This window comes from Epinephelus fuscoguttatus, linkage group LG20 (genome assembly GCF_011397635.1).
Source record: "Epinephelus fuscoguttatus linkage group LG20, E.fuscoguttatus.final_Chr_v1".
In the NCBI taxonomy this organism is placed as follows: Eukaryota; Metazoa; Chordata; class Actinopteri; order Perciformes; family Serranidae; genus Epinephelus; species Epinephelus fuscoguttatus.
The window spans coordinates 30,375,406-30,519,584 of record NC_064771.1 but is presented as its reverse complement, the minus strand read 5'-3'; the positions used below and the strand labels follow the sequence as shown (position 1 = coordinate 30,519,584).

The following is a 144,179-nucleotide window of genomic DNA, read 5'->3' as shown; positions in this document are numbered from 1 at the left end:
ACAAGGCCAATATTGGGTGATACCGATGTTCAGCCAATATGATATTAAACACTAGCTTTAGACTTTGTACTGCTGGTTGGACAAAACATACTGTTTGAAGATGTCATCCTGGGCTCTGTGAAGTTACAAAAGCATGTTTCACTATTTTCTGACTTGTAATTGACAAAACTATTATTCAGTTAATCAAGAAAACAGCTCTTTACTACTATAACGTCTGTTAGTAGCAGCCCTGATTTCCACAAAATCTCACCTCAATGTTGCACATCTCACACACGGCTTTACTTTTGTTTAGCTCCTCTCCGTCTATATAGTTTTTAAATCCAAAATGCAGCCAGACATCTGCCTCTAAGACTGGTGGTGATTCATCTGAGATTCACTAGTGGCCACGTCTCTTTACGTGAAGAACCAAAGGCTGGCAACACACGACTAACTGTGTTTAAGGTCACGCATCCATGGGAACAAAGGCTGGCCATGCGAGACTAACCACGATAAGCTTCAAGCATCCACAGGAAAGATCCATCTCAGGATTTTATGAATCAATATCGGATCTTTCAAACACAGGTCTCAAGAGCACAGTACTACAGTGTCTCTCTAAGCTTTTGTCAGCATCTCACGACATTTATCAGCAAATGGAGCTGGCTCAGGTGTCATCATGTCATTAAAGTTCTACAGTTATGTCACGTGATGGCATCTTGCTAACATGAGGTCATAAATTGGTGTATTTTCATTCGTTTGCAGCAAAATACTTAGTGTTAGAGTGGAGAGTATGATGCTCAAACTTTGGTTTAAATTAGATTAGAGGAGCAGAGCAGCAGAACTTTTTTTGTCATTATGGCAGCTCCATTCTTCACCATCGTCGTCCTCCCCCTCTATTACTCTCCCTCGCTCTGTATGCCTCCCTATCTCTTTTTTCTCCACATACAATCCAAGCGTCCCTGTTTCCCCTCTGTCGTTCCACAGCACCTTTTTTCACCAGCCTTTCCCTCTCTCTGTCTTTCTGTCTATCAGTGGAACATCAACACTTTCCATCTTCAGAGTGGTAGCTCTGTGATAGGGGTTAATGGATCAGGCAGGATGAAGCATTGTGTCCCGCTGTCGGAGATTGCCATTTGTTTTGTGTGGGATCAATGAGGAGATCCAGCGCTGGTGCCTGCTGGAGATGATGGACTAATGTCTCACCACAAAACCATTAGAAAACTGTCAGTGGGAAAACACATCACATCACAGCATCGGCTCTGCCTTAATTTGACATTTTCTTGAGCAAAATATTTACATCCTTTGTGCCCAAAGCGGGCCCTTTGGAATTTTACGACACTTTTATGTATATGGCAAATTGAAGTAAAACAACAACAGATGTTAATTTGATTCTTGGTGGATTTGATGATGGCATGAGTGGGATGGAATCCATATTTCTTAATGGCGTTTGCACCCTTGGGGTTTTAATAAAGAATATTTCTCACAAAAACAGTGCCTATAAGCAGACAACATTCATTTATGGTGGATCTGATGCACTCGATAGCTGCAGTCATCCTGAATTTAATACCCTGGCCTGGAGGTTAGACAGCTGTATGACACAAAACACACTAATTAATTGCTTTTGTTCAAATGTTATATCCGGTCGTTAACATTTCCCTTCAGGGTGCTGGTCTGAATGTTTCACCCAGCTTAAGAGACATTTAGCTTTAAAGAGAAATTCTGGTTTTGTCAGCGTGATGTCCTCGAGGGGAACTGTGGTGTTGGGTGATGATTCTCTGTGGATTTTTCTTGTCCCGCTCGCCGGGCGTTTTTCAACTCAGGCTGCCCCCTAATACTCGACCAAATGTTAGTCAACCAGAAACGTCATTAGTCGGCAAGATTTCATTGGTCGCTTAGTCGCAGAAGAGAAAAAAAAAAACCCGTGAAACTCTATTAGGAGCTGCGCCTTGTCAAAATAAATCAAAACCTTAATTTGAAAGGACAGACACAGGAAGTGTCCACGCTCAGCAGTCAGACAGGAGTCAGGTTAATTTCCAGGGCTGGTACCTGCAGTTATTCCACAGGCTAGTTAATAACATGTCAGGCAGGAAATCCAAAGTGTGGGATCATTTTGAGAAGGTGAAGGACGAACCCAAGGTGATATGTAAACTCATCTTCATTGGTCGACTACAAACATGACGTATCATCTGAAACATGGAAGTAGCTGCATGCCCATTAGCCCACAGCGTCATTAACAGGCGGCTCGCTCAGTGTGTGACGTGCCCTTGTAGATAAAATAGGGAACTGCCCATTGGTTCAACATCCCATTGTTCCGACCATATTAAACTCAAGTCCGTTCCGAAATCATCATGATGCCCTGTGGTTGAGGTGTGGTTAGGTTTAGGCACAAAAACCACTTGGTTAGGGTCAGAAAAGCTCATAGTGTGGGTTAAAATGAAAAAGAAAGTGACAAACACATAAGCCGTGAGCCTGCTCCGCCTCAAGCCGGTCGCGGCGCACCATACGCCCGCCACGAGCCGTTCAGCACCGCGGACAGTCGGACTAATGGGCTGTCGAACCAATGACATGGACCCGATAAAATATTGGCCTATATTAATGAAGGTTCATTAGTACGGTTTTGTATTTCTCTGTAATGTAGCACAGTGTTAACAATGTTACTGATACTATTCTTTCTCACACCTTCAACTCAAACCATTGTGTTGCCACACCCAAAATTCATGATTTAATAACTAAATTAATATCATAAACATGCGACTAATGGCCCTAAACGACGACTTCTGGTCAACTAGGAAAATTCTTAGTCGTGGGCAGCCCTATTTTTCAACACATCTGATTCCACCTCTATTCAAACTGAATTTTGACTCGCTGGCATGCATGAAGAAAAAGAGGGAACATCAACATACAAGATGGTTAACAAAACTTCACACAGCTTCAAAAAATAGAGTTGCTGTTGCGTAACATTACACGAAAGATTATCCATGTAGGATTTCTGTAACAATTTCATTACACACAACAAAATTCCATGACTTTTCCAAATCTTTCAATGTTTTTTTTTTTTTACTAATTTAATGACTTTCTCAGGCCTGGAAAATGTGATTGTGAAATTCCCGGACTTTTCCAGGTTTTCCATGCCTGTGTGAACCCTGAATGGGAAACTAAACAGAAAGTGAAACGTAACCATGCTCCTTTCAAAGCCAGACTCCATTGACAAAAACAGCAATTTTACCTTACTGAACACAGGAGCTGCTGCTCCCCACTGCCTTGATAAGTTAGTTTGTTTGTGTTTCTGTGTGAGTATGGTAAATCCAAACTAACCCTTTAAAACACCAAAGTCACACGATAACACAAACTAACTGACTGATCGAGACAGCAGTAAACCAGCAGCTCCTGTGTTCAGCAATGTAAAATTACTGTTTTTGTCAATGGAGTCTGGCTTCGAAGAGAGTATAGGTAAGTTTCACTTTCTGTTCAGTTCCCCGTCGGAAAGGGCGTCTGTTTGAGAAGTACTGCATACATGAGACTTGGATTATACTGCATGAGCTGTGTGAGAGTTTGTAAACTGATGCTTTCATACATAGTTTTGCTGTTGGTAAATGCAGACTCCAATCAAAAATCGTTTGGATTCTTTGGTCACCAAAAGCATACAATTCTTCACAAATTCAATGTAACACAGGGTGAGTAACTGATATACAAATGGTTGCTTTAGGAGTGAAGTACTCCTTTGATATAATATAGAAAAACCAATTAGTGCAGCTTTACAGACAACAGTTTGAAATGTTTGTATTGAATTTAAATGGTAGTAAAAGAGCACGTTTCTCGACAGCAGAGGTGGGGAGTAAAATCGTCATTCCCATAATGTTAAATTGGTTCCATCCATACAGATGCTCCCTTAATCCCAAGTGTAAATTAAACGATTGGCTCCCCAGCTCTCAAATTTGCCCTGTGCTGCCAACATGTGAACGGCTCCTCTCCAGACCTCCCCACAGATAGCTACTGGATCCAGACCTCTTCCAATGAGGTGGCCTCCTCCCACCTGTTCCCTCCTCTAGATGGCCCAGGCCTGGCCCAGCTGTCTGACAGAGGGTGCAAAGTTATCAGGTCATGCGAGAACCGTGTCATACGGAGCAAAAATCAAAGAAACTGGGCCTGTGCTCTTCACTCCTCCGGGGTCCTCTGTGTGGGATTTGACACACCCTGGGACAGCCGGATTTCCTAAAGCTGCCGTGCAGAATCAGGATCCGCGTGGGGCATTCAAGTGGGGGATCTGAGCTCCTTCACTTTGTTTATTTTATTTAGTCTCGCATCATTATCTCATGGATGGAAGAGGCTCGAGTTTAATTTGACATTCAGTGATGAGTTGCTGCTTGTCTTCCCTCGCACGCAATCAGCTGTCCATACGATATGACACAAAACATCAGATTTGAACGCCTGGGTGCTCATCTCTGCAGAATTTCAACCTCTGCTGTGCTCCTCACCGCCCATTTCCCATCTAGGGCTTATACAATTAGTCACATTTATCAATTTAGAGCACTTCATACTAGTCATGAAGTTGGGCATGCTGCCATCACCTTGTAGAGCTCTGATTGAGTATAACTGTTCTCTCACCTCAGCCTGCCCCTTGTTAGGTAAAGTGAATTTTACTAATGCCTGGCGTGGGCTAATGCCTTCTTTTACAAGCCTAATAAGAATAATGGCTCGACATAAATTCTGAGTCATCCTGATCTTATGAGACAGGCTGTAAATGAGTTATGAATTATATCTCTGCTTCCTGTGCACTTACTGTATGATGGTGGGAGCACACTTTGCAAAGAAGTAAAGACAGCTACAGGGTTTGAATTTCTCAGCAAAATAGTTTTCCTTTTGTTGCCCACAGTAACACTATCTTGGACACAAATGACACTGGGTTTGATTCAGGCTTGGGGACCACAACCTGATGGCTCCTATATGACTAGTACTAACATGACTGAATCAAAACACAGATTTTGGTGCTTCATTTTGGTGCCAGATTGTGTCTATTTTTTGTGTGTGTGTAGTCAGCAGACCCTCAATGATGAAAAACACAAATATTTTTAATGTGATACTACTTTATTAAGTGTTTTACTGGGTTAAATGACTGGATCCATTTGATTTGGAGAGTAAGAGACCTCTGTGGATAATTCAGTCCCCAGTAAAAAACTTCTGAACATTTGGCATTTAAGTTATCAGAGAAAAAAGGTGAGCTAACATTAGCATCAGAGAAACACTGGCTTGTAAAGTGAAACTGGTTCATTTTTACCAATTTAAATCACTTGGTCTTTTTAATTTGGGGGGTAAGAGACCTCTGACAACAATTTGGCTCATTGTAAAAAAAAAAAAAACCCTGAAGGTCTGGATCAGAAATAAGGTCAGGTTATCAGGGAAAATTGGTGAGCACAGATTGGCAGGTGCGGGGCCAACGACCCATCTGCGACGTGTCAAACAGCATTGGAGACTCAATTGTAACATGAAACTGCTTTATTCAGTGTTTTTACTGGTTTAAATCAGCTGGTCCGTTTGTTTTGGAGAGGAAGAAACGTCTGTGGATAATTTGGCTCCTGGTAAAAACCACCTGATCAATAAACACTTAAGGAATTCTAACCAGGAGAAGCTTCAGCTGGTTGCAATCTACAATCTTCACCACTAGATGCCACTAAATCTCCCTAAACCTTACACACTGTTGCTTTATATTATTGTAGTTTGGTTAGGTTTCGATTATTATGTACATTTTTATGTAAATTGATAGTTTTGTATTTATTATGTATTTTGTAAAGTATAATTTAAATTGTTACTAGTTAATATAATGCTTAATTTCAGCTTTAAGTTGTTAGGTGCTTTATTTTTTTAAAGTATTGGTTCAGGCACCAGTACAATTTTAAAAGTATATTCAAGCACCAGTATCAGAAAAATCCCAAACAGTACCCAACCTTAGTTTGAGTGAAACACACTGCCACACACATACACACACATACACACACATCCTCTACTAACGCTATGTGATGGATAAATTCTGCCAGGCCAAAATGAGAGGAATTGAAGAAAATAAATATTTTTGGGATTGTGAAGGCGTGCTTGCATTCAGCACAGAGAAATGCCAGGGTAACATGAATTGAGTTTGACTGTGGCTTGGTCAGCGGACCAAAGCCAAGTGGATTAAGGGCTCAGAGAGAACAGATGAATTATCTGATTGTACAGAAGTCACTGAACACAACCCAAGGAGGACATCAATTTCTTTTCAATTAGCTGGCTTGTGCTGATCTATACAATGTGTCTGAATACGAGGGCTGTTTGTTTATCTGAACGCAGCTCGTTGGGTTAAAGTGAGTATAAATGAGGAGTTGTTACAGTAATCGAGAAGTCATCTGATTTTTAAACCAAAAACCTTGGAATAATTTGTAACTGCACAGGAGAGAAGGCGTTGTTTGACATTTTCAGTAGTGGCAATTGCAGTGTGGCTAATGCTGAGTGTAGTTTTGTTGTTTGACTTGGCTGTCACTGTCTCCACAGAATGGCAATAGTCCTAGACTTGGGATATTAGGGCTCAACACCTACTCTTTTATTCATTGCCTGGGTGGATTGCTATGCCATCTGTGGCTGGCCAGGGGTGGGATTTGTCAGCGTTGCTTAAAAGGTCTTGGTCTCACGGAGGGCACAACAGTCCAATTCAAATATTACAACCAGCCTGGGTTCACCATTTTCTTTATGTCTGTCACCCGCAATTTAACGTTGGCCCGTGAGTTTAAATGTCGGGCATGAAGATTTCACAGTGAGTACAACATCCCAAAATAATTCCACTGTAATTCCTCCTCTCATCCCCCATTTTGCTGAGAAAACAGGTACATGAGTGATATTCGGAAAGAATAGCAGTGTGGAGCTGTGGGCTTGAAGCTAATGGAGAATGTTGTGTTTGGTGGGCAACAAGACATATTGGCAGAGCAGAGTGCTGATGATCGACCATGGCACCGCACTCTGGGCAACGGGAGGCGATAATGATTTCCTTGACATTCTCCCCATTCTGAGCTCATTTGAGCAAATCCTGCACTACACAGCCTAATCACTGCCAATGTACGCTGAGTCTCCTTAGTGCACTTCAAAGTAGATACAGTCATTAAAGAGGCTGGGTTATCCAAATTACAAAAGATCATATTTTTTTCACTTACAACTAGTGATGTTTCGCCATGCAGATATCATTTTGACTTTTTTTGGCTGTGTTCTGAGATTTCTGCCTGTGAGATTTATGCTGTGTAATGGTGGTGAACAGAGTTGTGTCACTGGTGCTCACAGCAGTCAAAAATTACATTAGAAAAATTCAATTGCAGGATCTCTGCCCAAAGTCACTGATGATCCACAGACCAAGATGTCAGCTGTCTGATGTCAGCGGACTACCTTTGTCCAAACAAATACATAAACTTTACAGCATTTTCCATAAGCGACAGCCGTTGGGCAGATGGACGGACATTAAAATATTACCAGTCGACCAGAGATGCATGATAATTTTGACAGTTTCGGCTTTAAAATGTCTCAAAAATGTCTAGAATTAGCCAACATGCAATGTCTTATGACAGAAGAGACTTGATGATCACTAAAACTAGGTGGGGGAAAAAGGGAATATATCGACACTGGTATAAATTATTTGTCAAATAAGTTGTTAGATATCAGTATATCGGATATCGGCAAAAAATCCAATATCATGCATCCCTACAGTCGACTACGTTCTTACTGTTTCAGGTCATGTCACCGTCACATTTGCGATCTTAGTCATTTTAACTAGCCTATATCTTTTAATGCTAACTGCCCTTTTCAGTGTTTTACTAGTTTAAAACATCGGGTCAGTTTGTTCTGGAGAGGAGGAGACCTCTGTGGGTAACTTGGCTCCCGCTAAAAGCTCCTGAACGATGAACACCTAGATCTAGAAATAAGATGAGCTAACGTTACCTCAGCTAGCAGCTCCTCCTGAGTCCTGGCCGCTGACGAGCACTGGAAAAACACTGATTTTGTAGCGTGAAACTGCTTTATTATGGTTTTACGTGTTTTAATTATCAGCTCAGATTGGAGGAGGAGATCTCTGTGGATAATTCGGCTCCTGAGGTCTGTATTACGAAGCATGACTTGGGGTTAGCGAGGTAACCGAATACATTACTGTGGTAACTTACGCTGAACAGCCAATCTGCTCCAGAGATGGTTAACCTCAGAGCAGCGAATCACAACTTGTCAACACCCTGACCACTGTCGAATCTGATAACTGGAAAAATATGCAGACATGGACAAAAGTCCTGAGTGACACATAAAAAGAGAATATATTTTTATTGGTCGGTAGAATCATCCTATTGTCCAAGGCTTTTTATTTTCACTGTGGTTATTAAACCAAGCTTCTACCAAATGGAGAGATCGTAGCTGTATTTTAACTGTGCAAAGTTTATTTTATCATCACAGTGATAGCTGACAGTGTGGTTGAGACTAACAGCACAGAATAACGTGAAAAAAACAGTGTGATAACTGGAAATAATAACGAAATATTGTCTTTTATTAGAAAAATAACTCACACACTGTTAATAGGCTCCTGTGATTATACAGGCAACACTTGGGTCAGATAGACCTCATCAACATTAACTACTTTTCCCCTCTTTGGTAGAAGGAGAAGTCTGGCATTACTGTTTTTCCGTGACATGTTCAGAGTAGTTTCTTCATCATCAAACTAAACGCTAACTAACCACAGATTAACAAGTATAACAGGGAGACAGAAATGCTGCTGTTGATTATTTTTTAAGCACTTTAATTCCATTTCTTCTCTTTAATTGAAAACTATTTTAAAAACACAACACTTTGGAATATCCCTTGACCAAAAGATGCAGACTTTATCACTGCAAGTGTAAAGTCTTAAGAGGAAAATGTTGGAAAAATATAACTGCAAATAAAGTAAAAATAATAAAGCGGGGGATGCATATTCATTTAAAAGTGAAACCACTTGTGAAAACACATCTCACTCTTGGGCAATAACCAAACCTCAGCCAATTTAATACTTTCCCTATCATAATTTCAACTCAAAATCCCCAAATTAGCATGGCACTCTAATATTCCATTGCAGATGAAATTCCACTCACCTCAATTGTATTAGAGTGCTGAACATCTCAGAGACATATATCTCAAATCCTGAGTGTGTAAAACCAAACCTTTCTGCATGGTTACACCACTCGAGGTTAGTGAGAAAATATATATTTGTGTAATTTGGGTGTATTGACCCCTTGACAACTGGTTTTTCCATCTAATCTGATGAAAAGCATATGTTTGTCAGAGCAGCTTTCAGATATGAGTCTGCACAACATCCAACAAATTAATCCGTCTAAAAACAAGTATGGTGCATAGTTCCTTTGCTGTTGGAGGGGAATTCCCACACAGGAAACAACAGGGACAGCGAGACAACAAAGGCCAACTCCTAACAGGCATGTAATGAAATCACGGATCTCCTGGGCCCGTCCAGCTCCAGTGCTACCCGTCCCTGGAGGTCTCGATAAGAGGCTAAGCTACCCTTCCATCCGTCCTCACAGTTCAGAGGGTAAACTAGCAGAGAAATCGGACACTGGCTCGCTGCAAGTTTCCAGTCTGCTACAGGCTCTTGAGAGGAGAACAGACGAGGGTTAAATTCAGGCCAATCTCCCCTAATGTTGAAGAGTGGCCTTTGATTGCCCCCATCCATGTGTAGTGTGCTGCTGAAGGGGAACCTGACACTGACGTTGTTATTGAAGTGCTGCAGGAGGGGCTGATAACTGGTCTCATCGGCACAGATCCAGTGTACGAGCTGCCTCCCAGCCCCTATAAAAGACAGTGGCAGGTGTGTGACAGATCTGGGCGTTAAAGGACGTTTGGGACCCCCCAGAGATGACAGCCTCTTGGCCCGTCTCAAGAACTGATTAGGGGCCTGGCTGTTGGGGATGGCCGACCACGTCTAAGCCTCTGTCTTCCGCCAGTTTTCCCATATGGCACTGGTGCTCTTGTCAACCTGCGGGAAGAGTTTACAGAGGTTTTCCATTTGCACTTTTGGCCACGCCAACTCACATTATGCCATGTTGATTTGCGTTTTCATTAAGTTTAAACACGGCGAATTGTGCCAAATCACGCCCAAGATTCAACATCTCCAAAGTTGGGTCAAAATGCACCCAACCGCCTCAAAGCAGGTTGCGGTGACATTAGATAGACTTCAACATCACAATTCAGCGATGGCGACTCAGTGCCAACATTCAGTGAATCTCATTCCTTCCTTCTCCTAGATTCATTCTGTCATCCTGTCTCCATTTTACAGACAACAGATGGTAGATGCCACGCAAATTGTAAAAACAGCCTTAAAATCTATGACAGTTAAAGACACAAGCAAGTCACACAGAATCAAACCAAGACAGCACATGTGTATGGAAAAGGGCTATAAGATCCTCTGATTTCCCATCAGTTGGTAAAGGAAAACTAAGATGGGCATGTGGCAAATTAAAACTACGTAAATCAGCTCCATTAGAGTCTATATGTAGTGTGTGATCCCCAGGCAGAAGTCCTTCATCTGTTCCAGAGAGAAGTCATGTGAACGATCTTAAAACAAAATCCTTAACTTTGGATATCAAATCCTAAATATCACTGATCAGACCAAAGGCGCTTAGAATAATGGACTGCTTTGGGATTGGGATCCTGCTGGTCCATGGGACCCAACACAATCCTCACAGGAGCAGGTGGTTTTAACTTTGCTGCGGGTGGCAGCAGGCTGTCAAAAATAAACTGCTTGTCCCGTGATTCGTTGGACTACATGTCTCTTTACCTGCCCTCTTTCTGTGGCTGTCATTCGGGATGCACATGGCTCACTGGCAATCACAAACAAGTTAGTTGAACTTGTCCTTACGTCACTGCCTCCGCTGTAGTCTCCTCTGTCATACTGCTGCTAATTTACAGTTGAAAAAAGGTAATAAATCGCAATATATTTGATCACAATACTTGCAATAATATTGTTATCGTGGATCCTCTGGTGATTCCCACCCCCCTAATCATACTGGAGTGTAACTGACTTAAAAACATGACTCAGAATGCGATAAACACTTACATTTGTGCAGGTTAGTGTTGCAATAAATACATATGTTATTACATTAAACAGCAGCCAACCGTAACTGACTGTCATATGCTGTACATATGTAATCAGCCCTTACCGAGCACCCCAGGCTGTGGATGTGGGCAGGAGCAGACATACAAACTGCGGGAGTAGATGGTAATGGTCAGAAGTCCAACAGGAGTGGGTTTAATAAAACAGTCCCTCACTGGGCTCTACACATGAGCTTCCCCTCAGTGGTGACTAGGGCTGCCCCCAACTAAGAATATTCCTAGTCGACCAATAGTCGTCATTTAGGTCCATTAGTGCTCTAGTCGCCCGCATGTTTACGATATTAATTTAATTATTAAATGATATATTTTGGTGGTTTGAGTTGAAGGTGTGAGAAAGAATAGTATCAGTAACATTGTTAACACTGTGCTACATTACAGAGAAATACAAAACCGTACTAATGAACCTTCATTAATATAGGCCTATATTTTATCTCCAAGTGCACGTCACACACTGAGCGAGCCACCTGTTAATGACGCTGTCTCCAAAGCAGTAATGACTGTACTTAAGTGGCTAATGGGTGACTAAGCCACCGATGAAATCTTGACAACTAATGACCTTCCTGGTCGACTAATGTTTGGTCGACTATTAGGGGACAACACTACTGATAACTGAAAGTTCACTGTCGGTTTAGCTGTGATACAAGAGTAAACTGCTGGTTTCTTAAGTTAGATTTTCTTTTATCATACTTCATTTTAATCTGCTCCTTTTTAATGTGTTTTATTTGCCTACACATTTCACCACCTGCTGTTATGAGTGTTATGATTGCCTTGTTTGAAGCACTTGGTTTTTGATTATTATTATTACCAGTAATGTCAAGGAGCGCCAAGGGGAGGCTAAAGAGGGACGGCGAAGATTGGAGGGAGGAAGGGGGGGGTGAAATATGAGGGGAATGGATCTTTAAGTCTCCAACTCGACCACAAGTGGCATCATTGTCATCACCTTGTTCTGATTTCATTTCATCTCTCGGCGCCACCACTGCAGGCAATATCTGGGTATTGAGTTACAAGAGGCCCACCTCTTTATTATTTTCATGGGAACTCAAGGACAGGCAGTCTTGTGCGGAGACGGGAGGATATTTATATGAATGCATATAATGTTGTGTTCTCAGTACTCAGGGACATTTAGCGCCTATCTCCGAATAGCATCAGAGGCTTTCTGCTCGACAGAGTCATTAATATCAGAAGGGTTTATGTGTTTCATATTGCCTCCATGCCAGCTGGGACCGCATGCCTGATGAGCTGGCTAGTGTTGTGGAGGATGCACCATTCTTTCTCATGGCCTCATTCACAGTGTGAACTCAGCACGTCCAGAGATCACTTTGTCTCCACAGAGGTCGAGTCAGTGGCCAAAAGCAGCCTTGGTTTGATATTGGGACTCAGATGTTGAGCATAATGAGACAGATGCACTTTATTTTTGAGGAAAACAACTCTTGTTTTTTTTGCCATTTCATTTTATTCCATCTGAATCTGCATTTCTCTCTGGCAGGGCGAAGTGCCTGAAATGTGTCTGATCGATTTAATAGCACTGTGTTGTGAATTGCCATGTCTAGCCATGGAGGATTAAGACAGGGCTCAGAACAGAGAGGGAACATTGTTGGAGCAAGTAGTGAAATGTTGGCAGGTTAGCAGGATTTATAAGCAGAAGACGACGCGGCTAATTTCACCAGCCGAGGCAAGAAAACCTCGTAAAACCCAGGAAAGGCGCCGGAAACAAAAAACTGGCAGCCATGTCAATTAGATATACTAATCAACCTGCTAAATGTAAACCATCAACCTTATGAGCAAATCTGTGTTGACACTCTGCTTCAAACACATCTCTCCGTGTGTAACGCAACACCTTTCCCCATCATTCCCACAAGTCATTTCACCGATTCTTGGGAAAGCGGAGACATGAGATTGTGTTTGATCCAAATGTTTCTTCATCCTGGAGGGTGAGTGATGTGACAAGCTCAGCATCTGTAATCCTTGGCTGTTTTTGTTTGAAAATCCACACGTAGCATGTCCATCACAGAGAAGGGCTGAAATCCCCAAGTTTCAAAGTCAAACTGATATTTGAATTCTCCTCACTTTCTGTGCAAGGGAACATAAACTATAGTAATACTGCAGCTATTGTGTATGGTGTTTAGTTTTTTGACATGTTTTTGGAAACTGTGTCTAAATATGGAGCCTCTGAGCTGTGCGTTTCCCATTACATCGTTTGACTGGAGAACGCACTGTACAGAGATACAAGAAGGTTTTACCTTTCTATAAATGGTCCAAGCAGCATTAGCAATTAGCCGTTAGATATCTAAACTGTCCTTGTCTTTACAATATATAATATTTGGGTGGACCCATCGTGCTCTATAGACCCTTTTAGGGTGGACGTCACAATTTTATTAGCTGGAGGCAAAACCTGCCTCTCCACCACAGGGCTGTAGGCTCCATAGGAGTCTTAAAATGTCGTCTTGTTGTGTTATTGGGAGCCAGAATAGGAGGAGTTGTGGCTCAAAACCAGCCGCCACTGCCCATCAACAAAAACAAAGACAACTATGGTTAAATGTGATAAGACCAAAGATATGGATAGAGGTGATCATCAGAAACTGGGGAAGTATTAAGAGGAATACTGGATTTCTCTGTAACGCTAACTCTTTAGCGCTTTAGCTATTGTTAGCTTTGATAGCAAAACAAAATGGAGGAAACTGTTCAAGAGTCGTCCTCCTTTGTAAGGATTGGCATAGTAATCAACCACAAAGCTTCCTGTGACATCATCAATCCACTGAGTGAGAGCATACGGGTCGCCAGTCTGGTCCCATTGGTTATTACTTGTGGTCTCGGAGTTTGAGTGAGCTGACATGGTGCGTTCATAAAATCAGTCACTCCACACTAAAGTAAGAGCCCTGTTGGTCAAAGAAACGGAGCGTTATATTTCTATATGAATTTACGAACTGTTAAGTTAATCACACGTTCACTCTGCTCGGCGCTCTGCTGCTCCAAGAGTGCGGTGCTCTGGATAACTGTACAGACAGGGCTCCGACTTTACAAACAGTCCAGTTTGTGCACTCCAGCACTCAGAATGAGTATTTCTGAACGCACCACTCACATCATCCTCCACCACTGTCTAAAACAAGCCAACAGAACTTGCTAGCTAGCACTGGCTAATGCCTGTGGAGAACTGTTTTAGCTCGAACTAAGCCCCACCTACCAAAAAACACCATACTGTTTACTAATAGTAAAAGGGTCTACAGCTGATGTTACTGTGACCTGCTAACATGCTAACAAAGTGGCTAATTGTCACATTATTTTCGGTGCGCTGACTGAAAACTGGTGTTAAAAAAAAAGCACGACGTATTTCCTCATCCCTCATTAACCTTTCTTAAATAATTAGAACATTTTATATTCCAAAGTCTGTAATTATTTAAGAATGAAACATCTGAATGCTCTTTGAAAGGTGTATTTGCATTATAATACCATTATATTATCATTATATCAGTGGCATAAAATGGTCTCAAAATGACAATAATGTCATTTATTGAAATTGTTTCTGGGACAATCTATCTTTCAGTGGAGGCAATTATCATGGCAGCCATAATTATGAACAACATGAGCGATATAAACAAACAGTTAAAAAAAAAAACCATGTCCCTTGTAAAGCACCAATAAAGGGGCTGCTATCACCTGAGAACAGGACATAGAATCAACTTTTCCTATTTGGCAGTTACATTTCTGCCATAAATACACGTTAAGACAAAGACTAAGGAGCAAATATGGATTTAACTTTTAGTTTGACTTTAGAGTTTAAATTCTGAGAGATAAATGACACATTTTACCCTTGGACAGTCCTCCATTTGAATACAGATGAAGAATTAAAATGCAGGTGCTGAATAACATCCTACGGGGGTCTGACCAGAACTAATGCCCCATAGGTCGGTTACCACGCAGCGCTGAAGCAGCTGCCAGCGTGCCCTAGCAACTAGTACCGTCAACCCTCCGCCGACGGGAGAGTGACTCACAGTCCATGTATCCCAGCATGCTTTGCCACTGTGGTGCCCTTCACCCCCTGCCCTACCATAATGGCAGCATGGAGAGATGAAAAGAGCCATGTGACATGAGCGGACACAGCCTCTCCGGCCTCATGCTGCTCGCTGCCTTTTCAAACACAGCTCACATGGAGAGAGCGAAGACACAGGGCAGCTTGGGCAACAAGAGTCAACACAATCGGCCAGAACAGAAGTCGTGTTCTTTTTTCATCTCCACAGAGGGTTTGTGCATGTCGACGACATACCTGCATTTTTTATACAAGCTCTGTAATGTATTAATTTCAATGCCTGTTTTCATTTTCCACTTCAGTGGTGCAGAATATTGCAGCTTTATTTCTGATTTCAGAAACAACTCATCAAAACAGATTCTTGGAGAAGTTTACTGACCAGAAGGAGAGTAAATGAGAAAAGCAGAAACACCAATCTGTTGTGGCGCACACTTTAACCTTTATTGTCCAACAGTCTCGGCGCAGTTTACCCAGTAACATTTACTGTGTGAAAAAGCACCATCTGTGCTCGGAGCCAGCAAACCGCCGCACCTCAGCCATCATTCCTACAGTCCCTCTGCATTGTGACGGTAATGGGACTTTAAATCAGTGCCTTGCACCCTCAGGGTTCATTACAAGGTGACAGCCCATTGTGGCTGCTCTGTGATGACAACAAGTGGCAGTGGAAGGGGGGCTGGAGAAAGTAAGGCAGATGGTTCGGAGAGATGACAATGGCGCCATTTCACAGCGTATCCTCCACCTGTGGTGTGACGGAGGCGGCTGTCGGGGGCTTTTGATGCCTGCTGAGATGAATGCAATGGATGAACATATCTCTTACTGACAGCCTCCGTATCATTGCTGATTGAGATGTCTAGACACTCACAACAGAGAGCTTTGAAAACAAACTTTGGCAGGCATTGCTCAACTTTGGGTGAAATATAGAAAAAGTTGTGGTAAGAGATAAAATGAATGTGGGCTGGCATTAAAAATTAAAGTTGGAAAAAAGACTTTCCTAATGTAGGCTGATAACTGTAGGGGATATTTTATTCCTGGTTCTTTCCTTACACAAAAATACCTCAACAATTCTCCCTTAAATACACTTAAGAACACTTAGTGATAGCAATGACTGCAACACTTCCTGTCACTTGCTTCCCAAAGCGACATTCAAATAAAATGCAACTGCCCTAGATTATCTCGTAAGCACAGAATATACGATGGCACATTTCACATGTCGTAACATCAACAAAATGAAATCCTTTAATGTGGAGCTTCAACGTGGGGGAATAATACGGCATGAAGAAAACATCCACAAAATTCCTCTGTGCAACACATGAAACATTTCCCCATGTGAGCATGTGTTTTAGTGGTGAGCAGAAAAATAATAAAAAGCCAGACAAGTTGTTTTAAGAGAGAGCAGGTGGTTCCTAGTTCAAAGAGTGCAGGGATGAGGTTGTGTTTTCTTTTCTCCAGCAGAGCACTTTTTTTCCTCCTCCCTCCGCTCTTTCTTCCCAAAGGGTCTCGAGTCCTCCTCCCCAGTCTGCCAACTTCAGAGTTGCATTATTATCAGCAAAGTGCTTTTAAATCCGCTCCTGCTCAACACCAGGATGTCTTCTGCATGCTAATCCTTGGGGATACGGATCCGTCACTTCTCCGTCGTTCTCTCATGCCTGGCGTGCCTGAGACAGCTGGGAAAACAGTCTCTGCTCGACGATCTGCACATACAATGGGGATCTCAGGCCACCATAGCGCTGCTCAGCCGCAGAGCACTTTACAGTAGTGCGCTGTCTGTGAGCTGCAAAGGAACAACATGGGCTTTTCTGTGAAGGCTAGGGGGACGCATGCTTGTGCAAAGGGAGGCATCATGGGAGTAAATGTTATTGTTTAGACCACAGTGACTGCCTGGAATAAGAAAAGATGTATGCTTAACTTATGTAGCTCAAGTAAAATAACATCAGGGCCTGAATTTCAGTGTGGGATGGTGGGTACCGCATATAATTTCACCAATTTCTGCAAATCTAGCACTTACGATGTGGGAAATTCCTGCACACACTTACAGCAATGTCTAATAATGTTCAACTAGTCGAAACGCTGCATCAGACAGACTCTTAGAATCATATAATTTCAGTGATGTCAACTTGAAGCCGTGCAAACATGCCAGCTATATTGCACATTTATGCTCAGAAAAAGGCACCAGAACCTGAAAGGACTGGTGAAATGGCAGTGAAGTGATGTCACCGTTAACAGCATTAATCCTCAGGGTCCTCAGGCAGGTAACAGTAACACTACTAAGAATAAGCAGCAGTCCAAAGACATGTTTCAGGCTAACTGGCTCAGAATATAGCTCAAACTTAGCCTTTTACCAGCCAGTGTCACAAGACGTCAACTTTAAGTCCCCACTCAAGCAAGAGAAAGAACAGAGCGTGGAGACAAGTGACAAGAGGGAGCAACCAAAATAAAGACTTAGGACCAGTGGTGAAAGATGTGTTTCGATCTTTAGCTAATGTAAAAGTAGAGTTGTACCGATACCGATACCAGTATCGGAAATAGCTCCGATACTGCCTAAAATGCGGTATCGGGTATCGGGTATCAGGTATCGGCGAGTACAGCCTATGGCCAATCCGATACCACGTAATGCCTCACGTCATTACGCCTACGCACGCTACAGGCAAACGAAATGGAAACGGGTTTAAAAAGCATTCTACTGTAGCCTTTAAAATGTCTTTTTTTTTTTTACCAAATTGTGTGGCTGCACTTTAACCTGTGTCCTGATCTGTGTCAACACTGGAAAATTATAATTAAAAAAAAGTTTTATGGCATTCATTCTACTATTATGTATTTATTTCTTAATATTTTACATAGAGTTTTAGGAGTTGAGACATACAACAATTCATATCCCATCCATTTTTATTTTACGCGGTATCGGATCGGTACTCGGTATCGGCAGATACATGAGGTTCAGGTATCGGAATCGCTATCAGGAAGGAAAAAGAGGTATCGGTTCATCTCTCTCTATTCCATACAAGTACAACCCCTGCATTTAAAATCTAACTTAAAGGCACAGCATGTAAGAATGTGGCCAAAACGGTTACTGCACTCAAATTCAAAATACTGCCGCGAGTTGTGTCCGCCCCCCCTCCCCCCAATTCATGGTTGCTGGACAGCGGCACGCTGGAGACTGATTAGTTTGCCCACGGGCAGCTGCCGTGGCAGGGCCGTGTCGCCGCGTCCTTGATCTTCGGTTTTCCAGCGAACCGTTCAAGCAAGTCCAGCTTCTCTGCTGCTAACGCTGCTGCCGGGATACAGCTGAGGAGACTGCTAATGCTATGTACTGGGACACTGCTAATGCTGCTTGCCGTGCTGCTGTAGCTCAGTCGTAACTGTGACTGATGCTGAGACTCTACTGACTGTGTGACTGGTAGACAGCGGTGGGTGGCGCAACAGGCCAAAACACAAATTCAAAACATAAACATGATTTGCAGACCGTAATTTTTTTTTTTAAATGCGAATATTCTGGCTGTACTATTGTTGTCGGTGAGGTCAGTATGTTATATGAACATTATTCCTTAGTCTCTGTGACATATTAGGATGATTTTACGACTGTTTGCTTTATATTTCTTACATATAGCTCCTTTAAGTAAAAGTATAAAACACCAAAAATACTCAAAGAACAATAAAAAGTACACATTATGCAAAACAGCATATTTCAGAATATAATATAGGGTATTTCATCGTAATTATTGACGAGTTAATGTGGACATCACTCATTTTGCAGATAATAAAAGTGGAGTTATTTTTTTTTACTGTATATATTACTGGGTAGCTTGTGAATTTCACCAAGTGAAGTTCTATCTTTATTCATGTGATACTTCATAATTTATTTGTTGATTACACTTATATTAATAATCTTATCTACAATATATAATAATCTGCAAAGTGACTAGAAATTAACATTGTGTAATAAATGCAGTTGAGTAAAAACTACAATATTGGCTTCCAAAATGAAATGAAGTAGAAGTTAAAATTAGCAAAATACTGAAATATTCAAAGTACAAGTAACTCAAAATTGTATTCAAGTGCAACAATAACTATTAAATTTATCGCCAACCAATTTGTTATTCAATAAATTGTTTGACTGTTTTTTTTTTCTTAAAGAAAAAAAAAAGTCAATTTTTTTTTTTTTATTCCAGCTTCTTAAATGTGAATATATTGTGTGTTTTTCCTTCCTTTGTAACAGTAAACTGAATATATTTGGGTTATGGACAAAACATGATATCTGAAGACATCATCTTAGGCTTTGGGAAACACTGACCGACATTTTCCACCATTTTCTGTCATTTTACAGACCAAACAACTAACCAGTTAATCGAGAAAATACTCAACAGATACATCGACAGGAAAAATAATTGTAAGTTGCAGCCATACTGCTAATTACAGCAATGTTATAGAATCCTGAGGTCAGTGACAAAATGCAATCAGAGGCAATAAGTCCCTCCAAAAATACACAGACATCCCAATGTTAAAGCACTTCAGGGGGAATTCGTCCCCATTTTGAAAAATGAACCTCACAGTGTCTGAACAGTAACCTTTGCCCATTGTAAGGAGGACCTGTGTTGAGCTGCTCACCTTAAGAGAGCGCTGATTTCAGTCTGCAGGTACTTCTCTATTGTATTGTCCTTAATTTTTTGGCACCTATCCCACTGAGGTTTTGTGGATGCGTACTGTTCTAGCCTATTAAAAATGAACCATTGCTGTCTAGACAAATGGAGAGAACCCCACGCCATCCTGTTGAGCAGCTTTTTGTTCCAGGCCTGGATTTTTAGTCATTTGAATAATTACTAAATGTCAATGTGATGTTGAATCACACTGAATAAATGGCTCTCTTTAGCAGCTCACACACACAAGTTTCCCCGCTTGCTGAAGCAAAACTTTTCATGTCATCTGATGTACTTTACCTTTAAAAGTTAAGAAAGTTTAAAGCGAAGCCACGTGAGTTCAAAGTGCTAATCTCTTCAGGACTTTTGAGAAGTGAACAGCATCAGTGAGACTGAGGCTTATTTTCCTGAGTACAGAGAGGATGAGAGAGAGGCAGAGGAGCTACAAGCTGCAGAGAGGAAGAGAGTGGGGGGGATAAATATAGAGAACAGTGATAAAGAGGTAATCATCTCCACTCAAAGCATATTTTATCCAGTGGGGTTATTAGGAGGATGGAGATGAGTCAAATCCGCACAGACGTCTCTCCTCTCCCTCTCCCTCTCCCTCTGTATTTACCCACTCTTGATCCTCTCTCCTCCTCATCTCCACGTCCGACCTGCCTTGGCACGCTGCCCGGCTCGCTCGTTCTCAACCATTCACGGCAATTTCAATGTTTCACTGATTCACACTAATAGCTGATGAATGGCCCAGTGCAGTATGCAATACATACAAAATGAAGCAATGGTTTTTAATTAAAAGTTTCACTTAAGCTTCCCCCTCTCCTCTGTCATCTATCATATTTGTTCTGGAGCAGCACAGCTCTTTGAGGCCTGTGCACAGCAGTGACGGAGGTGCTGTATACTTGTCAAAGATAGGGGGCAGTGTTCTCAAAGGTAAGCGTGCCGTCAGAAACAGCTGAAATACATTACAAGTTGACGTGACACTGTGAACTAAAGATGACTGTTGAAATGAAGGCGGCAGGACTGACATTTCTGCGTGCAATATAAATAACAATGACATTACATTTCATTATAAATACTAATGGGCGGATTATGAGACAAAGGGCCCCTGGGCACAGATACACACAGGGCCCTACCACCTCTACTACACTGGAGCAACACACACACTGGGGTGGGTTTGTGTCTTTTATGGTCATTTTGTCTCTCTTTGCAGTCATTTGGGTCTCTCTGAGGTAATTTTGTTTCTTACTGAGGTAGTTTTGCGTCTCTGAAGGAAATTTGTTTCTTAATGAGGTAATTTTCTGTCTTTCTGAGGTAATTTTCTGTCTCTTTAACATAATTTTGTGTCTCTTTGATGCAATTTTGTTTCTTTTATGGGTGTTTTATGGTCACTTTGCAGTCTATTTGTGTCTCCTTGTTGTTGTTTTCCAAGTCTTTGTAGTGTTTTTGTGGTTGTTTCTCCTATTAGTGTAGTTACGTTGTGTCTCTTTGCAGCTCATTTGCATCTCCTTGTGGTTTTTATGTCTTTTTGTCGTCATTTTATATTGCTTTGCAGTCAATTTGTGTCCCCTTGTGTCATTTAGGTCTCTCTGGGGTAATTTTCTGTCTTTCAAAGGTAATTTTGTATCTCTTTGATGTAATTTTGTATCTTTTGTGGTCATTTTGTTTCACTTTGCAGTCTATTTTGTGTCTCTTTGCAGTTCCTTTGCATTTCTTTGTGGTTTTGTGACTTTTTGTGGTCATTTTCTGTCTCTTTGGAGATGAGTTTTGTCTGTTCAGAAATTTGTGTGTTTTTGGTCCTTTTGTGTCACTTTATAGTCATTTTATATCTCTTTGTGGTTATTTTCTGTATTTTTGTAGCCTTTTTTTGTAGTCTTTTGTGTCTCAATTAGGTTTGTGTCTATTTGGGTTATTTTTGGTCATTTTGTTTCCTAGTGGTTGTCCGTGTCTCTTTGTAGTCTTTTTGTGTCTTCTTATGGTTATATTGTGTATTTTTTAGGTAATGTTGTGTCTCCTTTTGGTTGTTTGAGGTCTTTCTGAAGTCATTTGGGTCTCATTTGGTCTCTTGGTGGCTGTTTTGTCCATTGATGTAGTTAATTTATGTCTCTTTGAGGTCATTTACTGTTGTTTTTGGTTATTTTGTGTCTCTTTGTCATTTTGGTTCTCCTCGTGGTTGTTTTCTGTCTTTTTGTAAACATTTGTTTCTCTTTCAGGTCATTTTGTGTCTCTTTGTGGTCTTTTTGTGGGTATTTGTGGTCATTTTGTGTCTTGCTTTGGTTTTTTGTGTCTCTTTTAAGTAATTTTGTGTTTCATTGTGGCTGTTTGTACCTCTTTGTAGTCATTTTATATCTCCTTGTGGTAATTTTGTACCTCTTTATAGTCATTTTGTGTCTTCTTATGGATGTTTTGTTTCTTTTTGAAGTTGTTTGGGTCTCTTTCAAGTAATTTTGTGTGTTACGGAGGTAATTTGTGTATTTTTGTGTCCCTGAGTCATTTTTAGTCATTTTATGTAGCTTTGAAGTCATTCTTTATCTCCTTGTGGTTGTTTTGCCCAATTTTGTAGTTATTTTTGAGTCTTTTTGCAGTTCCCTTGCATCCCTTTGTGGTCTTTTTGTGTCTCTTTATGGTTATTTTGTGTCTCTTCCTGGTCAGTACATGTTAATTTAAAAGACATTGTGTTGATAAAGACCAGGGGGGTTCCTGACATGTTAGGCCCCACGGTATAGCCCCCAACAGCCCACACAGTAATTTATTCATGTAAATACTATGGGCTCAGTGTCAAATATTTAAATATTTTCTTTTTAATCTGTTGCTACCTCTCAGTCTCCAGTATGATTTGCATTATTTCTGAGACCACATCGATGTCTGATTGTGCTGGTATATTAGCATTTATGGGAACATACTGACTAAAGCAGCACATTTAATCTACATAAAATTCCACTGCCCACTGTGATCTTAATGATCTGCTTGCAAACCTCCTCCACTAATTCTTATTTCAATTTAGCTATGCCACTTAACACTCATCCACTTTTGTTTTTTCCTTGTTTTCTTCCTGTTTCGTTAGCGGACAGACCAGTGTCTCCCTCCTAATTCAGCGCCATCCTGAAGATGAATCTGTTTGCCTGCTGCATCAAGACAGAAATAGCTCTTAATAATGAAAGATTGATGCGAAGTAAGCTTGTCATTACATGCTGCAGTAGACAATTAGGTGCCTCCCCAACATACAGCCCTCTCTGATTTTCTCCTCTTTCTCTCTCTCTCCTCTTCCTACTCCCGAGTTTCTCTCTTTTTCTTCCACACTGGCAAAAGTTGCTGAAGTCATTTGCTTAAATTTGTTTTGTTTGAGTCTAAAGGGACAATGCAAGAAGCCCGCGACTCATTCACTGAGCTGATGACAAATAGCTGATGGCCCCTCTGCAGCGGGTTTCAAATTTTCTTTTCTGCAGGGACCAAAGCTCATTAAAATAAATTACATTTCTGGTCATGTGGGGACACACACAGGCGTAAGCCCAGCTCATAGTTTAATAAACACTTTCAAGTAAAACTTTTACAATAGGGATCCTTAGACAAGCAGCTGAAGGAATAGACTGACATTCTGGGAAATACATTTGCTTTCTTATAGAGAGTTAGATGAGAAGTTTGATACCACTGTTACGTCTGTCAGTTAAATGTGGAGCCACAGCTAGGACACTGTTACCTTAGCATAAAGACTAAAAGAAAGGGAAACAGCTACCCTGGCTTTGTCTAAAGGTATAACATCAACCTACCAGAATATCTATATCTTATTTGTTTAATCCAATCTTCCACCACCACCACACCAAATTACGAGGAAGGATGCCGGCAGCAATGGCAGGTTTATGGTAACAATCTACAGCCAGTGAGTCAGACTATCGCTAGCCTACCGACGTTATCTTCACATCATCTGTTCAGCTAACTTTAGCAGATTAGATAACAGACACTCATCTGTCCTGCTGTTATTACAGACTAATCAGCCGCACTCACTTACCACGTTCACAGACTCACGGCAGTGCGCACAGCTGCAGTTCATGGCACACGGTGTGCCATTGCATAATGAATAGAGGGAAACACTGGATTGGATATTTGGCTCATTTATGGCATTTAATAAAATTTACCTGGTCTGACGGGAGTTCCCATTGCGTCTGCGCACAATTATAGGGGGAACTCTAAAAGCGAATAAGTGCATATCCCAAAATGTCAAACTATTCCTTTTAAATTGAAAGCATAAACATAGTTTCTCTGAAATCCAGAAATCTGCAAGATATGATTCCTAACAGACACCAGCTGTAACATTGTTCCCCTCCATCTCACACACACTGACAAACCTTTCACTGTTTAACCCAGTCCACTCCTCCAGGTGTTCCTATTGAAATCACAGTTACCTCCCCTCACTCTATCAACCCTCGTGCTGTCGAGGCCGTACCCGTGACAGTGCCTGAATGCATTCATAAACACTGGGAGGACTGACATCTCAATGGGCTGCCTATTCCCCCACTATCAGCTTACAGCCTATAATTACGGCCAATCATCTTGGATCAAGCATGTCTGCGTGAGCAGGCCAACGTAACATCTGCTGCCTCGACCAGCAGGCCAAGAAGGACTTCTATACTGAAAGGTGAGCTAATTGTGGCTGAGGACGGGAGAGGGGAGTGTAACGTTAACAGGTACCAAAGGCTATTCAGAAACATACACACAGGGGAGTTTTTTTTTCTCTGGGAGCAGGTGCCCAAAGGTATTTCTTATCTTCCTTATGCCAGCGCAGAATTCTTATCTGCATTAGGGAATGCTCAAGGGCATGACAATAAATCTCCAAGGAGTTGTATTTAGAGTGCAATAAAGAAAATACTGGAACTGTGCTGTTTTAAAATCCTCATGGAGATGTAAGTTCACCATTAAGATCTCTATAAATAACATTGTAAGTGAGGCTGTTTGGAAGTTGTTAAAGTGACGGCGCTAATGTCAACAGAGTGTGCTATAATTTTGAGGGATTTGGTTTTACAAAAGACAAGGATACTTGACGTCTTCTGTAACTGGAGATCATGTTCCCCTCAGCATGGCAGCGGCTGTATGAGAACGTCAACCAGGGTCTGCTGCTAGCCCTGTTTTAATAAGTTTACTTTGGTTTGCAAATGTTTGAGTTTTTTAATTTTATGTTTAGTTACTCACTGGGGCAATTAATCCTCTAAAAGACACAAGAAGACGAGCTGCGTCACACTGACTGGAAAAGTGTGATTGGCAGCTGCGGTGCCTGTTTTGTGGGCTGTGATGCAGACTTCGGTTTATCTCATTTGCAAACCCCAGACCACAAGGGAACGCTCTGTAAAGAAAGCTTCGGTGTCGGCGCACAAGCACCTAACAACAAAAGCTGAACGTCGTCGTTAGAGCTTCATGTTTGACCTCATCTCTCCTCTTCATTGTTTACTTAATTTTGCAGATCCGTCATGGGAGCGGTACTTTGAAAATCCTAGATGCTCCCATGGTCAAAGAAACATGATTTTCCTGCTTTCTTTTCCAACATGTGCTCTGTTACTGTCTCAAAAGGGAGGAGTGATGATTGAGATCCGCACTAATAAAGACACTTTCTGTTCATTTTCTCCTCCATCCAAACTCCATGTCTCTACATCCGCCGACACCCATTCCCACTCTCTGTCTGCGTAAACAAGTTAATCAGACTCAGAAGCCTGTGGGCTGTGAAACAAGCCCCGACCCTACGTTGGGTCTTCGCAGGCATCAATCATTTCATTTGGACTTCTGTGGAAAACCAAGCAAACACATACAAAAAAAAAAATCACACCCAATTCTGAGCCACGCTAGCTCGTCTCCCTGCTGAACTCAGCACCACAGAGCTGGCAGCGATACACCCAGCAGCCATAGAGACCAGACGCAAGACATGAATTGACACTATTGGAGACTGAGTTAGACAGCGGCAACCAAATACATGCCTTCCCACCGCAGGCAACAAGACAGCAGGAGCAACATGAGCACTCATGTCTAGAGTTTATACGGATAATTATTGAGCTCCTAATTGTAGGAGGGCTGATCCAGCGTAAGCGCCCCGGTCACCCTGTCCATCACATTTATCATGATACGAAAGGCAGCACAACATCTTAGTTCAGTTGTCCTTAGAATCACTGAGGATTAATAAATGTTGAAGGCTGGCATTTTCCCCACAGCCATCATTTTTTATTTTTGTTTTTTTTTTCACTGGATTTCGTTACATGGCTATCACTCTGAATTCAGACAGTAAGCACTAAACAGTCTCTACAGGAATTCATGAATAAACATTAATTCAGTGATCCTCACGATATCGGAGAGATCTTGCATTTTCTTCGTATCGCAGTGACTTGTGCACAAAGAAATGTTCAAGCTAGAACAATGCACGCTGTTCACCGCAGCTTTGCACATAAAAATAATCCAATACAAAAAAACACTTTGTGCCAAAAGTCACAATCAAGTCTCAGTCACAAACAATCTCACAAATAAAATGGAAACTTTGGCAGGGGGACCTTTTGGCTACACATTGGTTGAAATTCAGATGCTTTTATTTCTCACTACTATCATCAGATTCATTCCTATACAAATGCTGTATCAAAATGATGCTTTAAGTGTTCATTTTGGGCCTTTATAAACATGACAACATATGGACAAACATTTTATAAATGAACCACTGCGTTAGTTCATGCAGGACACAGAAGTCATACACCCCAGCTGTGATCAGCTGACAGCCCGCTGATTGAATCGTCGTTTCTAATCAGTCACACACCAATCACAGCTCATTTTCACAACAAGACGTCCATTTAAATACGACTTCCTACTCACTGATCCCTGTCTCACCAACCAAGCCTCCACCTTTCTAATTAAGAGTCCTAACATGGCTCAAAGTTAATGCTCGCTGTTTTGGCTTTGCATGTTGCTTGTCTAATCTAGGGAGCATCTTGAGAGCAGAGCCATCAGCATAACTGTGTTTCCATCTGTTGCAATAAATGGATAAATCTATGACAAGAGTGTCCCTGACTGAACTACAGCAATTCTATTTTTTTTTCCACCTAACTCCTTACTCCCATGATGCTTTATTTCGCAGTTACTCGTCTGCTTCCAGCTGGCTACCTGAGGTTGGTGCTCTGTGCACATTGAAATCATGACAGGAAAAAGAAAGTAATTTTCTCTCGCTTAAACACACAGTTGCGTCAAAGCTTATGACGAACTGCCAAAAATGAGCCAATGAGATGCAGCAGTGAAACTTGGTGTTCCTCAGGCGACCGTATGCAGTCGACTCCAACAACAGAAAACAGTCATGGCTGCTGGTGATGGAGACAGAGAACAAATGTGCGCAGGGAGAGCACTTGTTGGCCCTCATTACTTCATATTCAGAAGTCATATTCATTCAACAAATATACAAATGTCAACTAGATGGTTAACTGCATGAGAAATACAGAAAAAATGGTTATAATAGTCATCTGCTTAAAGTGATAAATTTAACCTCTACGGATGTGATCGTAATAAGCAACATGGTCTCACTTTCAATTCGTCAAATACCGACACAAAGTCAGTGGCCCGTTGGTGTCAGACACTGACTAACCAACACACTGTCACTCTGACCTCGTCACATATCCACATTTGTTCCCAGACTTTCCACGTCCTCATACAACGTGAAAGGTACCCTGGGTGCGTTGTTTGTTGACGTTCTGGGATACCGTTGTGTCCCAAGTTCTGCCTGTTACATACATTGTCTTCTTTCAAAATACACTTCTGTTTCCACGGGAAATTCACCCTTTACAAAAAGTCTTTTTCAAAATAAACGCACTGTGTTGGTACAACACTGCGAATTGACATTTTCTTTCCTTCAACAAAAGTACATGGTTAGGTTTACGAAAAAAGAACAGGGTTTGGTTTTAGAATCTTACGGGACATGAACACTGCTCTCCTGGGTGAAAATCCGTGTTTGTTGGACCCATCCACCACCCTGCCTCTTAATGACGTTAACCTAAAACTGAAGTTTTTAAGTTTATTTTAAAAAAGACTGCATGAATTTAACAAGCGGAGAGTGTCCATTTTCTTGTTCATGTCGAGAAGAGACAATGCATGTAACAAGCGTAAATGGACACACTGTCCCTGAGCGTCCAAAACTGATGCAGGACGGGTACCCAGCACGTGATATTTTGACGGGCTGAACGAGCATCAGTATTTTTGACGAGTTGGAAGTGAGAATGTGTTGCAATGAAAGGTTTCCACTGTACAAAAAGAAAGTCTGTGACAGACTAACATTAACACATTGAAGTTATCTTTTCTTTGTCTCAGAACCAAATGTAATTTGCAAGAATATCAGACTTGTGCTGCTTTTTTTCTGCAGAGAAACTCATCATGTTCAACAGCAGTTACCTGGAGTGGCGGCTGGTAACAGTGAGTGTAAGTGGTACCAAATATGGGTGTTTAGTCTCTTTAGCGCTCGTGTTATTCATTCTTTTACAGAGCTGTAAGTGAAACAACTTTGGAAGCCTTACAGACAGGGAGAAGCTGTTTATTGTTGAAGGAGGAGGGGTAGGGAGCCTTTCATTTACACAAAAATTCAAATATAAAATTCAAATATGACCAGTTCAGATACCATATTACTTTAAAAGGAGACATTTATTTAATTTCTCTGCAGCGTGGCAGAATTTGATATCAAACTAATTTCATTAGAGGCGCAGAGGCGTAAAGACGGGGACTATGAATCAGATCACTTGTCGCCTCTCCTGCTTTTTGTCCAGGCAACACCCTGTTTGACCTCATGTTTAGTCTTAGAAGGGGGTCATTAAGGGCTTAAGCTGCAATGTAATGAAAATGTTGTGACAACAGCAAAGGGGTGAAGTAAAAACAGGCTTTAGGAGACAGCTGAGCCTCCACTCTGGGGAGCAGCAGGAGGGTTTAGAGGGAGGAAAATGATGGTTATCTGCACACCCTTGAGACATTGATATTAGCCTTGAGACTGGTGGATGGACTTGATGATAACCCTGAGCGCTGCTGAAAGCCTGTCATAGTCCTGGGTGTTGGCTCTGTCACAGGGAGGAGGTCAAGAGAAGAAGCTGCCTCAAAAGGTCAGCATTCTTAACAGTGGCTTATTAAATATTTGTGTAAAAGTGTAAAATCAAGCATGACGTGCTATCAAAATTGATACTGTCTCACAGACATAAACACGGTAAGAGCAGCGCGAGGAAATCTCAGAGGAAATTTGATTAATTTGGCAGCAGCGGTAATTTAATCTAATACGAGATGCTCCGCTCCCCCGAATGAAACTAAATTTAAGGATCGTATGCATGCAGCTTGTTACGTGTTAGCAGCCGCTTTCCCCTTTTGACTGCATTCATCATAATTCTGCAGCTGGTTGTTTTTCCACCGTATGGTTGCTGGCAAGTTGGATGTGACAAAAATGAAGAGTAATGTGCTTTGTCCCGGCCCCTTTATCCCGTGTGCAGAGGCTGCTTTTGCCACCGTTTGTTTCATTTTCTTTTTTACTGCGAGATCTCCTCCAAGCCAAAAGCACTTCCACATGCTGTACTAGAAATCCAAAGCTTGGTGCCAGAGTGAGAGTTAGCCTCAGTGTTGGACTCCAGCCTGCTCTAACCTCTCTGTTTTGGAGCAGCTGCACCACCCTGTACTTTTCAGTGAGAAGAAACACCACAGGTATGCTGTACGCTGGCCACTCTGCAGCACTACACACACCCAGAGCAAACTTGCGTCAGTGCTAAAGAACATGACTGAAACTTAACTGCTGGAGGGAAACTTACTTAAGTCACCTTGAATAGGTTACAGTTGTATTTAAGTCTTTAATGACGAATTGATTGTATGCTATTAAACTGCAATATAAAGATGATGCATGGGGATAAGTGGTGCCTTTGGTGGTGACACACCAACTTGTCTAACTTGTGATCCCCAGGCACAGACTACAACATAGTGATGTCAATGGTTAACCATTAATCGGTTAAATGCTCAGAATATTTTTGGCCGGTTACAGATATCAGTCTATAATTTTGCTGCTCTTCAGTTTACTGCACTTCGCACCACCCATGTTGGGTGAGAGCTACGTAGTAGTGCCCTAAGCCAGTGACTGGTGCTAGGAAAATCGTCCCGACCCAATAGCGTTGCTGTGGAAACTTCATGCCCGCCCTCCGGTCTCCCCCCCAGGTCGCTGCGATGAGTAAGCAGTTCAAGATGAGCCACAAACCACCTGTGTTATTGTGCAGTATAGTATAGTTAAAGAAGGTTAGGGATAGAATGTGGTTTTGGTGCTAACATAGTTTACCATGCTAAAGGGAATTTTGCGGCTCAAAGTAAAGACGCTTACTTAGCACTGCTACTGGAGGGAGGACCAGAAGGGTGGCCACCATGTTTCCGCAGCAAAGTCACGCTCCCGGGACGGTGTTACCTGCGCTAACAGCGAACAAGCAGCACTGCTAGCCAGATTCCTCCCAACCCCCATTGTGCAGTGCAGAGCGGCCAAGGCTTACCACTGGAGACTGGAGGTTGGACAGTGGGCACTATGATTCTTCATGTTAACACTGCTCGCCAGCTGTCTGTCAGCAAAGCCAGCAGAAAATAAAATAAAAGCCAAAGGCACCCTTAGCAGTGTCACCATAGCTAGTATGGTTAACATAGGGGTGGCCAGGATGTTTCTGCAACAACACTAGCTGTGTCTCAATTCAGGGCCTGCAGCCTTCAAAGGCTGAATTTGTAGACCAATTGCATCACATTGGCGCAAACTCTTTCAAATGCCGCCAAGGAATGCAGCCTTCTTTCCCAGATTTTGGAGGATGCAACTAAATGAATCCCTCAAGGCCCAGCCTATCCCAAAGATGCATTGTGCACCGTTAGGATTATATATCAAGTTAAGTGAACTAACAGTTAGTTGTTCCTACCTGATCCGGGTGGTGCACACTGCAGAGCAACCCAGGCTAATGTTAGCTAACCAGTGGAGACTGAAAGGTGGGCAGTGAGGATTATGTTTCTACATGTGCTAGCCAGCTTTCTGTCAGCAAAGAGAATAGAAAAATAAAAGGCAAGACATTTGCGTCACAAAAAAATTTAATTTCTACACTGAAATGTGGCGTGGTTTTTTAATTAACCAGTTAGTTACAGGTTAATGGGTATTGGGCTGTCAAAAGCAAAATTCACCCAAACTGACATTCCTATTACAAAGTGGAAAACTCTGTGGGCACTGTTGCTAATTTTGCCCCCATAATTTCTGTTTACAGTCTGTTTTCATCAAATGTCTGTCTAATTATCCCAGCAATGTTCCATCAAGTCATCCCGGTGCATTTTTCCCACACTGAATTACATTAAATCAATATCCCCTAGCCTTATTTATTATCTTAACTACTGAGGTGCAACCACAAGGACGTGAGACTGACAGGCCGAGACGCGAGCCGTGATGAGACAGACATGTTGGTTCATAATTACTACATCCTATAGTAACCTAGACCACTAAGTTGGCAACCGCAGATGCACACATGCATGCACATGAGCAACATACAGGTTGATACAACTTCGACTAGCACCACCACAAAACAAGGCATGAAATACTGCCTCCCAGCTGCCAGCACATGAATCATGGCGGTATGACATTGTTCAGTGCCCGAGGCCAGATTCTCAGCACCCTCTCTCCAATCTTTTCATCCATCCCTCCACCTCGTCAGTCCCCCCCTTCCCACTTTCCTCCTGTCTCATAAATGGGCCAGTCTGCTTTACCAGAAGCAGACAGGGAGCCTGGAGGAGGGACAAAACTATTATCTCTCTCGCAGCAGCAGCTCATGCAGGAGCTCCAACAGCAGATAGGATTCTCAAACAAGCTGCTGTCCTCGCTCAGATTGCTACCCAGCCTGTCCTTGCTTCGCCACTCTCTAACATGTCACACTACGGTGGTAGCTTTCAGACTTTTCCCTCCAGGGCACTAGCATACCCAAACTGATTTTCAAGGCTCCTGTGTGAGCATGTCTGACAAAATATATCCTGTTTCAGGCAAACACAGTGTTTGTTTTCTCCAAAATGCAAAATAGTCATTTAATTTATAACAGATCTGCGCATGTGTTTCAGCATCACGCCTTCATACACATTTATGGACTGGAGGAACTTCTTCATACTTCCTAGAACATAGCTCTAAGAACCCCACAAGAAATAGAAATGATTTTAGTTTGTAGAACACTGTTTTGAGTGACTTTTTTTTAGCTCCTATTTCATGGTAGGTATTCTCAAAACACAAGAGGAACCTGGAGAGACGTAAGCGTTTGTGTAAGTGCACATTAATTGGTCAAACACATAGGCTAATGCAGCACCGGCAACAGGCATCTTATAAAAAGCAGACACAACACAACACGAACAGCTTGTTACGTAAAAAGTGGAAGAACACACAGATAAGTCCAGTTTTACTTAGCTTATATGCAACGAGGAAAATACAACATGATTTTGACTCATCAAAATGAAAGTGACATTGCAAACCAACAGCTGGATTACATCACTTGAGCATTCTTATTGGTGATGCGAATCAAACAAAAAAAAGAGCTGCCCCCTAATAGTCAACCAAACGTGACCAGAAAGGTCATTAGTCTGTAAAATTTCATTGGTCACTTAGTTGCAGGAAAAAAAAACAACTTAAAATACAAATGTGAAACTCTATTAGGAGCTGCATCTTGTCAATATAAATCTAAATCTACATGACTGGACCATGTGTGAATTTAATTTGAAAGGACAGACACAGGAAGTGTCCGCGCTCAGCAGTCAGACAGGAGTCAGGTTAATTTCCAGGGCTGGTACCTGCGGTTATTCCACAGGCTAGTTAATAACATGTCAGGCAGGAAATCCGAAGTGTGGGATCATTTTGAGAAGGTGAAGGACGAACCCAAGGTGATATGTAAACTCATCTTCATTGGTCGACTACAAACATGACGTATCATCTGAAACATGAAGTAGCTACATGCCCATTAGCCCAGTGTCAACAGGCGGCTCGCTCAGTGTGTGACGTGCACTTGGAGATAAAATATAGGCCTATATTAATGAAGGTTCATTAGTATGGTTTTGTATTTCTCTGTAATGTAGCACAGTGTTAACAATGTTACTGATACTATTCTTTCTCACACCTTCAACTCAACCACCAAAATATATCATTTAATAATTACATTAATATCATAAACATGCGGGCGACTAGTGACTAATGGCTCTAAATGATGACTATTGGTCGACTAGGAAAATTCTTAGTCGGGGGGCAGCCCTACCTCAGGGGTAGTAGAAGTGCCTACATTATCCACAATGCAACCTGAGCACCATCAGTAACAGCACTTGACGCAATTTATCAGATTTTACGCAGCTCTTTCTGGAACCACAAAGACTTCATACAACATTTTTCACATAAGCAGTAGTACCCCTAAGGCCTGTAAACAGGCTCTGACATGTGAAATCACTATTTGAATATAAACAGGTAGCACTTATATGTGATAAGATATGTAAACCATCACTCCCAGCAGCAGCAGCAGTTTGTACTGTATTGTTGGCACTGGGCAGAATGGCCTCAAGGATTCATTCTGTTTATGCCAACTTGTGACCCTGCCATCAGCAAACTGCAACACAAACTGTGATGTGCTCAGTCGTTTTCCTTCTCTCCAGCCATCCAGTTTTGGTGCTCACACTGTAGCTTCATCCTCTTACTGTTCTCTGACAGATGGCATGGATTCCTGCTGCAGTCGCTTGTCTGCTTCAAGATTTGATGAGTTGTGTGTTCGGAGAAGCACACCTACACATCAGTTTTGCACTGAATTGTATTTTGCATGGTCTATATTTAGCCAGCCAAATTTAATTTGATGTCAAGTATTCATACGGTCTTTTAGCTCTGAGGACTGGAGGAGTTTAATCCAGAGTTTAACTACTGTAGTGGCTTAAATCGTACTACACTACTATCAGATGTATGCTTTCTTTATGTGATTCACTTGCTGTGGTTACATGGACAATATTTCTTTAATCTGACTGATGGTATTCTGATGAGAGATTCCAAATCAATTGTTTATGAATGCTAAATAAAGTAATCTGATAACATGTGCCTTTATTTGCCCAAAACATTTAATCAAAACATAACTTTTTAATTTCCCAGCTTAACTGAAAAAATTCTTTTCATTCAATACATAAAGTATAGAAGGAAAATTGCTTCCACGTGGTAATAACATAAAGAAACAGCTGTTAAAGATAATGAGCTGGCCGACACAGGTGTTTTCATGTAGCTGTTTATTTTGTTGATATTTATTCCCCCTTTTGTTCGAGAGAAACAAAGAAATCAACATTATAAAAACATAACTGAACTGTTTTAAAGTAATGACGCCCTTCAGTACACTACCTTTTAATCTATGAATCAATCATAAACACGCATAAAACAGCCTTTAATATGAAAAACTTTCTTTTCTACTGCTTCAAAAGCCTTTTTTAACTTTATAAAATATATCAGAATTCCCTCTGTAATATGTTTTATACTGCTGTGAAAACATATCTCCTTATACAACTGCATTTATTCATGCTTTTAACTATACATCTACACCTTAGCATGTTTCTCACCCTGTATTTCTACTTTAGCAATCATTTGTTGCTGTTGTTGTTTGTTGTTTTGTATGTTTTCATTTCTGTTTTAACTCATATGCATGATGGTTCTTTGTTTGCTTATGTCTACGCTCATGCTCGGCATCACTGACAAGGAGGGCCTCCTTAAATTGACTTCCCGAGTCTTAAAGAAAGGTTTGAATGACTGAATGAATGAAAAAGTTTCTCACCAAAAACTTCATGATTTACCTTCGCCTAATGCGCATTTTTACTAAACAGAGCTTAAACGCATCATAATGTAACTCAATGCAATCTCTGTGAGCTGTTAGTTGCTGGCACTGGGTGCTAACAGCTAACATTAACCAGCTCTCCTCCTGCTGATTTTTACACAGATATGTTGTTCACAATGTCGTATTATCAGGTAAACAATAGGGTGCATCCTTTGATGCAACGATAGTAAGTTTACTGCGTCCCAAGGAAGATCACTGGTCCCAAACATGTTTTTCCCTGGACACCTGCTGCTAGTAGCCAGACACTCATCAGATATCAGTGAGATCGCAGAGGCCATTTGCCAAACAGTTACTGTATTCTTGCCTGCACATTAATTTCATTTAATCTAAGTTTGTGATTGAGCCCTGCTTTTAAGCCTGCACAAAACTGATGTGACACAACAGAAAAACATTGGCCACTGCCGTGAATGTGCATGTTATCTTACATACTGATAGGCCAATGACAGATATGACCGATACCGATGTTCAGCCAATAAATCGGTGCATCCCTTATGTGAACAAACTTACTGTCTGGAGGAGTAATCTGTATATAAGTAGTCTGCTGATGGCTTCACTTGTCTCTATGGATCAGCAACAGACCGTTCAGAGTCTCCTATAACGACAAGCTTTTGAGTGTGGCCATTGCGACAGGTATTAACACATTTGCATGTGGACGTGATTGGATGCAGCTGCATTGATGTGTTGTGATTGCATCTGCAGCCGCCCTGTTGTTACTTCTACCTGACAGACTCTCAGTTTCTGCCCCATTACCCCCCATTAATGGCCTACAGCCAGCCGCGATGGGGGAGTCAAGGCATGAGGTTGATTCAGGCTTGCTGGGGTCCTCTACAGGGTGTGAGGATTAAACTGGATCAACAACAGCAAACTGCAGAAGGAAAAGTGCTACAGAAGTTAATTTAGTCTGTTTTGTCTTTTTTAATGGATGAGGTTTTAATATGAAACAGATCAACACTGTCTCATTTGTGGAAGCACAGGTGGCGAATGTGCAACACATCCATCATCTGTCCGCTCTCAGGCCGCACATATCTCCAAAAGAAAAAAAAAAGTTCTCCGCAAGGCGCTATCACATAAATAGGATGGCTTTTCCAGCAAGCTCCTAAGAATTGTAAACTAGATGTCTGGATTGTAATTTTCTTTTCACCGGAGAATCAATAGATTCTGCAGCGCTCCTGACTGAACCTGCTGAAGCGTGCCTCTCAGCCTAATGGACCCACAAGTTCCCATCTGTTAGTGAAAGAGATCTCAGCGGGTCCTCTCCCCTTGCCGTGTCCAAACACAGGATAGCGAGCACAGACAAAAATGCGATGACTTTTATTTGAATTCCAAGAGTCGGCTGGAAAACAAGTGCAGGACAAGCGCGTGGCCGTTAACCTTCGGCAGCGAGGAGAAGAAAAACACTTTCACAAGCAAAATGTTACAAGATGTTTTGTCGCTATGTTGGTTTGTTTTCTCTGTTGTGACCTTGCTGTGTCCAATTCAAATACCACGCCTGTCATCACAACAGTTTGAGCATTAGGGTGCCGTCCCTTTCCTCTGTCACATCTTTCTCTTCCGCTGGCAACAAGACACCAGGCCCTTTATCAAGACGCAAGACCAGTGGGTAAGCTGGCCACAGTCGGGCATGACTCAGGTTTCCCAGGACTGAGTCACAGGCTCACTTTTAACCCTGATAGATCAGGGTAACTGTGCTGCACAGCTGACCTGGTCCAAAGAAAATAAGCTCACATCAGTCAAAGCCTACCAGCTGACCAATCAGATCACAGGAGTCATCACACCTACAGGATCCTGACATGGACGAAAGTATCTCAAGGGCAATTGAGACATCACTTTTCTGACCTTGATAATTACGTCAGAGATAGAAGAAACGTTTTTACTTCAGGTTTGAAGCAGGACTTCTGATACACAGAGCTAGTTTACCACACTGACAGTGAGGCCAAAGAGACTGACTAAGTTGAACTAGCATTGTGATACAGCCTTGTTTGTTTGTGTATTTGTTCTGACATCTTTTTAGGCTCCATCAAACATTTAGGGGAATTACCCCAGAGAAACCTGGGTAATAGAGCACTGCTGTGACAGTATAATTCGACCTATTACAACCTGTGATGCAACTGTGACATAATTCAATCCTGTCACATTCACAGAGTCCCTGTCAAGGTTTGATTATTTACACAGGAGGCGCAAAACTGAACCTGTCCATCAGCAGAGAGGAGCTGCTTTACTTCAGGTGGGTCTCCTTCATACAATCCATAAATTATTATGGTAACTCTGGCTGCCAGAGGTTTAGTAGAAATTCTTTGATGGTCTGCAGCATTTATTTCCCCTTCACCTTTGTCCATCATGGCCCGCCCAACATGTAAACCATTCCCGATACATTTTCCTCTGAGCTGCATTAAAACATCCCACGATGGCGCATTATGAAACACTCCTCTCAAGGAGATGGAATATCCCTCTGTGATCAGGCTAATGTGTTGTTGTCTGCAGCTCCCTCTCTCCTCTCCGTCTCCTCCCAAGTCTCTTCTCTCTGTAAATTATGAATGCCTCCCTTCTCCCGGAGAGCAACGGCTTTAACCAGAGTACGGGTATTTAACTGAACATTTAAAACATTAGCCAGATACTTGGAGCGTTATGCCATCAGTGACAGAGGAGGATAGATTGGAGAAGGGAAACAGGAAAAAGGAGGCAGAGATGAGAGACATGGGAAATACGTTGCGGTCGCTCATAAAATGGTGAAAGCAGGAAAGAAAACATGCTCCCCCTGACCGCACAAGGCTTTGATGGCACTTGATGAACTCTTGTGTGTGGGCGTGGGATGGAGACAGAAACAGGGAGGGAGAGAGAGGTAGGCACCACAAGGACTTTGGCGAAAATTCATCACCCACATGGTTGAATTCAGTGTGTTGTTTGGCAGCAGCTTTCATTCAACAGTCTGCTCATAGCTATGCTGACTAACACCACCCATCAACAGCAGCAGTCAGCGGGGAAATAATCTCTGCACTAATTAGTTGAAATTTTCTTTTCACTCTTTTTCAGATTTCATTAGCGATCATTCACTGTCAGAGCTGTCTTACAGTATTAGTGCTCATTTATTGCAATATATTTAACGGTGAAATGGCAGTTAAAGCTTCCCTAACATGGCATATTTTGATCAAAAGTGATAACACATCAAGCATCGAGTCCCTGGAGAGCCAAAGTGATGTGGAGCCATAGAAGGCCCACATCTCTCACCTGTATTATTAGATGAGGAGATGGAGGACAAACCGGAAATGAGCATATTAGCCCAAAACAAGGTACGTTTTTGCCAACTCAAAGCACACACCTTCGAGATACTGCTCTGCTACCTATTGGCATAAAAGGCAGAAAAATACATTGTGTAAGATTTAGGGGGATGTACTGGCATAAACTGATCATCATAATATAATTAATGGGAATCCTGTAGTGTATAATCACCCGAACTTAAGAATCATGTTCTGGTTACCTTAAAATGACCAGTATTTATCTACACAGGGAGCAAGTCCTCATCGACAGAGATCGCCATGTTTCTACAGTAGCCAGGAACATTCAAACTAAACATTGGCTCTAGACAGGGCCATTTCTGAGAGTAGTTAGCAGCCTGTCTGTGGCGAGAGCATTGGAAAAACGCAGATTTTTTAAGATGAAACTGCTTTATTCTGTGTTTTTGCCAGTTGAAATAACCAGGTCAGTTGTTAAGGAGAGAAAGACAGCTCTGCAGATAATTCCTCTCCCAGTAAAAACCTCCTGAACATCTGAATCTTTAGATATCAGAGAAAAAAAGGTGAGAACGCATTAGCAGGTGCTACGCCAGCAGCCTGTCTCCGACATGCCAAACACTGTTGGAAAACACTGATTTGTAACATAAAACTGTGTTTATTTAGTGTTTATACCAGATTATATCACCGGATCTGTTTGTTTTGGAGAGGAAGAGACCTCTGCAGATAATCTGGCTCCTGAAGTCCCTTCTTAAAATATACTTTTATCAGAGAGCCTTTCCTGATTTTACTTGAGTTTTAAGTTCATTTGGACTTTCTTTTATTTTCTGTTTTATATAAGCCACTAAAGTGTTTTTATTATTATTATTATTATTATTATTATTATAAAATAGCATGGTTCCAATTAGCAGGTGATAAGCCAGCAGCTCATCTCCAACATGTCAAACAGCATTGGAGAAACACTGATTTGTAATGTGCAATGCCTTTATTCAATGCCTTTACCTGTTTTAATCACCTGGTCTGTTTGTTTTGGAGAGGAAAAGACCTCTGTGGATAAGTCGGTACAAACCTCCTTAACAATTAACACTGAAGGAATTCTAACCGGGAGAAGCTTTAGCTGGTTGCAATCTGCAATCCTCACCGCTAGATGCCACTAAATCCCCCCGAGCCATGCACAATGGATGAAAAAATGGATAAGCCTAGGTTTTGTTTTTCAAAATCTACAAATCTACATAAACTTAAATACATTTCTTTTACTTAGCATTATTACTACTAGATTATGAGCACAGGCTTGACTTGCCTTGACATAGTAGTCTAATCAAACGTGCACTTGACAACTGTGATAAGCTCACAGGAAAACAGCTGAAAGGTAATGTTACAGTCCTGAACAACAAAGCCAAAGAAACCAGACCTAAACAAACTATACACAAAAAAATGTCCTTGTACAACCAGAAAATTATTAACTTAACCGCTCTCAATGCAAAGCCAACACTGATATCTCAAGTCCCCTGTGCACCATAAGTGACCGCATCGCATTCATTCAAGGTATATAACCATACAGTCTTTTAAAAGCCACAGCGGGCACTAACGTAGCATATTAGCTTACCGTTGGTGGTTGTTCACATCTAGGTGCAGGCGGCGTAGCTTCGTGTTGAACATGGAGATGATGTCATCATAATCCAAAACAGTTACATCTTCTGTCGTTGACGTGCTGACGTAAATCAGAGTTTGAGTGACTTGTTGTGGGCGGTCAAATCGGCTGCTAGCTTAATTTAAGCTAACGTTAGCTAGTTAGCCAAATACTCACTTGTTCCCTGTTCTTCCTCCTCCAGCCGTGGTTTCTTTAAATATCTTGCTAGAGATATTTGTTTTGACATGTTAATTATAAAACTAAGTAGCTGCCACTTTTTATGTCACCGCAAAGTCGAAATATTTTCTAACCGTTGCTAACTGGTGTTCTTGAAGCAGTTGACGACAGCAAGTGCAGAGTGCAAAGAAACTAACGCAACTGTCAAAGTTAGCCCCGCCCACACCCCCATTCCAGACTCTTGATTGGTCAGAATATTTGAATGACATCTCCTGAAACAAATTAACAATGATTACATTTACAGGGAAGGTTTGGACCAATCAGAGGTGAGAGAGAAATAAAAGGGACCATTTTTATTAATTCAACATATTTATATTGACTCTAATGATATATGCAGAGATGGGGACTCGAGTCATTGTGACTTGGACTCGAGTCGACTCGAGTCGCCGTTTTGATTACTTGTGACTTGACAAAAAATAAAAGACTTGAGACTTGACTCGGACTTGGAAGTTAAAGACCCGGGACTTGACTTGAGACACGATGACTTGAATAACTTGAGTGTTATTCACATCATGTTTTCGGTTAGAATATAAAATAAATTAATTTTAAAAATAATGTCGATTACCCGGTAGGAGCGCAGGCTGAGAATGGCGTTGTCATGATTGGATCACTACCCTGTCAATCAGTCATGCCCTCTCTACGTACCTTACGTGTTTATTGGAGAAATACGCCCTCTTATATCAGATAGGCGTGAACATGTCAGCGGGAGGGGTACCGAGAGTCATCGTCTTCATCTTTCGGAATTACCATTATTACGGCAAAAGACGAACAGCACAGTGCAAGACATGCGACATAAACATCTCGGACAGCCAGGCGACAACTTCAAACTTTGTTCATCATCTGAAGAGCCATTCTGCCCAGTAAGTGCTTGTCAATTAGCTAATATTATCTGGTTAGTCGGTAGTTAGCTAACGTTAGCTTGACACGATACGGGGGTGGGGTGGGGTGGTGGGTCGGTTTGGTGGAACTTGATTTTTAATTTATTTGCTAACATTAACCCCAGAAAACATGAGCGAACATTCCGACCGGTTCATCACAAGACCGGCTGTACATTTAATGAACGAGCAACACAGAGTTAAATGAGCTAAATGGGTGATTTTGGCCGCTGCCTTGGTTAGTGTGTGTGTGTGTGTGTGTGTGTGTGTGTGTGTGTGTGCGCGCGCACGCGCGGGCGCATGCACGCATGGGGGTCGTCCCTGCAAAGTAAACATTGCAGCGATGAAGTTAATGTTTACTGACAGTTACTTATATCTTGTCTTTTCCCTTTATTAAGATCAGATTGTGCAGGTAAAGGGACTTGGACTTGACTTGACGTATTACAGGACTTGACTTGACTTGACTTGACGTATTACAGGACTTGACTTGACTTGACATAACCTGTGACTTGACTTGACTTGCCCAAGAAAAAATGACTAGGAACTTACTTGAGACTTGAAGGTTAAGACTTGAGACTTACTTGAGACTTGCACATGTGTGACTTGGTCCCATCTCTGGATATATGATGATATATATAATGTCAGATAGGTGGGTACAGGTGTGGTGTAAATATATATTACACAATTATAGTTTTCACCAAAATAGTTTTTCATCAGTGTACTCTTAAATATAAAAACAACTCCAAAACATGCATGTTTTTTATCAGAAAATATTTTGGTGAAAACTATAATTGTGGTTTTAGCAGCCTAATTTAGGAGGAAGACAGTTGACCATCGAATCTGGCAGACTAGCAGATAACTGCGCGATTAAGGATGACCCTTGAGGTCAGAGGTTAAAGGTGCAGCACAAATAATTATGGGAGCTAGCATTTTCAATCAGTAATGTAAGGCTGTTGATCAAGTGGCTTAATGTAAAAGGAAATCAACTGATGTCCCAAGCGAGGGAGTACAAGTATGTCGAGGTCTTGTTCAGGGTAGAATGTATGGATTGGACGTATGGCACAGTGTCTGCAGTGATGCGTGCCCTGTGCCGGACCATCATGGTGAAGAGAGAACTGAGCTCAAAGGCAACGCTTTTAATTTACTGGTCCATCTACATCCCAACCCTCACCTATGGTCATGAGCTCTGGCTAATGAGGGAAAGAATGAGGTTGTGGACACAAGCGGCCGAAATTAGTTTCCTAAGAAGGGTGGCTGGGCTCAGCCTTAGAGATAGGGTAAGGAGCTCAGGCATCTGGAGGGAGCTCAGAGTAGAGCTGCTGCTCCTTCATGCCATGTCAATTGAGGTGGTTCGGGCATCTGATCAGGATCCTCCTGGGCGCCTGCTGTTAGAGGTGTTCCAGGCACGTCCCACTAGTAGGAGGCCCCGGGGCAGACCCAGAACACGCTGCGGGATTACATATCTCGTCTGGCCTGGGAACGCCTCAGAGTTTCCTAGGAGGAGGTGGAAAGCGTTGCTAGGGAGAGGGACGTCTGGAATGCTTTGCTCAGTCTGCTGCCCCCATGACCTGACTTCAGTTAAGCAGTTGAAAATGGATGGATGGATGAAAAAATAAAGATATGTCCACCTTAGAGTCAGAAGAAAGACAAGTTGTACGAGGACGGAACGTAATCACAATAAAAGTCCAAGCCAGCATTAGCCCTGGCACTGTCATAAGTTCATGGACGACAACTTTAGACTCCAGATGATCTTGGAAATGAGAAAAAAAATCTCACTCAGTATTGAGAAATGTCATCATTGCACTATCAGTGCACGGCCCTATCAAGAGCCAATGTTTGGTTCATCCATTCAGGGTAACTGCAGAAACATGGCGGTGAAACATCGCGATCTGTGTTGAAGAAGACCTGCTTCCAATGTAGATATAAACGGCTCAACATAACACTTCTTATTTTCAGGTGATTATACACTAAAAAAAATGTAATACCAAATTAACTCCTGCATACTGGAACTTTAAAACTTGGACATATATTTTTTACTTCACTGTATCTTTTTGGCCACATGGGGGCAGCATAGCAAGCTGTGAACACAGAACTGTCATATTATCACCATGTGAGTTGATATGGAGAATGTGTTAGCAAACAGTTGCCTTTTCACAAATCCAGCAGACACAGAGCACCATAGGCATTTATCTGGAGACGTCTCCGTCCACCTGAATCTTAAGTACTATAATCACTCTTGTTTAGGCTTTAGTTTGATCTGTACTAACTGTGTATTGGTCAGTGCAGCTTTAAAAGAAGACACTTAAACATAATTACTTGACTTTGTGTGCTGCTTCCACTCGAGGCCTCGGGCACGACAGACCCCTCACCTCTGCTCTGTGTTGTAATGAGACACAAACCCCCAGTTTATTTGAACAAAGCTCTGCAAACAGGAAGAGCTATGAATCAGCAAATAAGATAACTTGTCACAGATGTGCTGGTGGGCAGGTTTGATGGTCAATTAATTAGAGGACATAAAAAGCCACTTCCTGCAGGTTTCAGGGAGGAGGGGGGGCATCATTGTTGTAATGGGATCAACCTCTCCATAGAGTTGGTCGAATTACTTGAATTTGGCTCGTTAATCTGATTTGGGTGTGTCTGGCTGTAGCATGAGTCTCCCAGACAACCTCCGCACTTATCACAACTACTGTAAAGAGCCTGCATAACTTTTCATTTGCTCTGAATCTCCTGTATCTACAGTAGGTAACTGATATTCTATTATTCCTCCTTGACCTTTAAATTTGGGACTGCTCCTCAAGTAAACACAGTAATCAGGTTTCCCGGCCCTCAGCTGAGCCTAATTGAAGATACTCGACTGAGAACTCAATTGTGTAAGTGTGATTTAGTTAGTGCCTGGCCTAATTAAAGTCCTGGAAATGACCTCCAAAGTTCTGCGTGGTATTAATCAGCTAAGACACCTCATCAGCCACCAGAGGAAGGTCTGCAAGAGCCTGCACCCACATGGCATTAAGTCGCTGTGTGTGTGTGTGTGTGTGTGTGTGTGTGTGTGTGCTGTGAGACTGATTTCCTGGTCTTTAACCTCCGGCACAGCTCTGACAGGATCAGCCACACTGTGCTCTATTGACAGCCCTAATCCTACCTCCGTGTTCAAACCTCCATCGCCTGCCACCATTCTGATACTGCACACGTTCCTCATTTCCCCCCGACATGTGGTCCACGCACAGGGACCCCAAGTTGTTTTTAGAGTCACACCCCCATCGTCCGCCTCGCTCCAGAGGCCAAACTGGCTTTGCGCTCACCTCCTGCCCACCCTCTGCAAACGTTTGCCTGGATCTGCCGAGGTAATGCATGCAAGTTTTGATTAAAGCGCTCCCTTATGTTTTTTGGCTCAGAGCTGCTCAACCATTAACGCCTGTGCCATGAACAAATGGATTGTGCGGCGCTGCCAGGGCCTGCCTCTCAGCCTGCTCCGACTCTCCTCCGTCCAGACACACATTCAAAACTGCACCTTTTTAATGTCTCTTAATGTTGTTCTTGCCTTCGCCTGACCTCTGCGTCCATATGTTCACTTGGACAACTTTTGAGATATTTAGCAGTTCTTCGGCCATTAGCTGATACTCTGAGATAACTTCAGGAAGAGTCTCACTCTGAAATGAGTCCTCCATTTGAAAAAGTTCCAGCACAAATGGATTCAGATGCCTTTTTAAGGATATTGGTGGAAAGTTGGTTGACTAAGAGTACAACATTTATAAGAGACCATCCTCACACGAAGAATAACAGCATGGACAAACAATGTACTCTGTTGTTTAATTTGGCGGACATGTTGTTTCTGGAACAGATCTGGAGTGCTCAGGAGGAGGGTTATGTTTTATTTCTTCTTACTGAAGGGATTTTTAATTTAATTTAATTTTCCATGCCCCAGATCAGCTCAGTCGCCAGAGGAAAACGTTGACAATCTACATTTCTGCAAACTACAAATACATTGCATTTTCATACGTATTATACCAACATTTCTAAAGTGACGTAGTATATGAGCTAATTTTGTCATCAGGAGGTGGAGGGGATGGCAGATGGCATGTCACCAAGGCGGGACACCCACTAAGCTACAAACCACCGTTCAAGACGAACAAACAACAAAACAGGTTGTGATATAGCGAGTCACTGCTGTGTTTCCAGCGGCTCTTTAGGCACCCAATGTGACTGTTTTTGGTGACCTGTCACTGTTTTTTCCAGCAGCTTTTGTTGCCGAGACTTTGAGGCATTTCCTGCTGGGACAGTGTCACAAAAAGCAGTTGTTTTTACAGAGACGTTGCTGCTTTACCTGCCATGATAGTGGCACAAAAAGCAGTTCAGTCAGGACCACTTTAGTCAAAGAAAACTTAATTCCCATTTGCAGTATTATATTTGGCAGTATGGCTCTGTGCTGGGGCCCCTCTACCTTTCCTTGGCCTACTCAAAAGTCTCTTCCACACGCCTATGTGGAAAGCCTGAAGTCAGAGAGAGCACACCTCTGCCCTTCCACGTGCAAACAAGAAAAGCCTGAGGCAGAAAGAGCACACATCTCTGCCCTTCCATGCGCCTATGTGGAAAGCCTTAAGTCAGAGAGAGCACACCTCTGCCCTTCCACGTGCAAACAAGGAAAGCCTGTGGCAGAAAGAGCACACATCTCTGCCCTTCCATGCGCCTATGTGAAAAACCTAAAGCAGGGAGAGCAGCAGCAAAGACCCCCCAGGAACAGAGCAGAGCAGCATCATTGACAAACAGAAATGCCACTGATAAGTCAGATACAGCATGAAAAGGAGGAGCTGGGGTGGAGGCAGGTTGCATGCAGCTGGGATAGGCTCCAGCATCCCGCAACCCCGGACAGGATAAGCAGTTACAGAAATGGATGAATGAAATGCTGCTTTTCCTTCCTGAATCTAAACCTAACACACACACATTAACCGCAGTGCTGTTGAAACATAAGCTTTAACATACATGCTACATAATAACTTGCAAGTGTATCGTATCTGTGGTTTGCAGAAATGTTGAGAAAAGTTTTTCTTGCAGGATCTACTGTAAAAGCATGACACAATAGAAGCATCAAAATAGTTTTGTCAAAACCATGCCATGCCTCGTGTGTGCCATGAATCATAAAGGTCAGGGACAACATCATGTCTCTGTACAAAGGCTTTATGTTCTGGGAGTTTTGAGAAACATGGATCTTTATAGTTTGTAGGGATTGTACATTGTGTTAAAAAAGGTTCAGTTTTTGTTACAGACATAAACATACAGTATTTTTTAAATTAAACAATTCAATAACATGTTGTACTTTGTATTTCTGTCCAATTTAGTTCCTGACACACCTCACAGACTCAATCTGTCAAGAGTTAAACCCACAGAGGTCTCTCTTTCTACCTTCCTTTGTGCCCCGGTGCTTAGTGCAGTCGTTTTGTCTTATCACATTTTCACACAGTCCCCTCTGCAGCTTTGACAATTTTGAAATGCTGCTTTTGTTCGTTGTACTTGAAAAGAGAGAATGAGAGGAACGAGGCCTCAGAGAATCGCAGTACCATCAGCGTTAATGCAGGCGCTCTCCATCTGCTGCAGAGAGCATGTGACGCATGCCAAGGAGGCACTGGGCACCGCACAAGTAACCCACTACACTGAAAGTTACATGTGTTTATGTGTGTGTGCACATGCATGTACGTGGTCTGTACTTGATGAGAGCTTACACCGCTGCTCCGCTCAGTGGAGTCATGTCCAAAAACAAATCAAATCAGAGGCGGGAAGTCATCAGCTTAAACCGCCAGTCAGCACTTTATGGTTTGAAGCACCGTTTCCATCCAACTGAGTATGATCTGCTGTAAGGTACGAATGATGGTGCTGGTTTTCCTCCAGGTTATCTCCTGTTTATGTGTTCGACCTGTCATTGAGCTTTCCAGCTGCTGCATGACTGATGCTCTGCTCCTCTGGTGTTCAGGAAAAGTGAGAGGAGCTAGATTGACAGGTCTGTTTTGTGATTTTATTGGCAGTGTTTCTGATAGTGAGAGACTACCGGGAGGAAGACGGTGAAAGAAAGTGGGGATCTGGGAAGAGAGAAAAGAGTACAGGAACAGAGATGATGAAGAGAGGGCGAGGAAAAGGAACATTAAATCATCAACGGTCTTCTCGCACTACCTTCACAGGACTTCTTGGATTTCTTTTTCTTGCTTTCATGCATGACACGGATTCATAAAGAGGGTGCTGCTAATATGTTATGTCATAGGAGACATGGAAAAACTGCGGAGCAAAGTGTTTCCACAGCTGGCTTCATGCTGGGGCTCCACTAGGTGGACTGTGGCCACACCACAGGATCCACCATCAGTCATTAACTACACGTGCCAATCATACGCTTAGCTTCCTCCTCTGTGCCAATCACAGAGTGGATCTCCTGCCCTTGGTCCTATCTTTGCCTTTGACACATAAAGCTACAAGCAGCCCATATGTCTCATAGGTCTACTTGGCAGTATTTTTTTCTTTAAACCAATGGTACCCACCCAACGGACCTTAGGGGTTTGTTTCTGTCACTTTATTATAACACCCCCTATTTAAGGTAGCATTTATAATCAGTATACAGATACTTAATTTATTCTTTATAACAGCCCTTCTCTGCGGAGTTTGCACGTTCTCCCCGTGTCAGCGTGGGTTTTCTCTGGGTACTCCAGCTTCCTCCCACAGTCATGCAGGTTAATTGGTGACTCCAAACTGTCTGTAGGTGTGAATGTGAGTGTGAATGGTTGTCTGTCTCTATAGCCCCTTTTACACTGCCAGATTTTCGGCAAATGTTGGGCCGTTTTGCTGATAAGCTGCGAGCGTTTAGACACACAGAACCGGATTGGCGAGTTGATCTGAGGTGCCCAGTTTCCACCTCGTAGGGTAGACGTATTGGCGGAACTTTTTTGGTTTAAAAAGAATGAGGCGGCCTTCCACCACGGGAGGGGCTGTTGATGACTTGTGGGAGGAGCTGTTGATGACACCGCACGTGCGACCCACTGGTGGTGGATAACCAGCTGATAGCAGGGATTAGTGAGCAACTAGTAGCAAGAGGGAAATGCAAACCTGACAGACACTGTAAAGATGAACAACTGGGGAGACAAGGAATTGCGCGCCCTCCTTGTCCTCGCAAACGAAGAGGCCATTAACCGTTAGATGACGGGGACTGTGAAGAACGGGCCGACTTAGGAGAGAATCGCCGAAGGACTGACCAGCCGCAGCTTCCCTCCCACGTCACTGTTTACGTCAGACACTGAGCTACACGTTTTGTTACCTGCTCACGGCCCCCATTGCCCCGAAAAAGCCGCATTCTGTATAAACAAAAGAAGGTAGGCGGCATTTTGCTGCACTCCCAGAAGACTGATTGGGCTTTCCTGCATTCCAGCAGTTTTTGGGTTGATGTCACTTGTTACACATATTTGGTGTCTAAATTAAGCATGTTTTGCCACACAAGAATTGATAAGAATTGTCAAAAATCCCTCCAAAATACCACAATCAGCCTCCAAGACTTCAAAGAACACCACAGAAAAATCCACGCTGTGATTTGATATCAACAGTGTTTGACTTTGGCGATGATAGCACTTCTTCTCTGGAAACTACTGAGACACCCACTTGTTTTGAACATACCTATGACAGCCATACATTTTCTGAATGCTCCAGGTCTTAAGTTTATGGTTGCAAAGTTTCACGAGGCTGTGATTATCCTAGAGGTCACAATAGGTCATTCTATACAGTGACGTCTGTTTTCAAAATGGTCTCACTACACTGAAATGGCAGCTGGGGGGGCTGACATCATCACACATGAATAAAATTGCGCTCACTGAATCCACAACAGTCTCAGCTTTCCAGTCATATCCAATTTATGCTTCACCAAGAATCTTTAGGGACCTCAGTATGCAGAAATATTCAAATCAACACATTCTCACTCCGACCTCGCCACATATCGACATGTTACATGCATTGTCATTATTTATTGCCCAGGCTACTTTTAAATAATCTAGGGAGGCGGTACAAACTAAACACGAATGTGCCGAAATTCTGCATCAGTGAGACGTGGAGTCAAAGAGTGATTTGCGACCAAAGGTGCCAGGAGAGAGCCAGAATGCCACCCAAACTGTTTCCTAACCACAGACCACCTTACAGTGTGTTTTAAAACTTTTATTAACTGTCTATACGTGCACATAATTACACACTTATGAAGTGTGATCGTGGGTTTAAAAATGTGTTCAGACGTCATCAGCAGATCGAGTTTGCTCAGTTGTCATTGGAGAGTTCAGTATTTATGGATATATAGATACTTTATTAATAAATATAAAGATAAATATGATTAATTTAAGGATTAAATAGTTCATAGTCATATAAAAGATGGAGACAAGCTGTGATGAAAGTCTCATATGGCACACAGTGACCAAAATATGTCCTATCCATCACTTTACTTTGAGCCAGATGTATGAAAATCCCTATAGGCACAAACTGTTCACCAGTGTGCATCTGCTTATTATCTGCTTTATGAAAATGGTACGACTTCTGCGATAGTAAAGAACATTTCAGTTGGAGATACTACCAATATCATCCACATTGTAAACACAATTCAGGGCTTGAATTGCAGTGGTAAAGAGGAAGTATGCGAATGAAAGTGCTGAGTGTGGCACGAGCTTAATGTTAAACACCACATTAGCTTTTGGGACCAAACGTCTAAAACAGAGGCATTAATATTTATGAGTCAGCACTATAAAGGCTCGGCTCTTCATCTCTAAGTATTCACTAAGTTGTGTTATTGATTGTGAGCAGAGTGCTGCCTGCAGAGGTCACAGTGACTGGCTCAGACCTGAGGGGTCACTGCTGACAAATGAGTCTGTTGATGGGTCAGTGAGAGGGGTCGTGAGCCTGCAGGAGGAGGTCAGGGGTCAAGTTTGTGCAAACATAAAGTCACTGTGTTGCAGCTACTGTCAGAGGCTGTGGAAGCTTCAGTCATCTTACAGAGTGATGGATAAAGAGACAGATAGAGTATGAGAATTAGGCAGGTTGTCAGAGGTGTTGCAGCCTTTTAATTCTTTGAGCATTTGACAACAGAGTGGCTATGGCAACACTTTCCAATACTTGATTTTATATTTTCATGTTTTTATATTTCCATTTGTCCAATACTTGTACCACTGGTTTATGACTCAATACTAACGTCAGACCAAATACTGCTGACATTCCCATCTAACATTAATCTAAGGTGGTGAACATGGCACCCCAGACATCCCTCTTCCCAGCAACGCTTTCCAGCTCCTCCTGGGGGACCCCAAGGCATTCCCAGGCCAGATGAGATATGTAATCCCTCCAGTATGTTCTGGGTCTGCTCCGGGCCTCCTACCAGTGGGACGTGCCCAGAACACCTCCAATGGGAGGCACCCCAGATGCCCGAACCACCTCAACTGACCCCTTTCGACACGAAGGAGCAGCGGCTCTACTCCGAGCTCCCTCTGGATGTCTGAGCTCCTCACCCTCTCTCTAAGGCTGAGCCCAGACACCCCACAGAGGAAACTCATTTCGACTGCTTGTGTCCGCAATCTCATTCTTTCGGTCACTACCCAGAGTTAATGACCACAGGTGAGGGATGGGACATAGATGGACCAGTAAATCTAAAGCGTCACCTTCCAGCTCAGCTCCCTCTTCACCACGATGGTCCAGCGTAGCGCTCACATCACTGCAGATGCCACACCAAACCGCCGATCCATACCATTTTGTTATATAATCCATATGCATTTCCTTTGCTCTTCATCACTGAACATCATCATTTAACTCCACTTTCTTATTCCTGAATAAAAAAGTGTTGTAAGTCATTGCTTGTCTTATTCTTTGAGGTTGTAGTACAGTGTGTAAATTGGGTTGTGCAAAAAGAGAAAGCTACTTAAATCTGCCGTGCGGTCGGCAGTGTGTAGATATTTTCTATCGCTCCATTACCTCCGTATTGATTGAAGGGCTGGATTTGATGTGTTAATCCGCTCTCCCTGGTGAAAGATTCCTGTCTATAGAGACACTAAACACACACACACACACACACACACACACACACACACAATCCTGCACTGACTGAAAAAAGTAATCAACTGAGAATTCTACAAGGCTCCTCATTCACCTCGCAGTCTTCTGAAAGCCTTTGATCAAGAAGTGCTTAGGTTTCACATAAACGGTTGGATACCTTTCAGAGACCATGCTAAGCACACAGCTACTTGGGGGATTTAGCCTACTTTAATGCCTGTTTTCAGAGCTTCTCTGTGGTATTTGAGCCAACACGTTAGCTGAGGTGCATGGCGAGTTATGAACCGCCACACAAGGCGATATCGCAGAGGCCAACGAATGTTGTCGTGAAATATTGGCCAAACCTAAAAGGCTCTCCTTTGTTGTCCGCCAACAAAGCAGCACACCTTCAAGCGCCTTTTGTCAGCTCTTCTGGATGTTGTGGCTCGCCACATTAAACCATGCGAAGAGGTGAGTTGTGGAACTAAATGTGTTGAAGCTGAGCATCACAAATGACACCAGTACATTCTGTAAAATGCTCTGTTTTTTATAGTTTAAACTGAAATCAAGCAGCTTGCAGGTATCATACATTTTACTCAGTGTTGCTGCATCCACATCCAAAAAAGACAGGAAAAAATCAGTAGATATTAGTTAATAGTTATCACCACATTCTATTCAGCTTCTGATCCTTCTGCCTTTTTATTCTATTGTGAAGTTTAAACACATGATGAACTGAATATCAACAAATCCTTTGAGTGTCCTAAAATGGATGGATTATTTAATGGGCCTACTGGGCATAAGCCCAGGGGCCCAAACTATCAGGGCCCCCCTGGCCTTCACCTGCAAAATGTTATCCAAATTAACATGTAGCAACCAGAAAGACACTCAAAAAGACTACAAGGAGATGCATAGAAACTGCAAAGACGCTACAAATGACTAAAAAAGGGGTGATGCAGCCAAAAAAGAGACACAAAATGACTACAGACACACAAAACCACCAAAAGAGACATAAAAATTACAAGAAAGACATAAAAAAAAACTACAAAAGGGGGAAAACATCCAAATAAGAGACACAAAATAACCAAAATGACGCCAAAGAGACACCAAAAAAACCCCTAAAAGATTCAAAATGACCTCAAAGAGACACACAATACGTACAAAAGGAGCATAACAACCAAAAACAGACATAAAAATGACAAGAAAGACATACAAAAAACTACAAAAAGAAAAAACATCCAAAAAGAGACACAAAATGACCAAAAAAGACACAAAATAACCCCAGCGACATAAAATAATGCAAAAAGGGGAAAAACGTCCAAAAAGAGACACAAAATAACTACAAAAGGGGAAAAACATCCAAAAAAAGACACACAATGACCCCCCAAAAATACAGTGATATCAAAGAGACAAAAATTAACAACAAAGGGGAGAAAACAAACACAAAGAGACACAAACATGATCCAAAGAGACATAAAATTACTACAAAAGGGGCAAGACAGCAACAAAAAAGACACAAAATGTTTACAGACACACCTAACAACCAAAAACAACACAATATGATCTCAAAGAAACACAAAATAACTACAAAAATGGGAAAACATCCCCCCCAAAAAAATGACCTCAGAGACACAAAAAATTACCAAAAAGGACATATAATAAGCCCAGAGACACACAAAATAACTACAAAAGGGGCAACACAGCAGAATAAAGACACACAATAACTACACACACACAAAACATCCAAAAAGAGACAAAATTGACACAAAAGATGCAAAATTTCCTTTCAAAAATAACTACAGACACACAAAACAACCACAAAGGAGCAACACAGTATGACCTCAGAGAAACACAAAAAAACTTCAAAATAGTGGCAAAACAACCTCAAAGTGACACAAAATGACCCAAAAACATAAAAAAGACGAGACATGAGTGGGGTCTGCCATGTGTCTGTGCCCGGGGGCCCACTGTCTCTTAATCTGCCCCTGTGTCCTGTGACAAATACGCTTCATTGCCAGTGAGCGTGTCCCACTTCTGTGGCGTCTTACTGACTGACGAGACATCTTTGTTTGGAAACAAGTCCTAAGATGCTGTGAGTGAAATGAGCCATTTTGAAATCTTATCAAATAAACATGTTTGTGAGTTCGTCTGCATGTTGTGTATGTGTGTGTGTCTTTGTCTTATAAATGTAAGAGACATTACTAAATCCCTCTCTGACGTCTGACTGAAACTCTTTGTCTCCCGGCCAGTCGTTTACTCACAGGTTCATGAATATGTGTCTCTATGATGTGTTGACACTGCGGTGATTAAAACAAATGCAATTTTTAGTGCACACATTGTTGAGCAAAGTTGTGTGTAGCGTTGATTAATTTATTCCCGCCGAGCGTCCCGTCTCCTTTGTTTATTTGAAGCCACAGTAGTGCAAAGCTTCGCCTCCTGTTTCGGTTGTTGACGTACAGCAGACTTTATTTTTTCATTTACTGAACTCCCTGATTCATTGTTCCTTCCTCTTCTCTGGACAGAGGGAATCCCTGCACTCACAGGACTTACCTCTTGGCCAAAATGCACCGGTTTTCCAGTGGCCGGCGCAGTATTGACAAAAAAAAAAAAGCAACACTCAACATGAGAGCGCCACCGCCCCCATGAATCAAAGCGCAGAGCAGCGAAAGGTTAAAAGCTCCTGGGGCCTGCAGACACATTTTTCAGGGGGGCGGGTAATAGGATCAGGGCTTCCATAACTCCCCAGAACAGCCAATCCTCCCTCGTTTCTGCCCGTTTAGCCTTCAAAGAGAAAGTTTGTGTGTCTGTGACGGCTGGTCAGGGGGTTAAGAGGAAAGTGCATTTTTTTGGTCACAAACTCAATTTCCTTGGTGAGCTGAAGAGGCCATGCTTTAAAACCCAGAGCATAAAGCCTGTTTAATTTGTCCCACATACAGTATCCTCCTGAACCTCTCACTGCGCCACAGAGTCCTGATCGCACCAGCAGAGGAACGTCTATCCGGCTATTTCTCTCCGAGTCCTGACCCTGTGTAACTATAATAATAACACACTCTGTATTCTTTCATGCTTCTGTGTCATCCTGTCGGGATGTTGTTATCTTAATGTGGAAAAATTTGTCAGCAAAGGAAATGAGGCCAAACAAATTAACCCTGTTTCTCATTATTAGCAGCTACAGCATGTTTTTTTTTTTACATGACAGCGTTTAACAATTCCCATACATGCTGCGTTTTATGGTACATGCCCGAATCTGTAATATTAATGGAGCCTAGAAAACAACACACAGATAATTTATACGCTGACGGACTTACACCAACAGTTGAGTCATACTAACATTTATAAAAGCGACATTTCCAAGCAAAGTCAGTTCATTTTAATCAAATCATTGAAACTACTGGAGTTTCTCAAGCAGTTGAAGGAATCTGTACAGTGTAAGGGTGCTTTCACACCTGCCCTGTTTGGTTCAGTTCAATCAAACTCAAGTTTGTTTGCCCCCTAAGCGTGCTTCGTTTGAGCAGGTATGAACACAGCAATTGCACCCAAAACAACCGGAGACCTTCTTGAAGAGGTGGTCTCGGTCCGGTTACAAACAAACTCTGGTGCGGTTGGTTTTTGGTGAGAATGTGTTGCGACCTGGATGTGAACCAACTGCAGTCACATGACACATTGTTTGGGTTAAACATGAGCCTGTTACAGTCCTGGAGGATTATTAATGTGCACCTCCTCCTGTACTGCCTTAATATGCACATTCAGCACATCCAATGCATCAAAACATTGTTTTCTAGTTGGAGCCGCGCCTCGTTTTCAAACTGTATGGTTTGACTAAAATGAACAATGACAGCAATATAGTCCACGATGAGCAGCGCTAAAATCAACCTGCGTAGTTGTCCCTCCATTGTGACATTAGAAAGTGTCACATTTATCTTGCAAATGTACTCTTCTTCAACGTTTGCTTTACTTCCTGGATTTTTCCCACATGGAAATTCTGACCAATCAAGAGCAGCTTTCTCACACAAGGCATTTTATCTGGTCCGCTTGTATTTCCACTGCATGATACCCATGGCTCAACTCTATTGCCCCTTTTTGGTTTTACACCAGCAAAAGTTGTGGATTAGCCACAGCAGGAATGTAAATCAGTCAGCAAAATAAAACTAGTGCGATTTGAAATGCATTTATTGACCAACCAGGCTTTAATTATACTATTAAACCATACATTTAAAGTTAACATACGAAAGGTAAGCAAACTTTCTGTCATTGCTGTTAAATAATGTAAATCAGATGAAACACTGAAGGACCAGAGTCCAGAATTGCTCTCCTCCTGCATGGTTGGCACAAGCTAACACCGCAGCAGTGGCTAACATCCAGCACCGAGCTGTCACACAATCTCAACAAACTCGACACCAAAACAGCTTGACTCTGTTTTTAAATCATTAACAACCTTTAGGTAACAGTTAGCCCTGTCACTGCGTGTGCAGGCGGACTCTAACCAAGTGTCCCCAGTGTGGAGCTCACACACCCACACAACCTTGTCTCACTCCAGAATCTGTGAAAGTGGCGCTTGGTCAGTGACAACATGAAGTCCCTGTTTGGCTGCAGATGAAAGAATTCAGCAAGTGTCACGATGAAAATGATGTCCCATTAGTTTCACATGCTGTTGTTATAGCAATCGGCAAAGAATCTCGCCTACATTGAGGGGGTACTAACCACAGTGGAAAATGAAATAAAAAGGTTGTGATACCAAAAGTGAGTTGAGTAGAGCTGAACCGAGAGACGGAAATGAGGCGATAGTTTTACCATCTACTTTAATTTAAATTTGTATAAAATGCCATGGCATGGTTTGTAGTGAGTCAAGAGTCAGGAGTTGATGGTACAAAACATCTCTTGAATAAACTATATTCATTTTTTTCTGGTTAGCGATTTAGCTCGCTGGCTATCGAGCAAGCAAGGTGGGTCACGGTTGCTAGCTGGTGCTCTTTGGCCCCGTTAGTAAACCTTATATGTATTAAGAGTCTGTTGGACTGGAGAGAAGTACAAACACTCTTCCACTGTTGAATTACACTTCTGACATTGGTCATTCTGACTCTGCAGACAAGAGAAGGTGGTTAGGTAAACACAGACCACAGCAGATCCCAGGGGATGTGTGTTGTGTGTAGCAGTGAATTACTTGGATTTTTGAGGACCTCTCTGTCTTTTACAACCTGCCTTTGTCTTTTTTTGTTCAGTGTTTCTCCATTAAAAATCCACTTTAAAACACTGAAGCAGTCTAAGGAATAGTTTTAGGAAATACACTCGTCTGCTGTCTTCTCGGAACTGGAGTGGAAACGTGTGCAGCCAAAGTAGATCTACCTCCTGGCACCTCTAATTGACATGTGTCTCATTTGTTTCTGGGTCTCTGTTCACATCTGCGGATGTGTTTCATCTGTAGTTATTTTAAATATGCCCGCTGCATGAGGCTGTGACACTGTGGTAATCTGGGCTAAAAGTAACACTCTTCACCGTGGCCTTTGTATCGCGTACACGCCTCTACAATGTGATCAATTATCACCGTGCCTCCGAGGCTGCACGCCTGAGTGCCTGAACTGCTCGCCTCATGACGGGGGCAAATACATTTTAGCCGTCATCACTTGAGCGAGGACACTGTCCCCGATAATTAAAAGAGCTCCATTGTCATGCGGCAGAGCTGCTGTTCCGATGCATGCGGAGCCCAGATCAGATGACGATGACAGGCCGAGTGTGGAGCCGAGCCCGGGAGTGGGTGACGAGGGGGCAGGGTCCCTGAGGGTGACCTCGGCCAGGCTTCGCTCGCCAGCTGCTGCCTGAAACGGGACACCCGAGCCCCTCTGCTGCCATCCACCTGGATCACTTACCTGACACACACATATGTACACCACGCTACACACACACACACACACACACAGATGCAAATGCCAGCAGTATCCCTTTCTTACTCTGACTGTAGTCATGCACGCATTGCTCTCTGTCAGGGAACATACAGTTTCATCTAGGGGCTGATGGTCTGGAGTTCTAGACTCAGGGTTTAGGTTGTCTTTTGTCCAGGGTATCACCTTCTTTAACTGTAATTTCTACCAATTTGAAATGTTTCTATCCAGAGCACTCCTTCCCACAGCTAACTGTACTGTTGGCCAGGGGACGGCTACACGTGCCATGTGACACATGCTGTTGGCAGCCGCTTCTTTGCACCTGCCATGATGAGCTTCACCAGGAAGTCAGAAGGCGTGGAGGTTCGGAGGTTCATGCTGCCTGGCAATGCTGATGTTCTGTACTTGAATTGGCAGCACCTTTTGAGGGTCAAGATAAGATTAGTCCATTCTCTAATCTTTCTAATCTTAAGCTCAGTTCAGACCAAAGATTCACAACGAGACAAATCCGCTTCTAGAACGTTGCAGAGAAAAGTTGCAGCAGTGTGAACTGGCCGTCTGAGCTCGACTCAAGCCGGCTGATGGTGTCACCTGCAACTCAGCTGGTCAAATCGCCAGCGGCTGGTTTTAGAACGTAAAGCACATCACCTGTTTGTACATCCAGTCAGCTTGTAGTGAAGTCAAAATGACTGCAGACGGCGTGTTCGCTTGCTGCAGCAGGTGCTCCGTCCCTGCCTAGCCCTCTGTTTCCGTCCTCTTGGTGTGCCGGTGTTGGACAGTGGGTTGCTGCTGCTGCTTGCTGTATGTGCTTATGGCCACAGAGAAAAGCAGAGTTGTAGCCCTGCACACAGGAGGTCCTACTGGAAACAAAACTTACCAGCGCAGGCCCAAAGACTGGGCCTGCTTCAGTAAGCAGGTTAGGTAGCCGTGGTTTCCTCCTAGTTGGTGGTGTTAATACCAGACAGTGGTGATATTACCTTCTGTCCCTGTTGGCTAGTTAGCTCGAATGCTAAAAACAAGCCAGGGAATGCTAGCAGCAGCTTCTTTACACCTTGAATATAACTTACAGAAGGATGGAAATGAATTAAATGTTGAGATATAGTTGCACTGTACATTTTTTAAGAATGTTTTCTTACACCCCTTAAAATCAAGAATGCCTCCCGACCCCCTGTGAAGCTCTGACGACCCTCTACGAGTACTGGCCCCCCAGTATGGGAACCAGTGTGTACACAAACCATTTTACTTTTGCAATTTTACATGATTTATACGACCTACTTGTGATATGTATATTTCATGTCTTTGTCTGTAACTGTTGCACAGGCAGGATACACTTGAAAAAGCCATTTTTTAATCTCACTGGGGTTTCCTTTGTTAAAGGTTGAAAGTCGTGTACCAGCATGAGCATGCAGCACGCTGAGAAAAGAGCACCATGTTAAAGAAACGTCCACAAAGTTTATGACTGTTTCTTAAAGGCCAGGCGGCATTGTGGGCAGCAATGCATCACCCTCAAACAAACCTTACAGCAGGTCAGTGTGTGGTGAAATACTCGACAGCACATGTAAATGATCCTCCGAACAACCTCGCTGATTACTGTGGCATCCCCTGAAACAGATCCATCACCTGATTACACCCAAACCTCTGTGGCAACACAAACTGCCATACCTGTCATAGCATTGCACATACTTCACACAATGACCCCCACCACACTCTCATTTGTCAGAGCAGGACAAACTTTAACTGAAGCAGGGAGTGGAGAACCCCCCAAGCTGGGCGGAGTGACAGAATGGGGAGTGACGCTACATAAACACACATAGTGTTATATGTCATAGGGTGCTTGGTGGTAACAACCTCGCTCCCAGAGCAGGTTGAAAGGCAAAAAATCAGTCGACCAAAAGGGACAAAAATCACAGAGGTCAGATTTCCCGCTATCTTTACATCAACCCCGAGTGCGCCATGACCTGCTCCACCTGAACACAGTCTGAGAGGTAATATTGAATCAGTCTGTAGCACCTCATAAAGACTCTCCTCCAGGCGACTTCATCATGCCGGCTCCCTCCAGCAACACTTTGCCTCCGCAGCCTTGGGTGATAAATAATTACTCGTCTCAGCCTCGACTTTTCTTCTGTGGTGTTTGCATGCTGTCCCTTCGCTCAGCACCGTGGCACTCTGACAGCATCAATTATTAACGAGCTGCTTTTTGCCTCGGTGTGTGCTCCCTCTCTGTGTTTGGATTCCTGTGTTGTTTCTGTGCGGATAATACAGCCAGAGGTTGCACGTGTGAATGTGGGTTGACAGATGATTACACTCAAATCACTTCCTGTTTGTTATTTGTATGAAGCCTGTGTGTGTGTGAGTGTCAGCTGGTGTTTCTGAAGGAGCAGGAAGAGGCTCAAAGTGAGTCAAAATGTAAAGAGGTGGGTGAGTTTTCCAGCAGTGTGTGTGTGTGTGTGTGTGTGTGTGTGTGTGTGTGTGTGTGTGAGAGAGGACCTCTGAGCATGATGGGCCAATGTCTGTAATGAGTGGGAGGTAAACAGGGCGAGCACTCATTTATTCATAAGGCAAACAGAGACAGTGTGCAGTGAATGGGAATAAGTGTGTGATGATTTATTCAGAGCTATTTGTTTCAGGCCACACAGGCTAATTTCCCCCACAACAACTAGTGCTCTTTATACAACTCTGTCCTCCTCGGTCTCTGGTTGTACTCCTCCTTTGTACCATCGCAAAATAACAAACAGAGCTGCTTGTAACGTCTCACCCCAGCTGCCATGTTTTAATGCTAATGCAAACACTGCCGACAAAATAACTGTTGGAAAATGACCCAGGAAATCAGTTAATGCGACAATAGAGAAACAAACATGAAGAGGAGTGTTTGCATGTGGTGTCCCAGTTATGAACCTTATAATTATATCAGGATATGTTTACTTGGGAAATAGAGTTAACATGACTGCTCAGGTTTCTCATCTGCTGCATTTTGTACGCACCTTTTTAACATCAAACTTTAGGATGTGTTACGAATCACACACTTTTTCTTTTTACTTTTAGCCTGCCTGCAAAACTAGGCATCGTAAATCTTCAATAGGGAATGGGCACAGTGACGTCACCATGGACGTTTCCGCCATGTTGATGGCTACGGGCAGCAGTAAACAAACGCAGTAGTTGAGTCGCATCGAGTGGAGAAAGCGAGGGAAAAGATGTTAAGATGCCAGAAAGGAAAGGGAATTTACCAGGATACATTGAACCACGAATCCAGGGACCGGTATATGGAGAAAATGAAGGCTATAAATGGTTTGGACCTAGTTCATTGCATAAACGTCTTGAAAATGAACCCCGTTTTTCGTTTGGGGGTTCCCGGTCTAGACTGATTCACGTCTCCATAAACGTTCAAATCAAACATGTAATGTACTCACCTCATAGGCACAGATGTTAGGAAGGTGTACGGGGGGTTGCTGTGTGTTTGTATATCCGTTATTGTTCAATAAACATGCATTTTTATCTCGGGATGTCTGAAATTTTCTTCACCCCTTCTTCGTCCTGCAATGAATGAGTGCACCGGCTTTCTACTGCTCCACAGCGCCACTATAGTGGTTGGGAGGTGTATTGCACATTGGTAGTAAGAGGCTCTACCCTTGGACTAAGACGTTCATTGCCTCTTACTACCAATGTGCAATACACCTCCCAACCGCTATAGTGGCGCTGTGGAGCAGTAGAAAGCCGGTGCACTCAGAATCAGTCTAGACCGGGAACCCCCAGACGAAAAACAGGGTTCGTTTTCAAGGCATTCATGCAATGAACTAGGTCCAAACCATTTATAGCGTTCATTTTCTCCATATAACGGTGCCTGGATTCGTGGTTCAGTGTATCCTGGTAAATTCCCTTTCCTTTCTAGCATCTTTTCCCTCGCTTTCTCCACTCGATGTGATTCAACTACTGTGTTTGTTTACTGCTGCCCGTAGTCATCAACATGGCGGCGACGTCCATGGTGACGTCACTGTGCCCATTCCCTATTAGTAGCCCAGGCTATTATTTGCTTAAATCACTGAAATTAACAGGCCTATATTTGCGACAGGCGTCTATATGAGAGGCCTTTAATTCCTGTCAAACAAAACTAATCTACTACGTCTTTACCACCCTCCTGGAATAGATGACATCACAATGGGGTCTAACTTGTAAATACATATTCTTTTCTCTCAGAGCAAGTCTCTCCTGAGTGAATACAATACGGTAGTATGGATATTTGAAACACATATTGTGTCACCTCAGCAGTTCAGGATCTCCTCTGGTGTCTGGCTGTAGAAACGCTGCTGCATTCATCACTCTCTGCTGGTTTGGTTTAACCTGATCACCAATATGTTATACTTTTTCATGACAGTGCATAAAGTTACGTGCTGTTTCTTGACAAACAACAGTTTATCCAGCAGCCCAAATATTTCTGTGCAGAGTCTCCGCTGGTTTCTTGGCAAACTCACAGTGACAAGACTCACTGGGACTGGCTATTGTTTGCTCAGAAATAGTTACAGCACATAACTCTCTGCAAAACCACAAACATGCATTTTTTGTTAACTTTTTTTTTGTGTGTCCGCAGATTAACGAAACTAACAACATGCATCATATTTATTAGTAAGCTTTTTAGAACTTTGACAAAGCTAGGCTAACTGTTTCCCCTTATTTCCACTCTTTATGCTAAGCTAAGCTAACTGCCTCCTGGCTCTGGCCTCAAACTTAAAGAGACAGTTCACAACAAAATCAAAAATACGTATTCTTCCTCTTACCTGTAGTGCTATTTATCAGTCTAGATTGTTTTGCTGTGAGTTGCAGAGTGTTGGAGATATCAGCCATGGAGATATCTGCCCTCTCTCAAATATAAAGGAACTAGATGGCACTCAGCTTGTGGTGCTCAAATCGCCAAAAAAATACATTTGAAAAACTCAACAGTAATGTCTCTTTCCAGGAATCATGACTCGGTTACTCAAGATAATCCACAGACCTTTGTGTGAGCAGAAGTGTGCATCTACTGCTAACTCACCCAGCACCACTGAGCCAGCTAATGTTCGGGCTCAGCCGAGGAGGACGGCATTAACGTTCACGTCGTGCTGTCACAAGCACAAGCCTCTTGTTCATGAATAGATGCCATGGATACAGCATTGGCAGTGGGGCCCTGTTCATTCCTGTGAAAGATGCTCAGTGGTACATGAAGCTAAAAATGTTCAGCTGCCGTGTGTAAAATTACCTGGATGATCGGTGCTGCTTATTACTGGGCCCATAAAGCTAGCAAATTGGAGACATCCACCATCCAAGCTGCTTTTAGTTTAGCGCTCCATTAACATAAATGGGGATAAAATAATTTGTTAATAATTCTTCTAGACTTTCCAAGTGTTATCGGACCAAATGGATCAAATCCTGAAACTAAAATGAGCGATTTCGCAGATGCTCAAAAAAAATGTATCTATTGCTTTAAAGATGTCTTTCAATGGGAAAAAGTCCTTCTGGGCCCAATGGCATCACATGACAGGCTCAGAAGTTGCAATTCCACTGTTTGGCCACTAAAAAAATTAGCTACACTTCCTGGGTGTCTGGTAGATGCACGCTTTCTTCTGTGCAGTGACGATTGATAAGACGATTGCAGTGATAGAATTGTAATTCAGTGGAGAGAAAATTGTTCCGACTGCTCACATTCGGGTCTGTGGCTTATCTTGAGTAGTCGGGTCATGATTTTTAGCACCACAAGCTGAGTGCTATCTAGTCCCGATATCTCCAACACTCACACCAAAACAATCTAGACTTACAAACAGCACTACAGGTAAGAGAAAGAATACAGTTTTTGATTTTGGGGTGAACTGTCCCTTTAACACGGACATATATGAGAGGCCAGTTAACAAATGCTAATTGTGCCAGAGTATTTAAGTGAATTTAGAAGTGACCCATGCAGTATCTGGGTTCTGAAAACCAGAATAACGGTTGTCTACACGTGCAAACACATTAACACGACTCTCCAGTAAACCCAGATCTGGTATCCGTGCATGACTGGGTGACTAAAAGGTTCCAGTGCTGAGTGGCAGGGCTGACAGAGCCTTCCACTAACAGGGCAAACTTCTCCTCCCTCGAGGACGCTCGGGCTCTACCCTTCAGACGATCTGGCCGTCTTGTTTAGAGTTCTGTCACCCTGCTTTTCATCCAGGAGAAGGAAAATTTGAGCTTAACATGAACACATCTTTAATCATGTGTCAGGATCAATTATCGCCCTTTTGAAAAGCAGCAGCTCTTTTGAAGAAGGTCCTCTTAGGGAGAGATGCGTGAAAGCTTCGAAGTCAAAACACACATGTCTGGAAAGAGTCCTGCTCCCAGACAATCTTAATTGCTAATTTTGTGTGTTGTCTGCTGTACTCCGGGCACAGAAGTGACAGTTCAAAGAGCGGTCCCTCGCTTTATTACTAGCATGCAAACCATTGGTGAAATGCCTTTTCATCACGAACAAACAATTGGTCATTTTCATGAGAATGTCTTTAAACTCAAAACCAACAATTTTGCTGCAGCGTGGCTAAACATTTCTCTCTGTATGTACATTTTTTTGCAGGCCACAATCCATCTCTTCTGTCACAACGAGGAAAATCTGCAGTGTGGCTCAAAAATAAAATATAGAAATGAAAACTCTGCCGCAGGAAACAAATTCCCTCTTTCCCCATCTGAATCAGTATAACGAATCAAACTGCTGATGCGTGCTACGCTCGCTGTATGTGTTTAATGTAAATACATACATGTTTACAGGCCAGGAGACGGAGTATAAAACACAGGTTTCCTGGTAATATCTGACCACAGTGCACCAGATAACACTCCAAATTCTCCTTTGAAGTTCCAAGATCTCTCTTTAAGATACAGAGTCCATGATAGATAAAGCAAACTTGAAATTGAAAGTGCGACTCGGTCACCCCCTCGGCTGTTTTGATTAAGGCTGTGTGTGGAGTGTGCCTGCCGGAGATATTTGCTCAGACTTGGCCGGGGATTAAGGGCTTCTCTTCTGGGATCCAGAGAAAACAGAGGTCTGATCCCCTCCATGTCCCTCCGCGGGGCACATGTGGGTGGCGACTGTGCTCATGTGTGCAAGCAATTTCATATGACACAGTGTGAAGCCCCGTCTACATGTATGTATATGAATGAGTGCACTTAACGGTTCTGTATGTCACTTTTTACCAGTATTAATCTTCTTTTATTGCCAATGGATGAACAGGTTGTGACGTAAACTAAAAATAGAGACGATCTTCTATGAGACTGATTTTTGTGAGAAGGACTCGGGGTTAAATTTTCAACGTTAGCGAAGAAATGGAGTCCACTGACGTCAACAAATGACCAGCACCCACCACAACATGCTGCTTCCATTGCGTAGACATTTTGTAGTGTAGTGACGCTTTCCACTAGCTAAGAGTAATGCAGTAGCGGCCAGTCAGCTAACTGTAACCTGAGCTAATGTTAGCCAGCTAGCTGTAACTTAGCTATTCTACATGGTTGTTCGTAAAGTCAGCTCAGTGTATATTCCCCAGATAGCACACAAACATCTGGCCGATGTTGGCCCGATGTATCAAGTTTAAATTGTTAAGACGTAGCAGGGAGAGCGTTTGCTCATTGCCAATACATTGGCAAGACATCGGCCTTTAATTGAAAAGGTCGAAAAGTTTCTTAATTTAGTGCTGAAACTGTTAAATAACAAGATCCGTTTGTTTTGGAAAATTCGAATTAAAATCCCCTGATTCACACAAACTAAAATATACTCGCTTTAGCCGGGTTTTGGTTGATTCGAAAAATGCTGATTTGCAAAATGGGGGATGGAAACAGTTATGTTCAAATTAAGTCTGACGTAGCACACCTCTCTCCATGGTGATATCCGCACTCCGGGTCGGGTAGGCGGTAATGCATTTACAAGCTGGTTGCCAACCGCTAGAAAACGTAGAAGAGGAAGAATGCGAGACTTGTTTTGTTTCCGGTTCTGCGGAAAACTCGTGTGAGTTTGTAGTTTTCACCAAAGTACGTACATGTAATGGAAACACACAGGATTCGTATTTCTTTTAATACGCATTTCCCAATGATTTGAATCACTTTTGGATGGAAACATAGCTTATGAATATTGGTCTCAAAGATCAGAAACAAACTGAGCTGACGTAAACTGTTAACAGCAGCTCAACAATCAGTCCTCCATCTCGGAAAAACAGTGGTTTCAAAACTGCGCTGAGACCTCGACTGATAAATTGCCCATAAAATCACATTAACAACATACCGAAGGCATCCTTAAACTTCACTATGAGTGGTTCCCAAGTCTCAAGCCCTGCCCGAGACCACGGGTGGCAGCTCCGGGCACTTCCACTTTTAACCCAAAACGAGTGCTCACGATAACCACATAAGCAGATTACATCAACTAGGGAAAATAAAATGAAAACACCACAGTTGTAGCATGTTAGCTAACACGAGCTAAACTAGCTAACAGCTAACGAAAGCTAACATTAGCTGGTGGGGACCTGTGCTAAGCTATATACACCCAGTCGTGCCTCGCCACTCACCAGGAACCTCTTTTAACAGTCACAGAATAAACAACATAGCTGTTTTCTGCCAATTTATTCCAATTAGCTTACCTGAAACCAACTGCGATGAGATGCTGCGACCTGCGAGCTCAGTTCCAAACAAAGACCATGGCTTCCATGGCGACTTCTATATGTGGGCAGGTATGGGCCGACCCAAAGCTGATGTAACAGAGACATTTGAAGAGCTGGGACAAAAGAGTATTAAATTTGAAGATATCCGCTTGTCAGACGTTATAAATTAAGGGCCGATGTGTCGTCCTTAGGCCGACGTCAGCCAGATGTATGCATGCTATCTGGGTCAGTGTTAAGGTGTTCAGTGTTACAGGTTTAAGTTAAGAATCCAAGACTTTTTTAGCCACTAAAAATATATATTTCTCTATTAATAAATAAAATAAATAATGTTGATTCACCACACCTGTCAGGTGGATGGATTGTCTTGGAAAAGGAGAAGTGCTCACTAACACTCATTTTTAGAAATTTGTGACCAAAGTTTAAGAGAAGAATATCAAATGAGTGCTTTAAAAAAGTCTTACATCTTTAAATATAGGAGCACTATAGATAGTGACGTTATTTTAAATATGATTTAAACATATTTTCCAGCCTTCTATCAATAATTCATTTCCCCTTCCTCAGAGAGAGGTCTTACTAATAAGGATTTTCTTGAAGTTACATACAGAACCTGTAGAGACACACAAATGATCCTACATGCACGCAAATGTTCCTGCTGCTGCCGTCCTCTTCAAAGCAGCCTCTCTAATCCCCCTTACTTCATCACTTTACATGGCCTATATGATGCTCGTAGCACTTCACATGCGAGCACACACACATGCTCCGAACCGTGTTTTTCTACAGCATTGGCGGTTTGTTATTGTACAGCCCTCCCATCTTTTGCCACGCTCCTGTACCATCTGTGTGTGCGAAAACAGGCTCAGAGTTGCGTGTAAGGAGACGGGGGTCTGGATGAGTGGAGGTTTTGGTGGCTTAGTTAGAGTTAAAGGAGGGGTGCGAGCTAATTGTGCACAGGTGACCCCACACAGGTGCTCCTGCGTCCATACGCATGTGTGTTTGTGAGGGTGATAGTGATGGAGTGAGTAGGAGAAGCATGAAAGGGGAAATATAAGAAGAAAGAAAGCGCGGATCAAAGAGATTTGCGAGGCTACCAGAAATGCCTGTCTTTCTGCAGCAGCTCGCCCCACCCTCCGAAAACCCACCACATGCGGTCAGCTGTTTTTCAATAGACAGACTTCAAGTTCTCTCCAGGTCTGTGCCATTGATACTGAGCTGAATGCGCTCTGACAGGGGTGGTCTGCACGCCGTCCCGCAGCAGATGTGGCCGCTCCATTTTCTCTTTCATACTTAGCTGCCCTTCAGAGGATTGAGCGGCAGGATGAAAACTGTCTCTGTTTATTACTGTGAGGAACCCATCACTGAAGAGGCCCCGCTGACCCACTCAGGAAGGAATAACAAGCAAATTGAACAAGTCAACAAATGGACATCAGGCCTCCACCTTCCCCTCCTCCACACTCCCTCGACTCTGCTAAAGTCACAACATCATCGAAGCTCGCTGACGATCAGCATGAATAAGCCTCAGATATTTGCTGACTTTCAACAGGTTCCCTCCTCTCATCCTGGCTCGTCTGCTAAGTGCCTGTCAGTGCAATTTCTCAAATCAGTCAGCAGGCTGCGGGAGGGAGAACGCCCGAGAGATTCTTTCAGCGAGGAAAAACACACAGGTGCAGCGGAGGAGGAAAGAAAAGATGGAGACGGGGGAGAAGAGTACAAGTGTGTTTAGGGAGTAGAGACATCTCTGCAGGAAAATACATAAAGAGAGAGACTGTCCCTTCAGGCGTGAGCTGTGATTGATATACTGTATATACACCGTTACATTAAAGCTGAGCAGATTAAGCATGATTTAAACCTCAGACTGATCAAACCTGACTAATTTTGGATCTGGGATGTGTTTCATTCAGGTCGATTGCCGTTGGTTCAGATTGGAGTGGGTGTCAAGGCCTGAATATCCCCCCAAAAAGTCAACAATCTGGCAATCTGATGAACTTCTGGTACATCAGAACTTTGAGCCTTTCATGTCTACATAGGGAGCGGGTTGTCTTCCTCAGCTCAGCCATATACCGCCATGTTTGTAGAGTACCCCAGAACCTGGGTTACTCTAGAAACATGCCAGGGTCCCACAGTAGTACCCTCTCCTGTGGCTAACAGTGTGGTAGGGCTGAAGAAATTCTTGCATTCTCCAATTGTGAAAACGTGATGCGTGGCACCTTTTCTTTGAAATTTTGCCGAACCTCGACAGTGGTGGCTCGTCTTGATTCTTCCTAGCTGAGTAGTTATGAATGCCAAATCAAAAAAAGAAGTACCATTATCCATTATCCATCTATCTATTGTCATCCGCTTATCCAAAGCCGGGTTGCGGGGGCAGCAGGCCAATCAAAGCACCCCAGACGTCCCTCTCCCCAGCAACGCTTTCCAGCTCCTCCTGGGGGACCCCGAGGTGTTCCCAGGCCAGACGAGATATATAATCCCTCCAGCATGTTCTGGGTCTCCCTCAGGGCCTCCTACCAGTTGGACATGCCTGAAACACCTCAACTGACCCCTTTCGATGCCAAGAAGCAGCGGCTCTACTCCGAGCTCCCTCCGGATGTCCGAGCTCCTTACCCTATTGAGGAAACTTGTTTCGGCCACTTGTATCTGCGACCTCATTCTTTCAGTCACTACCCAGAGCTCATGACCATAGGTGAGGGTTGGGTGAATCGAAAGCTTTGCCCTTTGGTTCAGCTCCCTCTTCACCACGATGGTCTGGCATAGCGCCCGCATCACCATCCATCTTGGGCTTCATTTTACCCTCCCTCATGAACACGACCCTGAGATACTTGAAGTACCAAACGATCATAAATAGTGCCCTGCACAGTAGCAACTTTGTAGTATAACACATCAAATAATGCTCATTTAGGCTATTATTATGGGCTAATTTAGACTTAATAGGCTATATTACCTTTGTAATGAGGCTCAAATATGTTTCACAGATTTTTTTTGAAATATTTTTGAGGTTGCCGACCCTTGACCAGAACACACAAACCCAACACGGGCTCCAGACAGAACATTCTGCATTTTATGTTACCTGAAGGCCACCAGAAGTCGTCCAACATACTTGGAAAGGGAGGGTTGAGCTGAGGGGTATTCAGTAGGTTGCAGTTTGCAACAAATCCTCCGCATTCCACCTTTAAACATTAGAATATATAGATATTTGCTTCCTTTATTTCAGTATTATCTTCTTCCATATGGTACATATTAGCTCAGAGTTCCTGCATTTCAAAGCCGAGACATCCAGGAGTGGCACTCCAACTTTTCTTGACATTTTACGCCCAAATGCTCCGAGTCCTCAAGCTGCCAGGAGACCTAAAATACTGTACAGCTTCCAGATTGCAAGCATCTTTCAAACCCCCTGAGTGCCTCCTGTGACACTGTGCCCTGGAGGCTGGACAGAGATAAGCAGAGACAATGTGTGAAGGTGTAACAGTGGAGATAGGAGAGCAGCGAGGGAGTGCTCTTATGATTCTGCAGGAGGCTGAGCTTGTTAGATGCGTGAGCAGCATTGTGGATACGGTGTCCTATTACACCGCATGCATGCATCTCTGAGGCGGGATAGGAAAAATATATAAAGGCCAGCGTGAATCAAATATTTACATATAACATCTTTTATTCAAGGAGTGCCTTAAAAATCCCAACAACTTTAAGAAAAACAGTCAGAACAGCACAATTAGAGCGGTAATATAATCCTGGCCCCCCCCCGGAAAATCTATATTAGGTTCGTTTCTGATGCTCACACCAAAAAACATTTTGTGTCTTTTGAGGCACATCTGCTTTCAGAAAGTGGCTCACAATACAAGTAGACTGAAATTAGGAACACAACTCAGCCATTGTTCTCATGCTCCCTGGGTTTAAAAAAGACTTGGGTGGAAAAAGACTTCCACACACACACACACACACACACACGCACACACACACACACACACACACACACACACACAGATCGCCTCGAGGCAAGGAAGGCCAGTGACATCAAGTGTATTCAATTCACAAGGAGGCATGTTGAGGAAATTTGAGTCACAGTTTGGGCAGGAGGTCTTTCTCCTCCACCAGAGTCGCTGTTGCTTGAATAACAGTGAGAGCTATCTTTGCCTGTAACTTCATTAACTGAAGGCGGAGAAACCACCGCCGAAATAACAAACTCACAGCTCTGGCACTGAAAGCTACGTGGAGACAAGCGTTCCCACACTGTGCAGTAAATATTAGAGCGGATGACCTGAAATTAAAATGAGGATAACATGTATTTTAGTATAAAACAAACTCTAAAGGCATGGGGCGCATAATAATAATAATAATTATAATAATAATAATAATGAGAGCAAATAATCACTGAGGAGTTATTCAAAATACATACATACTGCTTGTGTACTTCTTGAATAAATACATTTCAAAAATACATATATTTTTTATCTTTTCATATCCTTTTGCTAGAAAAATGTTAAATTTTGAAAGCAGCTATGTATGTTTTAAAATATGGCATTAAATCACTCAGCTTTTATCAAAAGCTCCCGGACACGATGTGATTTCACCCATCTTCTTAAAGAAGCACCGCATACAATATTTCTGTGTCACAGCCGACGACTTCAAACTCAAAGGAAGAAAAAAACTTCAGATAGTGCAGGGAGATACGGCGCAAATCCTTCTACAACTTAATGTATTTTTAGAGGACAATATCTCCATGATTGTGGATTAGAGGCAGCTCTGATGATGAAAAATGTAACAGTGAAATATTGCATATCTAGGGAGCCACTGAGGGAGACTGGGCTTCTTCTTTCTCTGCTGGGACAGCCATGTATTGCTTAGGTTAGTGCTGAGGACGGAGTAACAGGAACACTGTCAGGGGAAATACAAGATTTACAGAATAAAGTCAAAATATTTTAAGAAAAAAGTTGTAATATTTCAAGAATAAAATCACAATATTACGAGAAAAGATTTAAGTTTTGATATTTTTTGATAAATCCAACACTTTAACATTTAAGATGTTATATTCCTTAAATTAGGGATGCACCGATTTATCGACTGAACATAGGGATCGGACGATATTCGCCTTGTTGACTGCCATCGACCTATCAGCAAATGTCACATAAATTTCATGCAGATAAAAAGCATGGCTCCAGACTAACAGTGTTTTGTTGTCCTGGAGACGACAGAAAACATGTTTAGGACAAACGGAGATCTTCCACAGGATACCTTCAAGATCAAAGGAGACAATAAACTCACTATTGACGAATCAGACGACGTACCCGATTTCACATTTAGAGTACGGTCACGCATGAGCAAAATTAACACTGGCGAATATTTGCCTTGTGTTCACTTTCGAGGAGTAAACTTTAGAACTTTGACAGGCAAAGTCACAGCCTCAACCAAAAGCACAGAAGTACGGTGTGGAGGAGACACTGACTGTTGCAGTGTCTAACGAGCACAGTCTCACTCTAGAGTCGTCAAACTCCGGCGCTTGGGTAGTGACTTGCTTCGTCAGAAACCAACAAAAAAAGATGTCCTTTAACATCAGCATGATATGCGGCTGGTTGCCGTTACAGTTTAATGGCAACCGGCGGGACAAAAATGAAAATTAAGGCAGTGAAAGTCCAAGTTTAGTGGGGCAGAGGGGTGGTGGATGGGTCCAACAAACACCAACTTTCACCCAAGAGAGCAGTGTTCATGTCTCGTAAAATTATAAAGCCAAACCCTTTTCTTTTTTTCCTCAACAAAAACCATGTGTTTTTTGTTAAAGGGAAAAAAAAAACATCAATTTGCGGTGTTGAACAGACGTATTACATTTATGTTGAAAGAGACTGTATTTAAATGTTAAATTTCCTGTGAAAACAGAAGTGTATTTTAAAAGATGAGAACTTGTCCCAGAATGTCAACAACCAACGCACCCAGGGTACCTTACACGTTGTATGTGGACGTGGAAAGTCCATGACCAAACACCTATATGTGACGAGATAGGAGTGAGAATATGTCGGTCTGACCAGCTGCTGCTGTATGACCATCATGAGAGATTTGAATTCAAAGAGGTACATTAATGTTTAGCGGCATTTATTAGCAAACTAGCTAATGTTAGCTAGCAAGCTAGCTTTCCATGTCTGTCACGTCAGACTGCCTGAATTCAGCCCGAATATCGCTCCAGCAGGCAACAGTTACTTGCATGGATTCACTTTCTGACCGTGCCCTTATGTTACACAATTAGCTAACGTTAGCTGTTAGCTAAGTGTTAGTGCATTATAACGTTATCATGATGTGTTCAAATCATGTCAAATGTAATTTTGTAAAATTTAGCTTTTGGAATGAAAATTGAAAAAATACAGTTGTTTGGAGGAGAAATTTGTTAAGAAATAGATATTAGAGAGGGAATAATAATAATAATAATAATGATAATAATAATAATAATATCTATATATTTTTTAATTAAGATTTCTTCTTTTCTGGCATAAAAAGGAGAATACACAACAAAAGAACCCCAAAATGAACAAAAAAACATCACTATCGGCCAAATTGTTATTTTAAACACTGGTATCTGTATCTACCCAGAAATTGACAATCGGTGCATCCCTGTCTCAAATATATTATATTTATTTAATATATGTATTTATATATTATATATTAGAGCTATGGTGTAAAGTTAAAACAAAAACAAAAAACAAAATAAATTATATGTAATAATTTGACCAGAATAAAATCTCAATGTTACAAAAAAAATTAAAAGTATGAAGTATTTTTGTGAATAAATTATGATGTTATGAGATTAGTTAGTTTTTTTCTATGTGGTTATGTTTCTATATAACAATTACACTTTTCTATTACATAGGCTAGATTACATCAGATTAGATGTACATGTTTTATTGCCCGACTCTTAAATACTCTAAATATTTTTGCTTTCCTTTATTTTTGCTAAGTTATTCACAGAATATTTTTTGTAAATGTTTTGCATTCATTCCTTTAGACTTTTCTTGTGACATTATGATTGTTGAAATATTACGACTTCATTCTCATTTTCCCCCAATCAGTGGTCTTAATACTCCGCTGCAGTATTTCTGACAGTCCTCAGAGAAAAACACATTCAGTCATCCCAGCCAAAGAACCTCCCTGTCATCTGGTAGAACTTCATGTTGAAGGGCCTGTAGAAGTCCCGTAGCCTCTGCACCACCTCAGGGTCAATGTTCGGATGGGTCCGCCCTTTGGTTTTACCCAGGCAGTGGGGCTTGCTGCTGCCCTCCGCCTTCTTGAGGCACGGGAAACCCTTGGTCTGGTTGAAGTAAAAGTGTTTGTCCGTGATGATCCTCTTGAGTCCCAGGAAGTCCTGCACGCGGCCCAGCTCTCCGGCCGGGTCGCTGATCAGACGCTCGCCGCTCACAAACAGGATCTGCTCCATGGGGAAGTACTGCAGCCAGTTGTCCAGATGCTTGGCGTAGATGCCGATCTGGATGGCGCTCCACGAGGTGTCGATGAGTCCCGTAGTCCTGTTTTTGAAGGTGAGGCTCTCGAAAGTGGGAATGTCGGGCTTCTTGGACAGCGTCTGCGTGTAGTCCGAGATAGCCCTGGTGACGGGGTCCCTCACCACCACGATCAGCTTGGTGTCCCGGGACATGGCGGATATCCTGGCTGGAGCCTCTCGGGTCACAAAGTAGCTGGGGGTTTTCTCCATGGTGATCTGGCCCTCCAGGGTTTTGGGCATCAGCTCCCTGCAGAAAAGAGACACAGAGAGGAAGTGAGATATTTATTTGACCTGCACTTCTGACTGAATCACACTGAGCGACTGTCACAGTTGTACCGCCGCTCTTGTTTCAATAAACAGGCTGAAAAACTGTGAATCCAATCAATGAAGAATAACACTGGAAACCGTTTGTTTGCAGTCGTTTATTTATTTGATCTCTATCAGGTGTGTTTCTCCGAGCTCAATTAGCTGCCGAGAGGTGTGACCAAATGTTGATTTGCAGTGTTGGCTCAGCGCCTCTGGATGTAAGAGACATTCTTGAGGTGATAGTACGCAGATGCTGCCTCAGTGCTCCTTAATGTAGCCTGAGAGCTTATGAAATCAAGAAGGCGACTCCCCTGGGTCCATTTGAAAGGGGGTATTCTTCACTGTCATATGGCGCTAACAGAAAAATGTCAATTCTGTCCTACTATGATAGTGCTGCTTATAAAATATTGATATGTGAGGCGAAAGGCCCTCCCAGCATAATTGATCAGCTTCCTGTCTTTCACTTTCTGGAAACGGTAGACAAACATTGTAAGTTCCTCTCTCTGCTGGATAGAAATGTTCTTAAGTACTGAATCTATTTGGAACATGATTTGGGGAATTGAGTTTGAACAGAACAGTTAGAAGCCCCTTTGCAATAAGAGCATTGGAGAAACAGATTTTTTAAAAATGTGAAACAGCTTTATTAAGTGGTTTCATCAGGTCTATTTGTTTTAAGACCAAAACACACAAGTGGCAAATGCCGAGCGTCACAAAAAATGCCCCCGTTATTGTCAATGTACAACTCCACACTGGCGGCGGCTAGATACATGTTGGCGCTTCTGGATGCGCCGTCCCGCTGCCCTTTATGCCACTGTCCTATTTCCACTCTTGCTGTCCCTGGAATTAAATGTATTTTTCCCCCACTCACTCTCAGCTTGTACATAACAGCTCCTGTAGCAGCTCGTCTTCTCTGCTCCTGTGGCAGCTCGACTCCTGTCCTCACCATTTCATGTGCAAAGAGAACTCTCTTGTGTGTGACAAAGAACTGAAGAGGAGAGACAAGTTGTTGAGGTCATGCTAAACAATCCACGATCCTGTCATTATAAAGACAACGCCAAAAAGATATTACTTGGCGAGTCGTAGCTCGCTACTGTAGCTCGCGAGCTACAGTGTGACGCGTCTGGTGTGTGCTAGGGGCAGCACATGATGTGTTTTAGAGAGGATGAGGATGAAACCTCCATGAAAATCTTCTGGATCTTCTGGAAGTTATCGGAGGAAAAATGTGAGCACACATTAACAGGTGCTGGGCTAGTGGCCGGTCTGCGATATGCGGAAGATTGTTACAACATAAAACTACTATATTCAGTGTTTTTCCAGTTTTAATCACCTGGTCAGTTTGTTTTAGAGAGGAGACTTTTTTTGGATAATTCAGTCCTGGTACAAACCCCCCGAACAATGAACACTGAAGGAAATCTAACTGGGAGAAGTTTCAGCTGGTTGCAATTTGCAGTCCTCACCACTAGATGCCACTAAATCCCCCTAAATCTTACACACTGTTCCTTTAAATCTTTTCACCTCCTAGTGATGAAAGTAAACTCATAAGTCCCACCTCAAATATTTATACCAGTAAAGTTCACAGACATAACCGGAGGTTCTAACATTTATTTGGCATCATTTCCTCATGTGTACTTGAGCTGAGCCCTTTCCACCACAGACTCACAAAAGGGATGGGAAACCAGCTAATCCACTCGGCCACGCCGCCCGTCTTCTCCCACTCCTCTTTCTCTGCGTTCCTTCTGCCCAGCTGCCTTCAGGACAGTGACCTTAAGCAAAGCGGGTAAAAGCAGCCCATGAATGATTAACGCGCCCTCCCTCTGCCATTTAGAGCCTCTGCAGAATACAGCTTTAAAATTCACCAAAGTACAGAATGCAGGCGTTAATTATTCATCTGCTTGGCTGCTGCTGCTTAAAGCGAGGACTGGCGCTGACAAAGTGGCCCAGGCTGCTCCCAGGGTAGACGCCGTTTGCCACCCGTGACAGAACTACTGAGACCCTGAAGGAGGGAGGTCCTCGGAAATTTTGAAAAGAGTGCTCAACACTTGAGGCTGTAGTTGTTCAGGACCCGCGGTGGCAAGCACGAGCATGATCCAAGTACAGCTCCTTCCTGTCGCTGAGTGTCTATTTCTGATGTGATGGGCGCCGTTTTTTCTTTACCAGAAATAAGCTGGTAAACAATCATGCTCCGTTTAACACACACAGGGTGAAATGAGACAGAGGGCACTGAGATCTTTGCCGAGGACAAGCGTTACACAAACACAGCACATTTCTGTCAGGATGAATGTGACGGCTGGTTTCACTAACGGCTTCTCTGTCCTCCAAATTAAACAACACAATACACAGTTTTTAATTACCCTCCAGAATGAGACATATAAGTGTTTCTGATGTGATGCCGCTGTGTTTTGTTGGGTACAAAAGTGACTTGTTAAATGTTTTGGAACAATTGTTGTGTCATGATCTGTCTTTCCGCTCATGAGTCATGTTTTTCCTTTGTTTGACTCATTCAACATTCATTCCTGGCGTTTCCTCTTTTATTTTGTCTCTCTCGTCTCATTTCAGACCACTTCACTTTCTGCCCTTGTGTGTTTTCTCGCCTGTTTTGATTGTCTGCCCCTCCCCGATTAGTTTCACCTGTCTCTCATCAGCCCTGCAGCCACCTTCCCGCCTGCTCACCTGTTCTCACTCCCCCAATTAGTAATCCCCTGCTCATCCCTGCCAAGTTTCTTTTGTTCTTTGTTAGTTTGTCTTCATCTTTTGTTTGGACTTCTGTTGCATGTTTCCTGATATTGGGACTGTAGCCTGTGAGCCTTTTTAAAAATAAATATTTGAATTCCTGTCCCGCTGCCTACTCATCTGTTATCTGCATTTGGGTCCAATCCTGCTTTTCTCCAAAATGTCTTGGTAAAAATAAATCAACATCGACTGTAGAGAATGGAAGACGATTGGTCGCCTCCCCTTATCAAAATCCAACTTTTGTTGACTCATCCAACCACCTGGACATCCACCTTCTGCAGACTTTATAACTCAATATCACAGTATTTCTTCCTCCAAAACTCCAAGATAACTTCTACAGCCACTTAAGCATTGACTTGTAGTTTTTGAGTGTTTTCCTCAGTAAACACTATAAAATTACTTATTTTTACTCTTAAGCCCTTTTCACACTGCATGAGTATTACCTTGGGGCATGTATTAATTTGTAATATTTAATCATTTGTGATGCGAATGTCCGTAATTTTTCAAGTATTATTCCACCGTAAATTACCTACTACATTTCCCTAAACACAGAGTTCACGTGATAATGTTCATCATACCTTCACACAATGGGACGTATAATATCTAACGAATTAGCACCCTTACCTGTTAGATTAGGTTTACGAAAAGAATCATGGTTGGCCTTCGTCATGCCACGTGATTAATGTAAAATTACATAGGTTAGGTTTCGAAAAGTAAAATAACCTAGGTTAGGATTAGGAAAAACAAAAATCAGAATTTGCTGACATCATGGCAGTTATCATCATCACATAACATTACGAACTTACCGTAAAATTACAAAGCTTAGGTTTCAGAAAGTAAAGTTATGTGGGTTAGGCTGAGAAAAGTAAATTAGGAAAGTAAAACTGCTAGGGTTAGGTTTCGGAAAGTAAAATAATCTAGGTTAGGATTAGGAAAAAATCATGGTTGGGTGTCATCACATTTCATAAATATACGTACTTAATGCAAAATTATGTATCTTACGTTTGGGAAAGTAAAGTTACGTCAGGTTAGGATTAAGAAAAAAAAAATCATGGTTGGGCATCTTCACGTGACATAAAATTACTTATTAATTATAAAATGATGTATCTTAGGTTTAGGAAAGTAAAATTGCGTAGGTTAGGTTTCGGACAGTAAAATAATCTAGGTTAGGATTAGGAAAAAATTCATGGTTGGGTGTCATCACATTACATAAATATACGTACTTAACGTAAAATCATGTAGCTTAGGTTTTGGAAAGTAAAGCTGCGTAGGGTTAGGATTAAGAAAAAAAAAACAGGGTTGGGCGTCATCATAATTACAGAAATTATGTACTTATTGTAGAATTATATAGCTAAGGTTTTGGAAATTAAAGTTACGTAGGTTAGGATTAGTGGGAAAAAAATCACGGTTGGGCACTTTCACATGACATAAGGTTACGTACTTAAGTTAAAGTTACGTACTCAATGTAACGTGACAATGCACATTAAAATAACCCAGAGTTCACTCGGTTTTGCTTGGGACACGAACACCGGTGTCCTTAGGAAACATTGTGTTTGTTTGACCTATCTATCACCCCAACCTGCCTCCTTACCCAGAGTACACTACTTATTTTTTTTTACTCCTGTCAGTGCATTGGTGGTCACATGATCACAGCTTTTGTGATTGTGTTAGTTACATACGAATTCTGGTGCACTACTTTACAGACAGCGCATGAGAACAGTCTCTAATATTCTGTGAGAATCGGCATCTCAGCTCCTCCACTCTGCCTCTTTCCCAGTTGAGAACTATGGAGGCTGTGTTGACAATTATAAATGAGAGTTTCGACAGCATTTTGGGTGCAGGAAGAACATCTCTCTACACAGCATTAAGACACATTTGCAAAAAAGCAAGCTTAAACCCATCAGAAGAGTGAAATTGTTAGAGAAGGATGATGATTTGAATAACGTGACAATGTGTGGCAGAATCGGTTCCGTCTGTTGAACCCACATTTAAAAGAAGGAAAAGCAAGTTGACATTGTGCATCACTGCTCGTGGTGTTGTGTAGTGTTTCTGTTGTTTACAATGGAGTTACAAATGACTGTGTGCATCATATCTGGGAGATAATGTCAGTAAACTGCTTATCCTGTGCAAATGCTCCACAGGGAACACAGACGTAGGGGGTTAATTTTTAGGATGAAACAGCAAAATAGGTTGTTCGAAAGAAGAGCTGCATGATTAAAAAAATAAATGTTTGACGAGACTGTTTTTAAGACACACATGGAAGGAAGTCACAGATCATTCCAAAATATGTTTGACAATAAAACTTAAACCATTTCAGAGGAAAAATCACAAGCTGCTGAGGAGTCACAATTACCTAGGTGACATTTTGAGTGTATCTTTGCCAGGTTTCCTTGTGGCTGCTCCGGGCTTTAAAACAGCTGCCGGTTGAGATCAGCGCATGAAGTGAAACAGATCTAAAAGCCATAAGTCAATACCTCCAGGCCAATGTCAAAACACATCCGTGCTATGTGTCTGAGTGGGTCAGCACATCGGGGACGCGCAGGAAGTGGTCGATAAGAGCAAGAGCGGCAACACAGGTGCACCGATGTCTCGACATCCGCCTGCAACACTGACCGTCACCTGACCTCCAGAGTCCTCTCAGTGTCTACGACCTCTACTACAGCTGTGTAAAGAGCAACATGGACAAGGTTCCTTTCCTCTCACATTAGCGCTGCCCCATCGCACCCAGAGTCCAGAGTGAGGCTGGATGATGGTGCTTTAAAACAAACCCAATGCCACCTGGGACTGCCATGGCTGCTGAGCTGACACGTCAAGAACAGAGACTCATTATCGATAAATGGGGGATCCCAGACGCTAACATGCTGGTAGCCTTCCTGAGCCTCTTCCTGCTGATATGGGCAACATGCTGATTTGGGAAGCACCAGACTTCCGTAACACTCCTTACAGTACCGGAACTTTATGATGCAAAAGCTAACATTATTGTTTTATGAAAAAGAAATGAGCCTGTACTAAAGGAAGCATCCATATTTGATGCCGTGCGTCAGGCTTGTTCTGTGGTCGATGCACTCACAGCGGTGGTGCGAGGGCACTCTGGGAGGGATTTTCAGGGTCAGTGAGGTATGTGGTACAGTGCGCAACATGAAGACAGACATGTCGGGAAGTCCAAGTACGGTCGTAAGTCATAAAGCACTCACGTATTCAGGTTGATGTAAATTTTATGGTTATTGGGAGAATGGTTTCAGGTTCATCTGTGGAGTTCAGTCCTGTGAAACAGACACTGGTTATCGGCCATTTTGTTTTGTTTCTTAGGTAAATTTAAACATGCATACTAGACCTACAGCTAAGCGCTCATGATTTTGATTATTTTTAATTGTCAAATAATTGTTGAAGCATGCCACCAATTTAGCAATTTACTTCTAAATATTATTGGGCTCATGATGAAAAAAAAAAGTAGCAGAACCAGAGATATCATCTGTTTTATTCCAAACATGATTCTCTTTCTTTAGAAATTTGGTTGTGTCACATTAGTAGCAAGTGTCAACCTCTGGGGAAGAAGTTGAAGCCAATGTGGAAGTACCGGAAACTGCAGTTCCTCTAATGGCCACTAGAGGCTGGCTCCAAAAGTGAGTCAATCCTCATAGACCCCCATCTGAAAATGTCCAACTTTACAGCAGAAATAAACATGTTTACAGCCTGGTACAAGAATTGTTTTAGTTTCTATAGCTAATTCCAACATTCATGACAACTGTACAGGGGGTGAATTTTCTATAACTCACACGTTCACATTTTATTAAGGCTTAAAGTCAGATCCACCCCTCACTCCTCCTTTACTGTTCTTGGCCTACTTTCAGCCTACTTGTGTTTGTGCATTAAGCAAAAAATTGAAAATGGCTCTGCTCTCCATTCACAAAACTTTTTATTGTCTGTACTGAGGGTACGTACAGAGTTTGGCAAGCGAGCATTTATGTATGCAGCTCCTTATCTGTGAAATCTTCAGCAGAAGGACCTAAAGTTTCGCTCATTGGTTCCTCTTGGCCATTTCGAAGCACTGCTGCAGTATTTTTGTACACAATCTTCTATATGTCAATGTCACAGTGTGTCTTAGCTTGCTGCTTTGAGAGACGGGTGAGTGCCATCTGTTGATGGATCCCAATTATGGTGACAATGTTGGTTAGGTAACGTAACCACGGTATAACCCCCAATTCAGAGTATAGGTGTGGCCATAGCTGTCGTTATTTCAGTCCGTTTTCAGTTCAGTTTTAGTATCTATGACCTGACCTGGCCCAGGGTATATATGTTAGCTGGCGTATGCTTAAAAGATTTAAGAGATTAAAAGATTTTAGATAGCAATTATGGACAGATTTCTTTATCCACCGAAGCCGTACAGTAGGTGACAGCATCATGGATCACGTTCTTCAGCGTATCTTCAACACACCGCAGGTCTCCTTGTAGATCTGTCCAGAGATCCGCATCACTCCACTATGGCAATCCAGACGGTGGACAGCTGGCCTGGTGATTCCCTGGATCATATCATGGAGGGCTACAGTGATGCTTGGTGCCTCCTTTACACAGTCCTTTTCCTTCTTTGCCTCCACTGATTCTCTGACCAGTCACGCTGTTTAATAGACTGCTTCTTCATTCAGGCTCTTATTTTCAAGTTATATAATTTGACGTGCTTGGAACACAAAGAGCATCATATGGTTTGTATTTTATGTTTTAATATGTTCTTTATGGCTGGAATTCTGGAATATTAACGGCCATTTTGTTAGTCAACAAAGAGTCTAACATAAACTCTGCCTGGGTCCCGAGTCTCTCTAGTCAGGTAGTGTGTGGCATGTTCAGGTGTACCACGTTATGGTTTAGGTGTAATTATCTTTGGGTCTCTTTCACATGAGGTCTTATTATTCATGTTATTAATTCATGCATGTTGCACTTGGGTCGGTTTTTACAAAGAGCAAAGAGAAATTTTGGACTTGTGAAACCCTCTAGAGCAGATCATGGCATTTTTGCCAGACAAAATTATATTGATTAATTTTCTGTCCATCAACTGATTAAATGACTAAAGCACACGAGTTAACTTTCAAGTTTCAGCTGGGAAAAAGAGCAAGGAACACATTTCACAGTTTACAATACAGTAAGTGAACGACACTGGGGTATTTCTTTCCATTCTGCAGCAGCAGCACGCAGCGCTCTCTAATGAAACTTTATTGGCAGGGTAGGTGATGTAACAGATGACAAACCGTCCAAGTGCTTGATATTTACTGCAGTTCCAGATCCCGCTTTGATGTCTTCATCGTGCTGCTAAAATACGACTCCCCCAGCACACTGATGCATGAAACACAGGCAGCGGGATCCACTCATGAAACAAGACGCAGACCCAAACCGAAATAAGAAACACGGCACATGAACCCCGGCCTCCCTTTAAATCAAATTCACTGCTTTGGCGTGCGTTTGAGAACTGGAGAGAAACAAGAAAAACTATTTAGGATGACTTAAGAAGTTTAGAACATAACAAACAGCTTGTGTACATGACAGAACATAACACATGTTGTAATTGTACGTCATTCCTCTCATATGGAACTAACTAGCTGGAGAAGGATGCCAGGACTCAGCCAAGCAGCTCGATTCCCTATTAAAAACACCAAATCCAATGTACACAGTAACGTGCAGTACATCACTCAATGCGTCCTTTGTAGGCTCGTCTATAAAGTAACCGCTTTGGAATAAAGGGCCTGATGCATCACTGCTTTCGTTTCCCCACTGAATGAATTTTACTTGCAAACTAACTCTGCCCTCATATACTTGCGGTGACTCATGTCTGCCTGTTGTATTGATGCCAAAAAAAGCCACAAGGTCTTATTTACTGTAAACCAGGTGCACGCATTATATGACAACATGACATATGAATTAGGAGAAGCAAAAACCAACAGGCGATCACCTCTGAATGGGCCGTTTCCTGGCGTTATCCTGCCTTGGATCTGAGCCAATGTCTGTCAATTGACGGGAGTTGTAAAGACACAGAGGCAAGTGGGCATGAGTGCTGTCCACTTCTCCCCCGCAAGCCTTTGATTCATTTTTCCTCTTCCAGCAGGGAGCCCTGGCAGGCATAACTACACTCCCACAGTGTTCCCCTGCCACTACCACCAGATAATAATCTTGTAATTGGCTCAATATTTCTGCTGTTTGCAGGCGAAGCAAAGGCCAGCGCCTCTCGCGGTGGCTCCGACTCACCAGATATTTTCCAGGTCAGTGGATGCTAGCGGAGGTCAGAGAGGAAAGGGGAGGGGGAGGAGGAAGGACGGGGTGATTTAGAGTAATGGCTGCTGTGTGGTGAGGTGAAAGCCCTCTCCGCTGAGCTCGGAGCTTTGCTGCTCCGCCAGCCTAGTGCTCCAACACAGGCCTTAACCTGCCCTGTGGGCTGCGATCGCCGACAGCGCTGCCGAACGTGAAGGCATACAAAAGAAAACATACAGTATGACGTGATTCAACGCTAATGAATGACAAAATGACATGTTTGTAATTACTCACCTCCCTTTGTGTTAATCACATTTTCAAGGTTGCGTAGTGCAATAGTACAGTGCTTCCCAACTGGTCCAGCCATGAGGTCCAGATTTCTCCTTAGTCATTAGTTCCAGGTCCACACAGATTAATATATCCATATATCCGGCATCATACTTGTGTTTGGTCATGTCATCAAGCTAGTGTGCTGTCTCTGTCAAGTAGCTGTCCGTTAGTCTGTCACTCTACAGCAGGAAACGGCACTTCAAAATAAAAACTCTTTACCTGAAATTAACCGTACTTAAAAAGAAAATGTGTTTTTTTTTTTTACAAACTCTGCATGTTAACGAGTCACTTGGGGTCCATCCAGAATGGACCCATGACCCACCAGTTAGGAACCACTGCAATAGTGTCGTCCAAAATATTGATTTATCGATCATATCTTCTCTGATATTTGAAACTAGAGATGTCAGTTTTGCTTAATTTTGCTTTTGATAGCCTGACACCCATCAACTGATGACGAACTGGTTAATTTGAGGAAAAAAAAAAAAAAAGACTTTAAATACAAGAGGCCTTTCCTTTTGGTCTGGGGCCCCATTAAGCAACTGCGCTTTAGGGCCACGTTTCAAAGTGCTACTCATGACGTAGTGAAATGTTGTCATGATGACATGATGTAAATACCTTTTATTTTCTTTTATGTCATCTTAGCTGACTTTGGACTGTATATAGAAGTGAAGCTAAAATATCCCAGATATAGCTGCTGCCATCTTGCTCTAGTGATGTCATTCGGTGACAGAGTCTGCACAGAGCGATCGCCACAGTGTCAAGTTTCTTGCCCATACACCTGTCCGACCAATCTCAGACAGAGCCTGCTAGCAACGGTCTCCACTGGTTAGCTAACGTTAGCCTTGGCTGCTCTGCACTGCGCACCACCCAGGTTGGGTAGGAGCCTGTGGCACTACTCATTCAGAAATTAGTGCCGCTATAATGCCCAACATTACTGCGGAAACACAACAGCCACCCTCTAGTCTTCCCCCTGGTGGCCCAATTGAGCAAGCAGCTTCTTTTTGAGCTGCAAAACTCTGTTAGCTTTGTTAGCTAACAATGTTAGCCCTACCCTACTAGCCGTGTTGACACTGCTAACAGTGCTAACAGAGCTAAAAACAATGCTAAAGGGGGATTTGTGACTCAAAACTGACCTGCTTGCTCACTGTGGCGAACACGGGGGAGACTGGAGGGTGGGCGCAATGTTTCCACAGAAACGCTGTTGGGTCTGGACGGCGTTACTAGCAGTCACCAAATGAGAGACACCGCTAGCTAATAAACACCCACCAGCCCTGGTTAATGTACAGTGTGGTAAACTGAAGAGTGGCAAATTTAACCTACAGACCATCACGTGTACCTGGTCAAAAATATATTGGTCAGCTGCGTTTTCCCCCTCTCTCTTATTGTTATCGAAAACAGTATTGACTAAGGACATTTTTCAGGGTACTGTATCTGTGTTAGAAATTCCAGTAACAACACTAAAGTGCGGTGTGGCCTTCATCATCATCAGCTGAGGCTGGATGTTGAAAGATCAGGTGGGGGGGATTACAGGTGTGAGCCTCCCAGCAGCAGTTAGTCTCGGCCGGGATAATCGTCCGTTTTACGACCCTGACAGTCTCGGTCCTCCAGGATCAGCCAACCTGTGTCACCTTTGCCTGCACACCTGCACTTTACAGCTCTAAATCCTCCCCCCTCCTGGACAGTTAAGTACTCCTCCACAGCGGCTACACAGGATTACTGCTGTCTGGATCACACAGCTGCCATAACACAGTGTCTGGGGTTTACTATTGTTAGAATGTTTAAAATCAAATCAGGGACAAACGGTTTGCAGGATTTAATTCCCACCAAAGGATAAATCTTGTGATTTTTTCTCCCTGGTTGACGGTGTGTCAATCATTGAAATCACCTGTTGTTGCCTGTGATTGATGAAAGCTTGTATGCTCTCACTTGTCCTTGGTACATGAGCAGAGAGCCCTGTTAAAAAAGACAACTTCAAACTACTGTTTTTTATTATTTTTCATAACGTTTATCAATTCTGACCTAGTGCTGACTTCTCTTTACTTAAAGGTATACTATGAAGGATTTTTCCACGTAGTAGTAATCCCTCTCAGTCGCCACTTATGTTTCCACAAGGTGTGTGGTGGTGTATTTATCTGCAGACACTCTGCCCTCTGCATGTATTTTCTTATTTTATTCTTATTTGCTGTAGCTGGGACATTTCTGGGCTGCAACCTTTGGGCGACTACGAAGTAGCAGCATCCATTCAAGAGGAAGCTATGAAAATCGTGAACACAGTGTCAAAAAAAAAGAAGCAAAGTGAGACAAAATGCCAAGTGGATAAAGCGTGTTCCAATATTAAAGTTAATCTTTGGCCTCACTTTCACTTTGGAGATGGCCTATTTTCTGTTGGACAGGTAGGTATTGGCAGTTAGCTTAGTTAGCTTAACTTTTCATTACAACAAATGTTAAGTTCCTACAATAGTACAGTAGCTTGTAGTGTATGAACAAGCAACCCGGTGTCACTCTCAACCTGTTATATAACCATGCTTCGTCAGTAACCCTTGGCATCAGATGCTGATACACCAAAGCACCCCAAGGCGGCGGCACGAGACACACCAGGTGATGGCATTTTTGGATGCAAGAAGCATAGTATAAAGAACGAGAAAGTCCACATAAAACAGGTGGGAGAGGAGGAGGACGGATCACCTCAGGACTTTGACATGGGAGAACGCTTTTCGTGCCCCATATGAAAGCAAATCATTAGAGTCATTTTAACAACAAAATAGTGTAATAGTATGTGTAGCATGCTAGTGGTGTCGTCATGTGACGTATGTGACATATTTTAAGCCAGACCAGTATGTTTTTTTCTAAACCTAACCACGTGCTTTTGCTGACCTAACCCGAGGAGGTAAACCTAAAAAGTTTTTTACCTCTGGTCTAAGTCAGTGGTTCCCAACGAGTGGGTCGCAGTCCAAAAGTGAGTCGCAGGTCCATCCCGAATGGACCGCAAGTGACTTGTGAACATGTCAAGTTTGTCAAAAACACACTTTTTTATTAGGTACGGTGAATTTCCAGCACAAAGCTTTAATGTTGAAGTGCTGTTTCCTGCTGTAGAGTGAGTGACTAACAGACAGCTACTTGACAGAGACAGCAAACTAGCTCAATGACATGGCCAAACGCAAGTATGACGCTGAATATATTAAACTGAGTGGACCTTGAATTAATGATTAAGGAGAAATCTGGACCCCATGGCTGGACCAGTCGGGAACTACTGCTCTAAGTTTATTTTGAAAAAACAGACTGCATGCAGAAACCAAACATTTCCTGGGAAAACTGAAGTTTGTTTTGAAAAGACACCATACACGTAACAAGCATACACTCATACCCCTGAACATCCAAAACTGATGATGAAGGGGTACCTAGCGTGTCAGATTTTGATGTGCAGGTGTCGGAGTTGAGAGTTGAGAGTTGAGAAAGAATGTGTTAATACAAGTAGTGTAGGGAGGAAGTGAATATTGTGATTACAAACAGTAACCGATCATTTTAAACTACATAGGTATTACACAGCTCGGTTCATATGTGGTCCAAAAAGTCAAAATATTAATGCTTATTTTGTATTTTGAAAAACATCTTGTTTGCAATTGTTTCAGGTTTTCTTACCATAACTTACTCCAAGTCATAAGTAGCTCTAAAGTGGAGCAACTGACAAGATTTCATATGATCATGATGGGGATACTAGATGGAAAAATAGCAGTTAGCAGCTCTGTTAAGAATACAGAACCCAGATATTTTTATTGATGGAACAAAAGTAAATTCTCCAGCAGAATGCACTTTGAGTTGAGGAGAATTTATCAGAGGTGGGCTCTTGGTATAAGAGGTGAAATCAGAGCAGTACATGGGAACTGTAGGAGGTCGGAAGCAATTTTGAGAGACACACAATTACCAGATAAGATAAGAGTCGTCTATTCTTGGAAAACAAAATGGGAGGACAGGGTCTACTGTTGTCCTCTGGGAAAACGACATGGGTTTGATAAAGAGTCAGGAGGAAAGGAAAGAAACCCTGCACGACACTGAGGACACGTAAGATCACAGTGTCACTGCGGGTGAAAAACTTTGAAAATGTCGGCTTTAAAATAACAGGAAATTCACTGTCAGATGGATGATTGGGCGTGTTTCAAATTAGGATGTGAACGGGTCTCAGAAGCTTGTGGTGGCTCTGTCTGGCAGGCGAGCAGGAAATTAGACTGAAAATGGAAAAACTTGTTTAAACCTCAGCGTCATTAATAAAACAACTTTGTTAAAAACTTCCCAGTGATTTTAAAAGACAGAGACAAGTGGGGAACTTAGTGGAGGATAAAGCGTGCTGTCCTCCCTAGATGGAGGGAGAAACAATAAAGCAAAGTTAATCTACAGCATAGGAGTAGATTGGGGAAAAGAAACACTGGAAATGCTACAAAGCCCACATGGTCCATTCTCATTTGTCTTTACATTCACATTGGCTGTTAGCTGATGAAAGCATTCAAACACGCTTGAAAAACAGCGCTGGCCTGACGCCATTTTTAATTTATCTCGGCTGGCTACACTTGGAAAATTTCTGTTTTTTTCATATACACTGGAATATTAGAGAGCTCATAAATAACGTCGAGAAAGAAAAAATAATCAGACCTGTGTGATTTGTCACTGGACGAACTTGATTATAAATGGAGAACAAGAATAATATTATATCATACACTGTAGTAAAAACATTTTTTTCATGAAGTCTTGTATAAATAAATCTCCCGCTGGACACTCACCACCGAGCATCGAGTTCCCCCCCTTTTTTCTTTCCATACAACCACTATGCGATTTAGTGAAAAATTTATAGAGTTAGCTTTGCAGTATGTTCTTATAAATTTATCAGCAGTGTTTTTAACAGAATACTTCTTTCTTACTTGGTGCTGAGCGTAAGCCCCCGGTTTATTGCATAAGGGGGGAAAATAAGCTTTATCTTTACGGCAACTTGCTCGTGAATTATTCACTCTGTCTAACTGTGGTGGAAGAGTCAGTGAAGGAGTGAGTGAGGGAGGGAGGGAGGTGGAGAGGCTGCAGGACGCATTCAGGCCTTTTAGAGAGAAACTGGCCGAGGACGCTCACTTCCAGGTCCAGACTGCATATCGGCAGAGAGGACAGGGGGAGAGGTGTGGAGTGGGTGAGATGGGTGAGAGTGACGAGGGGCAGAAACAGAGAGACTTAAAATAGAAAGAAGAAGGAAAACAGACAGACAGAAATATCCCATTTACAACTGGCATTTTATACGAATAGATATATTTCCCCCCTAAAATAGCTTTTAAAGTTTAATTCTAATAGACCCTTTTAGGGCTGACGTCACAATGACGTCATTTCATTAGCTGGAGGCAAAACCTGCCTCTCCACCACAGGGCTGTAGGCTACACAGGAGTCTAAAAATGTGGTCTTGTTGTGTTATTGGGAGCCAGAATAGAAGGAGTCATGGCTCAAAATTCAAATCACATACCAGCTGCCACTGCCCGTCAACAAAAACAAAGACAGCTATGGTTAAATGTGATAAGACAAAGGACTGGACGGAGGTCATCATCAAAAATGCTCACGTTATATCAGGTTAGGGAAAAAGTATTTCCTGGGGGAGGTATTAAGAGGAATATTGGATTTCTCTGTAAAGCTAACTTTTTAGCAAATTAGCTAACGTTAGCTTCGTTAGCAAAACAAACTGGAGGAAAGAGTTCAAGTGTCGTCCTCCTTTGTAAGATTGGCTTCCTGTGACATCATCCATCCACTGAGTGAGAGCATAGGGGTCGGCCAGTCTGGTCCCGTTGGTCAATGTTTACTTCTTCAAGTAACACCCGCGGTCCCGGAGAATGAGTGACCTGACATGGTGCGTTCATAAATTCAGTCTGATGCTCTACACTAAAATTAGAGCCCTGTTGGGAACGAAAACGAACAGTTACGTTAATCGCACATTCACGCCTGACAGGGCAGCGTGTGCACCTACAAGAGTTCTAGTCCGCTGTGAAATATCAAAAGAAGAAGCAGAACAACTACCAGCACAGAAAAACGACATGTGGAGGACGGCAACAAGTGCTGCTGCAGCAACACCTCCGCCTCAACCCATTGAAAAAGAAAAGCGTTTTTGACTGAGGCCTGCTTTTTAAAAATTTTGTTGCAATGGGAGCCTTGCGTATTTAAACTATAGCACCAACACCAGCAGCGTGATGAAGCACTGAGTGCCTATTCTGCGCTGAATGCTGCACAACTGATCTATTTGTTCTGGTTGCTGACTTGGTAAAACGCTACATTCATCACTGTCACTTTTTACTCAGCCGTCCAATCACAGTGAATAAGGGGTGGGACAAATAGCCTACCACAAAGACCAACTGTCACGTCTGACATGTGCAAGTCCTGAGCAATGACAATGCATATATTAATATATGTTTTCTGGCTGAATTGAAACAATCAAAATGAACCTGCTACCCCGAATCTTATGTCTTTTCTGGACTCTCTCTCTCTCTCTCTCTCTCTCTCTTTCTCCAAAAGTCTTTTTTTTCCTTTTTTTTCTTTTTTTTTTTTAAATCACTCAGTGCCACTTTATCTAGGCTGGTAAACCCTCTAGGATTCAAAAAGCAACTCTCCAGATGCCCAGACAGGATGGGGGCTTTGCCTTACCCAACATAGTGCTGTATGATTGGACCACCAACCTCCAGAAGCTTTTCTGCCAACAAAATCTCATGAAGACTAGTACTAGACTAGTAGTAGACAAGTACTTTGCGTTTAAAGCACATCATCAAGGATTAATAATGCAAAATAAATTACATTTAAATGTTTGTAATAAGGGAGTGTATGTTCAAGCACATGGGATTTATTGTTTAGTTTTTTGTACCGTGGAGTTAAATTGGGCATCGAGAATCAGGGAATTTCACTGGTACAGGCATTGACGACTACATTTCTGGCATTGTTACAAGCTTACGTCTGATACCAAAATCTTGTCCCGTTCATCAGTCATCAATTTATCCTTAGAACTTAAATGCCTCTACAAAAATTCAGCAATCCATCCAATAGTTGTTGAAACATTTCACTCAAAACCACAAATGTCACCCTGCTGGCACTAGAGGAAGTCAGGGTATCACCAGAGTAGTAAGCTTCATCTTCTGGAGACCATGAATATGGGTACAAAATGTCATGGCAGTCCATCCAGTGGTTGTTGAGATATTTCAGTCTTAAGCATCACTACAGTGTAAAAACGTAGGTTGCACTGCAAACAAAATCTGCCACATTTAATTATCATGTATAGTAGGCAATGCTTCCCCTGTAAGAATAATTTCAAACCGTTTTTTATCTATGAGCTGACTCAAACATTGTACATTCTCACTGATTCTTTATTCATTCTCTGGTTCTGACTCTATGTAGGTCTTCTGTAGCCCTAGGCTGATTATTTCCTCTGAATTCTGCTCGGATCGAGTAAAACCAAGCTCTAATTATCTGTAACATTACTGGTGATACAGTGATTTGAGTGAGTTATAAAAATACATATGAAACAGCTCTATTTCACACCTCCCCAGGTGGTTTGAGCAATTGAATTTTAATCTGTCCACAATGCTGCTTTGGTGCTTCTACACCTGGATTTCCACGTGGATAGGTGTAATTACCCTGACATGTGATCACTGGAGATGCATTTCAGCAGCAGGTGTTAAAACGTGGCGAGCGTAAGCCGAGTAAAAGCCTGTGTCCGAATTAGCTGAGACGCGGAACCGATTGTGATTATTGCCTGGAGAGTCTGAGAAACCCACACAAACTGAAAGCGAGCCAGAAGAGACGAAGCTATATTTTGCATTTAGTGATTCATGTCCCATTAAACCATATTACTACAACCACTAAATATAACCCAAACTGTAGCTCTGTATTGTATTTTAATGTCATCACATGGTGTGGGTGTGTGTGTGTATGTCTCTGAGTGCATTCAGCACACACATTACTTTTTCATATTTCTCTGACCCACTTGTTCAGAGTTACATGGAGTTGGAGACAGAGCATGTAGAGATGACACTTCCGTGGGATCGGCTTTGGCAGCAGCTCAATGATATTTCTCTTTCTGCCAAGTCAGTTTTTTAGGGTCTCAACAGCTTGTGGGAGATAAGACACCTTAACTTGGGTTTAATACCAAAGCTCATTTTCAAGGTATTGTGTTCCTTGAATGTTCACTTATATACTTCATTAGGAAATTTCGAGTGGTCTTTCTGTCGCCGTCCTTATCCTTCCTCTATAGTTTCTAGCACTGAAATAATCTGAGGGGGAGAAAGAACCGCTCGCCTCAAACGGAAACCATTTCAATGGGTATTTAAATTCTACTTTAAGCCTGATTTGAATACAAAAAATAAAAAAAAGGCCTTGTGTCAAATGCATGAGAGCAAAATTAAATGTGAATTTGTTCAGAGCCAAATGGAAGGCTTTGAGGGGACTGCTCTGCGATAATTACCCATGACAAAAGGCTAGGGCTTTTGTCTTTGGGACCATTACCATGGTGATTTTCAAGCTGCTGAAACATTCAATATAAACATTTCAGTCTGCTGAATATGCCACATAGACTGCCGCTAAAAAGATATCTGTTATGAGCCACATTTCTGCTGGCATGGATCCCGCCTGCGTGCCTCCACTGCTGCTCGTGTTGTTGGAGAGAAGCTGCAAATATTAGAGCCCAGAAAAAAAAAGACATAAAAGCTTGTGATTGAAAAAAATCTAAAGGCTAAAGTCCGATAACTAAAGCCCAGTTTCAGATCCTCCTGCAAACACAAAATGATGGGCTGGCAAAAAGACAATCCCTTCCCCCCCTTCTCTCTCTCTGCAGACTGGCACCAGCATTCCTTAACATTTCTCCTCAGCTCCGTGTGGTGATATTGATTTCACCAGCAAACACTTAAACCACTTGACATTTTCTCTTTTTATTGGGGTGATAACTCCCAAATGTTCAGCCTGTTGTGTACGCTGGTGTGCTTTCATTTTTCTCCTTAAAGATTTTTTGGGATCTTCAATCAAGGAGCAGCCCCACGAGGACATGGTGGTGTTTTTCTGTTCCTGTGTGTTGTTTCTGCCGCGCTGTATCTCTCAGCTCTTCCTCTGTGATCTAATACGTATTCAGATCGGCGGCTTATTAAACACAGTCTTGTTAAATCAGAGATGAAGGTTTCATTACAGTTATCAGTATGAGGGAACGTGAGCAGATTCAAGACGACGCCTCGTTCACACAAAAGCATTTGGTCACTGAACTCTAGGGAACGCTCTTAAATGAAGTAGTGTGTTCAAAATAGGGATGTCAGTTTTGGTTAATATTGCTTTCGATAGCGCAACACTCACTAAGCGGTTACATTTTTAGAAGAAAAACAAACAAACCCAACAACAAAAAATGCAAAATAACGTGAAATACAGCCCGACGCTCCATTGACTCAGTGAGCTTTAGCGCCACATTTCAAAGTGCTATCCATTTAGAGGTGGTGAAATTTCAATGTTTTGTGATGTTAATGTCTTGTCTTTTATTTTATAACATGGGAAACATAGGATCCGTTGCCAATATACAGTGTATGGTCTCCACTTGTTAGCTAACGTTAGCCTTGGCCGTTAAGTACTGTAGAGCGCCCAAGTCAGTGGGAGCTAGGTTAGCTAGAAGCACTGCTGTGGCGGGAAGATGTGTTGGTGTAGAAACACAGTAGCCACCTTCCAGTCTCCTCCCAGATATCTCCAGTGAGTAAGCTTCACTTTGAGCCACTGTACCCCTTTAGCGTTGTGCACTATGTAGCACCACTAGCAGTGCTGACACTGCTAATGGTGCTAACAGAGCTAACAGTGATGCTGAAGGGGGTTAGCAGCTCAAAACTAAGCTACTAACTCACCGGGGCAGCATCGGGGGAGACTGGAGGGTGGGCACAAAGTTTCCACAGCAACACTGTTGGGTCAGGATGGCATTACTAGCAGTATTTGCCAAATGAGCTGCATCACTAGCTAGCTTCCATCCAAACCGACTGGTACGCAGCGCAGAGCGGCCGAGGCTAATGCTAGCTAAGCAGTGGAGACCGGAAGGTGGGCAGTGGGCACTTTCTTGAATCTGTATATGTTAACGCATCTAGCAGACTGTCTCCCACCAGACCTGTATAGTGTGCAGGGCGGTAAACGGAAAGGTAGCAAAATAAACGTAAAGCTCGAAATGCGTAACTGGTCAAAAACATGCCTGTTGATTAAGTGATAAACCGTTAACCGTTGATATCCCTCCTTCCAAAGAAAAGCCAAAGAAACTTTTATTTTGCTGTAGTTCAGTAGAAGTTTTACTTCTGTCATGTGGCCATTGGCCTCAGTGAAGTGCTGAATTTCATTTGTTTTTGTAGTGTCTGATTACTGCACATACTTTATTTTGGGCCAAATTTTAAGTGACGTAGAATTAAAATGATCCCTTTTTCAAAGATTATTTTTGTTGGTATTTTCTACTTTATTTTGATAGAGACAGGAAAGGAGGCAGAGAGGAGAGCGGATGACATGCAGCAAAATGGTCCCAAAGGGGCTTGGGCTGGACTTGAATTCGGGCTGCTGTGGTAATATATAGCACTATTTACAGCTTTGTCACGTGATGCGTTCAACTCCACCAGAAATCTGAAAATCCCATAATAATTTCTGTTTTTAAAGTTTCTGGCTATAATAAATGGTGTCATTTTTGCAAATTATAAAACAAAACAAAACAAAACAAACATGCTGTTCAGGGCGCACCTCATGTAGGCTGCCTCTTTAGCGGCGGCCCAGGTTCGAAACCAACATGTGGCCCCATTACTGCATGTCATCTCCCTTGTCTTCCCCCTTCCATATCTATCTGCTGTCTGTTCTATTGAATAGAGCAAAAAAAAAAACAACAACTAATCTTTAAAAACAAAAACAGAAAACATGCCTTTAAAACCCGCTGGCTGGTTGTGGAGGTCAGAGGCAGTTTGGCAAAGTACTGAAGAGCGCTTCCTCAGGTCTTATATTTTTGTTTATATGTAAACAGAAGTGGTCAGCAGTCCGGTCTGGCTTGATTGGCAGGCTGGAGTTGACCCGCGGGCCGGCAGTTAAATAGGCCTGCAATTCAGTATTAATCATGCATGTCTGTTATCATCTTACCTTAAAACCTGAATCATTCTTCATGCCAGTGTGGTGTATGTCCTTATCAAGCATTGCTCCATTAACCTATCCTGCTATAAACACCCTGAGACAGTGGGGGCAGTGATAAATGACATCTTATTTCAGATTCAGAGCCACTTTTAATCCTCACTGGTTTCCGCCCGCATCTGTTTTCCATTACACTGTGAGAGGCATAGCGGTGGACCTGCTACAGCTTGTGTTTCACCAGAGCGGTCGACGAGCATCCAGCGGGGAGCTCCTGTAAAAATGTCAGTATCACGGTTACCTAACGGAGGGAGCGTTTAAGTAGTTTTCCCTGTTGTGTATCGTTTACAGTACGGCTGCAAATATTTTCTTTTGTCAGCAAAGCCCATGAAAAAAACATGTTAGTCCATCCGTCAATACTTTGTGACGTCCCCATCCTGACGGTTGTACTCAGTGGTTTCTGTCTGAGACAAACTGGGAAAAACAGTGTATTTCTTGGGGACTATTTTTAGCTGTGGATTAATACCCAATTGGTGCTCTGGTAAGTGTTTCAGGCAGCAGGACTGTCTGTGTAGGATTGATTCCACATAAACTACAGTCCCCATGTTGATCACAAAATAACATGTCACCCAGTGTAATTGTGGGGCCCAAAGATGTGTGTTGAACAACAGCAGACCTTCATCACTGCAGATATTTTAAACCTATCAGTATAACCAGCACAGTTGTGACTAATAGCACTAATGATGGCTCAGCTCTAACTATCTGGATCAAGGAACACTTCACCCCAAAGTCCAGTTTGTTTGATTGGTGTGAACCCTGTACATCGTACCCAGGCACGGTTTGTCGATTCGTGACCACTTGAAGAGGTGGTGTCCAGTACGATTTATGTGTACTTCTACTTCTATTTAGCATGAGTAGCTGCTGGCAAGTAATGCTGTAAAGGCGTTTCTCAGCACTGCAGGTCGAAATCCCTGTATGCATGTAGCAAGCGCTGATGTCATCAGATAAGGTGAGAATGTTGTTCTTGATGTTGTCTCCAAAATATATTCAACAGAAGCCATAATGATAAGGCCGACTCCATTGTATGGACTCTGATCTTGCTACTGGCGCACTTTTCTAGACTGTAGCAACTTGAGGGGTCGAGCAATCCATCGGTTTGTTCGATTAATCTGCACTGATAGGACTTTATATAAACTATTGTTAAAGGCAAAAACGGGGCTCCAATAGTGGCGATGGCTGTAACCTACGCTTGTGCCCCAGGGAACAGCTGATTTTACCGCAGGTGTTATCGGCTATGGGCTTTTTCCTGCTCCAATCTATCATGATTATATCGGCCATTAAAAATCCACTGTCGGTTGCAACAACATGAACAGATGTCACGTAGACGATGATGCAAGTGTACTCAAGTATGGAGCAACTTTACGAATTGAAACGCTGAGCAGTGAGGGAGTGGAGAGGAGGGGCACTTGCAATCGTAATATGAAAATGCCCTAATAGGTTATTTACACCTGGTATGAACATGTGTGTCAGTGATCCAAACACAAGTGGACAGCGGACATATCGCTATTCATACCTGTTGTCTATTGTGCGTCTCCTACTGACTGACTTGTGTTCAGTTTTGTTACTGCCTACGTCACTTACTCCAGACGGTCAAAGGGTCTAATGCACTTATTACATCCACACTCTTGCTAGCTGCTGTTGTGCTTGTACAGCATGAGATATCTCTGTCAGCAGATGTGTCAAGTTTGTAAAAAAAAAAAAAAAAAAAAACAGTTTATTTTGATGCACAATGACTTTTTGGCACAGAGCTTTTATTCTGAAGTGCTGACTAACGGACAGATACTTGACAGAGACAGCAAACTAGCTCGATGACACAAACAAATGCAGGTATGACGCTGAATATATTCAACCGCGTGGACCTTGAACTAATGACTGAGAAGAAATCTGGACCCTGTGGCTGGACCAGTTGGGAACCACTGTCCTAGGCCACCTCGGGAAGTGGTTTAAGTGATCAGATTGCGATGTGTCTTGGTTTTAGCGCTGTCCACTTGTGATTGGATCACCCAGGACGCATGTTAATACCTGGTGTATGAGGCCTTGGCTGCACAGACGATCAATTCACTGCTGGTGCATCTTTTTAATGGATTTTGTTAACAATAAGAAAAAATACATATTGCCGGCCTTGTTTTTAATCAAAGAAGAAGACAGAGGTTAATTAAAAACAAAACAAAGAGATATTTGGGGATTCAATCCAGGGGAGTGAGAAAAGGAAGGACAAAGAAAGAGCTGGATGTGGCGGCATGACTTTACAGTGAGTGTGTGTGTGTGTGGTTGCTTCTACATTATAAATTACACATGTGCACATTACCACAAGATGAAAAGCTCATGGACATGTCATGTGCATCCTCAATGCCCAAATCCTCAGTATGTCTGCTTTAGTCTTCAACCATATTTCCATTTCAGACCCACAGCACAGGTAGGCATATCAACATACTGATTTAATACAGTGGACTCAAATCATACTGTACCACACGCACAATTAAAGAAAGAACTTGACAGGTTGAAAGCCTGAGTCTGAGTCTTGTTGGCGTGCTTCTGAGAGCTCTGACTGTAAACCGCCTGGGATTTTCTAAAATAGAACGACTTCTGAAAGGGAGTCATTGTCCTGTTCAAATATAAGCATATATAGAGAAGCCAAAATTAGTCAGGTAGTATCTTAGCCAACAGACGGGCTGGCAGATCTCCTCGCTGTGAACTCAGAACATCATTTGTGTTTCACTCTCAGACGCTGTGGACTACCTCACAGCAGAGAGCCGGTGTCAGTTTCAGCTGCCATCATGCTGAATTGAATTAGTTTCTTTTTTTAAACTTCCTTACAGTACTTTGTCTCAGGACCTATAAGCAGCAGAGGGCAAGAGGCAGTAAAACATCATTTCCATATGAAATTCGATAGCTGTGACATAATGGAAGCCAAATATTTGACAGTTAATTTTAAACAGTTTTAGGAGCACATGAAGCTAAAGTTAACATGATAGCAAAACAGTGCTGCACATATTACACAGTAGGGATGTCAGTTTCAGTTAACTTTGCTTTTGATAGCCGAACACCCATTAACCTGTAACTAACCAGTTAAAAAAGCAAAATTATGTTTAATATTTGAGGCCTTTCCTTTTAGTCCAGCGGCAGTGACTCTGAGCTTTAGTGCCGCATTTCAAATGTCAGACCATAGACTGTATATAAAGATGGTGGACACGTCTCCACTCACCCCCACTGTACAGAAATGAAGCTAAAATATCCCAGATATGGCTGCTGCCATCTTGCTCTGGTGACGACATTTGGAGCCAGAGTCTGCGCAGTAGCAATCTCCGTGGTATCAAGTTTCCCGGCCAAACACCTGACCAATCGCAGTGCCACTGAATGCAGTTAAAGATGCTAAAGGCGTTTTGTAGCCACTCACTCATTTTGGCTACCTGGGAGTACACCAGAAGGTAGCCACCGTGTTTCCACTGAATGCGAGCCCACCGATTGGCTCACACAGTTGTCAATCATGTTGTAAAAATCCCCGTTTTTACAGCATTAAATAACTAATTAAAACCAAACTTATCAGAGAAACAAACACTTAAACAAACAGCAGCGTGACAAAACTACCTTATATGACAGAAACCATCTTTGGGAATCTTTTATTTGATGTGCACTTTGACTTTTTAGTTTGGCCCATCAGCTAACATGGAGAGGACGGGCTTAATGACCTGTACTGCAGCCAGGGGGCGATCCAGATGTTTTGGCTTCATTTTTTGGAGGCTGTTATGTCGTCCATCTTTATAAACAGTGTACGCTGCTTAGGAACAGCAGCTAGCTGCGTTACCATACATATATATATATAAAAATAGTGCCCACTTCCCACCCTCCGCTCTCCACTTGTTAGCTAAAGTTAGCCTTGGTCGCCCTGCACTGCACACCATGTGGGTCTGGTGGGAGCTAGCTAGCGGCGTTGCTCATTCACAAATACCACTGGTAGCACCATCCTGTCACTGGGGGGATGCCAGGGGGCTCCAGTGTAGCCCCATATAGCCAAAGTGAGTGAGTGGCTACATTTTGAGCCGCAAAATGCCTTTAGCATCTTTAACCATGTTAGCACTACTACCTGTGCTGACACTGCTAACAGAGCTAACATACTTAACAATGCTAAAGGGGGTTTGCAGCTCAAAATTGAGCGACCTGGGGTTGAGGGGACTCACCAGGGTGACCTAGGTGGGTGGATACAATGTTACCACAGCAACACCGTTGGGTCTGGACGGTGTTACGAGTGGTAATCGCCAAATAAGTGTTGCTGCAAGCTAGCTCCCAGCAGACCTGGGTAGGTAGGCAGTGTTTCCCACAGGACAGGAATCTATTCGTGGTGGTGTGGTCCTGGGAGGGGGGGGGGGGTATTAAAAATATTTTTCAATACTCATCTGTGTGAAGAAATGAACATCCAACGTCAGAGTTAATTACTAACGAGCAGAACCACACAGCCGGGCTCCACCGGCTGCAAACCTACGTCATGTCAGCGTAGCGTCGCGGCGTATTCATATGGGCTCCACTGACTGCGTATGGAAGCGACACGTAGAGACGCTAGCGGGGTTGTTTACTGTTTGCCAAGCTGAGAGGCTGCATGTAGGCTGCGTGAAATGTTAAAGCATTTTCCACCTAAGTTATTACATATATTTGAGTTATCTACAAGTTTACTGTACTGTTTGTCATCTACTCGCTTTCAAATGTCCACCACAGACATTTACACAATGTCACGGATAAACATGGGTAAATGCCTGGAAAAAATCATCACATATCACCTCTGATAATGGTTTATTCATTTAAAAACACATTGTGCTCGTTTAGCACACTATTTCATGTAGTTTTTATCTGCTGGAGGGTCGCGTAGGGGAGCGTAGCGCGACAAAAATAGAAGAACCGCGTAAAATAGAGAGTTGTCGCGCGACAGACGGGGGTTGTCATGCCACTCCCGTTGCCAGTGGAGCCGCTGTAATTGATTAACGGGGGCGAGCTGCTACGGGACTCGCGCTGCAGTTAACACTACTAACAGCATGAGTTAATGTCTCTGCACATGTTGAGCTTCCACCTATGTTAATACAGACACAGGCTAATAAAACAGCTAATATAACATGAAGAGTTAGAGTTGTTCGGACCACTTTTGGACTTGTTTGCCCACGTATTTGTACCGAGAGGTCTTTGGATCCGTTCTGCTACTACGTCTACTTCTTCTTCTTCTGGCGGACCAGGTGCGTTAAGTGCGTCTTTACGATGCATACTGCCACCTATTGCACCGGAATTGTAATGACAAGCTACATTCACAGACAGTGAGTCCCATTATAATGTGTTTATGAGCGAGGTCGAACAGGTAGCACCAAAAGCAGAAAAATCTATATGTGGCGGAGATAATTTATTCGTGGCGCACCGCCACAGATAAATGAATGTATGTAACGTTAACCGTTGACATCCCAAACACAAAACCTGAGCGCTCCAGTTTCTGCTTACGCTGAGTAAAAAGGGAAACGCAGATAGACAGTGTGAGATATTAGCAGAGGGGGATGCAGAGAAGGCTGGGGATAAGAGTCAAGCATCAGGCGGACGGCAGTATCTGGGAGTGTAAAAGTGATTACACTGTCTCCATGCTCTCTTCCTCTCTGTCTACTGCCTTTTCCCCATTTCATTTTCTCCCTCCTCCTTGCTCCCTCCATCCTTCCACTCCCAGGCTCAGAATACAAAGCGCCTGGCACCATCACATCGCTCCCCTCATCTCCGTGCCAAGCCACAGCAGAGCACACCAGCGAGCTCGCACCCTCCGCACCGTCCTGCCACCACAGGAGAAGCAGAGAGGGGGCAGAGATTAGCATGTATGAATGCTCCCTCTTATCGCGTCTTTTGACATAAACTCATTACAAACAGGCTCGCTCAATCTTTTGCGTTTTTTTTTCTTTCCTCGACTGTAGTGCCAGAGAGACGCAGATGAAGATTATGTTCCTTTACTCACATCTAGGAGCTTTAAATATTTGATAGGATTTTGCTTCTCCTTAAAGATACTGGGGAATTAATAATGAGCTTGGTAATAACAAGTTACCAAAAATGATTTATGCTCACCGGGGACGAGAATGAATGCAGTTTGGGAAGGCAGGCAGGGAGGAGTCGGGGTTAAAGACATGGTCGAATGCGTGATTTCCATTTTGCGTCCCTTGCATTATCCATTAAATAAATAGCCCGGGGAAAATGGAACTCGGTGCAGCTCGTTTCTGTCGAGGCAGCAGCGCCGTGCATAACGAACAGGTGATGTCGAGGTGTGTGTGAGGTCGCCGCGCTATCAGCACCAGTTGCACAAGCTCACAGATTGATTGCGAGCAGTGCCAGTGAGGTGGGGCGCGATAGAGAGCAGGTTGTCGCTGAAAGAAAAGGTGAAAAATTACCCACAATGTCACGGGGGCTAAAACGACACAGAATGGCTAGAGCGGAGCCAGCGGTTGCCTGGGGCTGGGCTGTGACCCAGAATTCAACAGACCCCCAGTGAGAAACCCGGAGGCCCCGTGACGGCTGAGCTAAACTGGCCCGCGCAACAGGAAAACACCTCCTCTTCCTCCCCAGACTGCAGAGAGGTAACCCCATCTGGGAAGCTGGACTGAGGGAGCAAGATAATATGAAGTGTAACGGAGAACTGTGGCGTCTGAGGAGCCGCTGACAACGTGCTAATGTTTTAGCCTGTCAGCTCTCTGTGAGCAAAGACGGATGGTTTTAGAAATAGAATGTAATTACAGGGCAGAGCCTCATTGTCGGGGTTAGGACAATGCGAATAGTGTAGTGGAGGTTGCTTTTTTTCTCGCTGCTAAAAAAAGGCGCTCTGCTGAAGCTGGAGAGTGAGTTTGAGCACGGAGACAAAAGAAACACAACGCCAACACCAATGCAAATCATGTGTCTGTTTCAAATAATATGAAGCATCAGATGTGGTTATGAGAGGGTTCTGAATCCTCACTGGCTTCCCACCTGTGAACTCCTGCTTCTATTGCCTTTATTTTGATATTATGGGATGTTTAACACTGCAACAATTTAATATATTGTTTGTCAACCATCTAGAGCTGCAGCTGATGGTGATTTTTAATATCCAATTATTATTATGCACCAGTGCAGCAAAGTCACCTCTGACACCACAACTCTGATATCCTGCAACTTAGACAGCCTTCCCTGGTAGCGATAGGCTCAACCAGCACTGTGTGAACTTGTCTGGCGAGAGCTTGAATCTAACGGATGTTTATTTTTATGTAAAAGTCCCGCACCCCAGCTTTAATCAATTATGAATTAATTGTTGCAAATTCATGTCTGATTGATCGTTTCAGCTCTGTAACTTTGACATCGTGGCAGGATTATATTAGTTCACCATGTTTCTGTTTGACAAATTTGTCTTGCCAAAATTAATGGCAGCAAGCTGTGATTAAAAACAAACCTTTGCCTTTTATTTTTGTGGAGTGAAACATGGAGACAGAGGTGCTGATGACATGTGGCAAAGATTCTTGGGCAGAATTGAACTGGAAACAATTACGTGGCACGCTTCTGGTCTTCAACCACTCAAAGTCCCTCCCAACTCAAAAATTTGTATTTCTTCTGTTTATATCCCCTAAAATGTCTGACCTTCACTATACTGACTTGTATCTGTGCAAAGTTTGTCACTAGGGAGGTGTTTTTATATTCCTCTGCTGAGGGGGGCGATGTCTGTGGATTTGCCTAAACTCTTTTAAGTAGGTCACTAATACGAAAGCCGATCGCTCTCTAATGAAACACACACAAATCGGCGGGGGAACTGACTTTGACACAACACCGGCAAAGAAAGCTGGTAACTCCAGCGCAGAGTGGACTCATCATAGAGCGAGAGTTAGCATTGGCATAGCAAAGGTTTAGACAGCAAACATGGCAGAGCACTCTGGTCCAAAGTCCTGCCCCGGGACCAACTGTGGCCCGCAGACTGATTTTAAATGGCCCTTGGCTTCTCTTTCAAAATATCTTACTGAATAATGACGAAAACTCTGTCTGTCTGTTCTACGTTTTTCTCCTCACTGACTTGGTCAATCCATGTGAAATTTGGCACAGTGGTAGAGGGTCATGGGAGGATGTGAATGAAGCAATATTACATCAGTTGGCCAAAGGGGGGCGCTATAGCAACCGACTGAAATTGCAAACTTTGGATGGGCATATCTCATGCCCCATACGTCGTAGAGACATGAAACTTTGCACAGAGATGCCTCTCCTCATGAGGAACACATTTGCCTCAAGAACCCATAACTCCCGCTTACATAGATTTTCCACCATTTTGAATTTTTTGAAAAACACTTAAAATGGATCTCCTCCTCGGAAGTTTGAGCGATCTGCATGAAACTGGGTGAACATAATCTAGGGGCCAATATCTAAAGTTCCCTCTTTGCAAAAGCTGGAAGACTTACTAAAACTGAGCTTCTATAAGGCAATGAATATTGCGGAGGGCGTGGCTCATCACATAAAGGTGTATAACATCTCAAGGGTTTCACCCATCACCACGCAACTTTGTAGGCATATGACCACACATAATCTGAGGGGACCCCTCCATTATTGACCCCATCAAACAAAATGGGGGCACTAGAGAGCTAATTTCTTATCTAGGCCTAACCGCCATATGGATTTTTACTAAACTTGGTAGATATGTATAACAGGATGCCTCAATAATTTAACTCTAATTGGCAACTGGGTGGTGCTATAACCACAGAAGAATGCTTAAAAATGGCTAAAATGTGACCGATCGCTGTGGCTCCCCCTGTGGACCAATGTTTGTTTTTCTAATTTTTGGTATGACTAAGTCATGGTATGGTATGCTGTACATAATCACGGAAACTGTCAGTGTGTCATTCTGTCAGTCCCATATTTTTCTACTCACTGACGTGGTCAATCTATGTAAAACTGCACATAGGCATTGAGGACTGGCATAGGTAGAAGGTGGCAAAGCTACCAATGGGTATGGACTACTACTATATGATTAACACAATATTGGAAATCAAGCAAGTATCATACCCTTCTTACCAGAAACCCTGAGTATAGAGCTGATCTTCCAGGTGTTTTGTAAGTGTTTATTGGGTCAAAAATATCGTCCGTGGGACAGTTGTAAAGCTCAGACAGCTCTGCATTAAAATGATCAACATATTTATTATAGATTTAATATCTACAGAAGAAGGGAAAGATATCTGTCAGCTATAATTGGTTGTTTCTTGTCGACATGTGGCATGCACTGCTGCATTCCAAAAGTGGAACTCTATTTAATTAAAATGGGCGCTCTGGAACGCGTACGCGCCACAAAGGTGTCCCTCTGATGTTTGAGTGCACCTGCCCTACGTCTACATTGACAACAATGAATTTAAGGGCGCAAAAAACACGGCTAACATGATAACGGTAGCAATCTTGATGCACACTGCTCTTCCGGTCAGCCTGTCACTGGTTTAGCTGTGGTGGCGCTGTGCACAAGCAGCAGTGGTGGGCGAGGTGGAGGCTACAGTTGTTGGGGTTTTTTTCAATTTTTTTTTATGTTGGAAAAACATGCCAGACGGAATATTAATGATGCCTGAGTATTTTTGTAGACTGGAGGGAACTTTATCCTCTTGATCTTAAAGTTTTAAACACATGAGGAGTTTGGTTTCGTGCACAGGAGATCAGTTTAATTCTTCTGTGTGTAATTTTGCAGACATGATCAATATCTTGTTACATACTGAGATCAGAAAATACCTTTATTAATATCGTGACTATGACTTTAACCATATCATTCAGTCATAATTGTGACTGACAGGGAAGAGGAGAGAGAAACCGTGACACACATAAGCCAGATTTTTCACCCACTGCCATGATATCCTGATGAATTTTGCAGTTTCAGTTTAATACTTCACCTCCAGTATTAACATGCTAAAGCCTCTGAGCTCAGCTAGAGGACTGACTAAAGGCTCTTCCACTCCAACAGCTATAGATTAACAGTTATCTCCATGAGGGATGTTGCACTTCATTCTTTTATGAGCAGGTCTGCAGTGAATTTATGTACGGCGTTACAGAGGCATCGCCCATGCAGCTGTTTGCTCGTATCGCTCCAATAACGGATGTTCTAATTCTCGCCAAAGCCCGTCTGATTACTGAGCCGGCACCATAACCCGATCACATGCGAGCATTTGATGGCATGTAGGCAGTTCCCCAGCATGTTGCCACGGAGATGGTAAATGATGTGTTCAAGGGGGAGGGGACACAGGCTTGATGATTCATGTTATCAATCAGAAGGTTATTTTTCTGTATTTCACACTGATGTAATCGTCCTAAAAACACATTAACATTGAGGGAGTGCTCCGCAGAGAGATAATGGCTGGATATTTGTGCTGTTATTGAGTCAAACTCTGCCAGGCTTGAATGACGGATGTGCCTCACATGCAGATGGAGGCTGTGGCGTGGATAAATGCGGTCCGTCCAAATCACAATTAGAAAATAAATAAATAGAGTGTAAAGACAATGATGAGGAGGGGATGGGAGCGCGCGATCATTCAGGAGAACACATTTGCGGAGAAAAGAAGCAAACCAAAACGAAATGCATATTAGTGCCATTCATATTCATGACAGTTGAATGGAGGCCATTATGAACCACTTTCAATCACATTTGCATTTACATTACGGGCCTGTGATGCAACTGTAAACCTATGGAGCAAATGGTGCTGAAGCAGAAGTGGTGCAAACATCTAACACGGGTACTTCCTGCTCCGGTGAACACCTGTACATGTGTGTAGGTAAAAAATGTGTCATATAGAAATACAATAGGGCTGTACGAAACAGTTTGAAGCTTCAAAGCTTCATTCATGACACTGACATTCAAATTCTAATTGAAGTTTGCATGCTGTGCAGCTTTTAACTTGTTTTGCATGTCGGTTCATTTTGTTGAAACCTGGAGCGAAATTGTTTTTTTATGTCTCTTTCAGACGCTTTTCACAAGTATTTAAACCTTTGAACGCCAAGCAAATTGGTGCAATTTCTTTCAAGAACATGGGGAAAAAAGGCAATGAGCAACTTAAATAAATAAATAAATTAAAAATGACTTAAAAATAGGGAAAAAAGCTAGTGAAAAAACTATATAATTATTATTATTACATTTTAAAAGTATGTTCTTATAATTAATAATTTTTCAGCAATATTTCCAGATCATTTCCTTTTGTTTTTTACACCAATTTTCTTGATTTTAATTTTCTCTTTTTTTTACTTATTTCTTGCAATTTTTTCAGGTCATTTCTTTTGTCGCTTATTGCCTTCTTCCCATGTTAAAAAAAAAAAATAAATAAAGCCAACTTGCTCAGATTTTAAAGGGTTTAACCCAGTATTTCTTCTATTTCAGGATCAGCCTACACTAATATAATAAGTATTAAAAGGCCTACTATCTGTACAGTTAGATTCCAGTGGTGGCTGTTAAAACCATAAGTTGTGTAATAAAGATGGACGACATGCCAGCTTCCCAAAAGTGAAGCCAAAACATCTTGATGGTGGCTGGCTGCAATATAGGCCCGCCCCCTTCATGTTGGTGGATGGGACATGGACACAACTAAAAACTCAAAGTAGATGTCAAACTTTCTTGTAGACTTCCCAAAGACAGTTTCTTTCATTTTAGGTAGTTTCTATCACCCTGATGTTCAGGTGTTCATTTTTCTTTTAAGTGTGGTTATGGGAACTTAACGCCATGATTGACAGCTGTGTGTGCCAATCAGTATGCTTGCAAACTGCACAGACTCTGGCTCCAACTGACGTCACCAGCACAAGATGTACTTGCAGACCTTTCAGTTTTTCCCAGGACATCACATTTTGTCTCATTGCCTTCTCCCGGTTTGCTCCCGGGGTCACAATTGTTCATTATTTCTCCTGATTTATGACAAACTTTCACATTGTTTTTTCCTTTTCGTTATCACAACCTGCATTTGGCATTTGGCACTGTACAGCGTGTATAAGCCCTGTATTGTTTTCTAACCTTCATGCCCCCTCTGTCCCGCCTCCAGCCCTGGAGGAGTGCCCGTCCGACCTGCAAGTGGACATCTTGTCTCACCTCTGACAGCATTCGTGCGTGTAAATCTGACAGGATGCTCTCACAGGGGTTTGAAGGGTGCCTCAGGGATGAGGGGGAACCTGGCTTGCCCTCATCCACCACGGCGGGGTACCCAGCTGCCTTCCAGAGACCGTGAGCCTCCTGTTCTGCCTCGCTTAGGCATCCAGGACCCAGGGGTGTGTGGGCCAAGGAGGACAGCCGGCTGTGGGTCCCTGGCACAGGCCAAATCTATAGCCTGGCCTCCCTCCGGAAACAAAGTGCCTGAATCTGAATTTTATCTGGGGGACGACCCCCAAAACAGTCTGCTTTGATTTCAAAATCCTCCCTGTTTTTGAGGTCTTAAGGTCGGCGAGTATGGAGCGAGATAGCAGCAGCCGTATCCAAGATATTTTTTTTTGACAGTGGTGGAAGTGGAGATGTGTCATCCATCTTTATATACAGTCACTGAATCCAACTGATGTGATACAAACATTTCCAATAACTTCAGAGGGATGTTACGTCCAAAACAAAATTTATTATAAAAAGACAGATGTAGTTACTTCACACAATATTCTGCCTCAGTCGTCGGCACGAACCTTTATTAACATGGCGGTCGAGCAATGATCTTAGAGCACCGTAAATTATATTTATTCATTAAAGAAAGTTGATTTAATAAAGAAAAAACGTACTCATTTTATCCGATGATTCACTTTATTCAAATTGAGGATTTTGTTTCATATTTCTTAGGGTGATGACATCATAAAATATGACGACAGACATCCGAGGCTTCGTCTGAAAACCTCAGTAGAAGCTTCAAATGTAAAGACATTTGATACAGCCCTAATTTACAGTGCGTGCTTGTCTGCCAACGTGTCTTATATGTTTGTGATGGTATTTCATCTTGAGTGCGCCCGTCTGCATGTGCGTGTTCGTACATTCACCTAGATATTCACAAGAGCTCTTCTACGGGGCTGTATTTTGCTATAATGTGCATCCAAGAGTTTATCTGGGAGAGCTACAGACGCGCACTGGCACTCTATTGCCAGAAGTAAAAGCTTTGTGGGTGAGGGGGGGAAATCCCTCCTGCTGGATTTACGCCTCGCCACAGCCGACCCTGTTTAAAAGCCAGTTGGATACAAGAAAGAGGGAAGAAACATAAGAGCAAAAACAGGGCGGTGAAAGGGAATATTCACCGCTGCCGCCGCTGCTGCTGGCCTGAGCGGAAAATAATATGATGTAATAAATGGTATGTCAGAAACAGACCTGCCCACGACAGCCACTGAGTCTGTGCGTGCATGTGTGTGCATTCCTGTGCATGTGCATGTGTGTGTTAAGGCCTCTCTATTAGTGCTCACACAACATCAGAGCAAACAAAGCCCAGAATCATCAATGAGGACAAGTACAGCTGAGGCGATGGCGGGGTGAACCCTTGACAATATGAGCCTAATTACACACAGTTGTCTCCACAGAGCCATAAATCAATGCTTGTAGTGAATCCTAAACAGCAAAATCAATACAGTTGCGTCTCAATGGCCATAATGAGAATCTGGTTGAAGGCAAGGATTTTAAATCAGCCACATATTGGCTCCTTCCAGCGCTCTAAAGCTCAGCAAGGTGTGAAACGCATGTTAAATTACAGTAGGATGATTAAAACACAACGGGCATTCTGACATTACGAATGTGTAATTCTAACGAGAGGCGGTTTTACAATCAAAGTCAAATAACACAACAACATTTCGCTGTGATTAATAGAGTAATAATTAAAATCTTTCTCTTGCTACTGTTTGTAGTGATAGGGAGCGGTTATTAATGGCACAGCGGACAGGGAGTCACTGTGAAGAAGAGCGTGACTCTGTGTGTGCAGGAACAACATGTAAACCGCCGGGGTTCCTGAACTCTCATTTGTGTTCATCAAACTTCTCTAAATTGTTTGTGTAATGAAATTATGGCCGTCAGGGAGGCCCGGGGGACATCAATTAAGCAGATAAGCAAATGAAAATAAATCACTTTTTATCAAATGTGTGGCCGCCCGCCTGTGTGTCCGGTAAACACGGGGGAAAACAGGAAGTGATTCTGTTCAGAGATTTGAGGCTCCATAAATCGCGGTGACAAGCGATCGGGATCAGCGCTCTGTTGGCAGAGCTGTGGGAAACAGAGGGAGGACAGAGAAAACATGACTTCCTCTTCATAGCTAAACACAGAGGGCATAAAATGTTTTTGATTTTCAGAATGCTGCAGTGTCAATTGTGGCACCTGCTTTTGTCTTTTGACGAAAATGAATATTAGCTTTGTTCAAATTTGAGTTATTTCACTCTTAGAAATGTCTGACTGCTGACGATGGATGTTCACTCTTCTAGTTGTCCAATCAAACTTTGAGACCATCTCTCTCAGTCACTCAGGATGCTAATGCAAAATTTTAAATCTGCTCTCTCCTCTGCTGCTGTCAGCTGTCATTTTAGGCAGAACTGTTGTGTCCCCCTCCACCACGTTCACATCCAGCCACCATATCCAGAGTCCAGGACAAGCTCATCAAAGGCTCATTCCTCTGCTCATCCAGATCATCAGCACTTCTCCATCTTCTTCTCATCTCCACCACCTCTACCACCATCAGCGTCTAGACCTCAGGGCGGTTCCCTATTCGACTATGGCTTCATCACCCTCCTTAGACGTTCCGCATTTTTCATTCTTATGTGCACATGTTAAGAAATATTCTTTTTACTATAAAAATGAGTCTCTCCTGATTAAAACATATTTAATATCAAAAGGATGGAGCAGTGTACTTATTATTCGTTATTTTTATTCTTTCAAAGTCACTAGTATGCAGGACACAAAGCCTCTGAAACTCAGTTTTATACGACAGGTATGGTGTCATAATGCTGTTCAGTGTGCATGACAAAAGCAGACTGTTGAAAACGTTGTGCGTAAAGATGACATAAAGTCTGTGTTGGTTTAGATTGTAAATTTTTGACCGTGTTATGCAGTGTTTAAGTGTATAATAACAGGTAATACGTGAGAATATATAGAAATAGGACATTGAGTCGGTAGTGGACTGTATGAGATGTCATTTTGATGTAAATATGGATTTTCTTGGCCTGCTGTTTCGTTTTTCTTTGTTGTATTCTCAATAAACCTTGTTCCCTGCCTCATGTGAGCACTGTGGCTCTTCAGAAAAGGAACAGAAACACGAGTCAAAACCGAGACACCTCACAGACTTTAGCCTGGTTTCCACCAAACACTTTCAGTATGGTTCCTTTGGAACCAACAGTAACCCTTCAGACATGGTACCTAGACCCTCGTGTTTCCACCACAAACAGTCCTCTTAAATGTGGGCGGGGTTGTTGTCACTCACTGCTCCGTCCAGCACTCACTGTATTTCCTCCTTTATCAGTCTGCACCTCGTTTATCGTCCACAGAACGAGGCTGCATGCTGACATTTTCAGAACAAAATAAAACAGGCTGCAGTGAGAGTCTCTCTCCATGGGATATTTAAGAATAGCAGGTTTGTGCATTTAGTCCTTCTCAGGCAAGCTCAGGGGTTTAGTGTTGCTGGAGCCCACAGGAATGACGCTCCACGACACTTTTTTTTTCCTCCAAGTGAGAATTCAATCAATGCAGTTTCATTTTATAGTTACAGTTTACTAATAAAACTCTCCACAGTATGAACAGTGGTTACATGAGCCTCAAAACCAGCCACAACTCAGCCCTGAGCAGAGTGACGGTCCTCTATTGACCAATCAGACTGCAGTGTTCACAGCTCCACCTTTTAGCACCAGATCTGTGTGCTAGGTACCCCAACAGAGGGGGGGACCAAACATGGGGACGGTATGGAACGGTTCCATTGGTACCATCCACAACTTTTCACAGTGGAAACGGTAAAAGCTCACCAAACTGTACCATACTGCTCAGTGGAAATGGGGCTTCTGTGGCCTAGGAACTTTAGTATGTTGAAACAGCCATTGATTATGACTGTGTGTGTCACTGTCGTTAACCTCCTACAGTGCCGAAAAGCGGTTTTACTTTTTTCCAAATCTGCATAGCAACAAGTCGTGAAGGCCATGGTTACTGCAGGAGGTTTATCTCGAACAAAAGGGCGGGGCATTCAACTGTTGGAGCAACCACCAGCAGAAACATAAATCAGCGCCTATGATGTCGGGAACACTCAATATGTGCAGCAGCTGAAAAAGTAAAAACGTTCATGAAGCAGTACCCTACATGAATGTGCTGGAAACATGAGGTGGTGGTCAGATGTACAGTGGGTATAGGGGACTATGGGCTGTGTGAGTGCCGCATGGGAGAGCCACAATGAGGCGAGGCTGCGCTGTTAATGGATGTGATCACAGCTTCCTGGTGAATAATGCAGCCCTGCTAATTGGCTGGATTAATAATTGATGGGGGCGTGTTTGAGGGGGCGGAGGTGGGAGCTGCAGTGGATAAAGAGCATGCAACCGCCTTGTTAGAGAAGACTTTGACTGCTACATGTTGTACATCTGTCTGTGCTTCCTCCTCCTATTGATGATACGACTGTAGGGGGAGGATGTGACCGTGTGAGACGGAGATGTCAGAATAAACAATCGCTCTGACAACATAATGATATAATGAGCCCCAGCCCCGCCACATGTTTGACGGTTAAAATGACTTGGGCTCATGTCAAGTCCCACAGGCTCCACAATGTTGTTACACCCTTAGTCCAAACTGACCGTGGCTGACCCACAACTAGCCAGCTGCGTAAATAAAAATGACTGCAATAATGCCGAAATGAGACATAAGGTATTGATATAACACGGTCAGTTGTTACACATGCCTGGCATTGGATGTGGTGATCCGGCTCAAACTGACAGGAACTGATGTTGTTTAGAGTGGGACGAGACGCCAGCTGATGAGAAGAAATAGGTGTGGCAAAAGAATGGGACATAGGAGGGTAAGAAAAATAGATTTTACTGTAAACTTGATTTATCTGCTGTTCTCGAGGTGTCCAGTTTCCAGAGGATGCATAAACCCTGCCCATAAAGGAGTCTTGTCTCTTCGGGTTAACACCTTCAAACCGCTGTTGTGGTCTTACAGGAAACAATAGGATCAATATCTCAGGGTGTGTTCAAAGGATTTCTGACAACCCCAAAATCATTTGTTCCAGAGTTCAATGGGCGCCACACACAAAAGAACAGAAAAACAATGACCTGGTCTGATCACTGAGGCCAATAAAGACTACACCTGTGTTTGTTTGCAGTGCAGAGAGAGGCAACGAGAAGAAGAGTATCTGGAAATGTGGCTTTTGTTTCTGGTTTGTGCATCAGAGCACCAAACATGTACCTTCACAGAAGCAAGTTTTAGTCTTGAAGGAACAGTTCTGCACTTTTCCAGAAGTTAGATGAGAGGATTGATACCACTGATGTCTGTCCACTAAATATGAAGCTGCAACAAATAGACAGTTAGCTTAGCTTAGCATAAAGAATGGAAATAGGGTAACAGCTAGCCCACCAGCATCTCTAAAGAGCATCTCAATTTCTGCTTCTTCAATCCTACAAAAACCAGTGGAGAGGAAAGAAATATTCGAGTGCATAAACCCCTGTAAAACCACAAATTGTAATGTTTATATTTGAGCAGATTAAACACGATATAAAATGTGTAATCAGTGAGTTTCAGAGGTGCTGGTAGACAGCTTTCGTTACCTTTGCACAGATCCAGGCTGTTTCCCCATGTTTACAGTTTTTAAGCTAAGCTAAGGCTACATCCACACTAATTCATTTTTTTTAGTTTTAAAACAGTAATTAAAACAATCTCCACACACACAAGCACTTCAGCACCATTTCAGAAATAATCTCTGTCCGTACTAACTAGCAACAGATCATGAAACCCGGTACTAAATGAGCCCCTGGACTAAATTACCAAAGACCGTAGCATAGATAAGCTCCGGTGTTATTGATTCTTTAATCAGTACTTCTACACATTTTAGTTTCATTCGTTATCATCCTGCAGCCTCTCACCTGCGTTCTGTACCAGGGCTGAACTCCTTCACATACACACACACACGACACGGAGTAAAGTCGGTGAACAGTAGAGAAACCACGGTGGAAACAAAGTGAAGATAACTTGAAATTTACTCAAGTTGACAGCAACTACGTTTGTTACTGTGAGTGCAATTAAACTTTAGCGAGTAAAAGGCCAATACTTAGACAGTGATATTCAATATGCTCTGTCTACAGTCTCTCATCCACCCACACAAACGTTATGTTTTACACAAGGACAGCACGCTAGTTCAGCTGATAGTGAATTGTTACTAATAAGCTCAAATGACAGCTGTCTGTATGTAGACTAACTTAGTTTGACACTTAACTTAAAATACTTTTAAACTTAGCTGCTGCAGCCCCAGCTCTCTACACTAGCGCTAATGTTACCTGCACACAGTGAATCACATCAGCAGAGAGGGAGCAGGACAGAAGGACAGAAGACAACAGGACTGACTTACAGTAGCCATGTTTCCATCAGCCTGTTTAGATGTGCATCGGAGTATCAGTATCGCATCGGAAAATTATGATGGAAACGCCAAAATTCGAATTAAAATCCCCTGATTCGTACAAACTAAAATACGCTCACTTTAGCTGGGTTTTGGTTGATTAGAAAAAATGCTGATTCACAAAACGGGGGATGGAAACAGTTATGTTCAAATTAAGTCTTAAGTAGCGCACCTCTCTCCATGGTGATATCCACACTCCGGGTCGGGAAGGTGGTAATGCATTTACAAGCTGGTTGCCAACCGCCAGAAAACGTAGAAGAAGAAGAATGTGAGACTTGTTTTGTTTCCAGTTCTGCGGAAAACTCGCAAGTTCGTAGTTTTCACCAAAGTCCGTACATTTAATGGAAACACACAGGATTCATATTTCTTTTAATGCGCATTTCCCAATGATTCGAATCACTTTTGGATGGAAACATAGCTAGTGACTGATAAATACAAATCTTCACTCAGTATTGTCATGTCAGGAATATTATTTATATAGTGACGTTGCTGTTGTAGAAATTACTGCTGCTGCTCTAGTTGCCACACTAATTTTTACATGTTCAAAAATCCTGTTCTAAATTTATTCTTTTTCAATTCATTTATTTTCTACAAAGCAAATATTCAGAAATTAAAAAGAAAAGTGTGTCGATAAAGTACCGAATCGTTGTATTTCCGCCATCTCATATAGGCTCAGTAAATCCTGGAGTTCACTGTTGATCTATTTGTCCATATTTCTTCCTTTTTGTTTTGTTACAGGCAGTTGTTCATGTTTTGTGCTGTCTGTTGTTTTAAAAAATGGTGGTTGCCAATGCTGCATTGGCTGTGTTCGACAAGCTAACGTACACTTACGTCACTCATGGTTCCTCCTGTGCTCTGAGAGTACCTACTCGAAACTAGGAGCTAAAAAAAGTTCCTTCAAAACGACTCTCTAAGAACAATTGTTGGGTGCTGACACAACAAAACAGGGAGTTCTTATGTTGTGTTCACACCGAGTGTGAATAAAACAATTCTCGTGAGTAAATTACATGTAAGGTCAATGAAAAAATGTGATTAGATGCGAATTCCCGTTGGGCAGCGCGATGGATGCAACATGAAATAAGTGAATCAAATGAGTAGCGCAATTTCACATCATGCACAAAAGTTGAAACATCTCAACTTCAGCGACCAGTTTCCACCGCAATAACCTTTTAGCATTGAGATCCTTCAGGGATGTATGATGCCGAGGATGTACCGGCAAAAATGCATTCATTGATTCAGCGATTTCTCGTGTGTGATGGGAGTTATTCACATGTATGAAGCCAGTCAACACAAAACGTTCTAGTGTTCAAACTTCTGCGAGTAACTCCAGTGTCTGGTGTGAATACAACATTAGAACTATGAAAAAGTTCCCCTGCCTATTATCACTGTTTCCGGCCATCCAGACTAACTGAAACTGGGTCATTACTGTCTTCAAAAGGTCTTTGTTTTAGGGGGTCAGAAACATGGGAGTCGTGAGGATACTCAGCTAAAGCTGTGCGTTTTAAAACAAAAACAAATTAGTGTGAATGTAGCTCAAGATAACCGAATGTTGGCTGTAGCTTCAAATTTACCGGACAGATATGAGAGTGGTATGCATCCTCTCATCTTATTCTTGGCAGGAAAAGGAATAAGCGTATTCCTACAAATTGACATTTCCTTCACAGATGATTACATAACTTTATTGCCAGAATGTGTCTTCTTAACGGCGGCGAAAAGCTTCTCCAAGATTTTGCATCCGTAATTTCCCTGCCATGATTCATCTCTCACTTCTTTCTTTACTGAGGAAATCTGTTCCCCTGCTCCTCACATTAACATGCAAATCCTCATCTTTAGGAGAATAGTGGAAAGAAGAAAAAAACAGAAGACGCCCTTTTGTGTGGCGTCGGAGCGCTGAGGATGTTCCTTCCTGCTTCTATTAGCTGGACATGTTCCTTTGACAGCGATCTCCCTCCTGTCTAATGTACAGTCAGACCTGGTTACAGTCGCAATTACTAGTGTTCAGGTTAAGATTAATTGAATTACTGGGTGGCTTCCCTGCACTCCTCTGTGGGCGTATCAATCACGGCCTGTGCGCTACACGGACCCTTTATCACCCTCCTCCATCTTTATGTAAAAAGACGCAGGCTGTGCTGTTGCACTCCATCTATCAATAAACGGGTCCGGGGTGGCAAACTCATTTTCTAACACATTCCTCTCTTTAATCAAGCAGCCTGGCATTCAGAGGCAGTTAGTAAAAGCTGTCCGCCATCGTTTCTCCAAATGAATAAAATGTTAGGGAAAATTAAAAATAGAGCAGCTGGGATTGTAATGACCCTCGTGACAAATAGACTCTGACTTCATAGAATATTTGTGATACATTTTAATTGATGATTTGTAAAGAGAAATCCAACTATAGAGCGCCGTGAATGGCTCTTTTGTGCCGCGCGACCTTTTAAATGTAAAATACAATAGCCTGTATGTAAAGTGTTTGAACAGCTGGATTTCTACTTGAGGAACCAGGTAGCTTTTTCAAAACCGCACATGCAATGAATCCGCCGTGCTTCTGTTTGAATAAAACAGCTCTCAAGGCAGATTAAATGCCACTCTGTCATTCTCTCTCCATTCACCACCTCCATTATTAGCTATTCTAAAAAATTGTGCAGGATTTCTGGTCACGGTCTATAGTGCTGCCAAACCCTAATCTTCAGCATGTTTTATTTCCCTCATCACTACCATGCGACTCTTTGTTCGTCATCGAGCAGGAATATACAGAACACGCTGGATGTGGAAGTGCTGAAAGCCCGAAAATAACATCTGAAGGAAATAATGTGTTGGCCTCTTTGTCGGCCGTGCCAAAAAAATGCCAATCCCTCATTTCAGATGGACTCCAACAGCCACACACACTTGCGCCTCGAGCTTAGCTACAGTATAATTCTGTGTTTTGCATGGAGACAGAGGTTGGGCAGTCACATAGAGGTTGTGCCTGAGGCCGTCTGGCGTAGCCTCTGCCCATGTCTGCGAGACGGACGCTGCCAAGGCGACTGGCACTGGCCATGCCCCCGTGGAACAGGAGAAAAAGGATGTTTGGTGCCATCCTATCACCACACAGGCAGCTGCAGATAGCACACATGGCAAGTGTGTCAGAGTCCGTGCCTTTAAGCGCAGAGGCAGAGAGGGAAACGGTCCAATGTTTGGCCAGTAAGCCTAAAAAAGACCCTTGAATTAAGTGAAAGACTTTCCCGCTGAGTGAACGGAAGTAAAAGGCTGGAAAGATGAACTTCCTTGAGTAGTAAACACTTATATATTTTTTTAAATTTTACAGGGAATTGAAATACAGGACGGAGATGTGTGCCAGAAAAAAAAAAGAATATGTGGCAGAAGTATTTTAAAGAAAAACACTACAGTTGGAACGGAAAATGGTGGACCCAAGAGGAGAGGGCTTCCTTCTTTTTATTGGTTCCCAGGCTTTCCACAGCTCTGGTTCTCCCTCTCTCCCTGTCTGTCTCTGTCTTTTTGTCTCTGGTGGAAAATATGGAGGGCTCCCCGTCCTGTGATAAAGCTGTTGCCTGTGAGATGGGAAAGAGAGATCCATCACGTCGAGGCGTTGGTTTACCCTGCCAATCCGCACCACTGAGGGCTGTTACGCGTACATGCTCCATCCATGCATCATTTACCGAGCCCTTCTGTGCCCAAATAACATGGGTTTGGCTGCACGTTTGTGAAATCCTAAAGCACTCTGGCAAATCCTCTGAAAGTCTCGATATGCATGAATTCTGGAGGTTGTTTTGCGGTTTGTTTAGTTCGCTTCTTCGAAGAAGAGAGAGCTGAAACAGTCTCGTCTAAAGCCCCCTTGACTCTCCGGTGCCAAATGATAGGGTTACAGTCTCTCTTTGTTTGTGGAAGGATAACACTTAACTTCCATCAACCTTGGACTGCCAAGAAGAGAGAGGAAAAAAAAAAACCCCATCGAGGAACAGAAATACAGTACAGGAGGAAAATTGCAAACATGATTCTTTCTTTTTTCATTACAGTTGTACAGCTTGTAAAGTGCCTGAAGGCAGAGCTGCTGTGATGTTAGAAAACATTACCTGGAAGGTTTCCACGGAGTTCAAGGAAAATAAACATCCCTGACATTCAAGGGCATTGCTTGAAAAGCACTAAACTAGTAAAGGGCTTCAGGTATATCACAAGAAAACAGAGCTGCAGACGTAATGTCTCGGAAAGGTCAAACATTTTAACTTCAGAAACGATAAGACGATAGACACGATTGCTGTGTGCGTACACTGAACAGAAAGATAAACACAACAATTGCTTTTTGTGGCAGTTATTTTTTTGGAAGTAAACCAAACGTTGAAGAAGAGTACACTTGCAAGATAAATGTGACATTTTCTAATGTCACAATGGAGGGACAACTACGCAGATTTTAGCGCTGCTCATCGTGGAGACCACCTGAGTGTGATTGCTGTGTTCACACCTGCCCAAACGAACCGCACTTAGGGGGCTAACAACTTTAAGTCCGATTGAAACAAACCAAACAAGGCCTGAAAATTTAAGCCAATGCCGAAGTGCTGCAGTTCATTGAACGGCTACTTGAGGCTGGCTCCACAACAGAGCAAATCCCCACAGGCTCCACCCTCTCGTCCAAAAATGGTCATATTTGGCTCCAAAAAAAAAAAAAAACAAGATGGTGAAAGCCCGAATTCCGAACTTGAGGCTACACAACGGCTGTTCGCAAAACAATGGGTGACGTCACGGTAGTTACGTCTTAAAGTCTATGCACACAACATAACACCACAGATGTCACAATTTTGAGGGAACGTGCCACTGGCATGCTGACTGTAGAACTGTCCACCAGAACTGTTGCTCATGTACTCAATGTTAATTTCACTACTATAAGCCGCAGTCCACATGTAACCAAACCAGCTCAGGACCTTCACATCCAGCGTCTTCACCTACAGATCATCTGAGACCAGCCATCTGAACAGTTGATGCAACAGTAGGTTTGCACAATCAAAGAATTTCTGAACAAACTGTCAGAAACCGTCTCAGAGAAGCTAATCTAACATGCTTATCATCCTCAGCAGAGTCTTAACCTGACAGCAATTCATCACTCTAATTCTAATTTCTAACTTGTGCTGTTGTGAGGCTGGTTGGATGTACAGAAACAACACTGAAGACATCTTATGGTGGTGAAATGAGTTTCAGTTTACAGGCAACAGCTCTGGCGGACATTCCTGCAGTCAGCATGCCAATGGCACACTCCTTCAAAACTTGGGACATCTGTGTCACTGTGTTGTGTGATCAAACTGCACATTTTAGAGTGGCCTTTTATTCGGACCATTTGTAGGCACACCTGTGTATTAATGATGCTGTTTAATCAGCCACGCCATGCCATGCTACACCTGTCACGTGGATGGATTATCTTGTAAAAGGAGAAGTGCTCACAAACAAATCTGTGACCAAAATCTGAGAGAATTAAGTCTTTTGTGTGCAAAGAAAAGTCTCAGATCTTTAACTTAAACCTGTGAAAAATGGGAGCAAAAACAAAAGTGTTGTTTAAACTTTTTGTTCAGTGTATTTTTGCTCAGCCAAGGACAATAAAAAATGACCTCCGTTTGAAATATGAATCCCAGAATAAATGCTTTGTAATGTATGGGCTAATACCTCATAAACACAGCTGCTGAGCCAAACGAGCCCGAGATACGACGAGGTCAAACAGGTTGCTGACGAGTGTACACATTCACCAAAAGTGAATAAACAACAGAATCCTAGAAACAATGTAACCTGATCTTAATGTTACAGTACCATCTGCTGGCATTGTGAACTCTGAGGGTGGCACATTCTGTGTGTGACCCTCCTGACCGTGATCAATCACACTCCCTTTCTGCACATGTTCATCAAAGCTCCTGGGGTTCCTGATCCCAGAGGCCTGGAATATTTGCATGAATGTAGCCAGTTACTTCATCTTGGTTAGAAGTCAACAAACAGCTTTTATTTTAAGTGTGTCAGGTGAATGCATCAGGTGTGAGCGTCTGGTGGAGATCCAGGTGGTGTCTGCAGAGCGCCCTGCACCTGCTGCCTGTCCTCACTCACCCATCGGGGGGCAGATTCCCAAGATGCCAGAGGGCAGCTGCTGACAGGCACTACTTTGGATAGTCCCTTTGCTTCTATCTGCCTCCCCTGCATGGGGCCTCCTGGGGTCAGCTGCTAAGGGCATTCAAAGATGTCGGTGGGGGTGGCGGAGGTCAAGGAGTTGGCAAGGAAGGGGGGACTACAGTCATGGGTGGGTTGCATGCTTTCAGCAGGAGGTGAGCGTCCCGGTTTTACAATTATACTCCCCGATAATCACTTTCACAATCCGAAGGCAGCTCGGAGCTCATGCTCAGGAGGTCTCTGGTGATCACGTTACCTCCGCTGTGTGTGCCCTCTACAACCCCGACCCTGACCCCTCCACCCACCTCGGCCAGACCTCTCCACTCCACCTGCCATCCAAAAACCTGACCCTATGTTAGCGGATGTAGTGGAAAACAGAGCCAGTCAATACCTAAATCTGAAAACGCAATGTTTAATATTTATACCGTCTCTTGTGAAGCATTGACCATTTTTAACCAAGTACACACTTTATGAGTTGACAGATTTAACCCAGCCAAAGGTGGTTTATTTTGGACATAACTTTATTTAAAGCTTGAAGGTAGACCTGCAGGTTTCATACACTGGTTAATATATAAAACCTCTCCCTTCCGCAATAAGCCCCACTCCCACATCCTGTTTCATGACGAAGCATGTCTAACTACATTAAAAAATTACCATCCAAAGCTGTTTCCCAAGACCTTAAAGAATATTTCATTTCTGCTTTGTAAGTATTTTCCAGAATGGAGTCAGGCTAAATTAATCGAGCGGTCAATGAATGGGTTAAAAAATGGGTTTTAAAAGTCTTAATTGTGCCACAGAGAAATGCTAAATCCTCGCAAAGCCTCACTAAAGAGTCCTCAGAGATACATTTTTTAAGTGTTTGCACACACAGACACATAACACCAGCAAGAAAAACCCTGATGTTCCTCTTATTTTTGGCTGATATAATTATATAAATCCAGACAGCCGAGTGAGGTATTTTAGCGTTGGTATACAGTGTGGTGCGAAGGGAGCGGGGTGGTGAAGACCAAAGTATTTACAACTCTATCGCTGTATTTAAAACTCGGAGGAACATGTCATTCCTGTATTCCGGGCCGGGTTACATCCAAGGGCAGCAGCCAGCGAGCGCCAAAAGTACACTGGAGGTGCTTACAGTGTGCATGCTCACATAAATATGGACACACACACATATACACACATGGTTAAATCTGGCCTCTTGTTCCAGCTGGTGCAGCTACACAATAAATAATGTACACATGCATGGTACAGCTTGTTTTGTATGTTATACTGTTTTCAGTGTGGTGTTTGTAAAATGGTAAAACTAGGGTTTAGAGGTTTATAAACTGCTTTAGAGCAACTTCTACAGCAACTTTACTGTCATAAAACATAGGTGCAGATTTCAGGAGGAGGACACAGGGGTCATTTCCCCCTTAATATTTAGTACATGTGCATTTATCCCCCTTAATAAAAACATGATGACTTTAATGAGCAGATGAACTTTGATGAGCAGATGACTTTAATTTTGACCGAACTGAAGACATTTACATCATAAATTGATGCTAAAAAGGCACAAAGTGGCACATAAAAATACACTAAATTAAGTGTTTTATCTATGGATGTCAATAAATAACTGCCAAGAATATTTCCGAGCGATTATTCATATCGGTCTATAGCTTAATCTTGCTGTTCTTCAGTTTACTGCACTGCGCACCTACCAGGTCTGGTGGAGGCTAGCTAGCAGCGTCACTCCTTTTGGCGATTACTGCTAGTAACAGCATCCCAACCCAACAACACTGCTGTGGAAACACTGTGGATAACCTTTCGGTCTCCTCCCACGTCACCCTGGTTAATAAGCGGCTTTCTTTAGAGTTGCGATCTTCCTTTAGTATCGGTAACACTGTTAGCTCCCTTAGCACAGTTAGCAGTCAGTACATTTACATGCATAGATAAGTCAAGCTAGGGTTATAGCTCGACTAGGCCATTCAATTGGACTACTGTTTTTGTACCAGTGTACAAGTACGAGAGGGGAATCGATTTATTGACCGAAGTATGTCCGACTCTGCTACAATAGGTGGCAACATGCCACCTTTCAGCTTGTCATTATTGGACCTTTTTCCGATAGACTTATTACATCACAGACCAAACAATCGACAAACGAGTTAGCTATGGTAAGCTAGCGGTAATCTGGTACCATGGTGGACTGCTTTGCAGCTCTGTACATTTTGTCCGACCAAAAAGTCACAGCTCTAGATGTAGATTTTGCCATGTTTCGCCACTGTGAAGCATGCGGCAAGCACCTCGGCTGGTTTAGGTCCGATTGACTGCGTACATGCAGGCAGAATTTGACCCCCAGTCGCATTATCTGGGTGTGTTAGTCTGACTGAGAAATTTGATTTAGTATGATTTCAGTCAGACTAACACGTTCACAAGTATTTTAAAAGTCTGGTTTTAGTTGGACTAACACGATTAATCAATTTTCTCTAATGTCATGTAAAAGCACTGACTGTCAGCATGAGTAGTGGTGCTAACATAATTAGCAGTGCTAAAGGGGTTATGAAGCTCAAAACTAAGCCACAGACTCACAGGGGCTACCTGGTGGCCACCATGTTTCGGCAGCAACACTGTCCCACCGTTGGGTGGGTGGTACTAGCAGTAACCGCTACTTGCCAATTGAGCGGCCCAGCTAGCTTTCACCCAACCCAGGTGATGCACAGTGCAGTGCAGCCAAGGTTAACGTTAGCTAACAAGTGGAGACCGGAGCATGGGCAGTAGGAACTATGTTTCTGTATGTTAGCATAGCAAAGCCAACAGAAAATAACATAAAAGGCAAAACATTTACATCACAAAACATTAAATTTTCACCATCTCTAAAGGAAAGTGTTTTGAAATGTGGTGCTAAAGCTCACTGAGGAAAGGCCTCTTGTATTTTATGTGATTTTGCATTTTTTCTTTAAAATGACATCCCAAGTGTGATGCTCAAAATTTTATGTGTCCCCCCTGCTGCTGAAACAAAACCTCCACCCTCGCTCCTAACAGACACACAACCGAAGAGATCCACAGTCATTTCTTCACTATTAACATCCAGCCTCTCCCATTTGGAGTTATGTCATGCTTTCCACCGCTCCTCCAGACCTCCCCACACTCAGAATGACAAGTGAAATGTCAGGCTGCAGCGAACAAGGCCAGAGTTTAAACTCTGCCACCCAATTAATTGACACACACTCTAAACACAGCCAACATACAGTATGAGAAACTTGGAGGTCGGCCTCGTTTCAGACGCTGGGAATCCAACAGCTTTTCACCGTCAGCACATGACAAATGTGAATTTATTTTCTTTAAGTTTTTCTTTTTCTTAATGGTCTGGTTGGGTCAACAAATCCAACTGGGTAGCGCTAATGTAGGAAAAAAATGCTAATCACTAATGAAGAAAAAAAAGAGGCATTCATGGAATTTAAACACAGCATGTATTATTATTCCATACATTTACATCTGGATCCTGACTCTTAGTAAGAGAGAGAAAGTCGAGCTGCCACACAGGCCGCTGTAACGACACAGAAATACGGATCAGGAAATCCAGATCCTATCGACACCGCCGCTTTCTAACACAAATCCCCACTGGGTCACTGCTTTTATGATCAAGAGCCATTTTTTATTACCATTACAGAATGTCCTTTCAAATAAGGCCAGTTTTATGAAGAGGGAAACCCCTAATTTAATGTGATTCTTCAGTTTTTCTAGCCGAGCACACTCTTTTCATTTGCTTTCTCGTGGTTTTAAGTGTCGCATACATGAAGGAAAACACATAAGGAGAAGCCACTGACTCAACTTTACAAAAGATTTTCTGATTTATAATCTGCCGTACACCTTTTAATTTCCTGGACCTCAAAGTTGTGGTGTGTTTAAGCCACACGGAAAGCCTAGTTGTGCGTGTGTGCATTTATTCCTACACTGGCTACGGCTGTGTTTGTTTGTGTCTCGATAAATATGCGTGTGGCGGAGTTGGAGGCAGATTGCCGTTGTGTTTAACGGGTCACACATGTTTTTATGAAGGATAATTAACCCATTAAGGGATCTGGTGGAGGCTAATCCGACCGGTCTGCAGACATCAAACAGGGACTGCGGCTGGGTCTAGACAGGTGAAAGCCGGGCGTTTGGTAACCCAAGTAGGCCCAAAACATAATACTGACTCCTCTGTAGCATGGACCTCTGCTTTAGTTCACAGTGTTTGTGCTTGACCCCCTTGTTCACTCCGAGTGTCCATTTCCACAACAAAAGCCTAACAGGTTGTATGTGATTATACGGATACACCGCTGAGAAATGTGCAGTGAAATGTAACACTGACTGACGGGGCGATTGGGCCGGGTGTTGGTTTCCTGTTCAACAAAAGGTCCGAGTTTACCGAGAGTCTCCGGCAAGAAAAAGTAAATGTGACATTTTATTCAGGGAGCTAAAGCTGTGTTTTTAGTTCAAAGTGCAACACCCCAGAAAAAAGTCAAAGTTGTTACCAAGATTTGAATAAATGCAGATGGTGAGACAGAATTTCGCCCAACTTTTTCGAGGTCTTAGGACACATAAAAGTGGAGTTTAAAGCTACCAATGTTTCATGCTCTGACAGCCGCGGTGCTGTCAAAACGGGAAATTTTATCCCTCTCAATAAATCACAGATTTTTGCATCATAGCTTTGGGTGTGATGGAAATTCCCACAACAAGCCAGAGGAGTATAATTCTGAGAGAGAGCTGGAAAAAAAAGGAAGGAGATGTTGCCACGTCACATTAGGAGTTTAGAGGTGTTACAGTACACATTCCCATCGGGACACGGAGACGGGTGATTCATGCCGAGGACACATATCAGCCCTGACAATAAACAAAGAGTCTCCTGAGACGGAAGCTTCTGCGTTTTAAGTATTCACTGCTGCTAATGAATGGAATCGCATAATTCAAGCAAATTGGACACGGTGATTAGTCACAGAAAATCTGTCCTTGTTTTGCACAAACACCAACACATTGTTTTTTATTTTAAAGGACGGCATTACCGAGTATTCAACATGTACTGGGAAGCACGGAGCTGCTTCTTAGCATTCGGGAATTTGTTCTTGACAAATTATGATGTGTCAGATGAGTTTTAAACGTTCGTGCAACCTTGAAATCTTTATTGGTACAGTAACTCTGGCACCAAGGCACTAACGCTGCGGCCATCTTTGACGAGGGGCCGGTTCAGCCTTATTTCCTGGTTTCGACAAGCACTTCTGAAGTGCACAAAAACACGTCCTCGAGCCAGCAACTTCAAATGAACGCGACTCAATCAAAAGCTTCCACAAAAACACAAAAGCCATCAACAGGAAGACTCTCAGACGTTGACGAGATGAACTCCTGCAGAGCGGGCCGCGCTGTTGTAACAGTTATTTATTCCTCTTTTCATTTCAAGGGTGCTTCTGTTTTAAAATGGACAGCATTAAGGGGAACCGGCACTAAGGTCCGTCCTTGGAGGCACGGTCCAAATTCCAGAGAATCTTGGCAACTCCTCGGGATAGATGGGACCCTCATGGATATAAAACCCCACAATGGATGAATAGGTAAACAGAAGGGTGTGAAAGAGTGATGGCGAAAAGAGAATGTTCACTCTCAGAGAGGCACAAAGAGGGAGGTGTGTGAGCGGGAGATGGGAGAGAGCCAGAGTGTTTGGGGGTGGAGGGGAGAGGGGGCGAGGAGGGTCTGGAGGGAGTTGTCAGTTAGGGAGAGTAAAAGTTTTGTCTCCAGGCTTTTAGAGGGTGCTGTGTGTAGTGTTAACTCAATCAAAAGGTGAATTATACCTCCCGAGACACTCAGGTAACCTTTCATTATGGCCCTAATCCTTCTTAATAACAGAGCTGCAATGTCGGCAATGCCCCATTAGACAGAGAACCACTGAGAGGGAGAGCCATTATTCCCCACAGGCCCTGTGGAAATGTGAACACACAGCGCTCACTCACACACACACTCGCTGTGACAGATGAAATCAATCACAAATTCAAGTTGAGCGAGGAAAAACGCAGCCCTCCACACGCAGATAGAGACAGCGGAGGAGAGTCAGTGTGTGTTTATGTGGGAGCAGAGTTTCCCTAAAGTTTCACTTTTGTCAGGCGAAGCTATAAAAGCAAAGTCAGACTGAAACTAACTCTCTGCAATAAAGGATCAACAAGACTGTAAACTTGTGTGTTTAACCTTTAAAGTTTGGTAAAAAAAAAAAAGTCATACTATAAAAAGTTTTAAGTGGTAAATTATGACACCATAAAATATTATTGAAAATCAATCCTGTTGTATTTTTTCTGCAGTAAAATATATTATTTCAGCTTCTTAAATTAAGGTTTTGCACTATGTTATCCCCTCTTATCGGACAGTACTACACACTCAAATACACATATAAATTAATTATTTTGCTTCAGCTTATTGACACATTTGGTATCTTTAGGATCTCTGGTATAATTTAAAATAAAATCCTGTTGATTTTAAGAGCATTTGGCTGCACAGCACTACTTTAAATGGCTGTCACGCCTGTGTGGGAATGGGTTTACACAGGTTAATCGTCAGCACATCTTAAGTTTAACTTTTTAGAGAAGCTGTTTTGCTTTTTAGCCACAAATTAAGACTTTCTGTGTTTTATTTATGAAGCAGGGTGAGTGTTTCTGGAGCAACTTCACGTACTTCCAAAGTGCACAGAGAAGGGAGATAAATCAAAGGTGTCGAAACTCCTGCAAAACTATTTTGAACAACTTTATTGTACATGCAATAAAGTTGTTCTAAATACTACAAGTGGACGCCTGTGATTAAATTATTCATTTGTAGGAGCAAGTGTGATTAAAGTCTGGGTTTAATGGAAAAACTGAGTTAAAGAGAGGGCAATAAATCTTATTAAAAAGCTATGTACAAAGTGAAAATGTGTGTTTACTGAGCAAATACTTATCACAGAAACTATACTGTTCTTTGGCAACTCGCTAAAGATCAAATAAACAAAGTTGCATTTAAAAATATTAAGAAAAAATTGTGAGAAACTTATAAAGGCGTTATTTCTTCGACTAACAATAATGTAAACTGCAATTTAAAATTTTAAACACTGAATACTCGTCCTTATCTTATTCCCCAGCCTAATCCAGCTCCAGACCATGATTCCACTTTGGCCCTGACCAACTTTAAAGGCAGCCAACCCTAAAATGTGCAACAAAATGAGCAGCCTGATAACATCTAATGAAAACAGGCCTAATGTGGCGCAATAAATCAACAGGCTGTCCAAAGTGCTTCATCCAGCAGCAACAACTAGGCTGCCTCTACCAAAGCTGAGATGTTAAATAAAGATTTGTGGGTCGTGCAGACTAATCTTTATCAGTGATGAAGTAGGAGGCTGAATAAAAAAGTTGGATAAACACAATCTATCATCATGGCAATTTAATGAGTAATAACAATAAACAGGAGTTGAGTTGAGGGGGCTTTAATTAATTTATTTTAATATCTCTAGAAAAGTTATTTTCCATGCTTAATAATTATGTTGTGTTTAAGTTTAAATTCTGTAAGTTATTAATACTTTAATTTACCTGTACCACTCCAGCCCGTTCTCATAGTTGCGGTCGAAGAAGTGCGGCTCCGCTCCCACGGCTCTGATGTCCGGATGCACCCGGAGAAACTCCAGCAGAGCCCGGGTGCCTCCTTTCTTCACCCCGATGATGAGCGCCTGGGGCAGCTTCTTGCTCCCCTCCCCGAGCGGACTCACTTTACCTGCGAACCTCGGCGACACTTTCCTGGACGCGACTAGATCCGGAGGCGGCAAGATGAAAGCCTCCTCCAAGAGGTGCCCCGCGCGCTCATCCGCGAGGACCCGCGAGGAGCGCCTGGCGGCCCCGTAGCCCATCAGCTCCGAGCCGGCGGTCCATTCGTACGCCAGCCGCTTCGTCCGCAGCGACCTCAGGTCCTCGAGGAGCCGGCCGGAGGTCGCTTTGACCGGCGAGGAGGTGCTGCAGCGGTCGGTGAGGCAGTGCAGCAGCAGGACAGAGGTGAGGAGGGAGCACAGCATGACCGCCGCTTTCCTGAAGATGCCTCGGGACGGGGGGTCCAGTTTGCGGATGCGGCTAAAAGCCATACCGGTCCCTGGGTGGTCGGTGCAGGAGCCGCAGCCATGCTAAGCACACATCACCGAGTCTTTCTGCCATGAAGAAACCGAGGAGGGAGTCTTCATCCACAGTGTGCTGCTGTGGATAACACCTGTCTCCTCCCCGGATAAAACACCAAATGATACCTGCTGCACACAGGTGAGACAGATGACACCCAAACTGACCACAAACTGCCAGAATAAAACCACGCAGGTGCTTTTACACAGCGTGGAAACGGTCCACACACTCAGGTGATAAAGTGTCTTCTTCCCTCGCTCTGTGCTGGATGTCACCACGAGCCCTGATGTACCACCCGCACGTGTATAGAGTTGTAAACTTGTCTCGCATGTCAGGCTGCTTGACAGGCACCTCCCTGGCCAATGGGAGGAGGAGAGAAGCAGGCAGGAGCCAATCATATTTATAGGTGGGCGGGGACTGTGACACAGAACAGCTCGGCTAAATCAGAGGGAATTTTCATGTATAAAATAAAGTTGTGACGTGAGGAAAACACACAGTTAAAAACGTATTTCACCGCTGGGAAGAAAACTACAATGTCTATGCAGTAAAAAGATCTAAATACTTTCGAAATTGGTGCGACATGACACGAGAAAACACAGAAAAAGTGCTGTTAGCTCAAGAGGTAGAAAACCTACAACTACCAGAATGCAATGTGCCGCTCCAACGGCTCTCGCTGGTGGGTGACGTAATGGAATGCGAGCTTGGCCGTTGGTTTTAACAGGAAACAAAATGGCGGCTGCCTGGTAACGAACAATCTGGAATTATAGTGAAATGGTAAGGAAAAATATGTTTTTTGTTTGTTTCTTCACTTTTAGGCAGCTCAGTAACGGAGTATTGTTTCATATTTTATCAGCACTACTTTTCAGTCTTCCTATTTACAATACAGTGAACAGTATGGTGCCCACTTGATCATAACTTCTCACATTACAGCCAAATAGCAGGGGTGGGAGATAATGGCCCTAAAATAACATGATATTTTAGGGTATTTTTTAAATAACAATATTCTCGATGATATGAACAATTAGTAAAAAAAAAAAAAAAAAAAGAAATATTAATTAAAGAAAATAGAATTGCAACAAAATAATTGATATTCAGTAAAAACTAAACTAAAATGATCTCTCATTTCTTTAGTTTGTGAACAACAACAGTAACTCAGTAACTACTTTTGTATACAATATTAATAGTTCAACAAAATAAAATCTACCACAAATTACACATTTAAACAGCTCCCAAATACAAAAAATGTCCCCTGGGATCTATATGTATAAATCAACAGGTGATTTCCTTCTTTTAGTAAAATCCTAAATGACTGAGTTTTTTTTTCCCACCTGGACCTTTATGCTCTGCCATTTCTCCTCTAATCATCACGCTGTAACCTGTGACAGGCTGTTATGATACCACAACTATCACACACTCACATACATGGAGGTTTTTGTCGAGCTATGAGCGTCACGTAGGTTTACATTACCAAAAGTTTATGACAAAATGACTTGACGACACCAGTTTATTCCACACTACTGAAGCTGCTCCTCTTTTTGGAACCGCCGCGGAGTTGGTAATAATTTCACTTTCAGCCATGCCTGTTGTTGCTGTGGGTAACGGTATGACGTCAATATGTCAACAAGTCGAAATATCACGAGTTACAAAATGAATTTTTCATATTATATTAAAAATTATATCAGTATTATTGTTAACGAGATGATCTGGCACGCCTCGACCAAATAGTGCAGTAAAATATGTTTCTGAAGACATTTAGGTTCAAAACAGGCAACACAGTAACAGAATATTGGTTTGTATTTGATCAGCCCTGCCTGGTTTTACCATTTGATCTGAGTTTAGCCTGAGTTTTAAAGAGACACAGAGAGAGAGGTGGCTCTCTCTGTCGATCTGCATCTGTAGTGCTGCAGGGAAAACCTTTATATGTAGGCTAACACTTTTTTAAACTTAATGCGTAGTAGATCTTTAACTATTGTACATACATTTTTCATTTATATTTCACAGTTGCTTTAGCAATGTAAACATATATTTCCTATGCCAATGAAGTAAAATGATGCAAAATACGCAAATGAAGCGGTGCAAATGAAGTGAGTATTGTGATATCACATCATACACTTATTCATGATGTTGTGTTTATACCAAACGTGATGCAAATTTTAGCGTTGTGGTACTTGCACAAGTTTTAACGCTAGAATATTTTGTGTTGACTTGCTTCATACGTGTGAATAACTCACATTATACGTTCGTTAAATCGCTGAATCGATGAATGAACTTCCACCGGTACATCCTCAGAGTAATGTGTCCCTGGAGGATCTCAGTGCTGATTGGCTATTGTGGTGCGAATTGGTCACTGAAACGTGGAGTTTTCAACTCTTACAAATAAGCATATGACGTGAAATTGCACCACTTACTTTATTCCCGCCACTTAATTTGCGTATTTTGCGTCACATCCATTGCGTCCAATGCGCTGCCTGGTGGGAATTTGGGAATTTCGCGTCTTTGCATTGACTTTACATGTAATTCGCTCGCATGAATTGTTTTATTTATGCCTGGTGTGAACACAACATGAGTTTAAAAAAATCTGAACCTCAGCGATCAATTTGCATCATGATAGCTAATCAGCACTGAGATCCTCAAGGAACGTATGACGCTGTAGACGTACTGGCATACTACCCAAATTGTTAAGACACACAGGTGGTTGACAGTTGGCAAAATATTCCTTTAAATACACACGACAAGAAAGAGACTTGCAAAAACCAGACAAATAAGGATATTTAAATGCTTTTATTTATTTAGTTTTTTGTTTAAAAGTATTAGCATAGACAAATACACTGAAATTACACACAGTACAATAAATGAATCTATACTCCTAAATACTAAAACTGATGCTAAGACAAGCTACAAATCAAACACACACCACCTACAAAGAAACAGACAGAAGCTGCAGTCAAGCTTGCCTGGTAACTTTATAGATATGTTTGTTTAGTGCACCGTCCCCAAATTTTTCCACTGTAGCAGCTTGTTTTTGGACGCCAGAATTATTCCTCAGATCTCCAAAACACTCGAGGGACCATTTCTCCACATGCAGCTGAGAGTCGGGCCACCAAAGAAGACGCCCTCCACCATGAACTCTCTTTTTTTATGACACGCAGAAGAACAAAAAAAAGTGAAATAATGATAACGGGGCACATTATTTCTTTACAAGTGAACAAGAACAGAACCAAATGTTTCACATCTGCTCCTGCCTTTTGGGTATTAGCATGAGAATGTGCAGGCAGTGCTTCAATGCTGCACAGCTCACTGCTCGAGAAAGAGGATGGAGACCTCAACACTGGGCTGTATTGCCAGTGCCAGATGTCCCCCCGTGTTGTCGAAACAATGCACGGGGGTGTCTCCGCATTTAACAAATCACACCCCGTGTCTTTTCTCTGTCTCTCCGACACTGGAGATGTTCGACCCCCGCAAACCCACTGTGATGACATCCAGCATTCCCTCACAGAGGTCAAATGGCTTCACACTCGCTTCTTATCAAATAGTGGTGAAATAATGATGTTTAAAGACGTTACATCTCTTTCTTTTCATGACTAATTTAATGCTTAAAGTCCCTTAATTTCTCCTGGCACACTTTATTTATTTATTTATGTATTTAAACAGGTATGAAAGAGACAAAGTTACGACAAAAAGGTTCCCAACCTCTTGGTCTGGGCCTCCACAGAGGTCACAGGATAAATCTGAGGGGTCAGACATGATTAACGTGGAACAGCAGACTCCAAAACAAATTTCTGATTTTCTCTAACAACTCCAGTCGTTCTGTTTTTTTTTTTTAGTGAAACAGTGGATCGTTGTACCCATTGGGGATAAGTACTCAGGTCCTTAAGTAAAAGGTTCAGTGTCATAGTATAAAAATACAGTTAGGGACTGTTTGTTTCTTTTGAGGGGGAGGGAAGGAGCATACAAGTTTAAATGGTTGTATTTTGTATTTATTTTACCACATATTATCAAAGATTATTAAATATTGTTATATTATTAAATATTGTGATACAAGATATGCCTTCAGAGGGCATGTTTTCTTTAAATATTGCCAAATTACACAATTTATCATAACAAGAAACTGTAAAAACAGAAATTATTGTTGGATTGTCTTTTCTTTTTTTAAGCCTCTTTATTGGGTTTTGAAGGACGGATAATTTGTACGTTGGAAAGGCAGCAATCTGTATCCCAACATAGAGGCAAGATGAAGTAAAGTAAGTTTTAAAATAAAAAAGTATTAAAGTAGTAAAATTGACGTTCTAATTAGTACACAAGAGGGGAAATGAATAAAAGGAAAACACCTAGGCTATACGTGTCACAAAAGATTCACTTCTGTTTTGGTTGTTGATCATTTGTTGAGAAACGGTTAACAGATTTTCAGGAAGATGTGTTCCTTGTTGGAAAGTTTATGTCGGAGATCGTTGGATTTTCGAATATCCGATGACCAAGGCTTCTGTCTAAAAAAACATGAACAAATCTGAGTTTAAAATAGTGATATTTTTCATTTAAAATGTTGCCAAAAATAAACCGTTAGCATGAACTAACCAGCACGACAAGAGCGAAAAATGGAGGCATTTTTTCAGTTCCAGGATTTCATCTTCAACCTTTAACTTTTAACTTTTAACTTTCAAACGTCAAAGAGTAAGTTTTAAAAATTGAATAACTAAATTATGGTGGAGGGAGGGTCGTGCATTTTCCTCCAGTCACTCTGGGAGGATTGAGGAAAAATGTTTGTAGGTTCGTGGAGGGTCAAAAAACACACAAACAAACAAACAAAAAACTAAAGTCGACCCTTTTATAAATAAAGAACAGTCCCTTACAAGTAAAAATCTTGCATTCAAAATCTCACTTATGAAAAGTACCAAAGTTTTCATAATGCAGAACGGTCATTTTCCAAGTGTTACATTGTTATACATATGATATTATTGGCAGTTTTGGCAGAGTAACTAGTTAAATTTAATTAAATTACAAAATATTTTCATTTTCATTTATTTTATTTAAAAGGTCAACACACATTAATCAACATGTCGGTGAAGATTCTCAGTCATGCAGGTCATTGTAATCATAAGTGCTATACCGTAGGACACTGGGACGCAAGACGCAGAGGAAGAAGAAAGGCCAGTTGCCAACAATAAAGAACTTATGATCACATTAATCAACATTCTGTAAATGTGCCAGTGTTAGCCAGCTGGCTAATTTTCAACTGTGGTCTTTGGCAAGATCTTTTTAAACCAATAAAATAAAGAAATTCACAGGACAAAGAGAAAGACAGCATTAACTCCTACAACAAATAGATATTCTCAGGATAGAACAGAAGTCATGCAAAGCAACAAGGTCTTAATAAAATGTTATTTTATGTTAAATAAATGTAATCAGTTACAGTTACTGAGACAAAATATGCAATTAAGTTACAGTTACTAATCAAAGTGTTGGTGATTACAAAGGGGTTACATCCAGATATGTTCTTTCCAGGAAAAAGTTTATGTGTAGAATATTAGAAGACAACATTCATTGGTTTTTTATGATCAGACTTTTCTTTAATTGACATTTACTGTACAAAACGCAGCAATGGAAAATGTCATTCTTGAAATGATCAGCCACCCTAAACAAAATCAATTTCTTAAAGACAAAACAGTAATAATAAGATGGAAGTGAAAATCAAAAACAAATGTCCCACCTAACAGGCCATCATACCGTCCACCTCCACAGGATCCAGACCACGACTCGTGACAAAATATAAATTCCAAAAGGCTTTTAAGGTTCAAACTCATTTTCGAAGTTCTCTGGCTACAGGGTGAATTGGTCCAAGTCTGAGGCACTCCCCCTAACGGCTTATTGCCCCTCCACTGCCTTCCATCCAGGGGCATTTCAATGGCCTCAACAAGGTATCATGTATTTGGGTATCCGATTTCCTAGACAGCTGAAAGATTTGGTCAAAGTTAATTTTGACCCATTATTACAGAAAATTTCTTGTGATGTTGAGAGATGGGCAACTCTTAATTTATCTATGGCAGGTAAAGTTAACGTTTTGAAAATGAACTGTGTTCCCAAACTTAATTATCTTATACAGTCCCTCCCCTTAGAAATTCCCCATTATTATTTTAAAAGGTTTGACAGAGTATCCAAGATATTTATTTGGAATGGTAAACGCCCTCGTTTGAACCACAGCAAGTTACAAAGACCAGTTGATAGAGGAGGCTTAGGGCTGCCGAAGATGTTGTTTTACTACTACGCTTTTAATCTAAGGCATCTGGCCCATTGGTCTCTCCCTCCCGAAAGGGCCCCCCCATGGTACGGTATGGAACAAGCTGTAATGGCCCCTCTATCACCCATTCAAGTCTTGTCTACTAAATTAAGTAAAAAAGCAAAAACACATCCAATAATTTCTCATCTGAAATTAATTTGGACTAAGGTTGCTCGAATATTTAAATTTGATCCCTTTCTGAATGTCTCTTCAAGTATCTGGTTAAATCCTAAATTACGAATTGGTAAATTCCCCATTTATTGGAAAATATGGCGGGAGAATGGTGTGGTCACATTGGGTGATCTGTATTGTCATGGTTCCTTAAAATCTTTTGGGGATCTGGTGCGGCAGTTCAATATCCCTACGTCTCACTTTTTTAGGTACCTGCAACTTCGACATATGCTGGTGGGGATTTTCAGGTCAGTGCAGCGGTTCCCAAAATGCAGAATTCCTAGATAAAATTATAAAGAGTTATGGAAAGGGGCACGAGGCGGCTGTCTATTATTCTATGATGATTCAGACTCTTGGCAACGGGCCCATTTCAGCTTTGCAGAAGACATGGGAAAGGGATCTGAATTTGACATTCAGTGATGAAGAGTGGAACAGAATTTGTAGAAGTGTTAAAGTAGTTTCAAGGGATGCAAGAGTACGTCTTATTCAATTCAAAATTATACATCGTTTTTATTGGACTCCTTCCAGATTATTTAGATTAGGGTTATTACCCACATCAAATTGTTGGCGATGCAAATCTGAGGAAGGTGATTTAGTTCATGTTTTATGGTCATGTGATAAAGTCCAGCAATACTGGATCAATATTCATGATAATTTGTGTGAGATCACAGAGATACAAATGCCATTTATACCTAGATTATTTATTTTGGGTGACGATTCAGTTCTGGTACGAGAGGATAAACATATCAAAAGTTTTGTCCAAACCAGTATTATGATTGGCAGACAAATACTTATCAGAGGATGGAAGACGGACCGGGTTCAATCTCTTCAAGAGTGGGCTGTAGAGATGGCACGAGTTGCAGCATTTGAAAAAATGTCATATAAACAACTGGGTAGATTGGATCTATATGAAGCAAAGTGGGGCAAATACATGAAATTTTTAAAGGGTTCCTGAAAGGGGTTGGATGGTGGAGAGATGCAAGTTTTCATTATTGTGAGTAAAAACAGAATAGTGCTTCTTATGTGTTTGCATTTTATTCAGCTACTATTACTTTTATTTTTTCATTTGTTTACCAATTAACTCTTTAATGCAGTGATTACTTTGTGCTGTATTAACCTTGTTTGGAGTCATTTTCTGTGTCTAATTTTGTTATAGTTATTTTGTGTTTTGTCTACATTGATGCAGGCTGTGTAGCTGTAATAGCTGTACATGAAGGAGCACAATGGTTGATGTTGGTAACCAGAAAGGGATCAGCATGGATGGTGGTGGCTTGGGAAGGGTTTGTTTGTTGGGGGAGGGGGGTTACTGTTCCTATTGTATTGTTGAAACAATGAAAATAAAAATGTTAATCACAAAAGGCTTTTAAGGTTCATTAAGACTGAGCTCCACATCTCTGTTGTTGACTCCTTCACCTTGTACACGGGCATCTAAAGCTCTACGTCCACAATATCTATGTACAGTAGATGTAGCGGCTTCCAGCGCGAAACAACTAATGTTTTCGCTGTTGTCAGCTCGCCTAATAGCGCTCTCTTTTTGATCAGTGTCATGTCTGGCTTCGACAGATTATTTAGAATGAGTAAAACAGGCGAGTGAGGCGCGCTGACCTCAGATACATCAGAGAGGTTAGAGGACAATAAACAGTCATTCATGTTGACTTGAATCCTCTTGCCACGCAGGAAGTCCTTCTTGTGGCTTTTTTATTAGCTTTATCGGCCAGTTTAAAACATTTGTTAGAGAAGTAATCAAAAACATAATTGAATATAAGAAGTTACATTACTTTGATGAAGTAATTAAATTAGTTACACTGCTTATTACATTTTAACAAGGTAACTGATGATCTGTGCATTTTGAAAGTAACCTTCCCAACACTGATTATTGGATAATTTTCTTGATATATTATGGTGGAGGAGGTATTCACACGTAAATACTGAAATGTAAAACTACTCTTTAAATAGTTTAAGTCAAACATCCAAAAGTACCAAAGTTTTCATATCGCAGAAAGGCCACTTTCAGATTGTTTTATTGTCATATATATATTATAATATTGGATCATTTTCTTGGTGCGTTATGGTTGAGGATGAACTCAGATTGTTTCTTTACGTAAAGTATAAATACTACAGTATGAAACTACCTTTACAAGTAAAAGTCTTGCATTTAAAATGTAATTTAAGTAAAAGTACACAAGTATTATTAGTAAAACGTACTTTGTGTTATTGAATTATTATTGATACATTGATTTATGAGCAGTATTTCTTATACATACATGTGTACATATGTATACAACAATCAAAAGGATGCCCCGTTAACTAAAGCACACACTGAGTCACAAATGAACACAAATCATAATGAACAACGTCTCGGATCTAAGGACATTTTTTGTGCGTACATAAATCCTAAAAACAACAAAGTTAAAGTCAAAAGTATTTCACTACTGGGGCTACTCAGTGAGTAGAGCAGGCGCCCATGTACAAAAGACTGTGTCCTTGCTGCAGCGACCCCGGGCTCGGTTCCGACCTGTGGCCTTTGCTGCTGTCGCCCCCTCTCTCTGCCACTTTCACACTTGATACTGTCCCATCAATTAAAGGCTGAAAAAGCCCCAAAAACAATCAAAGTATTTCACTACAACACATTGCTCAGATTGACCATATCACAAGGTGTCTGTTATGGAGTACTCCTTTGTCCTCTTCATTGTCAGATGTATATATCTAACATTCAACAAAACAGTAAATGGCCCCCAAAACTTTTACTTCTCATATACGTCAGGCGTTCTAAAGGACAAATTACGAGCATATGCCGAACCCAATATGTCACATGTGATCTGTTAGTCTTTTCTTTAAGCATTACCGTTGATCTTTTGCCGTGCAGGAGACACATATCTGTCTTGATTTGGTCCCTTTTGGCACACTTGTTGTCTTTTGGGTAAAACCCTAAGATAAAGAAACCATTGGATTGTCTTTTGAAATTATCTTTTCTATAGTTATTTTTTAATCTCCCCAAACGATTTGAAATAGTGTCCCCTTTATCACTACATGTTGTGCATAAATCTGAGATATTGCCATTCTATTGACTTAATATGTTCACATTAGCTTCTTACACTGTTACAATCTAAGTCGAGTATTGAACGTGGACATTCGTACACACTGTCTCCCAGCCCTAAAATAATACATCTGCCTCCCAGTCGTCCATGTAGGCTGCGTGTTAATGTTGTAGTTGGTCAAAGTGGAGCTACTTTTAATTACTTTCCATGCATAGTTTAAGCAGTTTTTAACCAATATGACATCTTTTCATAAAATAAACTGAATAAATTAAAAAATATCTACAAAGTAATTATAGTTGTGAGAGAAATGTAGTGGAATAAAAAGTATATTTGAAGTTAAATGGAGTCGTGTGAAGGTTTAATGAGCATAAAATCGAAATGCTTGAGTAAAGTAGAAGTGCCTCAAAAGTGTACTTACATAGAGTACTTCAGTAAATGTATTTAGTTGCTTTCCACCACTGTTTGTTCCCATTGAGGCCTCAAAAATGATTTAAAAGAAACAATCTTAAAAGAAACTATCATCTACATTTGTGACGAGGGAACAACACTTCTAAACACCATTGATTAGTCTAATAGCACCGTCATCATCAGGGCGTCTGAGCTGGTCCTCAGCTCACTTTGTGCAACGTACCCATTTTCAGCCGGGTGTAGTGTTTGTGCAGTAACACACACTTCCTTAGAAAAAAAAAAAAACAGCATTTAGTGTGTAATTACACACCCAGACATTTGTGCTTTTAGAAAAATGTGCAAGCAGTCTAGAAGGCATGTAAAAACGTAATTCGGCTTTCATCTTCGCCGTTTACCCAAATTGCAGCACTATGGTTACACTGACGCAGCCTTTTTGGAATCTTGGATGCAGAGTTGGGGTTTTACGTTTAAAGGGAGTACAAACACAAACTGTTTATTATCCTTTTGAATATAATCTTGCATTTGCTTAGCATAAATTCTCAGGACATGCCATGGGAACGAGAGCGTGTGCCAAGGCGAAACCAAATAAGGAGCGGCTGAATTATGTGCATCTGATTGTTGTTTCACAGAAATGTATAAACCATACCTAGACTTGTGCATTCGGCCTCTCCAATGCACCATCAACAGTGAGAATAGAGTCATGCAGAAACTGTTTCCACTGCTGAGCTGGCCAAGTAGTTAGACTGCGTGTCTCAGCCATGCACATAATCTCCAGACAGGTTTATGAACTGAGGTTTGGGAGCTGTCAGTTTGGAGGAGACATCTTTACTGCCAATATAATGGCTTTACGTTTCTCGACCTGAAATCCGTGGCGATAAAATATTTTTATTTTCGGGACAATATTCATCTTCAGCTTTGGACAACTGGCCCGTTTTAATGGCATATAAATTTAATAAGTTGCTAGAATTTATGCTGGATATTGAAATATTGTCAGGAAAAAAAGGTACAACGCTCCACGGGGCAAACATGGTTAGAAACAGATGCAGCTAGTAAAAAATAAGATTTACACGTGGAAATTGTACGGATGTAATTTACGACATGTTCCGTGCCTGAACTGAGATCAGCGTCACAAATTTCCACACAAGCCGGCAGGCAGCTCCTTGGCTCCACGAGTTCATCTCCTAAAACCGTCTCATTTTGAGTCAAATTGAAACGGCATTGCCCACTTGAGAGCTCAATTAGATAAGTTAGTAAAAACTTAAGAAAACGAAACATACTTAGTGGAGTTCCTACTGACCACATGACTGTGAGAGAATTTTAGAAATAAATTTAGAAGCAACAGTTATCAAGAAAAGACCTCAGCTTGTTAATGATATCAGAGAAAACATGCAACTTACGCATATGTGTTTGGTGTGTGAGCCATGACTCAATGTTTTACTGAAACAGGGTGTTTTTTTTTACTGCCAGAGGAAATGTACTCGTTCTATATACACAGCTGTTGGCCATTCATCGAGGTTGAGTTCTTCTGCTTCACTGGCAGGCCGCTCGCCGAACAGGAAGGGTTTCTATTGAGCACGGAAACCCAAATAAATTGTGCTCTTAATCAGATTAATGCTCATCTGAAGTGGGCTGTTTCTCTAAATTGTCTCAAAATGTCAACATACAACCAATTTGAATTAAGCACACAAGCAATTACGCTCCATTCATCAAGGCTTTGTCTCGAGATTTGTGTGTGTGCTGGTGTTTGCCACAAGCAGAGGAGGAGGGGTGGTGCCTAATTAGTTTCAAAGATGGCATTATCAGTCAGTTTATATGTAGTTAATGCATGTTATAGTATTTTCAAAGCAAAGAAATTACCTTGGAACACAATTTTAAACAACCCGACAAAATCTGACGCCTTTGTTTCTGCTTCAAAGAGAAAAGCCCCTTATTTATGGATACATGGAGGTGACACGTGAGATTAGACAACCCTCTTGGACAGTATGCGTGATGATATTTGCATCTAAAATGAGCCTCACAGCAGCTTGTGTGTGTTACATTTTGTGTCACATTCCTTCCTCCGAGAGGCAGCAGGATGCAGCTGATTATGAGAGAGGCAGGCGGAGTGAGGAGGGAGGGAGGGAGGGAAGGAGGCGCTGTTCCAGTTGGAAGGTGGTGTGGCTGTGTGTCCATCTCCACTGGCCAGTAATCAGGTTTAAAGACAAGCTAGTGTGGGTACAAAAAGGTTAATGGCACATATGGCCGGCTATCACAAACAGGAGAACAATTGTCCAAATTAATCTCCAAATGCACTCGGCACCAGGAATGTCGTGGTGACTTTGAGTCGAGCTGAACGACCTCTAAAAGCTCCACATGGGAAATTTTACCACGCAGCTAAAAAAAATCTGGATTGTTTTAACATGAGATGAATATTTAATACTTTAAAAGTTGGTTTCACTTCTTAAGTATTCTCAAAAATATGAAATATTCATAACTGGGTGAGCAACAATTAAAGTTTAAGTTCGGAGAAAAATCATCCTGAGGTTTGATTTAGGAGCTATGCTGCTTCATCAGGACTGTGTGGGTGTGGAGCGGCCTCACAGCTAAACAAACAGCCCCAGAAACTGTCATCAGATCTTGATTTAAATACTGAATGGTGCACACACGTACATGGTGTCATTTCAAACTAATAAGAGGTGAATAGACAAAACACAAATCCTTTCATATAAAAAATAACTAAACTTTTGCAGAAAACTTAATGTTCCTGAACGACCCCATCACTCAGAGTGTTTAGACAGTAAGTGTTCGGGGCCTTAAACACTGTTTATTCAACAATATCATGCCGTTTTTTTACAGCGGTGAGTAGAGTTTCTAGGGCTGCCCCTGACTAAGAATATTACTAGTCGTCCAATAGTCGCCATTTAGGGCCGTTAGTCAACTAGTCGCCTGCATGTTTATGATATTAATTCAGTTATTAAATGATATATTTTGGTGGTTTGAGTTGAAGGTGTGAGAAAGAATTTTTTTTACATGACCAATCTGCCAGAAAGTCAAAAGAAAGGTATTAAAATCAGCTCAGTAGTAACTGTCAAGGAATCACTCTCCTTTGGTGTTTTGCCTCGCTATATCTGAGTTTTTTTTGGGGGGGTTTGCGCTGCGTCTTCAATGCCTTCTGGTTACGATCTGGCACCTGGTTGCAACCTTTTTACAAAGCCACAACCTCATCTGACCACTGTGAGACTACACGCCCATTTAATTTTTGGACTTATTTGGTGTAATTTGGTGCATTTTGGGATACCCAGCCATTGATGGGCGATACATTCATACAGAGCCAACATCCTGCATTTCAGGGCTCGACATTAACAAGTATGAGCTGAGCTTTCAACAGAGTGACACTGGGTTTGGGCTTTAACTGCCCAATTTTATGCATCAAGTTTTGCCTTTCCTGCAACAATTTATGCAGAGGGTAGAAGGGGAGTTTTGTTGTAAAAAGTGTGGCCAGATGTGGTCGAGGATTGTCACTGGAAGATGCCTCTCGTTCTGGGTTTTGCTCCATCATCATCATTGCATCTTGGTCAAAAGACAGGAGGTGCTTCTTTTGCTTCCAGGGAGCTGGAAACTTGACATCTTGGGGCGGCAGTAGCTCAGTCTAACGGGACTTGGGTTGAGGTGGGGTCGCAGGTTCAAGTCTCCATCCACACCAAATATGGAGCGAGGACTTTTGCCTCCTGGGCACTGACGAGGTGCCCTTAAGCAAGCCACTGAACCCCTAACTGGTTGGCGCACCCGTCCAAGGCAGCCCCCTCGTTTTGACATCACTCCATTTAATGCATGTATAGGTCCTGTTTGTGCATGTGTGTATTACGGGCCTGTGTGTATATGACAACGGAGTGATTAATGAAGTACATCTTCTTCTTCCTCTGTAATCTGGAGTAGACATGCCCCTCACAACCCCTGCCCCCAAACCTCAGAGCAGACTAGTTGTAACGAAGGTATAAACAGAAATTGTAGCAAAGTAAAAAGTACATTACTGGATAAAATATATCCTTTAGTGAAGAGTAGATGGACAGTTTTAAAAAAAGGAACACGGAAAGTGCTCGTTCCTCAGAAAACCCTGCTTATTACTTAGTATTATTACTGCTTATATCCGTTACTTCTAACCTAGGTACCTACCCGCGCCTGCCTTTTTCAGAGACTCAGCCCTCAGTATCTACCTCCAGGCTTCAGATAGAGATGATAGCATCATTACACAAAGACCCACAAAGTCCAGGAACAAATACACACACTGTGTTGACCTTTTGCCCCTGCTTCATGCCTGAGACAAGGCCAAACCGTGGAGATGGTGTTGGGTGATATGGAATTGATATTGGCGCCCAAATGACCAGTGCAGATGATGCGTCACATGTGAGCCCATTAGAGCAGCATTGGACGGCGGAGTGCTGTGTTCATTAAAAAGCAATATGTGGAAGTCTGATCTGCCATTTCCTGCAGATAAGTATCTGCTCATACATCTAAAGAAGACAGCCAGGCTGCGGGTTGTTTTAGCCACCACAGGGCAGGGTAATCACAAAGCATAGATCCTCTGACTGTGAGTTCGAATTAACCATGTTGCTAACTGAGCCTGAAATTGTGTGGGATTGAGGGCCAGGGCCTGCAATCTGGCAGGATATCTTCACGCTGTTTGCTGCCGTAATGCGATGATGGAGCCCGAGCAGAATCGATTAGAGCAATCATTTGTTGAATCAGGTGTTTTTCTGCCTGGATGCAATAACCGTATGACGTGTCTGCGGTGTTCTGCTGAATAGCCTCGGCCTGACGGAGTGCAGCACATGCCGAGCGGCAACAGTCTTTGTTTTGGCAAATGACCATGTTTCATGTCAAATAACTGACAAAATGCAGTATCACAGACCATATGGAAATTATATTAACTATAGCACTGAATATGTGATGTTGTGGTTTTAAGGCATGTTGCACAACCACAACTGGGACTTAAATCACTTCTTTGATGATATCATAGCAATCATACCCATTTAAAGCACCTTCTCTGGGTGTGATGTTGCACGGTTAATTCACATCACACCCCAGCAGTATCACATCGTCCCCCTCACCTGTTTTCTTTGAAAGCAATATCAATCCGAGGCGTGACACCTCAGAACCTAAACGAGCTCTGTGTGGTCTTCAGCCCCCGCAGAGGCGCGAGTCAGCCCTGGCGTCCACACATTGATGGACATGTGAGAGTCGGAACGTCGTCCAAGACAAACAAGCCGCTCAGTTTGTGTGATTATTGTGCATAGTTAGAATAATTCTGGGTGAAAGCAAAGCAGAGGATGACGGGGGCAGCTGCTGTCAGAGTCAGGAAACGTGACGGTGTGCAGCATGATGTATGGACAGAGGCTGCTTTTTTGGAGATCCCAGCCCACCCTCCTTCCCATTAATGAACTCCCTAAAGGCTATATGAGCAGAGATGCAGCAATAGACAAGACTGTGGTGCTGGATTTGGCGGATATTGCCTTACCTCTGGAGAGGGCTCAGTAGCTAATGACAAATGGTTGGTTGAAGTGACTGGAAAGAGATTGATCTCCTTACATTTAACCTCACAGATATTCCATCTTTCCCCCGGACCATCTATGAGGTGTGCCGTGACATTAACTCACACCTTTTATGGCTGTCAGATTTAAGGCATTTTCTGTTCTCAGGTGCACCCAGCCGGGAAACCACACACTCTGCAAACACCTGAGGCTGATCCTCTGCGTCAAAGAGGTCATGAGAACTGGGATGGTTGGCAATGAGAGCGTGCCGGTGAGTATGTTTGGGGTGATGCTTGAAGGGATCATGTTACATCTGACGTCACCGTCAGACATCCCGAGGGGCCTGAGGAAGACTAATACACTATGGGTGCATTCGTAAATCCAATCTACACTAAAATGAGAGCTCTGTTGTTTCAAGAAACAGAGCGTTCTATTTCTACATGAATTAATGAAAAGTAGGGGTGTAACGATACACAAAAATCTCGGTTCGGTACATACCTCGGTACACAAGTCACGGTTCGGTTTTTTTCAGTACAGTAATGAAAAAAATAGACAACTATTAAATATCTTTTACTTATTGGTAACCTTATTAAAACATACCACCACAGGAGTTAACTCTTTTTACACAGTTTTTGAATGAGACAAATATATATAAAATCCTGCTTTTTCACATTGTTTGAATGAAAATAGAAATATAAAAGTGAAAAATAAAATCCTGCTGTTTTTTTAACACATTTTTTGAATGAAAAATATAAATATACATTTCTGCTTTAACAGTTTTACTCAATTAAAATAAAAAGTATAGTCCAGCTGGTCAGCTTTAAAGCCTGCTCAGATTCAGTTTTACTAGGAACTTACTTAGCTTTCCCGCTTTGTTAATGTGCAGTAAACAAAGCATGCTTATATCTAAAGCGCAGCTTAAACAATTTTACTCAACTCCAGTGGCGTTGGTTATTTCTTTAGCGCGATGGTCAGGGAAACGCTCTTTCTTTTAAAACAACGACGATATCGTAGTTTGCACCAGATTGCTTTTTCTAGTCGTCCCAGTTAACGTTCAAACTCGGGTGGTGTCGCTTTAGATGCGTTAGCATGTTAGACGTGTTTCCAAGTACATACCTGACCGCTGTTCTGCAGTGTCGGCACACTGCTTTTCTCTTGTCCACTTCTTTATTTCCATCTTCGTATTTTACCCTGAAACCAAAGTGTTCCCAAACGGAGGACTTAAGGTTTGTGGGTGGGTCTTCAGGTTCGTCAGGCTCACTTGCCATGGGGTCCACGTCACTGGTTCGACATCCCATTAGTCCGACTGTCCGTGGTGCTGAACGGCTCGCGGTGGGCGTATGGTGCGCCGCGACCGGCTTGAGGCGGAGCAGGCTCACGGCTTATGTGTTTGTCACTTTCTTTTTCATTTTAACCCACACCATGCACAAAGTGAAAGCGGAGATTTACGGGACTCGGTCCATCACTCAATTATGTCCGTCAGGGAACTAGATATTTTAAATGGTTTGGCTCGCAAAAACGGAATTAAAATAAAACAAAATAAAATAAAATAATATCCTGCGCCCAATAATTTGGTACAGGGTCGTGCCGAACCAAAAGTCGCGTACCGAACGGTTCGACAAAAAACATGTACCGTTACGGCCCTAATGAAAAGTTAATCACGCATTGATTTCTCTTGGCGCTCCATCTCCCCAGACGGATTGCCCAGAGTTCGCTCTGCAGCTCCAAGAGTGTGGTGTTCTGAATAACTGAATGGTGCATCCCAGCAGTGCTCTGAATTTGCAAACGGTCCAGTTTGTACCAGAGTGCGGAGTTAATATTTTCGAACGTACCCTAAGGCTTAATTCCCAATACCACTCAGCCCTGCATATCCACATAGCTCTGTGCACATATGAGTCAACCAAAAGTCCCTTCATTCCTAAGAGAACCTCCATAATCTCTGATGCGTTGGCTAAATCCCTCCTTCCGATTTTATCTTTTGGTCCAGAAAACTACTTTGGTGGCAGATTTCAAACAGACAGTAGGCACTACTGGCAGGAAATTAAAACAAATTAGCTAACAGACTGATGAATGTAAGGCACCTCTATTTATTTTTGTGCAAAGTTTTAAAGCATGTTTAGTTAGCTAACATTGGTAGCATGCTAGCTGTGTAACATGGTGTGTCTCAAATCACATACTTACGTTAGTACACTTCTATGTAGTATACTATGTGTGCTATGTACTCATTGGCGTAGTGCGTGAATTTCGACATGGTAGTGTTGTCTCAAACCAAACACGGCCATTGTGCACTTACCGTAAATGACGACCGCAAATTAGCTAGTTAGCAAACTAGCATTAGCATTCGCGTTATCTTTTGTGGTACCAAATCAGTACAGACTGCTAAATTAACCCAATAAACATACTGCTGGCATATACCCGACAACAGTATAGTGGTGCTTCATGCAAAAAACATGTGTATTTGTACAATGCAGTGACGTTCACGGTCGCGCAGTCCTCGGCCACTATTTCCAGTTTGAAAAGTGGTCCCTCCCCTTCTGCTACGTAGCCAAGATGGCGACCATTGAGAGCGAGAAGTGTTCATAGTTCCACACTCAACTTCTTGACCATTGTGACACAGCAATAGA

At 42.4% G+C, this 144,179-nt stretch overlaps 1 protein-coding gene across 1 annotated transcript; it reads right to left on the bottom strand.

The window, feature by feature from the left end:
• Positions 1-68,774: 68,774 nt before the first annotated feature.
• Positions 68,775-126,442, bottom strand: LOC125880570 (heparan sulfate glucosamine 3-O-sulfotransferase 3A1-like). Its single transcript, XM_049563150.1, has 2 exons — positions 125,591-126,442; positions 68,775-72,847 (listed from the first exon to the last, which is right to left on the bottom strand). The coding sequence occupies exons 1-2, from the start codon at positions 126,130-126,132 to the stop codon at positions 72,226-72,228; spliced, it is 1,164 nt and encodes a 387-aa protein (XP_049419107.1). The 5' UTR covers positions 126,133-126,442; the 3' UTR covers positions 68,775-72,225.
• Positions 126,443-144,179: the final 17,737 nt, after the last annotated feature.

What these genes read in the sequence shown, in the direction of transcription:
- LOC125880570 (XM_049563150.1), bottom strand. Translation starts at nt 126,132, where the DNA reads ATGGCTTTTAGCCGCATCCGCAAACTGGACCCCCCGTCCCGAGGCATC. An exon ending in AACGGGCTGGAGTGGTACAG is followed by an intron (nt 72,848 to 125,590) that starts GTAAATTAAAGT and finishes TCTTTTCTGCAG; the next exon opens with GGAGCTGATGCCCAAAACCC.